This window comes from Pongo pygmaeus, chromosome 20, assembly GCF_028885625.2.
Source record: "Pongo pygmaeus isolate AG05252 chromosome 20, NHGRI_mPonPyg2-v2.0_pri, whole genome shotgun sequence".
Classification (NCBI taxonomy): Eukaryota; Metazoa; Chordata; class Mammalia; order Primates; family Hominidae; genus Pongo; species Pongo pygmaeus.
This window is the reverse complement of record NC_072393.2, coordinates 18017034-18158535: the sequence shown is the minus strand read 5'-3', so window position 1 is coordinate 18158535 and position 141502 is coordinate 18017034. Positions and strand designations below refer to the sequence as shown.

General features: G+C 51.7%; 2 protein-coding genes across 3 annotated transcripts in view; one reads left to right on the top strand and one right to left on the bottom strand.

Annotated features, from left to right (window-relative positions):
• The window catches only part of MAP1S (microtubule associated protein 1S), a 15063-nt gene extending 6547 nt beyond the window's left edge, over window positions 1-8516 (bottom strand). The window contains exons 1-5 of one of the 2 annotated variants that reach the window (XM_054465980.2): window positions 8361-8516; window positions 6942-7043; window positions 3777-3859; window positions 2794-2934; window positions 1-2149 (exon numbers count right to left, since the gene is read on the bottom strand). The exon at window positions 1-2149 is cut by the window's left edge and continues 210 nt beyond it. In XM_054465980.2, coding sequence (XP_054321955.1) covers window positions 1-2149; window positions 2794-2934; window positions 3777-3859; window positions 6942-7043; window positions 8361-8478 — 2593 coding nt within the window. In that variant the 5' untranslated portion in view covers window positions 8479-8516. The remainder of the gene's footprint in view (window positions 2150-2793; window positions 2935-3776; window positions 3860-6941; window positions 7044-8360) is intronic. The other variant, XM_054465979.2, reaches the window with a different exon arrangement.
• A 29265-nt stretch (window positions 8517-37781) lies between these two features.
• UNC13A (unc-13 homolog A) lies at window positions 37782-127026 on the top strand. The gene is made up of 45 exons (XM_054465978.2): window positions 37782-37931; window positions 50060-50089; window positions 51341-51440; window positions 53584-53701; window positions 57261-57384; window positions 58746-58819; window positions 61171-61225; window positions 64319-64354; window positions 69587-69794; window positions 72424-72936; window positions 73437-73545; window positions 76115-76161; window positions 79195-79273; window positions 79438-79443; window positions 79798-79869; window positions 80131-80350; window positions 81482-81709; window positions 82845-82986; window positions 83113-83282; window positions 85985-86100; window positions 87390-87553; window positions 88283-88433; window positions 89034-89102; window positions 89417-89506; window positions 89725-89859; window positions 92509-92642; window positions 95467-95552; window positions 95749-95875; window positions 97862-97958; window positions 98325-98468; window positions 99288-99371; window positions 100608-100685; window positions 100952-101040; window positions 101772-101924; window positions 103435-103558; window positions 104835-104840; window positions 106509-106547; window positions 107651-107680; window positions 109400-109456; window positions 109860-109940; window positions 110512-110659; window positions 111897-111953; window positions 116515-116607; window positions 118278-118437; window positions 121973-127026. Exons 1-45 carry the CDS (start codon window positions 37910-37912, stop codon window positions 122271-122273), a joined length of 5166 nt encoding a protein of 1721 aa, XP_054321953.1. The 5' UTR covers window positions 37782-37909; the 3' UTR covers window positions 122274-127026.
• Window positions 127027-141502: the final 14476 nt, after the last annotated feature.

The following is a 141502-nucleotide window of genomic DNA, read 5'->3' as shown; positions in this document are numbered from 1 at the left end:
GGCTGACATTCTCTGTCTGCCGTGCTGTCTTGGGGGGCAGCATCTCGGGGTCCACCATGCAGATGCTGGATGGGTCAGGCAGTGGTGGGGGGACCTTGAGGGGGTCAGGCAAAGGGTCGTGGCGAGGGACTCCGAAGCCCTCTGTGTCGTCGTCTGAGTCTGCCGCACCGGGGGCCAGGGGCACCGGATCCGAGTCAGACAGGGTGGGCAGGGACTCGCTGACCGATGTGGGTGGCGTCTCCTCGGCCCCCAGCCCACCTGCCCGTTCCTGTGACCGGGCACTGCTGTCATTCGAGCTGCCGGGGGACGCAGGTGCCGGTGCCATGGGCACCGCCTTGCGATGCTCAAATTCACAGGGTGACACCAGGCACAGGTCCACATCGTGTGGGGAGGCCGAGCGCCGCGCCCGGGGGCCACGCAGCGGGAGGCTCAGCCCAGCCTCGCTGGTGGGGGCGGATGGCGGCAGCACCTGCTCAAAGGACACGGACAGGGACTCGTCCACCTCGGTCGAGTGCGGGGAGCCCACCTCTGCCGGCAGTGAGGGTGTGGTCACCGTGGGTGTGGTCACTGTGGGTGAGGCGTCTGGCCCGGCCTCCCCGCCCCGCAGTGGGCTCAGCGACAGCCGCTCGCTGCCCTCTGCGGGGCTCCGGTGGGACTCAGGGGAGGGTGTGCGTGGCCTTGGAATTGAGCTGGCGGCCAAAGGCAGCTCCAGTGCTTTCTCCTCCCCGGCTGGGATCGGCCCCAGCTCCAGGCTGGGCGTGGCCACCAGCTGGGAGGCCGGGGAGCCGCAGGCCACATTGGGGGGGCTGGCTTCTCCACATCGGAGGCTGGGCGGGCTGCGGGGTCCATTTGCCACCGGCGGGAAGCCAGAGTGGGATGTGCTGGGCGCTGTGCTGGGTGCTTTGCGAGGCTTGGGTGCCACCTGGGCACTCGTCTTCTTGAGGTTGGGCACAGAAGAGGCCGCCCGGCGCACCTCCCGCGGCTGGGTCCGGGAGACACTCGGTTTGGGGTCTTTCTTCAACTCCCGGGGGGTCCTGGCTTCTTTCTCAGTCTTGCGCGGGGCCTCAGCCCGTGCTGGCTCCTTGCGGGCCACCCCAGGGCGCTCCTGGCCAGGTCTAGGGTGGGTGGCCAGCAGGCCCTCTCTCTTCAAGCTGTCCCGGGAGCCCACGCTCTCTTTGCTCTCGGCTCGCCGCGGCACCTCCAGGTCCTGGGGCGTCACCACGGGCTCTCGCAGGAACCTCAAGTGCTGCAGGCGGACCAGGCCATCCAGGAGACAGGCAGGCGGGGTGCAGCCGGGGAACAGCACGCGCACCACCTTCTCGCCGGGGCCCGCGGGGTGCCACACCAGCAGGGCGCACACGGAGGCCAGCGTGCGCTCTGCGCCGGCGGAGGGCGGGTGCAGCACATACATGTCCAGCCGGCCCACGCCCATCTTCTCGAAGAGCACGGTGGGTTTGGCTGGCACGGGGCCGCGACTGAGTGGCAGGGGCGTGATGCCCAGCTGCGCCAGGAGGCTCAGCGCCAGCTCCGCCTCGTCCTCGCCGCGCGCCAGCCGCGACGCGGCCTCGCAGGCGTTGAAGAACACGACCCCCAGGTTGGGGGAGATGAGCCTGCGCAGTCTGTCGTCCCAGGATCCCCCACCAGCAGCCACCTCGGAGCGCTCTGCCAGTTTGCGCCGCAGCAGGCTGTTAAGGCCGGGGAGGCTGTCGGCGCCAGGGTGGGTAACCAGCACGGCATCCACGCGGTCCAGGTGCCGCACCAGCTTCCAGAAACTGGACTTGGGGTTTGAGCCACCGTTGACCAGCACAGTGAAGCCATTGACGGCGAAGAAGGCGGCATCCCCGAGGCCTCCGGGGAAGATGTAGCAGCAGGGCCGGCCCAGCCTGAGGAAGCCCCCGGAGGTCGGGGGCTCCAACAGCTCGAAGGGGGACGGCGGCTCCAGAGACTCAGCCACGTACTCCAGGAATTCGCACAGGCCCTCGGAGTTGGGCAGCTGCGCCGGGGGGTTCAGCCGCAGCTGGAGCCGGAGCGCCCCCTGAAGGCCGGGCACAGCGGGGGCCAGCTGAGCCCAGTCACCGAAGGCGGGGCAGGTGATGGTGAGTATGGGCGGCTGCACAGGTGGGGGCGTGGTGGCCAGGATGTCCCGGATCTGTATGGAGGGGGAGTGGTAAAGCACCACCTAGAGCCAGGCAACATCTAGCCCGGTGGGAAAACTGGGCGAGGACACCCTCATCCTTTCCCCCAGGCCTGCTCCTCAGGGCCCTCCCGCCAAAACCCAACCCTCTCCAGCGCCACGAGGCTCTTCGATCTGGCCTCACCTCCTGTCTCTCCCTCCCCTTCAAATGCCTCCCTGCCCCAGGGCCTTTACACTCACCGTTCTCTCCTCCCAGGGCACAGCTCCCTCCAAGGAGACTCTCCACGCCCCACCTCTGTCTACTGAACCTTTTCTCACCACTTTTAAGTGCCCCACTACAATGTGAAAATGAGGTTTGCCATTTGGCCCATGTGTCCTACCCAGACTGCGGGCACCAGGAAGGACCCATTTGGCTCCATCCCACATCAGGACTTTGGGATATCTGCTGACCTACAAACCCAGCTCACACCACACCCTTTCGCGGGCAATGGGACTGACCCCGGACAGCCAGGAGGCATGTGTCACCACTGCCATCCTACACAGGAGGGGGAGACCAGGCCATGGAAAACAGCAGGTCGCTGGTGCCGCACAGCCTGATGCACACAAGCCAGGATTCAGAGCTGGGGAAGCGGGGGATGGCAAAGAAAGGGGTGGCTTACCTCTCTGTCCTTCAGGACCTGGAGGAAGTGGTGAGGTGAGAAGCCCCCTGTCTGTAGCAGCAGCTCCCCCGTCTCCTCTAGGCAGGGCCCAGCCAACACCAGTAGCTTGTGAGAGGCAGGGTCCAACAGAAGGTTCCGGAGCTGAGGGAGGGGGTGAACACTAAAGGCCCTGTTCTGTGCAGTGACTCATCCAGCAGTCCTCTTTGGGGTAGCCTCAAGTCGATACATAACCACCCCTCTCCTGTCCTCACCCCATGACCAGCCCAGTGCTCAACTAGCTATGAAGGCAGTCTCCAGGTCTCCTGCTGGGCCCTGGAGCAACCCTAGCAAACTCCTATTCATCCTACAAAGCCCAGCTCTGATGTCCCTTCCTCCTGAAGGCACTCCCTGCCCTTTCTGGGCTCTCTCTAGTCCACCTCTTCCTCCAGCCCAGCCCTGATGCCACAGGGCTGGGGGCGTCTGCGTCTCGCTCTGTCTCCTAAAGACTGAGAGCCCCTCAAGGGAACAAAAGGAAAAAGTTGATCCAAGAAATCAACCCGTAAGAAGGTCTGTAGTGGGATGCCCCAGGGCTCTGTCTGGTTCATCTTCCGGATGTATAATTGGTAGAGTACAGATGGCCACAAGCCGGTTAATATTAGTGAGTCAATTCAGACAACTCCTGGGGCCTAGCTGGAGGGAACCCACAGGACGCAAACCTCAGTCTGCTCTGGCCTTCCCACCTCCAGACCCACGCTGTCCTGGGCCCTGAGCTGGCAGTGCTTACCCTCCCCTCCCTCCCAAACTCCAGACTTTTCTGCTCCCACCCCAGAGGAGGGAAGAAGCGGAGGCTGGAGCCACAGGGAAGGCTTTGTGGGCGAAGAAGTGTGGCGCCGGGTGTCTTGAGAGGATCTGGGGCAGCATGAAGACAAGGACACGAGACAGGAAGACAGAGAAGGCACGGGTCCCAGCAGCCCGCCCCCTCCAGGACGTCAGCCATTGCCTACCTCATCACACAGGGATTTGTCTGATGGGTTCAGGAGGACCAGGGTCTCCAGGCTGTCTCCACGGTGATGCAGGCTCCGCTGGCCTGTGGGGGAATCAGGCCGTCCTGGAGTCAAATCCTGCCTCCCTGTGTGACCCTCAGGGAACACGAACCCCTCTGGGAACCCATCCAGGGATCATATGGAGATTAACAGGCACACGGCAGAGCTGCAGGTCAGGACCAGGCAAGAAAGAGAAACTCAAACCACCCCGGCTGGCCTAAGAGAGGCAGTAACCAGAGGGCCCCATCGTGCGCAGGGCCTGGTTTGCAGCTGTCACCCCTGTGAGTGATGCCACCATTTTCTTTTTTTTTTTTTTGAGATGGTGTCTCGCTGTGTCGCCCAGGAGGCTGGAGTGCAGTGGTGCAATCTCTGCTCACTGCAAGCTCCGCTTCTCCTCCCAGGTTCACGCCATTCTCCTGCCTCAGCCTCCCGAGTAGCCAGGACTACAGGCGCCCGCCAACACACCCAGCTAGGTTTTTGTATTTTTAGTAGAGACGGGGTTTCACCGTGTTAGCCAGGATAGTCTCCATCTCCTGACCTCATGATCCACCCGCCTCAGCCTCCCAAAGTGCTGGGATTACAGGCGTGAGCCACCGCACCCAGCCTTTTTCTTTTCTTTTTTTTTTTTTTGAGATGGAGTTTTGCTCTTGTTGCCCAGGCTGGAGTCCAACAGTGCAACCTGGGCTCACTGCAACCTCCGCCTCCTGGGTTCAAGCAATTCTCCTGCCTCAGCCTCCCGAGTAGCTGGATTACAGGCACACGCCACCACGCCCCACTAATTTTTTGAATTTTTAGTAGAGACGGGGTTTTACCATGTGGGTCAGGCTGGTCTCAAACTCCTGACCTCAAGTGATCCACCTGCCTTGGCCTCCCAAAGTGCTGGGATTACAGGCGTGAGCCACTGCACCTGTCCGGCCACATTTATTTCTCAGACAGAGAGCCAGAGCTCAAGGAGGGCCAATGAGGGCAAACGTGGACCAGGGTATATCCAGAGCAAAGGCCCTGAGGCAGGACTCAGCTGGGGTGGGGCAGCATAAGGGCCGGGGCTGAAGTGGGGCTGTTTCTGGGATCCTGACCCTGCTCTGTCCCCAAGGGTCCATATGTGTTTTAAACATCAGTACTGAGAGAGAGGGGTGGCAAGGAGCCAGAGTCAGGGGAGGGCCAGTGAGGGCCAACCTGGACCAGGGTGCAGCACCAGCCAAGGCCCTGAGGCAGGACTGAACTGTGAACAAAGGAGTCTGGAGAGGCAGAGACCCTCCGATGTTGGCAGCCCTTATCACATTTAACTTTCTTTCCTTCCTTCCTTTCCTTCTTTTCCCTTTCTTTCTCTCTCTCTCGCCCTTATCACATTTAGCTTTCTCTTTCCTTCCTTTCTCTCTCTCTCTCCCTCCCTCTCTCTTTTTTTTTTGAGATGGAGTCTCCCTCTATTGCCCAGGCTGAAGTGTAGTGGCACAATCTCAGCTCACTGCAACCTCCGCCTCCCGAGTTCAAGCAATTCTCCAGCCTCAGCCTCCCAAGTAGCTGGGGTTATAGGCGCTTGCCACCACACCCAGCAAATTTTTGTATTTTTAGTAGAGATGGGGTTTCACCATACTGGTCAGGCTGGTCTCCAACTCCTGACCTCAGGTGATCCACCCACCTCAGCCTTCCAAAGTGCTGGGATTACAGGCGTGAGCCACCATGCCAGGCCTAACTTTATTTATTTTTTGAGACAGGGTCCCACTCTGTTGCCCAGGCGGAAGTGCAGTGGCACAATCTTAGCTCAGTGCAGCCTCTGCCTCCTGGGTAAAAGCGATCCTCCCTCCTCGGGCTCCTGAGTAGCTAGGACTACAGGCGTGCACCACCAGGCCCAGCTCATTTTTGTATTTTCAGTAGAGACAGGGTTTCACCATGTTGCCCTGGCTGCTTTTGAACTCCTGACCTCAAACAATCCACCCACCTTGACCTCCCAAAGTGTTGGGACGACAGGCAAGAGCCACCCCACCCAGCCTCAGCACGCTTTTTGCCACACAGGGATATTGCCCCATTCAGGTGGGGAAATCAAGCCATAAAGAAGGGAAGTGGCCACGAAGCTCACACACAGCAGACAGGATTTCCAGCTCCACTTTCTGCCCCATGAAGTGTTAGGAAGCCACGAGGACCTACTGGGACAATGAGACTACAGACACTTCCTTCCTCTCCAGCAGCAGCCGGGAGGTGACTCAAGAGACCATCAGGAGCAGGGGGGCGGCTGCAGGCAACACCTAAGCCCTGCCTGCCCGCCTGCTCCCCTGCTCACCCTGGGTCACCCCAGAAGGGAGCCTCATGCTGAGTTGGGCCCTTCTTGATCTCACTCCTTTTCAGTTCCCTACCTACTGTATACCCAGGTCTATGGCTGTGAACCAAATTCAGTCCCTGCCTGCAAGGGGCCCACACTCCATCTTCCAGGGCCTGCTCAGTGCCCCCTCCACCTTCCAGATGTTTTGTTTTGTTTTGTTTTGTTTTTGAGACAGAGTTCCTCCCACTCTGTCACTCAGGCAGGAGTGCAGTGGCACAGTCTCAGCCCCGCTGTAACCTCTGCCTTCCAGGTTCATGTGATCCTCCCACCTCAGCCTCCCGAGTAGCTGGGATTACAGGTGCCTGCCACCACGCCGTTATTTTTGTATTTTTAGTAGAGACAGGGTTCCTCCATGTTGGCCAGGCTAGTCTCGAACTCCTGACCTCAAGTGATCCGCCCGCTGTGGCCTCCCAAAGTGCTGGGATCAGAGGCGTGGGCCATCGCGCCCGGTCCATTCTAGATGTTCTGTCCACTGCTGGGTCTTGGCTGGAGCCCTTCTCTTCCACTGGACACACCAGTCATAGCAGTTTCTCATCAAAAAACCCTCTCCTCAGAGATCTCCCTGCCTCTTCCCCCTTCAATGCCAGTTTCCTCATCTGTCAATCAGGGACAAAAACACCAGTTCCTGCACTATGGGTTGCTGAGGACTGAGGGGGTTATCACCGGGTCACGGCTTGCATTTGAAAGGTCTCAACTGTACTACTACTGTTGTTATTTATAGCTGCATCCCACCCCCCATGCCTGGCACACGGCTAGCACTTGCCCAATGAACAAGAGGTAGGGAGCAGCCAGGGGGACCCCAGCCTCACCTTTCACAATGCTGGAGAAGGTGGCAGAGTGTCGGGACACAAAGACCTTGAGCTGTTCATCGAGGTTGCAGATGCCAGGATCGACATCCCAAGACCGGATGCCTGGTGGGAAGGCGGGATCAAGGCAGCAGTTCAGCCGGGCCCCCCAGCTCCCAGAATATTTCAATAATTAGCACCCAGTGGGTGGGGAGCGCCCCAGCCTCCTCCCTTCACTCACAGCTTGGAGACTCAGAAGTACCGAACACCTTCAGGTCTCACTGCAGCTGAGCCAAGGAACCCAGAGCACACCTCATCATTTTACAGACAAGACTCATCAGCAACAAAGCCTCCACCTCCTCCATCTCCACCTCCTCGCTGCTCCTATGCCCTGCCAGACCCGTTTCCACTTACCGCCCTTGCAACAGCTGTTCCCCCTGCCTGTAAGTCCATCCCCCTGCCGCCCCCCCGTGTTCCTACTGGCCAGGGGCCCTTCCCCCTCAGCACCTTCGGGTGCTAAGACTGACTGCCCTCTCAGTCCCTTGCAGCCTTCTGATCCTTCCTGACACCATGTGAGCTGGAAGCTTGTTCCATCTCCTCACTCGCTTTGGGTCCATCCCCAAACCAGACCTGTGTTGGCAGGGCTGAACCTGTCTATCATCCCGGCCATATCCCTGTGCCCACTGCCCAAAGGCCTGGCGCATAGCAGGTGCTCACTAAACACTCCTCAAGCACATGAGCCGAGGTGCGTGTTCCTGTCCCATTTTACACGCAATGAAACGCGCAGGTCCAGATGCTCCGAGGGATGGGGGATGAACACCCATCTCCACCCACGGGCGCATCACGCCCGCCAGTCCCACTGTGCCAAGTGGCTGCAGGTGAACCTGGCAGGTGCACCTATGACTCACCTCCCTAGGTGCCAAATCCCCAGGGCAGGCCGCACCCGCCCACATCCAAATTAGCAGCTCCTTGTGCGGCAACAGAAAGCGGGCCCCGGGGCTCCAGGCCCAGCCTCCCCCATATCTGCTTCTCCCTCCGGGAGATCTCTAAGCTGCTAAGACCTGGAGATCCAAAACGACCCCAGGCCCTCCCCCCGGGGGGGCCAGTCAGGCGGGAGGCGGAGCCGTGGTCCAACTGCAAGGGTCCCCAAGCCCAGGCCCGTGTCCCCTCCCCTATCTTCACCCGGAGTTGGGGCGGGGCAGCGCTGCCCAGCCCAGGCCCCGATGCCACTTCCTCCGCGGGCACCCACAGGCACCCCGCCTCTGCCCGCGTCGTGCGCCTAACGATGAAGGGGACTCAGCCCCAGGCCCGCGACCCCCGCCCCGGAGCCCGGGCCCCGCCGCCGCCGCCGCCGCCGCCGCCGCCCCACCCCGCCGGCCCCAGGCCCAGACGCGCGAACGCGCCCGCCTCCCGGGCTCCCGCGCGCCCCTGGGCCAGCCCGACCTCGTTCGAGCTCCTCCAGGACGTAGGTGAGGAGCCCCGGGCTCCCGAACTCGCTGCCCACCACGAGGAGCAGCGAGCTCGGGGCCGCGGCAGCCCCAGGTCCAGCTACCGCCGCCATCTTCGGGCCGCCCCGGCGTTCTCGGCGCCCGCCCCGCAGGCCCCGCCTCTTAAAGGGGCCACACCGGAAGGGCTGAAGACCCCGCCCGGAACCACTCCATCCCCGCCCCTTTTTGTCGACCACCTACAGGCCCTTTGAGGTCGTGGAGAGCAGGGGATGCGGGCGCTGAAGGGGTTGGCGGATTCCTGGGTGTCCGCTTGGGAGCCGCGTCTCCCAAGTGACCATTCATTCATTCATTCATTTTTTTTTTCATTGAACAAGCTTTGATTGCGTGCCTGCCGCATGTAGGTCAGAACTCTTGCCCTCCAGGAACTCACATCACATGACAGTAGGCCGCATCAGAACCCGGTGCCTATGGATGCTCCCAGCTTTCTAGGTCAGGGCTTGAACAGAGAAAAGAAATCTATCTTGTAGGTAGGGCTTTAAGGGATGTGAAGGAGTTTGCCTTGTGTGGGTGGTGGGGCAAGAGCAGGCGAGGCAGAAGTTTACAGCACGTGCAAAGTTTTAGAGGTAAGAAAGTACATGTGTTTTTGGGACACAACCGGAGCACTGTGGGCCTGCCTGGAACAGGGCAACACTTATTCTGCACCTCCTGTGCGCCAGGCATTTTATTGCATTAGCTCATTACATACAAGCACAAAGCGATGAGGTAGGCACAGTTACTGTGGTCACTTTCAGAGGAAAGGAGAGGAAACTGAGATTTGGAGGGATGAAGTCACCAGGCCTGTAAGTGGTAGAGCAGGTTTGAACCCAAGTGGGTCTTACTCTAGATCCAGCCTGTGCAAGGGACTACCTGCGTTGTGTACATGGGTACCTCTCTCTCCCCAGATAATCCTCTTTAGCCTTTTCTTTCCTTTCCTCTCCTCTCCTCTCCCGTCCTCTCCTCTCCTCCCCTCCCCTCCCCTCTCCTCTCCTCCCCTCCCCTCCCCTCCCCTCCCCTCCCCTCTCCTCTCCTCTCCTTTCCTTTTCTTGAGATGGAGTCTCATTCTGCCACCCAGACTGGAGTGCAATGGCACAATCTCAGCTCACTGCAACCTCTGCCTCCCGGGTTCAAGCGATTCCCTTGCCTCAGCCTCCCAAGTAGCAGGATTATAGGTGTCCACCACCGTGCCCTGCTAATTTTTGTATTTTGGTAGAGATGGGGTTTCTTTTTTTTTTGAGACGGAGTCTCGCTCTGTCGCCCAGGCTGAAGTGTAATGGCGTGATCTCGACTCACTGCAAGCTCCACCTCCCAGGTTCACGCCATTCTCCTGCCTCAGCCTCCCGAGTAGCTGGGACTACAGGCACCCGCCACTGCGCCCGGCTAATTTTTTGTGTTTTCAGTAGAGACGGGGTTTCACCGTGGTCTCGATCTCCTGACCTCGTGATCTGCCTGCCTCGGCCTCCCAAAGTGCTGGGATTACAGGTGTGAGCCACCGTGCCCGGCCGAGATGGGGTTTCACCATGTTGGCCAGGCTGGTCTCGAACTCCTGACCTCAAGTAATCCTCCTGCCTTGGCCTCCCAAAGTGCTGGAATTACAGGCGTGAGCCGCTGTGCCTGGCCCCCTTTAGCCCTTTGACCCATAGGGGCTACTACTTGACAGATCATCTTGCTTGGAACTTTTGGACAGTGGCCCATGCCCAGGAAAGATTGAACGTCCTTCCTCAGGAGTGAGCTCCCTGTCTCCGGGAGTATGCAAAGAAAAGCAGGACAGAAATGGGAAAGATCTGGGAAGGCGAATCAGCCTCCCGCTGCTGTTTATTATCTAGGTTGTTCAGCCCAACTTCCTCCCTGGCCAGTGTGTAACAGCCACTGGCCACGTGCCGTCTACCATTCTTGCACTCCACTTCCTCTCTCTCTTTTTGGTTCTGGCATCCTTCCTCTATCCTTGTCCCTCCCCCTTGGCTCCCTTCCCTGTGTCTCGCCTGCCTGTGATTTTTTCTGTTATTGCTGTGAGCAGTAATAGTAGTGGGAGTGTCTGTGTCGGGCACTATCTCCCCTATAAGGCTGGAAACTTTTGGAAGCCTGAGACCTCTCTGGGGCCCTGGCCTTGTGCAACACAAGGCTTGGGCATCTGAGAAGGGATATGATAAAGTCTTTTGGAATGGGCTGAAAGGCCTATTTGTCCACTATTCATTCATTCCTTCCTTCCTTCCTTGTGTATTTATGGATGGGTCCAGGATTCGAACCCAGGAGCTTCTGAATGGAAGTCTATCCACTTCCTTCTGCCCACACTGTGAGTTATGATTGTTAGTACTAATTCTTTTTTTTTTTTTTTTTTGAGATGGATTCTCGCTCTGTCGCCCATGCCAGAATCATTCTCAGAGAGAGAGAGAGAGTCTTGTTCTGTCAAGCAGGCTAGGTTGGAGCACAGTGGTGTAACCTCGGCTCACTGCAAGCTCCGCCTCCTGAGTTCAAGAGATTCTCCTGCCTCAGCCTCCTGAGGAGCTGGGATTATGGTACCCACTGCCATGCCTGGCTAGTTTTTGTATTTTTAGTAGAGACATGGGGTTTCACCATGTTGGCCAGGATGGTCTCAAACTCCTGACCTCAAGTAATCTGCCCCACCTGGCCTCCCAAAGTGCTGGGATTATAGGTATGAGCCACTGCACCAGCCTGTCGGTATTACTTCTATTACTAGTTGGTCTTATAGGGCCTGAAGAAATGTCTCCACTAGGGGGATCTGATTTGGGGGTGAAGGTCTCCCCCATTAGGTTTTTGGGAGATAATGTCCTGAGTACCTGGAACCATGAGGTTTTCCTGTGCCAAAGCATCTCCCAAGCTTGAGGACTCTGGTGTGGGACATGTGGGGTGCATTTCCCTAGAAATTGAGAAGCCTCTGAGACCACTGCTCAAATCCCAGGCATGGGACTCAGGGCTCTGGTTTCTGGCCCAGCTCCATGACTATTTCAAGGTCACCATCCCCAGAGGGGTCAGATGATGGCGTTTGTGGGGAAAATGGAACCCTGGGCCCTCAGGACTGCTGGATATTCTCATCTTCTCCTGGCAATTATTTTCTCATTTTAACAGTTTTGTTGAGGTTTAATATAGACATGATCAGTCTGGGTGTAGTGGCTCACACCTGTAATCCAAATATTTTGAGAGGCTGAGGCAGGCGGATCACTTGAGTTCAGGAGTTTGAGACCAGCCCGGCCAACATGGTGAAACTCCGTCTCTACTAAAAATACAAAAATTAGCCAGGTGTGGTTGTGGGCGCCTGTAATCCCAGCTATTCAGGAGTCTGAGGTGGGAGGATCACTTGAGTCTGGGCTGTGGAGAGTGCAGCGAGCTGAGATCAGGCCACTGCACTCCAATCCAGCCTGCTTGACAGAATGAGTCTCTCTCTCTCTCTGCAGTGGTATGATCTCGACTCACTACAACCTCTGCCTCCCAGGTTCAAGTGATTCTCCTGCCCCAACCTCCCAAGTAGCTGGGATTACAGGCGCCTGCCACCATGCCCAGGAAGTTTTGTATTTTTAGTGGAGACGGGATTTCACCATGTTGGCCAGGCTGGTCTTGAACTCCCGATGTCAGGCCAGCCTTGGCCTCCCAAAGTGCTGGGATTACAGGCATGAGCCACCGTGCCTGGCCTTTTATTATTATTTTTTTTATATTAAGGCAGGGTCTCATTCTATCACCCAGGCTGAGGTGCACTGGCTTGAGGTGCACTACAACCTTGACCTTCAGGGCTCAAGCGATCCTCCCACCTCAGCCTCCCAAGTAGCTTGGAATACAGGTGTGTGCCGCCATGCCTGGCTAATGTTTTGTATATTTTGTAGAGACGGCATCTCCTTGTTGCCCAGGCTGCTCTCAAACTCCTAGGCTTAAGAGATCCACTTTGACCTCCCAAAGTGCTGGGATTACAGGGTCAAGTTACCCAGGATGGAGTGCAGTGTCACAATCTCAGCTCACTACAGCCTCTGCCTCCAGGGCTCAAGCAGTCCTCCCACCTCAGCTTCCTGATTAGCTGGGACTACAGGTGCAGGCCACCTCTGCTGGCTAATTTTTGTATTTTTTGTAGAGATGGGATTTTGCTGTAGTGCCCAGGCTGGTCTCAAACTCCTGAGCTCAGGTGATCCACCTGCCTCAGACTCCCAAAGTGCTGGGATTACAGGCATGAGCCACTGCACCCGGCCTCCATTTTAACTATTTTACATTGTACAAATCAGTGACATTTAGTGCATTTACAACGTCCTGCCACCCTCGCTAATATCTAGTTCCAGAGTACTTTCGTCCTCTTAAAAAGAAACTCTGTCCTAGGGCAGGCATGGTGGCTCATGCCTGTAATCCCAGCACTTTGGGAGGCAGAGGCAGGAAGATCCATTGAGCCCAGGAATTTGAGACCAGAAATTCGAGACCAGGCTGGACAGCATAAGGAAACCCTATCTCTCTATTTGGAATTTTTTTTTTTTTTTGCGATGGAGTCTTGCTTTGTCACCCAGGCTGCAGTGCAGTGACACCATCTCAGCTCACTGTAACCTCTGCCTCCCAGGTGCAAGCAATTCTCCTGCCTTAGCCTCCTGAGTAGCTGGGATTACAGACATGCACCACCACGCCTGGCTATTTTTTTTATTTTTAGTAGAAACAGGGTTTCGCCATGTTGGCCAGGCTGGTCTTGAACTCCTGACCTCAGGTGATCCACCCACCTCAGCCTCCCAAAATGCTGGGATTACAGGTATGAGCCACTGCGCCTAGCCTATAATTTTTTAAATAAAAATTGAAAAAAAAGAAAGAAAAGAAACGCTATCCTCAACAGCAGTAACTCCCTATTATGCACTCCCTCCCGCAGTCCCTCACAACCACAAATCAGCTTTCTGTGCTAAGGATTTGCCCACTCTAGGCATTTCAGGCAGTAAGTGGCCTTTTGCAGCTGGCTTCCTTCACACAGCATAATGTTTTCCAGCTTCACCCACGTTGTATCCTGTGTCCGTATGTTATTCCCTTTTTATGGCTGAATCATATTCCAGTATATGGATGGGCCACATTTCTTTTTTTTGTTTTTTGTTTTTTTTTTGAGACGGAGTCTTGCTCTGTCGCCCAGGCTGGAGTGCAGTGGCATGATCTCGGCTCACTGCAAGCTCCGCCTCCAGGTTCACGCCATTCTCCTGCCTCAGCCTCCCAAGTAGCTGGGACTACAGGCACCCGCCACCATGCCCAGCTAATTTTTTGTATTTTTAGTAGAGACAGGGTTTCACCGTGTTAGCCAGGATGGTCTCAATCTCCTGACTTTGTGATCCGCCCGCCTCGGCCTCCCAAAGTGCTGGGATTACAGGCGTGAGCCACTGCTCCTGGCCGGGCCACATTTCTTTATCCATTCATCTGTTAATAAACATTTGGGTTGTTTCCACCTTTTCGCTATCATGATTATTGGCTCTTGTGATTCCACCTTTTGGCTATTTTTTGCTATGAACATTTGTGTACAAGTTTTCGTTTGAATACACATTTTCTTTTTTTTTTTTGAGACGGAGTCTTGCTCTGTCACCCAGGCTGGAGTGCAGTGGCAGGATCTCGGCTCACTATAACCTCTGCCTCCCGGGTTCAAGCAATTCTCCTGCCTCAGCCGCCCGAGTAGCTGCGACTACAGGCGCATGCCACCACGCCCGGCTAATATTTTGTATTTTTAGTAGAGACAAGGTTTCGCCACGTTGGTCAGGCTGGTCTCAAACTCCCAACCTCAGGTGATCCTCCCACCTCAGCCTCCCAAAGTGCTGGGATTACAGGCATGAGCCACCGTGCCCAGCCCTTTAACTTTTGTTGTTATTGTTGTTGTTGTTGTTTTAGAGATAAAGACTTCCTATGCTTCCCAGGCTACTCTTGAACTCCGGGCTTCAAGTGATCCTCCCACCTTGGCCTCCCAAAGTATTGGGATTATAGGTATGAGCCATAGCACCTGGCCTGGGTTTAGCTTTTTGTAGAACTGCCAGACCTAGACTGTTTTCCACAACATCTGCACTATTTTACACTCCCACCAGCATCGTATGGAGCTTCTAATATGCCCACATCCTCACCAACACTTCGGTGGGGTTTTCCTATTAAAAAAAAAAATCATGGCGGGGCGTGGTGGCTCATGCCTGTAATCCTAACACTTTGGGAAGCCAAGGCAGGCCAATCACTTGAGGTCAGGAGTTCGAGACCAGCCTGGCCAATGTGGCGAAACCTCATCGCTACTAAAAATACAAAAATGAGCCGGGCTGGTGGTGGGCACCTGTAATCCTGGCTACTTGGGAGACTGAGGCAGGAGAATCACTTGAACCCAGGAGGCAGAGGTTGCAGTGAGTCAAGATCATGCCACTGCACTCCCACCTGGGTGACAGAGTAAGACTTTATCTTAAAAAAAAAAAAAAAAAAAAAAAAAAAGGCCAGGCACCATGGCTCACACCTGTTAATCCTAGCACTTTGGGAGGCCGAGGCGGGATGATCATGAGGTCAGGAGACTGAGACCATCCCGGCTAACACGGTGAAACCCCGTCTCTACTAAAAATACAAAAAATTAGCCGGGCATAGTAGCAGTCCCCTGTAGTCCCAGGGGCAGGAGAATGGCGTGAACCCAGGAGGCGGAGCTTGCAGTGAGCCGAGATGGCGCCACTGCACTCCAGCCTGGGAGACAGAGCGAGACTCCGTCTCAAAAAAAAAAAACAGTTTGCTTTTATTTTTGATTAAGTAAATTCCATGTTGTAATGTTACAGAGAGTGTGATTTGGTTTGTGATATATATATATATTGTGCTCTACTTTTCTCTTTATGCAAGATAATTATTTAGAGACTGATTATAGTCTTTCTCAGATTTTTAGTAAATGCAAGTAAGAACACCATCAAAATTCACTTTGTATTGTACCCTGTAAAACTGTGTGTTTGTGTGCTTTCAAAGATGTTGGGATTTTATTTATCTGGGGACAGTGTGTATGGTAAGACATGCCCTTCTATTAATAAAATTACATTTCTCAAACTTGATAAAAAAAAAAAAAACATAACCACTGGGTACCAATTTTTCACTATCCATTGGTGGGCATTTGGGTGGTTTCCAGGTTGCAGGGATAAAGGGGTTAAGTTTTCCTTGACCCTCTGAAGGTTCACAGAAAAGTCATTGCCACGGGGCTGATTGATTACTAGGAAAAAAGGCATTGAAGTTTATTTAACGTGTGTATGCAGGAGCCTTCAGAATGAAGCCCCCAAGACACCGAGAAAGTTGTCCGTTTTTATGCTTTGGTGTAACAAAGTATGAGCAGCGATGTAGAAATAAGATTGGGCTGGCCGGGCGCGGTGGCTCATGCCTGTAATCCCAGCACTTTGGGAGGCTGAGTCGGGAGGATCACCTGTGGTCAGGAGTTCAAGACCAGCCTGGCCAACATGGTGAAACCGTATCTGTACTAAAAATACAAAAATTAGCTGGGCATGGTGGCGGGTGCCTGTAATCCCAGCTACTTGGGGGGCTGACACAGGAGAATCACCTGAATTCAGGAGAAGGAGTTTGCAGTGAGCTGAGATCACGCCACTGCACTCCAGCCTGGGTGACAGAGCAAGATTCTGTCTCCAAAAAACAAAACACAAAACAAAACAAAAAACAAACATTGGGCAAAAAAGGTTCAATGTGCAGAGACAGAGTGGGGAAACCCTGCAAGGCCTGTCTGTCTAGATTCTTTTTGGCCTCTCTGAGCAGCATTCCTTCCTTCTGGGTATAGGGCAAGACCCTCTCTGGAATGGGGATCTTTTGATGTACAGTCAAACAAGGTAAATTAGATCATTTCTCTTTTTTTTTTTTTTTGTGACAGAGTCTCACTCTTGTCTCCCGGGCTGGAGTGCAGTGGTATGATCTCGGCTCACTGCAACGTCTGCCTCCCGGATTCAAGTGATTCTCCTGCCTCAGCCTCCCAATTAGCTGGAATTACAGGCGCATGCCACTGTGCCCAGCTAATTTTTTTTGTACTTTTAGTAGAGATGGGGTTTCACCGTGTTGGTCAGGCTGGTCTCGAACTCCTGACCTCAAATGATCCATCTGCCTCTGCCTCCCAAAGTGCTGGGATTACAGGTGTGAGCCACGCGCCTGGCCAATTTCTTTATGGCCAGTTTTTACACAGAAGGGCAGAGGGCAAGTTAGTCATATTTTTAGGGCTTATGGCTGGCTTTGGGGAAAAGGGGTTCCGGTTTCTCTGTCCTACTTTGGGGAAAATAATTCTAGTTTCTATGGTAACCCTGGCAGGGGGAAGAGGCCTTGGAGACAGCAGAGAAGGTCAGAGAAAATCTTGTGTTTCTGAGCCCTTCATTTTAGGGGTTTGTTTTCTGAGCCTCAACAAGGTGTTGACAATTGTGGATAAAGTTGTTGTTTTGATTGCCAGGCGTGGGGGCTCACGCCTGTAATCTCTGCACTTTGGGAGGCCGAGGCAGGAGGACTGCTGGAGGCCAGGAGTTCGAGAACAGATTGGGCAACATAATGAGATCCTGTGTCTCAAAAAATCTTTAAAGAAAAAAGCTGTTTTAAGCCTTTTTATACATATCTTTTGGTGAATATACCCCCTGTGTCTCCAGTGAGTACCCAGGGTTGGAATGGCTGGATAACAAATATCTAGGCTGTTTCCTACCAACATTTTAGTTGTCAGATTTTTTTTTTTTTGGAGACGGAGTCTTGCTCAACATGTTGCACAGGCTGGAGGGCAGTGGCGCGATCTCAGCTCACTGCAAGCTCCGCCTTCCGGGTTCACGCCATTCTCCTGCCTCAGCCTCCCAAGTAGCTGGGACTACAGGCGCCCGCCACCACGCCCAGCTATTTTTTTTTTTTTTTTTTTGTATTTTTAGTAGAGATGGGGTTTCACCATGTTAGCCAGGATGGTCTCGGTCTCCTGACCTCGTGATCCGTCCGCTTTGGCCTCCCAAAGTGCTGGGATTACAGGCGTGAGCCACCACGCCCGGCCTTTTTGTTTTTTTCTTTTAGACAGGGTCTCACTTTGTCACCCAGGCTGGAGTGCAGTGGCATCATCTCAGGTCACTGCAGCCTCTTCCTCCAGGTTCAAGCGATCCTCTCACTTCAGCCTCTCAAGTAGCTGGAACTATAGGTGCACGCCACCACACCTGGGTAATTTTCATATTTTTAGTAGAGACAGAGTTTCGCCATGTTGCCTAGGCTTGTCTTGAACTCCTGAGCTCAAGCGATTCACCTGCCTCGGCCTCCCAAAGGGCTAGGATTTACAGGTGTAAGCCACCACAGCAGGTCTAGTTTGTTTGTTTGTTTTTTTTTTTCCAGACAGAGTCTCACCCTGTTGCTCAGGCTGGAGTGCAGTGGCATGATCTCGGCTCACTACAATCTCCACATCCCAGGTTCAAGAGATTCTCCCACCGCAGCCTCCCAAGTAGCTGGGATTACAGGCGCCCGCCACCACGCCCAGTGAATTTTTGTATTATAAGTAGAGATGGGGTTTACCATGTTGGCCAGGCTGGTCTCGAACTCCTGACCTCATGTGATTGGCCCACCTTGGCCTCCCAAAGCACTGGGATTACAGGCATGAGCCACCACACCCAGCCACGCATTTTTTTATTTTTATAAGAGGCAAGGCCTCACTCTTGCCCAGGCTGGAGTCCAGGAGCATGATCATGGCTGACTGCATCCTTGATCTCCTGGGCTCAAGTGATCCTCCTGCCTCTGTCTCCTGAATAGCTGGGACTACAGGTGTGTGGCAACGTGCCCAGGTAATTTGAAAAAAAAAATTTTTTTTTTTTTGGTAGAGACAGGGTCTCACTATGTTGCCCAGGTTGGTCTGAAACTCCTGGGCTCAAGCAGTCCTCCCACCTTGGCCTCCCAAAGCACTGGGATTACAGGCGTGAGCCACTGGACCAAGCTCAGGTTGTTAGATTTTTAATAGTCACCTTTCTTGTCTCCTTGCCTCGTCCTCAGGCCAACCCTGTGTATCAGCATTCACTAAGCACTTGTGTTGACAACATTCCTGTTCTGGGTGCCGGTGCTAGTGGTGGGGCGATTCACCTGTGGGGTGGCAGGGGGAGGACACAGCTGCTGGTTCTGGGTGCAATGCACTGCTGCTCTGGGATGGCAGGGAGCCTGACGTCCCTTTAGTCACAAGATTTGTGTGTTAGTTTATCTTCGCAACCACCTGGGGCATGGGCTTTGAGTAAACACATGTAGTTGCCTGGAAAGTGAGGGTCAGAGACATCAAGGGACAGATTCAGTGACCTGTGCAATGACTGGGATGTGAACCCAGGGGAACTGACTGTAGGCCCTGCAACAGATCCATCCATCCATTCATTCATTCATTCAATAAACACTCCCTGACAACTTTTCTGTGCTGGGTGATGCTGGCATACCCTAGCAGTCTCAGTCCTGGTGCCCAAGGAGACATCAGTCTGGAGGAAGATCAGCTGGACACAGATGTCTCCCATCTCTGCGATGTCAGGGCTGGGATAGAGGGTGAAGCCAGGAGCTGGAAAAGTGGGGACTATGTCTGGGGAGACAGGGAACTTATCCTGAAAAACGAGACTTTGCAACTGGGGTTTTGAGGAGTACGTGGGAGTTTGCCAGTCAGATGATGCATTCATTTACTCAACCATCCCCCTCCTCACTACCACCAGCCAAACCCTCTGTGCTACTCTCACTCCAGCCTGGCCTCAAGGATCCTCCAGGCTCAGGGAGACAGAACCAGATACAGACTCTCCAGGTGATCATGAATGGGCTGGAAGAAGGGGTGAGAGCAGGAGGTGCCCTGGGTAGAGGAACTGGGGGCTCTGAAGGGGACCACAGGGGGTCTCTTGGGAGAAGAGGGTGTGGTTGCAATGGATTCTCTCAGAGTGGAAGTTGATGGTGAATATATATTATATATTTATATATAATATATTATATAATATGCTATATATTATATGTAATATTATGTATTATATGTTATATAATATATTATATAGTATATTATATATTTTATATATTATATATACTATATATATTTTATATATAGATATAATTTTTTTTTGAGACGGAGTCTCGCACTGTCATCCAGGCTGGAGTGCAGTGGCATGATCTCGGCTCACTGCAACTTCTGCCTCCCTGGTTCAAGCAATTCTCCTGCCTCAGCCTCTCAAATAGCTGGGATTACAGGAGCCCACCACCACACTCAGCTGATTTTTTGTATTTTTAGTAGAGATGGGGTTTCACTATGTTGGCCAGGCTGGTCTCAAACCCCTGACCTTGTGATCCACCTGCCTCAGCCTCCTAAAGTGCCGGGCCTACAGGCATGAGCCACCAGGCCCAGCTGAATATTTTTGCTTTGAAATATATGGCTTGGGCTGGGTTTGGTGGTTCACTCCTGTAATCCCAGCACTTTGGGAGGTTGAGGCAGGCAGATCACTTGAGGTCAGGAGTTCGAGACCAATCTGGCTACCATGCGAAACCCTGTCTCTAATAAAAATACAAAAATCAGCCAGGTGTGGTGGTGCACACCTGTAGTCCCAACTACTTGGGAGGCTGACGCATGAGAATTGCTTGAACCCCGGAGGTGGAGGTTGCAGTGAGGTGAGATCACAGCACTGCACTCCACTCTGGGCGACAGAATGAAACCATGCTCCCGCCACCACCCTCAGGGCTGGCTATGGGGGGCAAATGGGGAAAGAGGTGGCCAACTGGACAGGCTGGAACTGTGATATGACTGACTTAGGTCCCTGGGGCTGCGGGGGACTATGAAATGGTTCAGTAAGCCAACATTGAGCACATACTGTGGGCCGTCCTCAGGGATGACGTATATGTCCCTTCCCTCCTCCATTCCACACACATGTATTGAGCACTCACTGTGTGTTAGACTCTGCCGAGCCAGCAGCGGGTGTCCCAGCCCTGCCTTCAGGATTTCCTAGCTCCTAACTGCTAGCTCAGTGCTCCTCAATCTTTGAGACCTGATTAATTCATTAATTATTCCATTTGACATACGTTTCTTGAGTACCTACTATGTGAGGCAATGGAGAGACAAAGCTATCTGAGACCTAGTCCTGGCTTCTAAGAAGCTTATAGCCTGCTTGGGAGGCAAATAAGAAAACTAATGTGATGAGAGCAGCTGACCTCCTCCACTCACTTTTGGGAGTCAGGGAAGGCTTCCTGGAGGAGGGGACATCTCAGCAGAGACGGGGGGATAAAGCAGTTTATCCCGGAGAAGAGGGGAAAGGGTATTTCTGGCTGTGGGAACAGCGTGTGCAAAGGCCTGCGGGGGAGATGTGTGGGAAAAATTCCAGGGAGGCTGTAGGCCAGAGGATGGGAGAGGTGATGGGAAGCTGAAATGGCCAATCAGCAAGCAAGAAGGGCCTTGTAGGCGGAGCTTTTGATGTGCGCCTTCTCATTGGTCGCCAGCCGTGGTCCAGGCAGCGGCAGTCACAGGGGCGTGGTCAGGGGCTGTGCTGCATCCCAGCCACGTGGTCCAGATCCCGAGCTGGATGCGACCTACCGAAGTGGCGCGCAGTGTTGTTACCCCGGCGGAGGTGACCGACCTGGGTCCAGACCCAGTTTCCAATTCCTGCTCACGTCTGGGCCCCCAAGCAGCACCATGTCTCGACATCCAGAGCCGCCCCAAGTCTAACGGTCACCAACGTCCCCGCACCTCCCTTTCTACTAATGACCCTATTGTAAAACGTGAGGTTGAAGAGTCAAAGGCACAGACACCAAGCTTGGTGGGGTTCAAATCTCAGCTCTGTCTCTCCCCAGAGGTGCGACCTCCCTGGGCCTAGGTTTCGCCATCAATTGAATGGTAGGGTCGCTGTGGGGATTAAAAGAGTTAAAACAGCCCGAGGGTGTAACCCTGCATACCTGGTGTTTTACTTAATTCTTGTAATTTATCATTTTATTTTGGAAATCTACTGGCTACAAGTAGCTCTCTGGCAGCTGGTAGCAATCTGCCTGAGGTCTTCCTAGGGATAGTGTGAATCAACCCCGGGGCTGTTTCTAGATGCATTGAATTTAACCCAAATAAAGGTGACATCCTGTGTCTGAATGTAATTAAACATCGATTCATTTGGACTTTGCAGTTCTCGTTTTGCATTTTGGAGCCAAAGTGAACAGGCCTCTGGGTCTCAAGCATTTTCTTTCTTTCTTTCTTTTTCTCTTTCTTTTTTTGGAAACAGAGTCTCGCTCTATCCCCTAGGCTGGAGTGCAGTGGCGTTATCTCGGCTCACTGCAACCTCTGCCTCTAGCGATCCTCCTGCCTCAGCCTCCAGAGTAGCTGAGATTGCAGGCACATGTCACCACGCCCTGCTAATTTTTGTATTTTCAGTAGAGATGGAGTTTTGCCATGTTGGCCAGTCTGGTCTCAAACTCCTAACCTCAGGTGAGCTGCCTACCTCAGCCTCCCAAAGTGCTGGGATTACAGGTGGGAGCCACCGGGCCCGGTAAAGCATTTTCATAGGGTCCCAGAGTGTTTTTCAACTGCGGGCACCGAGGGTCTGAGATAGGCCTGCCTGACAGTCCCCTTATGGTGGTCCTATAGATACGAGAAGTCAAACCCCTGAGTTGGGGTCCAGCAATGTCTCCTACTACCTGGGTGGTTTGGGCAAATGCCTTGGCATCCCTGGTCTATGGTTTTCTCACCGGTCAAAGGAAAGAGAGGCCCCACAGTGAGTGTTCTCTCCCCTCCCTACTTCAGCCTCTTAGGTTGGGTGTGAGTCCACGAGGTCTCCAGCCAGTCTAGAGTGGGGAAACAGGACTTGGAGGATCAGAGTGAGTCCGGGTGTAGCCCTGAGCTAGGGCGGGTCTAGGGACGTGGCTGGATCCGGTGGTGACAGCGGAGATACTGGAGGCTGCAGAAGACAAGGTTCGTGCTGGCCCCTTTCCAAGCCAGGCCCAACCAAAAATGCATTTCACATGCTCTTAGGATACTTATGTTGGACATAACACCACCTGGCCCTCAGCTCACTCCTTTGTGCCTCAGTTTCCTCATCTGTAAGATGGAAATGATGGTACTTACTTCCAGAGTTGACATATAAGTGAGACACACAGAAAGAAGTGTTGAGAGGGAGCCCTTGCTTTTTTTGACTTGAAAAATATATACGTATTTAAAGTAGAGGGCCTGGCATGGTGGCTCACTCTTGTAATCCCGGCACTTTGGGAGGCCAAGGCAGGCAGATCACGAGGTCAGGAGTTTGAGACCAGCCTGGCCAAGAGACCAGCCTGGCCAATATGGTGAAACCCCATTTCTACCAAAAATACAAAAATTAGCTGGGCGCAGTGGCAGGCGCCTGTAATCCCAGCTACTCAGGAGGCTGAGGCAGGAGAATTGCTTGAACTCGGGAGGCAGAGGTTGCAGTGAGCCGAAGGTTGCGCCATTGCACTCCAGCCTGGGTGACAGAGCGAGACTCCGACTCAGAAAATAAATAAATAAATAAAGTAGAGATGAGGTCTCACTATTGTTGCCCAGGCTGGTCTTGAACTCCTGAGTCCAAGCAATCTTTCTGCCTCCCAAAGTGCTAGGATTACAAGTGTGAGCCACCACGTCTGGCCTGACTTTTTCTGGTGGGGGACAAACTCTCGCTCTGTCCCCCAGGCTGGAGAGCAGTGGCGTGTTCTCGGCTCACTGCAACCTCCATCTCCCAGGTTCAAGTGATTCTCCTGCCTCAGATTCCCGAGTAGCTGGGACTACAGGCGCCACGACACCCGGTTAATTTTTGTAGTTTTAGTAGAGATGGGGTTTCAACACGCTGGCCAGGTTGGGTCTCGAACTCCTGACCTCAAGTGATCTGCCTGCCTTGGCCTTCCAAAGTGCTGGGATTACAGGCGTGAGCCATCATGCCCGTGCCCGCCCCCCCCCCTCCCCCGGCCACCTTAAAAAAAGTTTTAAACTGTCATTTTAGGAGATTTAGGGAAAAGAGAGCCAGTAGAGTGCAGAGGTTAAGGGCCTCAGCTGGGCTTCCTAAGTTCAAATCCAAGCTCTGCCACTCCCCTGATGTGTGACGTTGGGTGAGCGACTTAACGTTGTTGTTCTCAGTTTCCCCATCTTCAAACTCTATTATGGGGATTAAATGAGTGCTTGTAGAGTTCTGTTCCATGTCTGGCACACTGCAGGCACATGTTAAATAAGTTAACCTCCCTCAGAGGGTCACAGAGGGTCCCTGGTTCCCCGCTGCTCCCAGCCCTGGGATCGCCCAATGGCTTAGTGCTGCCCCCAGCTGGCCACTCTGGGAACTTTGGGCTGAGGCCCCGTCTCTGAGTCCGGAACCTCGCCTCCATTGGGTCTGAACCTATTACGTTCCTTCGTCTCCCTTTATTTCCCGCCTCCGTCTCCTTCTCTTGACCAATCCAATCACTTTTGCTTATGATCCATCCAATCCCATCCAACCACTCCAGGCCCATCCAGTCATTTTGCTGCCTAGTGTTATTTCCACCCTACATCCCTGCAGGGCAGGGCCCGGAACTTTCAAAAGATTGATGTTGCCTTCGTCCCATTTAATTCTCTGGGAAACCATTATTATTATTAGTTATTATTATTATTATTATTATCTGTTGTCGTTGTTATTGTTGTTGTTTTTGAGACAGAGTCTCTGTTGTCCAGGCTGGAGTGCGATCTCGGCTCACTGCAGCCTCTGGCTCCTGGGTTCAAGCGATTCCCCTGCCTCAGCCTTCCGAGTAGCTGGGATTACAGGCGCCCGCCACCATGCCCAGCTAATTTTTAAACTTTTAGTAGAGACAGGGTTTCACCATGTTGGCCAGGCTGGTTTTGAACTCCTGACCTCAGGTGATCTGCCCGCCTTGGCCTCCCAAAGTGCTGGAATTACAGAGGTGAGCCACCACGCCCGGAAGAAACCATTATTTTTTAACCTCATTTTATAGGCGATAAGCCAAGGTTGCCCTCATCGATTTCTCTGCCCCAGGCGGCCTGACAGCTACAATTAAGTTCAATAAGAGGTCCAATCTCAGAGCCTTTGCACACGCCCTGCCCTCGGCCAGGAATGTCCTTCCTCCAATTCTCTGTGCTGAGCGAGATCCTCCTTGCTCGCTGGACCCTTGACCTTGTCAAAGAAGGAGCCGCAGAGAAAAAAGGGCAAGAGAAGATAGAGATAGCACGGGCATAATTAAGTGGAGGGATGAGAAGGTTCAAATCAATAGCTTTGGAATTAGCTGAGCTGTTGGCCGGCAGAAAATGGGGCACCAGAACTTAAAAATTAATTGGATCCGAGTGCTCAATGGTGAACGTTGAAATGTCCCCTTTCATCATTATTAATATTATTATCATCATTATTATTATTTTGAGATGGGATCTCACTCTGTTGCACCCAGGCTGAAGTACAGTGGCATGATCTCAGCTCACTGCAGCCTTCTCAGCTCACTGCAGCCTCTGCCTCTGAGGTTCAAGTGATTCTCCTGCCTCAGCCTCCCAAGTAGCTGGGACTGACTACAGGCATGCGCCACCACACCTAGCTAATTTTTTTTGTGTTTTTAGTAGAGACGGGGTTTCACCATGTTGACCAGACTGGTCTGGAGCTCCTGACCTCAGGTGATCCACCCACCTTGGCCTCCCAAAGTGCTGGGATTACAGGCGTGAGCCACCGCGCCCGGCCCTCTTTATTTTATTTTTTTAAGAGACAGGGTCAGCCGAGCGTGGTAGCTCACGCCTGTAATCCTAGCACCTTGGGAGGCTGAGGCAGGCAGATCACTTGAGGTCAGGAGTTCAAAACCAGCCTGGCCAACATGGTGAGACCCCGTCTCCACTGAAAATACAAAAAATTAGCGGGGCGTGGTGGCGGGTGCCTGTAATCCCAGCTACTCAGGCGGCTGAGGCACGAGAATCGCTTGAACCCAGGAGGCGGAGGTTGCAGTGAGCAGAGATTGTGCCACTGCACTCCAGCCTGGGCAACAGAGGGAGACTGTCTCAAACAAACAAAACAAAACAAACAAACTAAAAAAGAGACAGAGTCACCCAGACCCAGGCTGGAGTGCAGTAGTGCAGTCATAGCTCACTGCAGCCTCCACCTCCTTGGCTCAGGCAGTCTTCCTACTGCAGCCTCCTGAGTAGCTGGGACTACAGGCACACACCACCATGCCCAGCTTATTTAAAAATTTCTGTAGAGATGGGGTCTCACTCTGTTGCCCAGGCTGATCTCAAACTCCTGGTCTCCCTCAAGCAATCCTCCTGCCTCAATCTCCCAAAGTGCTGGGATTGCAGACATAAGCCACTGCGCCTGACCTGGACTCACTCTTGTCCCTTCTCTTTCCTTACCCTGGATGTCCAGTGCATCAGCAGGTCCTGCAGTCTCAGGCTCCAGAATGAAACTGAGCCTCCCTGAGCTCCCAAGGGGCCTGCTGTATCCTGTGTGGATGCTGCCCTGGCTCCCTGCCACCTACACTCCTGCCCCCAGCCATCCCTGCTCCCCTGTGGAGCCCCAGATGGATTCTTAAAATCATAAAGCAGGCCAGGCGTGGTGGCTCACGCCTGTAATCCCAGCACTTTGGGAGGCCGAGGCGGGCGGATCACGAGATCAGGAGATCGAGACCATCCTGGCTAACATGTGAAACCCTGTCTCTACTAAAAATACCAAAAAATTTAGCAGGGTGTGGTGATGGGCGCCTGTAGTCCCAGCTACTCAGGAGGCTAAGGCAGGAGAATGGCATGAACCCGGGAGGCAGAGCTTGCAGAGAGCCGAGATCGCGCCACTGTACTCCAGCCCGGGCGACAGAGCAAGACTCCATCTCAAAAAAAAACCAAAACAAAATCATAAAGCAGATCACGCCCCTCCTCTGCTCAAAGCCCTCCCGTGGCTCCCTATTACCCTCATAGTATAGCCCACACTCTTTCCTGTGATCAGGAGGCCTGGCATATTCTGTATCCCTGCTGACCTGCCCCCCTCCCCGTCCCCGACTCCATCCCTCCCTCGCTCCCTCCACCATGTACTGACTCGCTCATGTTTATGGAGTGCCCACAGTGTTCCGATTCCATTTTCCGCTCAAGGTGGTCACTCCCTGCCAGTGCAGTTGGGGGCATCAGAGAGAGGTCTGGGGGTGGGGAGACTTGGGTGAGAACAAGACCTCAGTGGCCACTTAGGCTTGGGCTGGAGTCTCAGCCCTGTCTTGCAGAGCTGAACCCCCATCTCTTCTTCCTTCTCAGTAACTCTCTCTCCATCTCTCTGTCTGTCCATCTCAGAGTAAATTCCGAGCCTTCTCCATCCCCTGCCCTGAGGCCCTGAACGACCTTCCCCCGCAGTTCCCTTTCTCTCTCTTCTTTTTTTTTTTTTGAGACAGAGTGTCGCTCTTTTGCCCAGGCTGGAGTGCAGTGGCACAATCTCGGTTCACTGCATCTTCTGCCTCCCAGGCTCAAGTGATTCTCCTGCCTCAGCTTCTGGAGTACCTGGGACTACAGGCATGCACCACCACTCCTGGCTAATTTTTGTAATTTTTTAGTGGAGACGGGGTTTCACCATGTTGGGCAGGCTGGTCTCGAACTCCTGACCTCAGGTGATCTACCCGCCTCGGCCTCCCAAAGTGCTGGGATTTACAGGAGTGAGTCACCACGCCCGGTCCGCTTTCTCTCTTTTCCTGTCTCTCCCTCACTCATTCACACCAGCCTTCGCTTCTCCAACACATCAGGCACAGCCTCACCTCAGGGCCTTTGCACCTGTCCTGTGAATGCCTGTCCCTCATCTCTCCCCATGCCTGGCTCCACCTCTTTTACATCTTGGCTCTCGTGTTGCCTCCCCCAGGAAGCAGATTACCCCGCCCCTTCCATCCCTCTCTATCACGGGACCCTTCTCATCGCCTCATAATCGTCTTTGACTTCCTCTGTCTGCTTATTCATTCCCACTTCCCATGCTAGGGACCATGTCGCCTGGCAGAACCTGGTGACAAGCTTAGTTCCCAGCATCCAGATGGCACCAGCAAATGCTGGCTGAACAAACTGACGTCTCATCAACATCCGTCTACTCCATGGAGCTTTGAACAGTGCCAGGAACATCAAATGCACCCCGTAAGGACTGGGAATTTATTTGAAGACCAAGCAAGTTTGCCTTGGGTTGGGGCTGCTAGAAAAAGCTCTGTCCAGCCAGGTGCGGGTACCTTATGCCTGTAATCCCAGCACTTTGGGAGGCCAAGGTGGGAGGACTGCTGGAGCCCAGGAGTTCAAAAGCAGACTGGGAAACCTGGTGAAACCCCATCTCTACAAAAAGTACAAAAAATTAGCTGGGGCTGGGTGCGGTGGCTCACACCTGTAATCCCAGCACTTTGGGAGGCCGAAGGGGGCAGATTGCCTGAGGTCAGGAGTTTGAGACCAGCCTGGCCAACATGGTGAAACCCCTTCTCTACTAAAAATGCAAAAAAATTAGCTGGGTGTGGTGGCGTGCGCCTGTAATCCCAGCTACTCGGGAGGCTGAGGCAGGGGAATTGCTTGAACCAGGGAGGTGGAGGTTGCAATGAGCCGAGATTGCGCCATTGCATTCCAGCCTGGGCGACAGAGTGAGACACCATCTCACAAAAAGAAAAAAAAAGCTCTTACCATTCATTCTCCATTCAAAAACTGAGCTGGACAGATGCTGTGCAGTGAAACTCTTCTCATCTAAAGCCCAGATGTTTTCATTGCTGCTTTTGACACCGGGAGTGGGCAGGTTTTGATAAGAGCAGGGTCCCTGGGGAGGCCCTGGAGCTTAGCAAGGCAGGAAGGATGTGTCCGCATTTGCTGGCAGTGGGAGCCTCGCTCTGCAGGTGGGGGGGTTGTACTTTTCACCAGCCTGTACATTATCTCCGATCACTTCTCTTTCAATTATTTTTCTTTATGGGTTTCCTAAGGTGGTGGAGAGAAAGCATGAAATTGGAAGCCAAGAGAAGAGAGATGGAAAGACACAGAGAGTCAGACAGGGTTTGCAAAGGGTCCAAATCAGATGCACCTGGAGGGGAATGAAGTTAAGAGGGGGCCACATGGAGGTTGCAGTGAGCCGAGATCTTGTCACTGCACTTCAGTCTGGGTGACAAAGACTGTCTCAAAAATAAGTAAATAAATAAATAAATAAATAAAAGAGGGGGCCGGCTGGGTGTGGAGGCTCACGCCTGTAATCTCAGCACTTTGGGAGGCCAAGGCAGGTGGATCACCTAAGGTCAGGAGTTCGAGACCAGCCTGGCCAACATGGTGAAATCCCGTCTCTACTAAATATACAAAATTAGCCAGGTGTGGTGGCTTATGCCTGTAATCCCAGCTACTTGGGAGGCTAAGGCAGGAAAATCGCTTGAACCTGGGAGGCGGAGGTTGCAGTGAGCTGAGATGATGCCACTGCACTCTAGCCTGGATGACAAGAGCAAAAGTGCGTCTTAAAAAAAAAAAAAAAAAAAAAAAAGAGGGGTCCACAGAGAAGAGAGGGCAAGAGAAGACAGAAGCAGCATGGCATAATTAATTGGAGGGAGGAGGAGACAGCTCAAATCAATACCTTTCGAATCAGCCGAGCTATGCTGTTGGTGGGAATGAAATGAGGCACCAGGGCTTAAAAATTAATTGGATCCAAATGATCAATGATGAACGTTGAAATGTTCTCTTTCAGAATTGGAACAAGGCAGGAATGACTGTTAACAAGGTGCTGGGCATTTTACTAAAGAAAACAAGAAATGAAAGTTCTGAGGAGTGGAAAGGAGGAATTAAGAGTGTCTTTAGTCCTGGCACAGTGGCTCACGCCTGTAATCTCAGCACTTTGGGAGGCCAAGGCGGACCGATCACTTGAGGCCAGGAGTTCGAGACCAGCCTGGCCAATGTGATGAAACCCTATCTCTACTAAAAATACAAAAAATAGCCGGGCATGGTGACTTGCCTGACATGGACTTACTCTTGTCCCTTCTCTAATCCCAGCTACTCGGGAGGCTGAGGCAGGGGAATTGCTTGAACCAGGGAGGTGAAGGTTGCAATGAGCCGAGATTGCGCCATTGCACTCCAGCCTGGGGGACAGAGTGAGACTCCATCTCAAAAAAAAAAAATTAGCTGGGCATGGTGTTGTGTACCTGTGGTCCTGGCTACTCAGGAGGCTAAGGTGGGAGGATCACCTAGCCTGGGGAGGGTAATCCCAGCTATGTGGGAGGCTGAGACACAAGAATCGCTTGAACCCAGGAGGCAGAGGTTGCAGTGAGCCAAGATTGCACCACTGTACTCCAGCCTGGGTGACAGAGCGAGACCCTGCCTCAAAAAAAAAAAAAAAAAAAGAAAGAAAAAAGGAAAAAAAAAGAGTGTCTTTATTTGCAGATGACATCCTCATATGCAATAAACCCCCAAAGAATGTGCACATCTAATTATTGGGTTTACAAAAAGTTGAGAAAGCTTGATAGATGCTGGTCACAGTGGCTCACGACTATAATCCCAGCACTTTGGGAGATGAGGCAAGAGGATCGCTTGAGCCCAGGGGTTCAAGACCAGCCTGGGCAACATAGGGAGACCCTATATCTACAAAAAATAAAAAATTAGTCAAGAATGGTGACACACACCTGTAGTCCCAGCTACTGGGGTGGCTGAGGCAAGAGGATCACTTGAGCCAGGCAGGTTGGGCCTATAATGAGCTATGATTGCACCACTGCACTCCAGAAAGGGTGACAGAGTCAGACCCTGTCCCCCAAATAAATAAATAGGCCACTTATCCACAGCACCAAATATCCAAAGCATCTAAAAATAAATCCCAAAGTTATAAGCTTTGCTGAAAGACAGATAAATGGAATGATTCATCGTATGTTCACTTCGAAAGATTCAGTCACAAAAGATGCTCATTCTCCTGATTTGGTTTATAGATTCAATGCAATTCCAATCTAAGTCCCAACTGAGCTTCTCCATGCAACCCAAAAAGCTGAGAAGGCAAAGAATAAGTCAGATGCTTGTGAAGCAGAGCAAGATGAGTGACTGGTGTTGGCAGATGTAAACGATTAGCACAAAGCTTCTACCAGGGATAGATCAGTCTCTGGGACAGAAGAGAGATCCCAGAACAGACTTCCAAGTGGGCAGGCATCCAGCAAACACTGCTTGACTTCTGGTTGTTCTATGCTTGCTGTTAAATCCACACATGCATGAAAACTTGCTTTGTGAGTTTCATTACAGGATATTGGGACAATAGATCATCCCCATGGACAAAATATGCGATTGGATGTTATCTTACTCCACACTCAGAAATCAGTTCCAAGAGAAGTCAAGACATGACTGCAAATGACAAGACTCAAAAAATGTAGAATACGTATGGGAAGATCTTTATGACGCTGGGGCAGAAAATGATTTCTTTCCTTTCTTTCCCCTTCCTTCCTTCCTTCCTCCCTCCCTCTCTTCCTTCCCTCCCTCCCTCCTTTTTCTTTGTTTCTTTCCTCTCCTTTCTTTCTCTCTTTTTCTTTCTTTCTTTTTTCTCTTTCTGTCTCTCTTTCTTTCTCTTTCCCTCTCTCTCTTTTTCCCTCTCTCTCTCTTTCCCTCTCTCCCTCTTTCCCTCTCTCCCTCTCTCTCTTTCTTTCCCTCTCTCTTTCCCTCCCTTCCTTCCTTCCTCCCTCCCTCCCTTCCTTCTTTTCTATTCTTTTCTTTTTCTCTTCTTTTTTTTTTATTCGAGATGGAGTCTCGCTCTGTCACCGCGGCTGCAGTGCAGTAGCGTGATCTCCACTCACTGCAAGCTCTGCTTCCTGGGTTCACGCCATTCTCCTGCCTCAGCCTCCCAAGTAGCTTGGACTACAGGCACCTGCCACCATGCCCGGCTAATTTTTTGTATTTTTAGTAGAGACAGGGTTTCACCAGGATTGTCTTGATCTCCTGACCTCGTGAGCCACCCGCCTCGGCCTCCCAAAGTGCTGGGATTACAGGCGTGAGCCACCGCACCCGGCCTCTTTTTCTTTCTTTCTTTCTTTTTTTTTTTATGGGGTCTCACTCTATCACCCAGGCTGGAGTGCAGTGGCACAATCGCAGGTCATTGCAGACTGCAGTCTCGACCTCCCAGGCTCCGGTGATCCTCCCACCTCAGCCTCTCAGGTAGCTGGGACTATAGGCATGCTCCACCTCTCCTGGCGAATTTTTGTATGTTTTGTAGAGTTGGGGTCTCTCTATGTCACTTGGTCTGGTCTCGAACTTCTGGGTTCAAGTGATCCTCCCGCCTTAGCCTCCCAAAGTTCTGGGATTATAGGTGTAAGCCAATGCACCCGGCCGGGAAAGGATTTCTTAAACAAGCAAGTATGCTATGAGTTAGACATGGTGTCCTACACTGCAAAAGACTGAGCAAGTTGAATAACTTAAATCCACAGAGATGGGAAGCAGGTTAATGGTAGCCTGGGGCTGGGCGTGGGGGAAAGGGAGTGATTGCTAATGGGGATGGGGTTTTCTTTCAGGGTAATGAAATGTTCTGGAACTTGACAGAGGTGATGAATGCACAACAACATAGCAACACAGTGAATGTGGGAAATGCCACTGAATTATCCAGTTCAAAATGGTAAATTTTGCTAGAGGCTGTGGTGGGAGGATTGCTTGAGACTAGGAGTTTGACACCAGCCTGGGCAACATAGTGAGACCCCCACCACTAAATGCATTAAAAATATATAAATAGGCCGGATGTGATGGCTCACACCTGTAATCCCAGCACTTGGGGAGGCCAAGGCAGGCAGATCACCTGAGGTCGGGAGTTAGAGGCCAGCCTGGCCAACATGGTGAAATGCTGTCCGTACTAAAAATACAGAAATTAGCCGGGCATGGTAGAGAGCATACCTGTAATCCCAGCTACTCGGGAGGCTGAGGCAGGACAATCCCTTGAACCTGGGAGGCAGAGGTTACAGTGAGCCAAGATCGCGCCACTGCACTCCAGCCTGGGTAACAGAGCAAGACTCCATCTCAAAATGTACCCTGTAACCATATATAAGATGTCAACATTAGTAGAAGCTGGGTGAAAGGTATATAGGATGGTCTGTAAAATGCAACTCTATACCTCAACAACCGTTCTGTATGTCTAAAATTTTTGTTTCCCAAATACAAAGTTTAGGCTGAGTGAAGTGGCTCATGCCTATAATCCCAGCACTTTGGGAGGCTGAGGCAGGAGGATTGCTTGAGCCCAGTAGTCCCAGATCAGCCTGGGCAACATGGCGAAACTCCATCTCTACAAAAGATAAAAAAAAATTAGCTGGGTGTGGTGGCATGTGACTGTAATCCCAGCTACCAGGGAGGTTGAGGTAGGAGGATGGCTTGAGCCCAGGAGGTGGAGGCTGCAGTGAGCTGTGATCACGCCACTGCACCCAGCCTGGGTGACAGAGTGAGACCCTGCCTAAAACAAACAAACAAACAAACAAAAAAAAGAAAAGAAAAATTAAGAGCTTCTGTTCAGAAAATGACACAGTAAATACGGTGAAGACAAGCTACAAAATTGGAGATTTTTACAACAAATGAAACTAACAAAGGATTTGTTCCTGATATGCATAGGAACTATAAATCAATAGAAAAAGACAGTGAAATTTTAAGAAACGGATACAAGGCCGAGCGCAGTGGCTCACGCCTGTAATCCCAGCACTTTGGGAGGCCAAGGCGGGTGGATCACTTGAGGTCAGGAGTTGGAGACCAGCTTGGCCAACATGGTGAAACCCTGTCTCTACAAAAAATACAAAAATTAGCCGGGCATGATAGAGAGTGTACTTGTAATCCCAGCTACTCTGGAGGCTGAGGCAGGACAATCCCTTGAACCTGCGAGGCAGAGGTTACAGTGAGCCGAGATCTCAACACTGCACTCCAGCCTGGGCGTCAGAGGAAGACTCCATCTCAAAATGTACCCTGTAACAATATATAAGATGTCAACATTAGTAGAAGCACTCAAGCCTAGATGATAGAGAGAGACTCGGTCTCAAAAAAAAAAAAAAAAAAAAGAGAAAGAAATGGATAAAAGACTTGAACAGGCATTTCACCATAAAAAGAAACCAGTAATCACATAAAAAGTTCAACGTCAAGAGCAATCAGAAAGCAAACCAAAACCCAAATGAGGCACTCCTTCCCTCCCTCCACATTGGCCCAGTGAAAAAACTTGGACAATTCAAAGTGTTGGCAAGAACTTAGAGCCAGGCACGATACCTCATGCCTGGAATTCCAGCACTTTGGCAGGCTGAGGCAGGAGGATCGCTGGAGCTCAGGAGTTTGAGAACAGTTTGGGCAACACGGGAGACTCCATCTAAAAAAAGTAAAATGAGCCAGGCATGGTAGCACAGGCTTGTAGTCCCAGCTACTCAGGAAGCTGAGACAGGAGGATCGCTTGAGCCCAGGAGGTGGAGGCTGCAGTGAGCTGTGATCGCACCATTGCACTCCAGCCTGGGCCTCAGAGTGAGACTATCTCAAGAAAAAACAAAAACCAATAACAAAACAAAAACAAAACATAGAGGAACTGATGATTATACTGAGTTGGTATGACGTAAATTGCCAGAGTCCCAATAAAAAACATGATGTTATCAGGTGAAGCTGAGCATATATGTATTTTCTTTTATTTATTTATTTATTTATTTTTTTTTTGAGACAGAGTCTTGCTGTGTCACCAGGCTAGAGTGCAGTGGTGTGATCTCGGCTCACTGCAACTTCCGCCTCCTGGATTCAAGCAATTCTTCTGCCTCAGCCTCCTGAGTAGTTGGGACTACAGGGGTGCGCCGCCACGCCTGGCTAATTTTTTGTGTGTTTTTAGTAGAGACAGGGTTTCACCATGTTGGCCAGGATGGTCTTGATCTCTTGACCTCATGATCTGCCCATCTCAGCTTCCCAAAATGCTGGGATTACAGGCGTGAGCCACCACGCCTGGCCACATATATGTATTTTCTGACCCAGCCATCCTTACTCGTGTGTGCCAGCACACAAGTCTGAAGTCTGAGGATGGTCATAAAAACTTTTTTTTGTAATAAACCTAAGCTTGAAACAACCCAAAAGTCCATGACCTGGAGAACAGATGAATAGCCAATAGAAGATTCATACAAAGGAATACTATGCAGCAGTGAAAAAGGCAAGCCTTACAGCCACATGCAGCGATATGGATGAATATCAGCAGAATCACATTCAGCAAACAAAACAGATTAGCAGTCCAGGTGCTGTGGCTCACACCTGTAATCCCAGCACTTTGGGAGGCTGAGGTGGGTGGATCACCTGAGGTCAGGAGTTTGAGACCAGCCTGGCCAACATGGTGAAACCCTGTCTCTACTAAAAATACAAAAATTGTCACTGCAACCTTCATGGCCAGGCATGGTGGCTCATGCCTGTAATCCCAGCACTTTGGGAGGCTGAGATGGGCAGATCGTGTGAGGTCAGGAGTTCGAGACCAGCCTGACCAACATGAAGAAACCCCATCTCTACTAAAATTACAAAAAAATTAGCTGGGCATGGTGGCGCATGCAGCTACTCAGGAGGGTGAGGCAGGAGAATTGCTTGAACCTGGGAGGCGGAGGTTGTGGTGAGCTGAGATCATGCCATTGCACTCCAGCTTGGGCAACAAGAGCGAAACTCTGTCTCAAAAAAAAAAAAAAATTAGCCAGGCGAGGTGGTGGGCGCCTGTAATCCCAGCTACTTGGGAGGCTGAGGTAGGAGAATCGCTTGAACCTGGGAGGCAGAGGTTGCAGTGAGCGGACATCGTGCCACTGCACACCAGCCTGGGTGACAGAGTACAGCTCTGTTTCAAAAAACAAACAAACAAACAGATTGGTAAAGAATGTGAACAAAGTCAAATGAGGTGGCTCACAGCTGTAATCTCAGCACTTTGGGAGTCCAAGGCAGGCAGATTGTTTGAACCTCAGAGTTCAAGACAAGTCTGGGCAACATAATGAGACCCTCATCTCTAATTAGCCAGGCATGGTGGTGCATGCCTGTTGTTCCAGGTACTTGGGAGGCTGAGACAGGAGGATTGCCTGAGCTCAGGAGCTCACACCACTGTACTACAGCCTGGGTGACACAATGAGACCTTGTCTCAAAAAAATAGAAACATGCAAGAGGTAACCATGTATTGTTTGCTGAGGAGCATGTGGTAAACTATAAGGAAAAGGAAGGAAATGAAAAACAAAATTTGTGATAGTTCTTCCATCTGCAGGGAAGGATTATGAGATTGGGGAGAGGCACATGGGGGTCTTTTATTGTGATGGTATTTTTTTTTTTCTTTTTTGAGACGGAGTCTCGCTCTGTCACCCAGGCTGGAGTGCAGTGGCGTGATATCGGCTCACTGCAAGCTCCGCCTCCCAGGTTCACACCATTCTCCTGCCTCAGCCTCCTGAGTAGCTGGGACTACAGGCGCCTGCCACCACACTCGGCTAATTTTTTGTATTTTTAGTAGAGACGGGTTTTACCATGTTAGCCAGGATGGTCTCGATCTCCTGACCTCGTGATCACCCTGCCTCGGCCTCCCAAAGTGCTGGGATTATAGGCGTGAGCCGCCGCACCCAGCCGATGGTAATATTTTTTATCCAAGCCTGCTCCTTATAGTTTATCTACAGCTCATTGATGTTTAATAAAAATTTAAGACCGGGCATGGTGGCTCATGAGCCTGTAATCCCAACATTTTGGGAGGCTGAGACAGGAGGATCACTTGAGCCCAGGAGTTTGAGACAGCCTGTGCAACATGGTGAAACTCTGTCTCTACAAAAAATACAAAAATTAGCTGTGCTGATTTTTTAAAAATTTAAAGCAGTGACAGATACAAACATGGTTACTATTAGGCATTAAGATTACAACTGGGGCCAGGAGCGGTGGCTTATTCGTGTAATCCCAGCATTTTGGGAGGCCACGGTGGGTGGATCACTTGAGGTCAGGAGTTTGAGACCAGCCTGGCCAACATGGTGAAACCCAGTCTCTACAAAAAAATACAAAAAAATTAGCCTGATGTGGTGGCGAGCGCCTGTAATCCCAGCTACTCAGGAGGCTGAGGCAGGAGGATCACTTGGAGGTTGAGGTTGCAGTGAGCTGAGATGGTGCCACTGCACTCCAGCCTGGGCCACAGGTTGAGACTCCATCTCCAAAAAAAAAAAAAAAATTACAACTGGTTTCACATGTTAACTCATGTAATACCTCCAGCAACCTTGTGAGGCAGAACTTGTTATCATATTCATTCTACAGGTGTGGAAACTGAGGCACAAGGAGATCACAAGACCTGCCCAAGGCCATGCTTGTGATGACAGACAGAGTTGGGTTTTTGAACAATGGCCTCACTCAACTCCATGCACATTCTGCATTTATGAAGCTCTTTCTTGTGGGCTGGGGGCAGGAGACCCTGTATGGCTCAGCCTTTCATGCTAGTTTAGGTGCCGGTGATAGAGCGAGCAGGTTGCCGGGCAAGGGGCCCACATGGAGCTGCCCAGTTAGATATGTGGGGAGGGGGCAAGGCTCAGTGGCTCAGGTCTGAATCCCAGCACTTTGGGAGGCCGAGATGGGAGGATCACCTGAGGTCAAGTGTTCAAGACCAGGCTGGCCAACATGGTGAAACCTCGTCTCTACTAAAAATACAAAAAACAAACAAACAAACAAACTGGGCATGGTAGCATGCACCTGTAGTCCCAGCTACTCGGGGAGGCTGAGGCAGGAGAATCTCTTGATTCCAGGAGGCAGAGGTTGCAGTGAGCCAAGATTGCGTCACTGCATTCCAGCCTGGGCTACAGAGGGAGACTCCATCTAAAAAAAAAAAGTGGGGAGGAATGGCAGAGTTTCGTTGGGGTCAGGGCCCAATCAGAGGAAGGGATAGGGGCTGGGGGAGTCCAGAGAGGAGAAACAAAGGCTCAGCTTGGGGCAGTCAGGGAAGCCTTCCTGGAGGAGAGGATATTCAGACAAGACATGGATGGATGAAAAGGAGTTCAGAGTGTGGGCAAGGACCCATGGGCTGGATGGCTTAGAGACATAGAAAGACCTAGACAGGATGCAGTAGAGCTGCAAAAAGACTACAGAGAGAGGCTAAGAGACACATGACTGAGAGAGAGCAGTGGACAGAGTCAGAGGAACAGAGACCCAGGGAGAGAAAGAGACAAGGCAGCAGAGTCAGAGAGACAGAGACGTAGAGACAGAGGAAGAGAGATACTCAGGGAACAGGACGATCTGCCCGGTGCTAGTGCCGGGCGTACACACAAGAGCTTGCATTTGCCTGTACTTGCTTGAGTATTGCAGGGAGGCGTTTGCCCAGGTTACCAGGGCAGGAATGTCCATGCATGGGTGGCGGGGGCACGTGCACCATTTCAGTGCAGGTGGAGGTCTGCACAGGAGGAAACCTGCTTGGGGGCCGCCGTCGCCCCTTGTCCCCCTGCAACGAGGAGGTGTGGGGCGGGGCGCCCCTTCCCGGAGCCAGGCCCTTTAACGCCCCCCCAGCCCGCAGCGCCCCCGCCCCATCAGGCGTCCCTGGGCTCCGCCTGCCTGCCCCGCATCAGCGCCACGTCAGGCGCTGTCCGCGCCCCCGGTGCTGAACCAAGATGGCCGGTGGCGGCCGGGCCCCGGCGTGAGCCAAGCGCGGGCTGCAGCCGGGAGATGCCCCAGCCCAGCGGCCGCTGAGCCCGACCCGACAGAGCCGGCCCGGCCGCCTCCGGCCCGCCTGCGAGCCCGGAGACATGTCTCTGCTTTGCGTTGGAGGTAGGAGGCGAGGCTGGGGGTCCGGGGACCCGTGTGGACGCGGGCTGGGGTCGGGGTCCGCGTGGATGCGGCTCCTAGGGGGATCTTGGGGGTTGACCCGAGTCCAGGCGGCTGGACTTTTGAGAGGGGTAGCCCTTGTCGACGCAGCTGGGCCCCGGAGGGGGTGATCCGTGTAGACGCGGCAGGGCTCTCGGGGGTCCTGGTGGCCTCTGCTGGAGGGGTCGTGTGGACGCGGCTGAACGCGGAGACCCGTGTGGACGTGAACGGGTATCCGGGGTTCTACCCGGAAACGGTCTAGACTGGGGCGTCTGTGTAGACCGGGTTTTTAGAGGGTCAGTGAGGAAGGGTCTGGATTGGGTAGTTTGATTGAAGCCTGCAGGGGTACTTGGAAGGGGTCTGGTGTTGTGGGCTGGGTTGCGGGTCCTCATGGACTCGGACCCGGCTGGAAATTCGAAGGAGAGTGCGGTGGGAGGGTTCTCCAAGCCGTGGGGATGTAAGATATAGGTAGAGGGGCTTGGCCATCAGGGCATTCACGAGTTCTAGGACTCTCCCAGCCCTGGGTGTAAAGAGGACTGGAGTGGGGGGAGTGTGGAGACAGGAGACCCCTCCCAACGTCCAGAGAGGGCTGTGACTAGAGGTCTGGGGGCGCTTTTCCAGTTAACTCTTTGGCCTCCCGAGTGAGGGGGTTGGAGGAATGTCCAGAAGGTCTTCCCGCTCCCAGCCCCCTCCGGTTCTCCCAAACACGTTTCAGGGCCTTCTCGGCAGGGAGCCTACTTCTTGGAAGAGCAATGTCCCCTGGTCCCCCTCCTGGCCCATCCTCACCTCACCCACTTTGCGCTGGAGAGAGGGAGGGAGGGAGACGTGAGGTGGGGGGGAGCTATTTTGGGGCCAGAACGCCATCTGCACAGAGGCCCACGCCCAGGCCCACGCTCTGCGTTGGGGTTGGAGGAGGGAGGGAGACGTGGGAGGGGCATGACCCCCCACCCCACACCTTTATGGCTCTGGGGTCGTGGGGAAGCCAGCCCAACCGAACCCAGGCGTTCTGGGCACTCGCGTTTGAGAACTCAAGCTCTGGGAGGCCTTGGGCGGCAGGGGTGGAGGTGGACCGCCGTTCCACGCCTACAGAGCTCTGAACCCCTGGTTCTTAAGGACCGGGGTCCCCCCGTCACTCCCACCCATTTCAAGAAGGCTGGGGTGGGGGAAGGGGTGTGTCTGCCAAGCCTGAGACTGCAGGCTTCGGGAGACCTCGGGAGACAGGAAGCGTGTGTGTGCTGAACTCCTGCTGCCTGGACACAGGGTGGGCAGGCCGGGGAGCCGGGAACCGCCCCCGCCGCCCCTCCTCCTCCCTCCCCTCCCCCTCGGCCGCTTCATTCACAAACCCTGCCCCGCCCGCCCGCTCCCCGCCGCGGCAGCTTCCGAGTGCAAATCAGGCCGGGCTGGGCCGGCGTGGACGCGGGTGTTCTTAAAGGGACAGGGACCTACTTTCTCTAAGCTCGTTTCTGCTGGACGGGGCTGGGGGTGGTGGAAGAAGGGTCCCTAGAGTCAAAGGTCAACTCCTCCATCACCTAGCCTCCAGGCCTATGGAGTTAGGGGAGTAGGGAAGTGAAGGAGACCCCTAGGCGGCCCCCACCGCCTAGGCCTGAGGACGGAATGGGAGGAGAATTTGAATGTCCAGACCCACTACTGACCTCTCCCCCTGCTCTAAGTAGCCGGGCTCTTAAAGGTGGCACTGGAGGAGGTTCCGACGTGGGTGTTCTTGGCTGACTCCTCTATCCTCTCTCTTCTCCCCCCAGCATCCCGCCCCACCCCGCCTCACATCCTCCAAGTTGGGCTTCTCTGGAAGGTTTGCCTAGTGGAGTGGGGGGGCGGGGATCTCACCCTTAACTCTGACGCAAACAGGAGGCTCGGCTGCGGGGGTGGCATTAAGGTGGGGGCAGCAGGAGGCAAGAGGGATGAGGCTTCCAGAAACAGAGACGTTGGGGGAGGACTGTGCTGGATTCTGTGGTCTTTATAGGGAGGGGCCCGGCTGAGTGGAGAGGCATCGCTGGGAGGGGCAAGGCTGGGGAAGAGGTTGACAAGGGTGGGAGGTAAGGCCCTCAGGTGTAAAGGGAGGTGTGAGGTTGGAGTGAGGACGAGTAGGAGGCAGGGAGGGATGGGGAGAGGGAGAAGTGCTGGGTGAGGCCAGTCTCCCAGGGAGAGGTGGGATGGTGCTCAGAGAGGGGAGGGGCTGGGATGGTTGAGCACCAGAGATGTTGGGGTGGGCTTGGCAGGAGTGAAGCTAGGCTGAGATGAGTTGCCGTGTTGCCTGAGCTCAGCTGAGGAAATACCTGCCCCCCTCCCCTCCACCGGGGACCCACAGGAGTTTGCCAATCCCTACACACATTCATACCCAGACTTGTTCCTGTGTGGACACAAATGCTTAGGATGCATGTAGGCTCTACGCAGACCATGTGCCTGGGAAGGCACATTCCATAGGCACACGTGTGTACTCAAACGCCTGTGTGAACACAAGCATACACGTATATATAGGACACAGTCTGCCGCTACAGATATAGTCCCAGCAACACACGTGTGAGTGTGTGTGTCTGCCAGCACGCATATAGATGTATACACGTGTCTGATGAATGTTCACAATATATATGTCACATAAAGATCCACCCATGTCCAGCCGAGCGCGGTGGCTCAGGCCTGTAATCTCATCACTTTGATTTTGAGAGGCCAAGGTGGGCAGATCACTTGAGGTCAGGAGTTCAAGACCGGCCTGGCCAACATGGTGAAACTCTGTCACTGCTAAAAAACACAAAAAATTGGCCAGGTGTGGTGGTGCGCACCTGTAGCCTCAGCCACTCGGGAGGCTGAGGAAGGAGAATCACTTGAATATGGGAGGTGCAGGTTGCAGTGAGCTGAGATCTGCCACTGTACTCCAGCCTGGGCAACAGAGTGAGACTCTGTCTCAAAAAAAAAGATTCACTCATGTCCTAACACTCAGACATGTACCCATACATATCTGTTAAGGTCCCCAACCCCATGAAGCACACATATATTCATATAAGCATGTCAAAGCCATGTGTGTATGCACATGACAACACATGCCTGGACATTCAAAGCAGCCCCTTTCAACAAGTGGATGATGATGCATACAAGTAAATACACATTTGAGTATTTCATTGCACACAAGTGCATACATGTATGCAGATAAACAAATACAGCTGCCACAGAATTGCATCCATGTACACATGCAAACATCAATATGTGTGTTTTCCACCTAACATATCACCCACAAGCTCACACACACCAGTGTGTCTCTGATGTAGTGACACCCCACTCCTAGACACACATGAGCAGACTCCCACCTGCACTTAAATGGTACACATACTCTGCACACATGCACACTCATATCCATGTACAGGAAGGCACCTGCCTGCCCTGGTAAGATGAGCCAACTACTGCTAAATACCCAAGCAAGTACAGCCAAATGCAAGCTCTTGTGTATACACCCAGCACCAACACATAGCAGACCACCCTGTATGGTGTATGGGCCTTATCTCTGCTCCCCTTCATTTATTTATTCATGTGGAGCCCCGCTGCTCCCCAACATCTTAATCCACTCACTAGGTCTTGGCAGGATCCTGAGGCTGTGAATGGCAAATGCCACCTGGTTCCTTCATGAAGTCACTCATTTTATTTACTCAACAAGCATTAATTGAGCACCTACTGTATACCAGGCACTGTTCCTGGCTCTGGGGACCCAGCCCTATTCCTAGCCACCACCCCTGCACCTCCCATGGGGTTAGAATGAAAGAGATGAGGGAGGGTTAAGGGAGCTGAGGAGTGAGGTATCCAGGGCTCTCTTCCTCTGGGAAGCCTACCCTGATTCCACCACCACCATTTACTTGAGTCTCAGAAGATGTGATGAGGGGGAGATAAGCATGAGGGAGATGGTGGTCTGGGTGGAGGGAACAGCATAAGCAAAAACATGGTGGTGTGAAGGGTCGGTTCCAGATCTTCCTATGTGCCTCACAGCATTTTGCACAGGCCACTTGATGTTTCATTTTGTTTTGAGACAGAGTCTCACTCAAAGCCTGTTACTCAGGCTGCAGTGCAGTGGCATGATCTTAGCTTGCTGCAGCCTTGACCTCCAAGGCTCAAGTGATCCTCCCGGCTCAGCCTCCCAAGTAGCTGGGACTACAGGCATGCACCACCACACCCGGCTAACTTTTGTTTTTATTTTTTTATTTTTTTGCAGAAACAGGGTTTTGCCCTGTTGCCCAGGCTGATCTTGAACTCCTGGGCTCAAGTGATTTGCCCTCCTCAGCCTCCCAAAGTGGTAGGATTACAGGTGTGAGCCACCACGCCCAACTGATATTTTAAAGGCTCCATAAACATTTTATGAATAAATGACATGAACAAATCAGTGAATTTAGGTGAGGGTGGGTTTGCTTCACAACTTACAATAATATCAACAACAAACCCCATTTATCCACCTTTTTGTTTGTTTGTTTGTTTTGTTTTTTTGAGACACGGTCTCACTCTGTCACCCAGACTGGAGTGTAGTGGTGTGATCTCAGCTCACTGAAACCTCCACCTTCCGAGTTCAAGCAATTCTCCTGCCTCAGCCTCCCGAGTAGCTGGGATTACAAGCACGTGCTACCACACCTGGCTAATTTTTGTATTTTTAGTAGAAATGGGGTTTCTCATCTCTACTAAAAATACAAATACATCTCTAGTGGCCAGGCTGGTCTCGAACTCCTGACTTCAAGTGATCCTCTTGCCTCGGCCTCCCAATGTGCTGAGATTACAGGCTCGAGCCACCGTGCCCAGCCCAGCATTTCATAGGCATGATGTTAAGGATTTTTATGCCCATGCCCTCTTTAACTCTCACAGTAGCCCCATTGTACAGATGAGGAAAACTGAGACTCAGGGAGCTTTAACAACTTGCCTGGTGTAACAGAGCCAGAGGTGGAGCTGACTGACTCCAGAGCCTACTGGGGTTGGCAGGAGAAGGTTGAGCCTTCTCTCAGCCCCCAGGACCTCGGAGACAGCCAAGTCCCTTCTGTGGAGTGAGGATCTGCCCTGGGATTGCCTTCTTCTTTCTACTTTTTATTTATTTGAGACAGAGTCTGGCTCTGTTGCCCAAGCTGGAGTTCAGTGGCAAAATTTCAGTTCACTGTAACCTCCGCCTCCTGGGTTCAAGCAATTCTCCTGCCTCAGCCTCCTGAGTAGCTGGGATTACAGATGCACACCATCCTGCCCAGCTAATTTTTTGTATTTTTAGTGGAGATGGGGTTTCACCATGCTAGCCAGGCTGGCCTCGAACTCCTGACTGCCAAGTGATCTACCTGCTTTGGCTTCCAAAGTGCTGGGATTACAGGCATGAGCCATCGTGCCCAGCCAGGATTGCTTTCTTCTTTCATGCATCTAGTAAACAGACATGTCACAATCTCTCCATTCATCGGGGCTATTCCCGTGCCCCTTGCCTAAGAAGCCTTCACACATCCCTCCGTTCCTGGCTACTCAGTCCCTGATACCCTCCAGCTAGGAGGAGCTGCATCTAGGTCTTAGCTCCTACCGTCCTCATGGGATGCCCTCCAGAGTTGCATCTTCAGGGCTGCAGCCTAACCCTTTCCCTAACCTGGCCTCACTTTTCTTCCACATACAATGGACCTCTTCTGCAAGGTGCCAATAAGGGCATCCTGGGTCCAGTAGGCCTGAGTGTGAATTCCTAAATCCACCACTTCCTGGCAAGTCCCACATCCTCTGCATTCCTTGGTGTGCTCATCTGTGGAATGGGCACAGGAGTAGCACCCACCATCTATGTTTGCCAGAACTCTCTAATGAGGCTTGCAGAGCCCTTGGCATGACTCCTGGCCTATGGGAAGGCCCAATAATCGTGAGCAAAAGACATGAAAAATCAATGATGGGCCGGGCGCGGTGGCTCACGCCTGTAATCTCAGCGCTTTGGGAGGCCTAGGCGGGCAGATCTCCTGAGCTCAGGAGTTCAAGACCACCCTGGGCAACATGGTGAAACCCTGTCTTTACTAAAATACAAAAAAATTAGCTGGGTATGGTGGTGCGCGCCTGTAGTCCCAGCTACTCAGGGGGCTGAAGCACGAGAATCGCTTAAGCCCCGAAGGCGGAGGTTGCAGTGAGCCGAGGTCGCGCCACTGCACTCCAGCTTGGGCTACAGAGTGAGACTCCGTCAAAAAAAAAAAAAAAAAAATCAATGATGATGTTTTTATTAATGGAGACTAAAAGCTTTCTGGAAGGCGGTTCTGAGTGCAGGACATTTCTGAGAGTCCACTGCATTCTGGGGCCTGAGGAGCGCTCCAAGAGGGGTCCCCAGGGCCACTCGCAGGAGGGAGCCGAGTTCATTGAGGGTACAAGGGTGGGACCGAGCATTCAGCACCGTGGACAGCGCCTGCCCGCGCCGCTGGGGGACAGCTCTTAGCTCAACCTCCCAGGATTAATGGAGGAGGTGACGTCATTCCTTCCGTGAATTACTATTTAATGAGCACCTACTATAGGCAATGCCTACTTCTAAGTGGTTCATGGTAAACAACACACACAGAAATCCCTGATTCCTGAAGCTCTCTGGAACTCCAGGTTCTTGGTGTTTTTTACACTGAAGTCTGGCTCTGGTCTATTTGTGTCAACGGAGGATAAGGGTCCTCATTTAGTCTCTCCCAGATGCGAAACCAGCAGAGCTGAGGTCTTTTATCCTAAAGCCCATCCATCTCCCGCTGAAATGCCCTCCACCAACATCACACACAAAACGATCAAATCTCCTATAATCTATTTCTGGATTCTCTATGCTTCCTCCCCTCCCCCAAGCTAATCCTGGGGCGGGTGGGCTTTCAGAAGCCCTAGACGGCTGGATCTCCACCTCCTGTCTCCCCACCCCATCCCACGTGGCAGGTCAGGGAGCAAGTGCCCCAAGACTGGAGTCCCACTTAATTAGAATCCAGGGTCAGTCAGCCATGTGGTTCATGCCTATAATTCCAACACTTTGGGAGGCCGAGGGGATCCCTTGAGCCTTGAAACCAGCCATGGCAACATAGTAAGACCCCATCCCTATTAAAAAAAAAAAAATAGCCAAGCATGGTGATGCGCACCTGCAGTCTCAGCTACTCGGGAGGCTGAATGGGGAGGATCACTTGAACCTGGGAGGTCAAGGCTGCAGTGAGCCATGATCACACCACTGCCCTCCAGCCTGGAGCCTGGGCAACAGAGAGATACCCTGTCAAAAAAAAAAAAAAAAAAAAAAAAAAAAGAAAAAGAAGAAGAGAAAAGAAAGAAAAAGAAAAGAATCCAGAGTATTCAAATCCTAGAATCCAGGCCAGGGACACCTTTACAACACAACCAAATAATAAAAACAGTAAAGCTACCAGTAATAATAATAATAATAGTATAAATGACACTATAATCATCATTCTGCAGAAGGGGTGAGGGAGGAAGAGGAGGGAAGAGGAGGAGAAAGGAGAGGGAAGGGAGATCAGTCACTCCGTCTCCCCATTTTCCAGATGCAGAAACTGAGGCGCGAAGCCAGGCTGCAGGGGTGTCCCGCAGCCTGAACTCCTGCCTCAGCCTCCCCGGCTACGGCCACTACATTCATCAGTCAGCGCTGCTGAGGGGCCCCAAAGACCTTTGAAGCCGCATGACGCGGTGTCTTCACCCGCTCGTCGCTGGGGACAGCAGTGGGCACCCCCCTATCCCTGCCCCCCTGCCCGCCGGCGCGCCGCCCACGCCCTCCGCGCGCCCACGCTATAAATAGCCTCATGCGTGTGACCCGAAGCCCGCTGGGGAAGGGTGGCGCTTCCGCCCCGCTGACCCTGATACCGCAACCCGGCACAGGCGGGGAGGTGGCGGGATGTGACGACGAAGACGGTGACTCAGGGACCATTTACTGACCGGGGAAGACAGGGAGAGAGACTCGGTTCCTTCTCTGAGCCCCCTTCCTCCTCCAAGCCCCTCCCCCTGAGACCACCCTCCCCTCTGCGCCCATCCACCTTCCCGAATCCCCTCCCTCACCGCGAAACCCATTCCCTCCTGAGAACCCCCTCCCCACTCTCGGCCCCCTTTCCTGTCCCCTTTTCCCTCTGAGACCCCTCTCCCACTCGGAGCCCCAGTGATGGAAAATCGTGGATGTCCTCACCCTTGACCTCGGCAGGGGGCTAAGGGCAGGAGCCTGGCTTCAGCTTTCGGAGGGTACAGCCCTCCAGCCGGTCCCCAACTGCCTGAGGACCCCAACGGAGACCATTCCCCTCCAGCCAAGAGAGGCTGCGGGAAGGAGCTGAGGCTTAGGGAAGAGGAGCTGGATTGACCAAGGGAGGGGTACAAGAAGGGCAGAGACAGTGAGAGAGAGAAGGAGAGAACAGAGACCAAAAGAAGACGACCAGAGTGGAGAGAAATAGAACAGGGAGGAGGGAGATGAGAGACAGGGATTGGGAAAGAGAGAGAGAGAGAGAGACAGAACAGATCAAGGAGCTACTGGGCTCCCTGCTGAGCCTAAATCCATGGTTTATAAAACGGGGCACAGTTGGAAGAGCTTCAAGTGAGCCCAGCCCAGGCTAGACCCCAGTGAGCCCCTTGTATCACCCTCTAGAGCCTGTCACTTTCCCACCCCCATATGCATCCCTACTTTTCTCCCCCAACTGCCTCTCCTCTCCCCAGTGTCTCCTCCACCTGCCTGCCTTCCCTGGTGGAAATCTTTCCCTCTCTCTCTTTTATTATGATTATTATGATTATGATTATTATTATTATTATTATAATATATATATTTTGAGACGGAGTCTTGCTGTGTCAACCAGGCTGGAGTGCAATGGCGCGATCTTGGCTCACTGCAACCTCTGCCTCCCGGGTTCAAGCGATTCTCCTGCCTCAGCCTCCCGAGCAGCTGGGACTACAGGCGTGCACCACTACACCCAGCTAATTTTTGTATTTTTAACAGAGACGGAATTTTACCATGTTGGTCAGGCTGGTCTCGAACTCCTGACCTCATGTGATCCACCCACCTCGGCCTCAAAGTGCTGGGATTACAGGTGTGGGCTACTGCGCCTGGCCTCTCTCTCCCTTTTAAATTATTATTTTTAGACATGGGCTCTTACTACATTGGCCAGGCTGGTCTTGAACTCCTGGGCTCAAGGGATCCTCCTGCCTTAGCCTCCCCAGTAGCTGAGATTATAGGCATGTGCCTCTATGCCTGGCACTCTCACTGTCTCCTTGTGTCTCTGTCTATTTCTCTCCATCTGTCCAGACTCTCCTCTCTTGCTTTCAGGCCCATCATTTCTTCCTCTCTCCTCTCCCTTCCTCTCCCTGTATGAGTCCCTCCAGCTGTGGGTGCCTTTCTCAGCCTCTGTCAGCGTCCCCTCCACTCCCGATGCCGTCACATTCTACCTCTTGCCCCTTCCACTGCCCAGCCCCTTCACAGAGAGTCCCCACGCCTGCAGGCTGGACCTCCTCCAGGAGCCAGGCCCAAAGCTCCTGCTGGGTACATTCCTGAGTGTTCCTGAGCCTCTTTCAGTCCCAGGGGTGAGATGCTGGGTGGGTGCCCTCCCTGGGGGCTGGGTGGGGCCGAGGATGTGAGAGAAAAAACCAGACCTAGAAAAAAAAAAAAAAAGGCAGAGATGGAACCAGAGACAAAGGCCCAGAGAGAGGGGTTCACTTGCCCAGGGTCACACAGCTCTGGAATCTGAACCTGGCTCAAACCAGCACTCACCTCTCTCAAGGCCTAGCCAAGGGCTGCAGTGCAGTGGCACAATCTCGGCTCACTGCAACCTCTGCCTTCCAGGTTCAAGCGATTCTCCTGCCTCAGCCTTCCGAGTAGCTGGGATTACAGGTGCGTGCCACCACGCCCTGCTAATTTTTGTTATTTTAGGAGAGACGAGGTTTCCCCATGTTGTTCAGGCTGGTCTCAAACTCCTGACGTCAAGTGATCCACCTGCCTCGGCCTCCCAAAGTGCTGGGATTACAGGCATGAGCCACCGTGCCTGGCTAGGAACAGACAGTCTTTACCGACGTGTTTAGGGCCATCGCACTTCCCCCGGTCTTCACAGGAATTCTCTCTTCACTGGCTCCACTCAGGTGCCTTTTGTGAGACAGAAATTCAAGCGATGAGGACAGAGATACAAACCCGGGATGGGAGGCTGTGACATCTGCCCATAGAAACACAATTCTGTTTCTAGGAATTTATCCTTCAACTCGCTAGTACATGCTCTTCAAGACATACTGAAAAAACATGAAGGATTAGAACAGTGGGTGTCGAATGCTACCATTTGTCTTGGAAATCAAGCAAAACGAACGTGGGTATGGTTGCCGACGCATGGACCATCTCCAATGGTACAAGGAACTGCCAACGTTGATTGCATTTGGGAGGGAGATGAAGGGCTGGGATGGAAAGAGCTTTATTCTCAGTGTCTCATCTTTTGGTTGTTTTGGATTTTACAACATGCGCATGCATTGCCTACACAAACAAAGACACTAATTTGAAAAGGAAAAGGGGAGAAGAAAAGAGGGAGGAAAGAAAAGGGGCCGGTGTGGCGGCTCACGCCTGTCATCCCAGCACTTTGGGAGGCCAAGGCGGACGGATCACCTGAGATCAGGAGTTTGAGACCAGCCTGGCCGACATATAGTGAAACCCTGTCTCTACTAAAAAATACAAAAATTAGCTGGGCATGATGGTGCACGGCTGTAGTCCCAGCTGCTTGGGAAGCTGAGGCAGAAGAATTGCTTGAACCTGGAGGTAGAAGTTGCGGTGAGCTGAGATGGCACCACTGCACTCCAGCCTGGGCAATAGAGCAAAACTCCGTCCCTCAAAAAAAAAAAAAAGAAAGAAAGAAAGGAAAGGGAGGGAAGAGCTCAGTGTGGGAGAAGATTGGGGGTGGGAGTAGGGAATTAATGGAGGAAAAAGATGTGGGGGACAAAAGCAAGGTGTGAGAGGTGTTGGCAATGGAACTGAATACCTGTTGAGACGAGCCAGGAGGGGGTGACATGGCTTTGAATGTCTTGGGGCTGTGGGATTATGTGAAATGTGAGAAGACTGAACCTCAGTGGGGTGCCTGACATATATTCAGGTTACACCTCCCACAAGCAAGTGGGGCTGGACAATCTCTGTCAACCTTCCAGCCAGGACCCAAGTGTCTCCCCGTACATTACTTTTGGTTGTTGTTGAGACAAGAGTCTCACTCTGCTGCCCAGGCTGGAGTGCAGTGGCATGATCTTGGCTCACTGCAATCTCCGCCTCCTGGGTTCAAGTGATTCTCCTGCCTCAGACTCCCAAGTAGCTGAGACTGTAGGCGCCCACCACCACACCTGGCAAATTTTTGTATTTTTAGTAGAGACAGGGTTTCACCATGTTGGCCAGGCTGGTCTCGAACTCCTGACCTCATGTGATCCGCCTGCTTCAGCCTCCTAAAGTGCTGGGGTTATAGGTGTGAGCCACTGCGCCTCGCCCTCCACATGCATTTTGAGAGCCAGCTCTCTGGGTTGCTTTGTCCCACCTCACCCAGCCTTCTTTGAGGCTTCCCCAAACCCTGGGAGCATTTGACATCGCAGACTGAGCTGGACAATCGAGGGAGAGGTCTTGCTGACCTGTCGGGGCTGGTGGAGTCATCAGAGATTGTCTTTATCCTCGCCTTCTTCTTCTCCACCTCCTCAACTTCCCCTCTTCTTCTGGGGCAATCCTGGAGGGCTTCCTGTACGAGGCCTCTCCCACCATCTGCCCAGCTCTTTCTTTCTAATCTTGTTCAATTGTGAGTAAAGGCACAGCTAGTTGGGAGCTTGGGGAGTTGGATGGGGACAGGGGATGGAGGGAGAGGAAGGGGCAGGGAATGCTCTCAGGGTCCAAATTTCCTTCCATGCTAGGGTTGCCTGTGCTCATCTGTCTGATGGCTTCTCTCTCTCCCTCTCATCCCTGCCTCCTCTTTCCTACCTCTCCTCCTCCCCTTGTCTCTGTCTCTGACATTGCTTCTATCTTTATCTTTTTTAACATCTGTCTGTTTTGCTTTTTATCTTTGCCTGTCTCTCCCCTTATGTCTCTATCTTGGTGTGTCTCTGAATCTCTCTGTATCTCTGCCTCTCTCCTCCCCACATCTCTCCCCATCTCCCTTCCCTATCTCTGTCTCTCTCCACAGTCAAAAAAGCCAAGTTTGATGGTGCCCAAGGTAAGTGGCTTCTCTTGCTGTCCTGTCCTGTGTTGTCTGTCTGTCTGTCTGTCTGTCTCTTGGAGAGACTGGGGAGGGAGTCCCAGCCCAGACTTAGAGTTGGGCTTTATGTCTTCTGAGCATCAGGAGAGGGGTCAGAGGATTAAATAGGGGAGGGGCAGCCATTGGCCTGGGGTCCCTGCAGTTTGTATGGGGGTCCCCGGGTCTCCCCAGCCATCCTTGGAGAGTCTGTAAGGGGTGGGGCTTGCCCTGAGCCAGTGGCTCTTCCCAGGGTCCTAAGAGGTAGAATGGGGACTCTTAGATGGGGCTACAGGTGGGAAAAATGAGGCTCAGAGAGGCTAAAGGAGTTTCTTTCTTTTCTTGGTTTTTTTTTTTTTTTTTTTTTTCTTTTTGAGACAGAGTCTCTTTCTGTTGCCCAGGCTGGAGTGCAGTGGCGTGATCTTGGCTTACTGCAACCTCTGCCTCCGGGTTCAAGCGATTCTCCTGCCTCAGCCTCCCAAGTAGCTGGGATTACAGGCGCCCTCTACCACGCCCGGCTAATTTTTTTATTTTTAGTAGAGATGGGGTTTCACCATGTTGGCCAGGCTGGCCTCAAACTTCTGACCTTAAATGATCCGCCCGCCTCGGCCTCCCAAAGTGCTGGGATTACAGGCGTGAGCTACCGTGCCCTGCTTTTTTTTTTTTAATTTTTATTTTTTGAGGCTGGAGTGCAGTGGTGCAATCATGTCTTACTACAGCCTCAACCTCCCAGGCTCAAGCAATCCTCCCACCTGAGCCTCCCAAGTAGCTGGGACCACAGGCGTGCACCGCTGCACCCAGCTAATTATTTTTTTGTATTTTTTAGTAGAGATAGGGTTTTGCCAAGTGGCCCAGGCTGGTCTTGAACTCCTGGGCTCAAGCAATCCTCCCGCCTTGACCTCCCAAAGTGCTGGGATTATAGGCATGAGCCACCGCGCCCAGCCTGCAGAGGGGGTTTCTTACAGTCAGTTTTGTTCCCCTTTTCTGGGACCTCAGTCTTTTTAGCTGAAAACCAATGGCATGGTCATTTCGAAGCAGCTGGATGAAGTATCCCAAAATTCCACGTCTCCCCGCACTGAGGCCCCTCCCTTGTACCCTGAGGGTGGGGTTGTGGGTTAGGGGGTGAGTGGCCCAGAAATTCCTGAGGGGATCACAGCAGATGGTCTAGAGCTTGGGAAGGGGCATTGGAGAGTCCCTGAGCCCCAGCGCTGACCCTTACTCTCACTGCCACAGAGAAATTCAACACATACGTGACTCTGAAAGTGCAGAATGTCAAGAGCACGACCATCGCGGTGCGGGGCAGCCAGCCCAGCTGGGAGCAGGATTTCATGTTGTGAGTCTGCAGCGTCTGGCATGACCTCAGCCCCCAGCATAGCCCAGCGCCTCACTGGCCCCCCAGGGCAGAGCTGGACACCGGGGAATCCCGGGTGACTCCCCTCTGTCCTCCCTCTTCCGTGTCCACCTTATCCCCTTCGCCTCCAAAACACATCCCCAATCCAATCACTTCCCTTGGTCTCCGTGGCCACCAGCCAAGTCCCTGCTGCCCGCCAGCCTCCGCCCTGGCCTCCTGTGCCATCCACCTCCTGCAATCTGTTCTCCTCCAGGCAGCCAGGGGGATATTTTTAAAACTGCAAATCACATCCTGTCGCTCCCATGTTCCAAACTTGTCCGTGGCTCATCGACCTCACAATAAAACCCACAGCCTTCCCCGTGGTTCCCACCAGGTTCTCGCTCTATGTCCCTCACCTGCTCCAGCCACACCCACCTCTGCCCTTTTCTCCAGCACTTCCCAGCTTGTTTTTGCCCCAGGGCCCTTGCACTTGCTCTCCTGTCCCCAGCTGGCTCTTCTCCTTCAGGTCTCAGCTTGTGTCACCTCCTCAGTGAAGCCCTCCCTGACCACCACCTCCAAGCTACAATTTCAGGGCATCATGCCTTCCCAGGCCTTGCCACCAATTTTGTTTGTTGTTTGCTTGTTTGCTTGTTTTGAGGCAGAGCCTCACTCTGTTGCCCAGGCTGGAGTACAGTGGCATAATCTTGGCTCACTTCAACCTCCACCTCCCAGGTTCAAGTGATCCTCCTGCCTCAGCCTCCCAACTAGCTGGGATTACAAGTGTGTGCCACCACACCCAGCTAATTTTTGTGTTTTAAGTAGAGATGGTGTTTCACTATGGTGGCCACGCTAGTCTCAAACACCTGGACTCAGGTGATCCGCCCACCTCAGCCTCCCAAGGTGCTGGGATTATAGATGTGAGCCACCTCGCCTGGCCAATGGATTTTTTTCCTCTTTTTTTTTTTGTTTTGAGACAGAGCCTCACTCTGTGGCCGAGGCTGGAGTGCAGTGGTGCAATCTTGACTCACTGCAACCTCTGCCTCCTGGCTTCAAGCTATTCTCCTGCCTTAGCCTCCCGAGTAGCTGGGACTACAAGTGCGTGCCACCATGCCAGGCTAATTTTTGTGTATTTAGTAGAGACCGGGTTTCACCATGTTGGCCGGGCTGGTCTTGAACTTTTAACCTCAGGTGATCCACCCGCCTTGGCCTCCCAAAGTGCTGGGATTACAGGCGTGAGCCGTGAGCCAACACGCCCAGCCAACAGATACGTATATCCTTTTTTTTGAGACTGAGTTTTGCTTTTGTTGCCCAGGCTGGAGTGCAATGGCATGATCTCGGCTTACCGCAACCTCCGCCTCCTAGGTTCAAGTGATTCTCCTGCCTCAGCCTCCCGAATAGCTGGGATTACAGACATGCACCACAACGCACGACTAATTTTGTATTTTTAGTGGAGACAGGGTTTCTCCATGTTGGTCAGGCTAGTCTCAAACTCCCAATCTCAGGTGATCCGCCCGTCTCGGCCTCCCAAAGTGCTGGGATTACAGGCGTGAGCCACCGCGGTCGACCATGTTTTAAAGATACATTCCTTAAGATAAATCTTTGGTGAACTGTAAATTCAGCGAATCTCACATTTCACCAAGTTTCCTGCTCCCCCGAATCCACATATGTCTAGGGCGGGGCCTGCAGGGAAAGTGCTTTGAGGTGGGATCATGTCCTCACATCATTAGATGGAGATGACACTGGGAAGGACAGAGGTGCCCCGAATGTCCTTATCCTGGGGGTAAAGGGAGCTATGGAGGGTGTTTGAGCCTCTTCCTCACTTACCCAGCATGGTCAGGGTTGGAGGGCCCAAGGAAGGGCTCAGAAAGATGAAGGTGCAGGCGATGTGTAACATCTGTGCCCACACCGTCCTTCCCGGCTTTGAATCCTGGTTCTTTTGTGATACCCCGAGCTCTTAACTTCCCCCACTGGCCTCAGTTTCCCCTCTATAAAATGAGAACCACCATGTTACCCTACCACCTAGGACACTCCCAGGCCTAGGTTTGAATTGCAGTATGCTGTGTGTTCTCAGGCAAATGAACTAACCTCTCTGGGCCCCCGTTTCCTCCCTCCTGCTCCCTCGATGCCCCCTCTCCTTTTTCCGCAGCGAGATTAACCGTCTGGATTTGGGACTGACGGTGGAGGTGTGGAATAAGGGTCTCATCTGGGACACGATGGTGGGCACTGTGTGGATCCCACTGAGGACCATCCGCCAGTCCAATGAGGTGAGTGGTGGGTGGCCTGAGGGTGAGGAAGGAGGAGTGCCTTGCAGAAGCCCAGAGACCAGTGGACTAAACAAGATGGGCATTTATCTCCTATCCCCTGACAACATCAATATAGACACTTGGGATTGCCACGAACCTTCCAAAGTCACTAGGGCCTATACACCTTCCATCTTGCTCTGCCTCTCTCTCCATGTGGCTTCCACCTTGTGGCCCCAAATGGCTGCTTTAGGCTCACCATTGCATCTTCATTCCAACCACGGAAAGGTGCTGGTGGTGGGGGAGGGGGGTGGTTCATGCACATCTCATTGGCCAGAACTTAGACATGTGGCCAACACCTTGCTGCAAGGGATTCTGGGAAATGTAGTCCTAGGCTGGAAAATGTAGTCCTAGGCTGCGCTACCCTAGGCACAGCTAAAAATGTATTACCTTGGAAGGAGAAAAGGGATAATGTACGCAATTAGCATTTTGTGTCCCAGATGGGCAGCAGCAGGAAGGTTACACCAGCTCATAAGAAGGTGCTAGGTAACAACCCTGGCCCCTCAGCCTGTGTATCATGGTCAGCAGGTAGTAGTGATGTATATTTTTTATTTAATTATTTATTATTGAGTCAGGGTCTCACTCTGTTGCCCAGGCTGGAGTGCAGTGGCATGATCATGGCCCACTGCAGCCTCGACTTCCTAGGCTCAAGTGATCCTCCCACCTCAGCCTCCTGAGTAGCTGGGACTGCAGGTGCATGCCACCACGCCCCCCTCATTTTTTTTGTATTTTTAATAGAGACAGGGTTTTGCCATGTTGCCCAGGCTGGTCTCGAACTCCTGGGCTCAAGCAATCCACCCACCTCAGCCTCCCAAAGTGCTGATATTACAGGTTAGAGCCACCACGCCAGGCCGTGGTCATGTCTATTCATCTGTCCCCACAGCCCAATCCCTGGCCTCCTGACCTTAAATCTCAACCCCTCCATGCTGACCCCAGGAAGGTCTTATTAGCTGGAGCTCTGGTCTGTCCTCCCCTGTCCATCTCCCTTAGGAGGCCCTTCAGATGGCACCTGCCCACTAGCCTCATCTTTCCCCACACTCCAACCTCCACCCCTCCCAGATTCTACCGTCTGAACCTTTGCATAATGTGTTCCCTGAGCTTCAAGTGTCCTCCTTTCCATCACCTTCTAAATTCCCATGTGCCCTCCTCCAGGAAGCCCTCTCTGACTTCCCTCTGGATCCTTTAGCCCTCCTTCCTCCCTCTGGGCTAGCTATGACCTCATGGGGCTGGGGGTGCCTGTGTCCAGCCCTGTTTCCCAGGGCTATGGGCTCCTCAGGGGCCAGGGTGATGATGGCTGGAGCCTCTTGGGGACCCTGGCATCACCCAGTATGAACCAGGCATAGAGGAGGGACTGGGGACTGTTTTTTGTTTGTTCGTATTTTATTTTATTTTATTTTTAATTTAATTTAATTTATTTATTTTATTTTATTTTACTTTGAGACGGAGTCTCGCTCTGTCACCCAGGATGGAGTGCAATGGCATGATCTTGGCTCACTGCAACCTCCACCTCCCTGGCTTAAGTGATTCTCCTGCCTCAGCCTCCTGAGTAGCTGGGATTACAGGCAACTGCCACCACACCCAGCTAATTTTTGCATTTTTAGTAGAGATGGGGTTTCACCATGTTGGCCAGGCTGATCTTGAACTCCTGACGTCAAGTGATCCGCCCACCTCGGCCTCCCAAAGTGCTGGGATTACAGGCGCCTGCCACCATACCCAGCTAACTTTTGCATTTTTAGTAGAGATGGGGTTTCACCATGTTGGCCAGGCAGGTCTTGAACTTCTGACCTACAAAAAAATTAGCCAGGAGTGGTGGCAGGCACCTGTAGTCCCAGCTGCTCAGGAGGCTGAGGTGAGAGAATGGCGTGAACCTGGGAGGCGGAGCTTGCAGTGAGCTGAGATCGCACCACTGTACTCCAGCCTGGGCGACAGAGTGAGACTCTGGCTCAAAAAAAAAAAAAAATTAAATTAAATTAAATTAAAATTAAAATATATAAAAGGAAGCCTTGAGGGAGACTCAAAATTCTCTCAATGGAGAGAATTTCTTCCACTTCTTCAAGTGTGAGGGAGGCCTGGTCACCTGGGGCAGCAGAAAGTGGATTCCACCGAAGATCATTCCCATTTGAATAATGAAAAGACTGAGGTTCAGGGTGGACCCCACTTGCTCAAAGGCTCATGTTCCTGAACCAGGGGAAATGGGCTCGCTCTCCTGCGGGATTTTCTCCCTGGATGATGGGAGGCTCCGGGGCTTTTATCTGAAGTCAGAGTCTCATAACATGTTATCAGGGGTGGGGAATGACCATTCCAGGTTGGGACTGCCCCTACATAACCCCTAGGGGGTCCCTCTCTGGGTCCTTTGCTCTGGGTTCCCTTGACTCACCATGTGGCCCTGGACTGAGACCTTCCCCTCTCTGAGTCTCAGTTTCCTCATGTGTAACATGGGGACACAGCCAGGCACAGTGGCATGTGCCTGTAGTCCCAGCTACTGGAAGCTGAGGCAGAAGGATCACTTGAAGCCAGGAGTTCGAGATGAGCCTGGGCAACATAGTGACACCCCATCTCTAAAAAGAAAGAAAGAAAGAGAGAGAAAGAGAGGAAGAGAAGGAAGGAAGGGAGGGAAAGAAAAGAAGAAAGAGAGAGGGAGGGAGGCAGGGAAGGAAGGAGAAGAAAGAAAGAAGGAAGGAAGGAAAGAAAGGGAAAGAAAGAAAGAGAGAAAGAAAGGGAAAGAAAGAAGGAAAGAAAGAAAGAAGGCAGGGAGGGAGGGAGGGAGGGGGAAGGGAAGGAAGGAAGGAGGGGAAAGGAAGGAAGGAAGGAAGGAGGGGAAGGGAAGGGAAGGGAAGGGAAGGAAGGAAGGAACAAAGGAAGGAAGGAAAGAATCACTGGTACCTGGGAGGCAGAGGTTGCAGTGAGCCAAGATCGCCCCATTGCACTCCAGCCTGGGCAACAAGAGTGAAGCTCCATCTCAAAAAAAGAAAAAAAGAAAAGGGCCGGGCGTAGTGGCTCACGCCTGTAATCCCAGCAGTTTTGGAGGCTGAGGCGGGTGGATCATGAGGTCAGGAGATCGAGACCGTCCTGGTTAACACGGTGAAACCCCGTCTCTACTAAAAATACAAAAAGTTAGCTGGGCGTGGTGGCACGCGCCTATAGTCCCAGCTACTCCGGAGGCTGAGGCAGGAGAATGGCGTGAACCCAGGAGGCGGAGCTTGCAGTGAGCCGAGATTGGGCCACTGCACTCCATCCAGCCTGGGCGACAGAGCGAGACTCTGTCTCAAAAAAAAAAAAAAAAAAGAAAAGAAAAAAGAGAGAGAAAGGAAGGAAGGAAAAGAAAGGAATAAAGGGAGGAAGGGAAAGAAAGGAAGGAAGGAAGCAGGGAGGGAGGGAGGGAGGGAAGGAAGGAAGGAAAGAGAGGAGACATGACTTTTGTTTTGGGGTAGGGGTGAGGGGGATGTCTCATGTGAGAGTAGGGGCCCTGGGGACTAGTGACCAGCAGATTCCTGACCCACACACCTCCTCCCCCAACCCCCAGGAGGGCCCTGGAGAGTGGCTGACCCTGGACTCCCAGGTCATCATGGCGGACAGCGAGATCTGTGGCACCAAGGACCCCACCTTCCACCGCATCCTCCTGGACACGCGCTTTGAGCTACCCTTAGGTGAGTACAGAGGCCCGGGACCTTCACCCAGCCCCAGCCCCACTTGTGGACTCACTCAGCTATTCCAGGAGAGTGAACAGGCCTGGGTAGGTCTAGCTGACCCTTCAGGCTGAGAATGAGGGTCCTTCGCCCCAGAGGAGAGAGAGTTTCTTGGGTTGCAGAGAACAGGGATGTGAACCTGCTGGGTGCAGGCCATGACCTGGGCCCCGTAGCTTCCCAGTGAGCTGCAAGTGCTTCACGACCCAGGGCGTTCAGAGTTGAGCTGTCCTGGCTGTTCCTTGGTGATGTCTGAGACTGCAACAGTGAGCTGGGGATAGGAGAAGAGACAGACAGAGACAGAGAGACAAAGAGAGACAGAGAGAGACATGTAGACAGAGGCTGAGAACAGATAGTCCCCTCTTCCTTTCCTGGAAGCACCTTGAGTCTCTCCACCTCATTCTTCTAAGAACCCATGGCTGGCCAGGCATAGTATCTCATGTCTGTAATCCCAGCACTTTGGGAGGCCGAGGGGGGAGGATCATTAGAGGCCAGGGGTTTGAGACCAGCCTGGGCCATCTAGTGAGATCCCATCTCTATGAAAAAGTTAAAAATTCACCAGGCATGGTGCTGGGTTTCTGTAGTCCCAACTATCTGGGAGGCTGAGGCAAGAGGATGGCTCAAGCCCAGGAGTTTGAGGCTTCAGTGAGCTGTGATTGTGCCACTGCACTCCAGCCTGGGTGACAGAGCGAGACCCTGTCTCTAAAAAAATAAAAATAAAAACAATGGGCTGGGCGTGGTGGCTCATGCCTATAATCCCAGCACTTTGAGAGGCCGAGGCAGATGGATCACCTGATGTCAGAAGTTCGAGACCAGCCTGGCCAATATGGAGAAACCCTGTCTCTACTCAAAATACAAAAAAATTAGCTGGGCATGGTGGCGCACACCTGTAATCCCAGCTACTTTGTAGGCTGAGGCAGGAGAATCGCTTGAACCCAGGAGGCGGAGGTTGCAGTGAGCTGAGATCGTACCACTTCACTCCAGCCTGGGCAACAGAGTGAGACGCTGTCTCAAAAACAATTTAAAAATTAAAAAATTAAATAAAAACAATGGCTTCCCCACCCTCGTAAAAGCTAGGAACCATCTCCTCTCATCCTCCAACTATTCTCCGTCCAGCTCTGGGAAGAGGGGCATCAGAGGCACCACGGTACCTCCCCTTCATCTCCATCCACCCTCCTGAGACCGCAGACCAGCCCACCCCTACTTCTGAGGCTTTGCCAAAGACCCCAGAAGCCAGGGCCCGGCTGGAGCTCAGTAGGCCTGGAGGATGGAGGCTGAGGGGCAGGGAGGGTCTTCCAGGTTCATGGACAGGGCTCTGCTTACAGACATTCCTGAAGAGGAGGCTCGCTACTGGGCCAAGAAGCTGGAGCAGCTCAATGCTATGCGGGACCAGGATGAAGTGAGTGTTGGGGTGGGAGGGGTCTGTTGCTTCCTTGTTTCTGTCTCTGTCTCCCCACGATTTTCACTTACAGATGCTGTTTCTCTCTGAGCTTGTCTTTCCCTGCATCTCTGTTTCTAACTCTTTGTAACCTGACTGCATCCATGACCCATGTAGCCCAGTCTCAAGACAATGATGGGGTCAAGAAACATGCAGAGGCCAGGCGCAGTGGCTCGCGCCTGGAATCCCAGCACTTTGGGAGGCGAAGGTGGGCAGATCACCTGAGGTCAGGAGTTTAAGACCAGCCTGGCCAACATAGTGAAACTCTGTCTCTACTAAAAATACAAAAAAAAAAATACAAAAAAAAAAAATTAGCCAGGCTCAGTGGCTCACACCTGTAATCCCAGCAATTTGGGAGACCGTGGCGGGCAGATCATTTGAGGCCAGGAGTTCGAGACCAGCCTGGCCAACATGGTGAAACCTCGTCTCTACTAAAAATACAAAAAATTAGCTAGGCATGGTGGTGGGCGCCTGTCATTCCAGCTCCTTGGGAGGCTGAGGTGGGAGAATCACTTGAATCTGGGAGGCAGAGGTTGCGGTGAGCCAAGATCTCGCCGCTGCACTCCAGCCTGGGTGACAGAGCAAGGCTCTGTCTCAAAATAATAATATTGATAATAATAATAAAATAAAATAATGTATTTTTCATTTGTGGGGTACATGTGCGGGTTTGTTACATGAATATATTGCATGATGCTAGGGTTTGGAATTCCGTGGCATTACTCAAATTGTAAGCACAGTACTCAACAGGTAGTTTTTTCACCCTTGTCCTGCTCCCTCCTTCCTCTCTTCTGGAGTCCCCAATGTCTACTGTTCCCATCTTTTTTTTTTTTTCTTTTTTGAGACGCAGTCTCGCTCTGTCACCAGGCTGGAGTGCAGTGGCACGATCTCAGCTCACTGCAACCTCCACCTCACGGGTTCAAGTGATTCTCCTGCCTCGGCCTCCCGAGTAGCTGGGACTACAGGTGTGTGCCACCACACCTGGCTAATTTTTATATTTTTAGTAGAGACGGGGTTTCACCGTTTAGCCAGGATGGTCTCCATCTCTTGACCTTGTGATCTGCCCGCCTCGGCCTCCCAAAGTGCTGGGATTACAGACGCAAGCCACGGCACCCAGCCTACTGTTTCCATCTTTATGTCCATGAACTCCCAATGTTTAGGTTGCACTTATAAGCGATAACATGTGGGATTTGGTTTTCCGTTTTTGGATGGATTCGCCTAGGATACTGGCCTCCAGCCACATCCATATTTGTGCAAACGACATGATTTCATTCATTTTTATGGTTGTGTAGTTCTCCATGGTGTATAGATACCACATTAAAAAAAAAATTCCAAGCTGGGTACGGCGGCTCATGCCTGTAATCCCAGCACTTTGGGAGGCCGAGGTGAAAGGATCACCTGAGGTCAGGAGTTCAAGACCAGCCTGGCCAACATGGTGAAACCGTCTCTACTAAAAATAGAAAAATTAGCTGGGCATGGCGGCATGCACCTATAATCCCAGCTACTCGGGAGGAGGTTGCAGTGAGCTGAGATTATGCCACTGCACTCCAGCCAGGGATACAGAGCGAGACTCCATCTCAAAAAAGAAAAAAAAAAAAAAATCCAATCCACCATTGATGGGCACCTAAGTTGATTCCATGTCTTTGCTATTGTGAGTAGCGCTGCCATGAACATACATGTGCATGTGTCTTTGTAGGACACTTTCTTTTCCTTTGGGTATATACCTAGTTGTTTGTTTGTTTTTTCGAGACAGAGCCTCCCTCTGTCGTCCAAGCTGGAGTGCAATGGCACAATCTCGGCTCACTGCAACCTCTGCCTCCCAGGTTCAAGTGACTCTCGTACCTCAGCCTCCCAAATAGCTGGGATTACAGGTGCGTGCCACCACGCCCAGCTAATTTTTTGTGTTTTTAATAGAGACAGGAGTTTTACCATGTTGGCCAGGCTGGTCTCAAACTCCTGATCTCAAGTGATCTGCCCACCTCGGCCTCCCAAAGTGCTGGGATTACAGGTGTGAGCCACTGCACCTGGTCCCTAGTATTTTTTCTATCTCCGTTTCTCACTTTTTCTCTGCCTCTGTCTCTGTCTTTCTCTCTCTGTCTCTCTCTCTCGTGTGTGTGTGTGTGTGTGTGTGTGTGTGTGTGTGTGTGTGTGTGTGTCTTTCCTTTTCTCTCTTACTCCCTGTATCCTTCTCATAGAGAAGGAGAGAATTTGGGAGGTAGAGGGAAGTCGGGATGGGACAGAACAGAGGACTGTCCTGGTCCCCTGGCCTTTGGCCCCTCTGAGAGAAGCCCTTTCTCCTTCCCCCACCCCTTCAGTATTCGTTCCAAGATGAGCAAGACAAGCCTCTGCCTGTCCCCAGCAACCAGTGCTGTAAGTACCTCTTGATTCTTCCTTGGGCATCAGCTGAAACCCTCATCCCTCCCCTACCCCATGACTGTCCTGTCTAAAGGCTCCTCCAGTCCGGAGATAGAAATCCTGAGAGTGCAGTGTCCACTTACAGTGTATTAGAAATTAGTGTTCTGAGGCCGGGCATGGTGGCTCACCACTGTAATCCCAGCACTTTGGGAGGCCGAGGTCAGGGGTTTGAGACCAGCCTGGCCAACAGGGCAAAAACCCATCTCTACTATAAATACAAAAAAATTGAACAGGCATGGTGGTGGATGCCTGTAATCCCAGCTACTCAGGAGGCTAAGTCAGGAGAATTGCTTGAACCCAGGAGGCAGAGTCTGCAGTGGGCCAAGATCATGCCACTGCACTCCAGCCTGGGTGACAAAGCGAGACTCTGACTCAAAAAAAGAAGGAAGGAAAGAAAGAGAAAGAGAAAGAGAAAGAGAGAGAAAGAAAGAGAGAGAGCGAGGGAGGGAGGGAGGGAAAGGAAAGGAAGAAAGAAAGAAAGGAAGGAAGGGAGGGAGGGAGGGAAGGGAAGGGAAGGAAAGGAAGGAAGGAAAGAGAGGAGTTCTGAGACTTGGGCTTGATGAAAGACAGAAAGACAGGAAGGAAGAAAGGAAGGAAGGAAGGAAAGAAGGAAGGAAGGAAGGAGAGTTCTGAGACTTGGGCTTGATTCCCACCCTGCTATGTGGTCATGGGCAGGCCAGTGTCCCTCTTCAATATTTAGGGGCCCTCTCTTTGAAATAGCGCATCTGACAGCCCCCTCACTCTGAGGGCTGTTGGAAGGATCTGGGACATCTAGAGACATGAAAAACACTTCGTAGATGCTTAACTTCCATTCATCAGATCCTGGATGAGGGCGTATAACTCATTCCACAAACTATTCACGGGGCCAGCACAAACCCTGAGCAGCCCATGTCAGATGGTGCAGACAGACACAGACAGAAGATCCTGCCAGCACATGTACAACGGGCCCAAGTACAACAGATGAAGGCTGTTTCACTAACCCATTTTCTTAGATGGAGAAACTGAGGCCCAAGATTTACCCAAGGCCACACACCTGGCAACTGGCAGAGCCAGGATTTGAACCCAGGTCTGAGGGACTCCAACTTTGCTTCCCCTTCTACTGCACCTTGTCTATTGATGATGATGATCACGTTCCTCTTCCTATTTCCATCAAGGCTGCAGTTGTCAAGGTTTTTTATCTTCCTGGGCCTTTGGACACTCAGATGCATCCAGACCAGGTCTTTTCATGGATGGAGGAGCTGTCTCCCTCCTTAAAATGACTTCCCATTGCTCTGTGGTGGAGGGGAAGTAGCAAATCATATAGCTTCAGGGCAGAGCTCCCACCTGCTGACACCAAAACCCCACTGCACTCTTTAGCCTCCTTCTCCTTTCCCTTTACTTTCTTCTCTTCTTCTCTCTTTTTTTTGGGGGGGGGATAGAATCTCACTCTGTCACCCAGACTGGACTGCAATGGTACTATCTTGGCTCACTGCAGCCTCTGCCTCCCGGATTTGAGTGATTCTTGTGCCTCAGCCTCTTGAGCAGTGGGGATTATTGGCACATGCCACCACGCCCATCTAATTCTTGTATTTTTAGTAGAGATGGGGTTTTGCCATGTTGGCCAGGCTGGTCTCAAATTTTTTACCTCATGTGATCTGCCCACCTCAGCTTCCCAAAGTGCTGGGATTACAGGTGTGAGCCACTGTGGCTGGCATCTTTTCCATTTGCTTTTCCATCATCCTTTTCTCCCCTCTCACAGCTTTCCCTGTATCTGTGTCTCCCTCACCATGTGTGCAGGAGAGTGGTAATGGAGCCAGGGTTGAGGAGGGCTTGGGAAACTCCAGCTGGGGTACCCTATTTCTACACTAACTTGGGGAGTGATATTGAGAAAGTTCCTCGGCTTCCCTGGCCAGGGAGGGGTCATCACTGCCTGGAAGGAATTGCAGACCCCTCCTCGGTGAATGGGGTCATTGAGAGGTTGCAATGGGGGCGGGGCCAGGCAGTGTGGAGGCAGGAAGGCAATGGCAGAGAGCCCCTGGGCAGATGGACTAGAGCCAGGGGCAGGTTCATTTTGGGAAGTGGAGACCGCCACTTAGTATTTACCCACAAGTCCTCCCTTGGAGTATTTTGTCACCCCTGTTTCCCAGAGGAAGCAGCCAATGGTCAGAGGAGCCAGGATTCTGGTCCAGGACATTTTTCTGAAGTGCCAGGTACTGCACGTGATAGGCACAGCTGGTTCTCGCCCTGGCCCTGATGCTCAGAGGCTGTGTGACTTTGGGCTGCTCACTCCATCTCTCTGAGCCCCATAGTTTCACCCGTAAAATGAGTAGAATAATAAAATCCACCCAACAGGGGTGTTTCAAACCTTAGGGTTTCCAATTTAGTGTGTCTTTCCTTATCCAAGAGCTGGGAGAGGAAAAGGGAGGAGACTGGGAGACTGCTAGCCCCAGACTTCATAGTCAGAAAACCCTGGGCCCAAATACCCATTTTGTTACTTCCTGACTGAGCCTTTCCTCTCATTGAAAACTGAGCCAGCCACAGTGGCTCATGCCTGTAAATCCCAGCTACTCGGCCTCACTTGAGACCACGTGTTTGAGACCAGCCTGACCAACATAGCAAGACTCCATCACTACACAAAAAAACAAAAAGAAAAACCACCAAGAACCAAAACATTAGCTGAACATGGTGGTGTGTGCCTGTAATCCCAGCTACTCGGGAGGCTGAGGTGGGAGGATCACTTGAACTTGGAAATTAGAGGCTGCAGTGAGCCATGATTGCACCACTCCACTCCAGGCTGGACGACAGAGTGAGACCCTGTTTCAAAAAAAAAATTAAAGAAAATAAATAAATAAACAAACAGGGATATCTACCTTCCTTCCAAGGTGGAGAGCAGAGACACAGCAAGTGTCAGCAATGAAAGTGATACTCAGGGAAGGTATTCAGGACAAGAGGGGCTCTTGGGGTGAGGGGAGCAGATGGGGAGAGTGAGGAGGACAGCAGGGGAGCCCCCTTCCTACACCCACCCCTCTGTCTGCTTCCTTTTATTATTTCTGCCCCTTCTCTTTGTAGGCAACTGGAATTATTTTGGCTGGGGTGAGCAGCACAGTAAGTACTCAGCCTGATTGATGTTCTGGGAGGCACATGGGAAGGTGGGCACCTTAGTGATCCCAAGGCCCCTCCCCACTACCACACAGGGAAGCAGGGAGCCTGTGACGAGCACGTGGGGGCCAGAGGGCTCGGCAAGACCCCTTTAAAGCTTTCCTGTACCCCGTTCATTAGTGCCTGTCTTGGGAGGCCTGCCGTCTGCTGGGGAGTGGGCACTGTCATTGGGGTGGGTTGGGGGGGTTTAGCGTGGAGGAGTGGACATTTAGACCAACAACCTGCCTGTCTCCAGCTGGGTACTGTGACCCCCGCACCCCACTCCCCCGTATAACCTCACCTCCTCTCCTGTAGCCCCTGCCTTTTGGTCTTCCTATCTTCCTTCTCCACTTGGAAATGCGTCCAGTGTCACTCAGCGGGTAGTAGGTGGGCGGGGTCTCCAACAGAAGGGTGGGCCAGGGACCTCAGGGAGATGTACACAGGGACCTCAGCACCCCCCCAGGGGTCCACCCACACTCACACCTCACCTTCCATCTTTATTTGTTCTCCCAGCGAAGAAGGCAAGCCACCCCCTCCCTAAATTAAATGTCCATTTTACTTTTCCTTTTTTTTTTTTTTTTGAGACGGAGTCTTGCTCTGTTGCCCAGGCTGGAGTGCAGTGGCATGATCTCAGCTCACTGCAAGCTCTGCCTCCAGGGTTCACGCCATTCTCCTGCCTCAGCCTCCCGAGTAGCTGGGACTACAGGCGCCCGCCACCACGCCTGGCTAATTTTTTGTATTTTTAGTAGAGACGGGGTTTCACCGTGTTAGCCAGGAGGGTCTCGATCTCCTGACCTTGTGATCCGCCCACCTCGGCCTCCCAAAGTGCTGGGATTACAGGCGTGAGCCAGCGTGCCCGGCCCTAATTAAATGTCCATTTTTCTACCTAACAGCAGTTCCCAACCTTTTTGACACGAGGGACCAGTTTCATGGAAGACAATTTTTTTATGGACTGGGGTTGGGGGATGGTTTCTGGATGATTCAAGCTCACTGCATTCGTTGTGCACTTTATTTTTATTATTATTACATTATAGTATGTAATGAAATAATGATACAACTCATCATCATGTAGAAGCAGTGGGAGCCCTGAGCTTGTTTTCCTGCAACTAGACAGTCCCATCTGGGGGTGATGGGGGACAGTGACAGATCATCAGGCATTAGATTCTCATAAGGAGCATGCAGCCTAGATCCTGGGCATGCACAGTTCACAGTAGGGTTCACGCTTCCGTGAGTATCTTTTTTTTTTGAAACAGAGTCTTGTTCTGTTGCCCAGGCTGGATGGAGTGCAGTGGTGTGATCTCGGCTCACTGCAGCCTCTGCCTCCCGGGTTCAAGTGATTCTCATACCTCAGCCTTCCAAGTACCTGGGATTACAGGTGCGTGGCACCATGCCCAGCTAATTTTTTGTATTTTTAGTAGAGACGGGGTTTCACCATGTTGGCCAGGCTGGTTGTGAACTCCTGACTTCAGGTGATCCACCTGCCTTGGCCTCCCAAAGGGCTGGGATTACAAGTTTGAGCCACTGCGCCCGGCCTCCTATGAGAATCTAATGCCACCGCTGATCTGACAGGAGGCGGAACTCAGGCGGTAATGTGAGTGATGGGGAGCAACTGTAAATACAGATGAAACTTCACTCGCTCACCCAACCACCGCCCACCTCCTGCTGTGCGCCCCAGCTCCTAACAGGCCACAGACCAGATCCATGCCCTAAAGAGCTGCTCCCTTTCTCCCATACCCTGCCTCTTCTAGAGAAATCCAGTCCTCTATTCTTTCTTTCCTTCTTTCTTTTTTCTTTTTTTTGAGATGGAGTCTCGCTCTGTCACCCAGACTGGCGTACAGTGGTGCAATCACGGCTCACTGCAACCTCCATCTCCGGGGTTCAAGCGTTTCTCTTGCCTCAGCCTCCCAAGTAGCTGGGATTACAAGTGCATGCCACTACGCCTGGCTAATTTTTGTATTTTTAGTAGAGACAGGGTTTCACCATGTTGGCCAGGCTGGTCTTGAACTCCTGACCTCAAGCAATCCTCCCGCCTCAGCCTCCCAAAGTGCTAGGATTACAGGTGTGAGCTACCATGCCTGACCAGTCCTCTATTCCGAGGATAAATCTGCCTCCTTCTCTCTCCTTCACCAGCTGGGGAGTCCTTCACTCCTTCCTCATATCCTGGTGGATAAACCTAACTCCAGGACCAGTGAAACTGTTGACAAACACTTTGGTCCACCACAATTTATCAAAAACAAGTTGGTTAAAAATCAATTTAGGCCGGCCACACTGGCTCACACCTATAATTCCAACACTTTGGGAGGCTGAGGCGGGAGGGACACTTGAGCTTCAAAGTCTGAAATCAGCCGGGCAACAGAGCAAGACCCCATCTCTACAAAAAAAAAAAGGCCAGGTATGGTGGCGCACCCCTGTAGTCCCAGCTATTCGGGAGGCTGAGGCGGGAGGATTGCTTGAGCCCAGGAGGTTGGGACTGCAGTGAGCCATGATTGTGCTACCCTTCAGCCTAGGCAACAGTGTGAGACCCTGTCTCTAAAAAATAGATTAAAATAAATAAATAAATAAATAAAATCAATTTTGCCAAAAAGAATGCTTGGCAGACAGGGCAAGCTCGATAACAAACTTGCCACAAACGAACAGTACGGTCAAAAGCAAAGATAGGCCGGGCGCGGCAGTTTACGCCATAATCCCAGCACTTTGGGAGGCTGAGGTAGGCAGATCACTTGAGGTCAGGAGTTCGAGACCAGCCTGGCCAACGTGACGAAACCCCGTCTCTACTAAAAATACAAAAATTAGCCAGGCATGGTGGTGCATGCCTGTAATCCCAGCTACTCGGGAGGCTGAGGCAGGAGAATCATTTGAACCTGGGAGGTGGAGGCTGCAGTGAACCAAGATCGCACCATTGCACTCCAGCCTGGGTGACAGAGCGAGACTCCGTCTCAAAAAAAAAAACCCAAAAACCAAAAAACAAACAAAACGAAACACCAGTGCAGCTAAAGCTGATAGATAATTGGGTCAAAAAGGAAAGACAATTGAGCCGAAAACAGACCGTTCGGTTAAAACAAACGTGGTTGAAAATAGCCAGAAGCAGGCAATTTAGTCAAGAGCTACTTAGTAGAAAGCAGAGCCTGGGCAAAAGCAAAAAATCCAACTCAAAGTAATTTACCCTTCATAAACAGATAATTTGTCAGGAAAAAAAAACAACTGGGTGAACATGTGCACAGCCTCATGCAATTTGGCTGGAAACATCTCAGCCCGGTCAAGGACAATTTGGTGGAAAGAATGCTGGCCGGCCGGGGTGGCTCACAGCTAATCCCAGCACTTTGGGAAGCCGAGGCGGGAGGATCGCTTGAGCCCAGGAGTTCAAGATCAGCCTGGGCAATATAGGGAGATCCCATCTCTACAAAATAACAAATAAATAAAATTAGCTGGTCGTGGCAGTGTGTGCCTGTGGTCCCAGCTACTGTGGAGGCTGAGATGCGAGGATCTCTTGAGCCCAGGAGGTCGAGGTTTCAGTGAGTTATGATCGCGCCACTGCACTCCAGCCCAAGTGAGAGAGACCCTGTCTAAATGAGTGGATGAACACAGCAAAATGACGAAGGTTTCACTCATTGCTCTGAGATTTTGGGGTCTGGAGGTTTTTTCATTTTTTTACATCCTCTTCCCCTTACCCGTAATTCTCATGTTTTCTTCATTGACTACTTTTTTTTTTTTTCATACAGGATCTCATTCTGACGCCCAGACTGCAGTGCAGTGGCGTAATCATAGCTCACTGCTACCTCGACCTCCTGGGCTCAAGCAATGCTCCTGCCATAGCCTCCCAAATAGCTGGGACTACAGGCGCCCACCACCACGCCCAGCTAATTTTTAAATTTTTTAAAGAGATGGGGCCTTACTATGTTGCCTAGGCTGATCTTGAACTCCTGGGCTCAAGTGATCCTCCTGCCTTGGCCTCCCAAAGTGCTGGGATTACAGGCGTGAGCCACTTTGCCTGGCCCATGGACTACATTTTACTTTACTTTTATTTTATTTTTTGGAGACAGGGTCTTGTGTCACCCAGCCCCTGGAGTGCAGAGGTGTGATCTTGGCTCACAGCAATCTCCATCTCCTGGGTTCAAGAGATTCTCCTGCCTCAGCCTCCCAAGGAGCTGGGATTATAGGCACATGCCACCACACCTGGCTAATTTTTGTATTTTTAGTAGAGACAGGGTCTTGGTATGTTGCCCAGGCTGGTCTTGAACTCCTGGCCTCAAGTAATCTGCCCGCCTCAGCCTCCCAAAGTGCTGGGATTACAGGTGTGAGCCACTGTGCCCGGCCTTTGCTTTACTTTTAAAATAAAGATAACTTTATCATTCTTTTTATTTAAAAAATTGAAAAGATTGCATTATTGGAATCTTTTTTTTCAGAAGGTACAGAAAAGAATAAAGAAGAAAATGTACAATCCCCAATTATGCCACCACCCAGACATGTTGCTTTTAGAATTGGAATTTTTTTTTAGGATTTAGAAAACAAACTGTTCTTTTTTCTAAGGAAACCAAACTAAACCAAAATATCTTTTAGTTCTTATTAAACATGAAGTTTGGCAACTCTACCACATTCCATTTTAGCAATAGATTCCGAGTGTGTGGTGGCTTTGCCAAGCTAAGAATCTAATCCTTTTTGAAAAAGACAGAACCATGTCTCAGCATCTCCTTGGTTCTTGCACATGTAAGTTCAGGTCTGGGGTCGTCACCCTCAGATATCAGGAAATCTCTAAGGGTTAAAGAGCGTTCCCTCCACCTTGAACTCCTGATCTTCTTCCAAATCCCCCTGACTGTTTGTGTGACTCCTGTTATGGGAAACTAACCGCTCAGTGGAAAAAATCCCATCTCATTTTCAGAGATCCTGACCTTCAGCAAAGTTGTTCCTCACATTTGAGCTGAAGGATGCCCTCTGACTTTGTCCCTGTTTTCTTCACATTGTAGGTCGTACCCTAGCCCCTAGACTCTAGGTCCAATTTGACCCACATAAAGCAAAGCAGTGTTTTCACTTCCCTTGTTCTGAAGCCTATATCTCTATTAACATGACCCATAATTCTTTATCCACACTAGTAAAAAATTGTCTTCTTCGGTAGCAGCAACCTAAGTCTGGGAAATTGTATTGGCCCCCATCATGTGCACTCTGTCTTCCTCACCCTCTTCCCATACCTCCTCTCTCTTCCAGACGATGACCCCGACAGTGCAGTGGATGATCGTGACAGTGACTACCGCAGTGAAACGAGCAACAGCATCCCGCCGCCCTATTATACCACGTCGCAACCCAACGCTTCAGTCCACCAGTATTCTGTTCGCCCACCACCCCTGGGCTCCCGGGAATCCTACAGTGACTCCATGCACAGTTACGAGGAGTTCTCTGAGCCACAAGCCCTCAGGTAGGTGCTGTGGAGTGCAGCATGCATGTGCATGAGGGTCCTGCTGTGTCTCCTGGAGTGGAGAGAGGGGTGGGGGGGCTGGACGGAGCTGGAGGTAGAGTTCCAGAAGGGCAGAATTCACCCATCCAGGAGGGCAGAATTCACATTTTCTTGTGGGAATTAGCCATTTTTTTCTTTTCTTTTCTTTTTTATTTTTATTTTTATTTTTTTAGACGGAGTCTTGCTCTGTCACCCAGGCTGGAGTGCAGTGGCACCATCTCGGCTCATTGCAACCTCTGCCACCCAAGCTGAAGCGATTCTCCTACCTCAGCCTCGCGAGTTGCTGGGATTACAGGCGCACGCCACCACTAGGCCCGGCTAATTTTTGTATTTTTAGTAGAGACAGGGTTTCACCATGTTGGTCAGGCTAGTTTCAAACTCCTGACCTCAGGTGATCCGCCTGCCTCGGCCTCCCAAAGTGCTAGGATTACAGGAGTGAGCCACTGTGCCCAGCCTCTTTCTTTACCCAAAAGCTTGCAAGAAAATTCTACACAGCTGGGCACGGTGGCTAACACTTGTAATCCCAGCACTTTGGGAGGCCAAGGCAGGCAGATCACGAGGTCAAGAGTTTGAGACCAACCTGACCAAAATGGTGAAACCTTGTCTCTACTAAAAATACAAAAATTAGCCGAGCGTGGTGGCGGGCATCTGTAATCCCAACTACTCAGGAGACTGAAGCAGGAGAATAGCTTGAATCCGGGAGGTGGAGGTTGTAGTGAGCTGAGATCGCATCACTGCACCACTGTACTCCAGCCTGGCTACAGATGTGCGAGACTCCGTCTCAAAAAAAGAAAGAAAGAAAGAAAATTCTACAAACAGCCTGGTGTGGTGGCTCATTCCTGTAATCCCAGCAGTTTAAGAGGCCGAGGTGGGAGGATAGCTTGAGTTCAGGAGTTCGAGACCAGCCTGGGCAACAAAGTGAGACCTTCTGTCTCTATAAAAAATACAAAAATTAGCCAGGCATGGTGGCATGTACCTGTGGTTCCAGCTACTCATGAGGCTGAAGTAGGAGGATCACTTGAGCCTGGGAGATCGAGGCTGCAGTGAGCCAAGGTAGCACCATTGCACTGCACCCTGGGTGACAGAGTGAGACCCTTTTTTTTAAATTTTTTATTTTTTTGGAGGCAAGATCTTGTTCTGTTGCCCAGGCTGGAGTGCAGTGGCACCAACATAACTCACCGCAGCATTGAGCTCCTGGGCTCAAGCGATCCTCCTACCTCAGCCTCCCCAGTAGCTGGGACTACAGGCATAGGCCGCCACACCAAGCTAATTTATTTTTATTTTTTGTAGAGATGGGGGTCTTACTCCATTGCCCGGGCTAGTCTTGACCCCCTTTTTATTCCTATAGCATCCCCAAGGCTGGCCAGGGAAGAGGGTCTCAGGCACTAAGATTGGAGGAGGTATCTAATCAGGAAATGATAAGGTTTGTTGAGCGACTAAGTGAATGGTTAGAAGAGGGCTGAGTGGTGGCCCCTATGTCCCCCTGCCTGCACTGAGACAGAGACAGATATTCCTGTTAACGTTGAGCATGATCCTGGGTTCACATAAGCAGGATATAACAGAGGGCCTGACCTGGCCAGAGAGTGGGGGGCATTTGCACAAGTAAGTGATGTTTCAGTGGGTACCAGAGGGTGGGTAGGAGTTTGCTAGATAAAACAGACAGGAAGAGACCACGGCAAGTGCACAGGTTTATGGTGTTGGAGAGACAACGAGGTGGCCGGTGTGGCTGCAATGGAGGAGGTGGGGAGAAGTGGAGGGAGGTATGCAGGGGGAGTTTGGAGGGTATGGGCCACACAGGGCTAGCACAGATTTCATTCCAAGGCACTAGGGAGCCAAGGTAGGATTTAGAGCAGGGGAGGGAGGTGATTGGATTTACGATTCCCCGTGGCTTCCAAGGGAAGCAGGAACTGTGGGGACAGCATCTGGTAGAGACAGCAGAGGCTGGCTTGGGGTGGCGCCCAGGGTACAGGGAAGTGAATGCATTTCCCATACTTTTTCAAGGTGGAGGCCGGGAGATCTGCTGCGGGGCTGTGGTGATGGTGATGGCGCTGACCCTGAGTTCCCAGCACAGTCAATTGCCTGTCCCCCACAGACTGCAAATGCCACAAAAGCAGGAATTTTTTTTTTTTTTTTTTGAGATGGAATTTCACTCTTGTTGCCCAGGCTGGAGTACAATGGCATGATCCCAGCTCACTGCAACCTCCGCCTCCCGGGTTCAAGTGATTCTTCTGCCTCAGCCTCCCGAGTAGCTGGGATTACAGGCATACGCCACCACACCCAGCTAATTTTTTATATTTTTAGTAGAGACAGGGTTTCACCATGTTGGCCAGGCTGGTCTTGAACTCCTGACCTCAGGTGATCTGCCCACTTCAGTCTCCCAAAGTGCTGGGATTACAGGCGTGAGCCACCGCACCCGGCCAAAAGCGGGGATTTTTGTCTTTTCTGATCATGGCTGTGTTTTCCAGCCCCTAGAGCAGGACCTGACACATAATAGGTGCTCAGTCAGTGATGAATCAATGCCTGTGTGACTGGGGCTCAGGTGGGCAGTGACTCGGTACCCCCGCCCCTGAACCCTGTTCCATCCCCACAGCCCCACGGGTAGCAGCCGCTATGCCTCTTCGGGGGAGCTGAGCCAGGGAAGCTCTCAGCTGAGCGAGGACTTTGACCCCGACGAGCACAGCCTGCAGGGCTCTGAGATGGAAGACGAGCGGGACCGGGACTCCTACCACTCCTGCCACAGCTCGGTCAGCTACCACAAAGACTCGCCTCGCTGGGACCAGGACGAGGAGGAGCTGGAGGAGGATCTGGAGGACTTCCTGGAGGAGGAGGAGCTGCCTGAAGACGAGGAGGAGCTGGAGGAGGAGGAGGAGGTGCCTGACGATTTGGGCAGCTATGCCCAGCGTGAAGAGGTGGCTGTGGCTGAGCCCAAAGACTTCAAACGCATCAGCCTCCCGCCAGCTGCCCCGGGGAAGGAGGACAAGGCCCCAGTGGCACCCACCGAGGCCCCCGACATGGCCAAGGTGGCCCCCAAGCCAGCCACGCCCGACGAGGTGCCTACAGCTGAGCAGATCCCTGAGGCTGAGCCACCCAAGGACGAGGAGAGGTAACAGGACGGGGCCGAGGGGCCAGAGGCGCTGCCACAAGGTCACGGGGTCAGCAGGGCTATGATGGGTTCAGCATGGACCTGGGAAGTTGCTGGGGCTGAAGTTGTCACAGGCTCTTGGGTTTCTTAAAGGGATCAGAGGTGACAGGGCAGAGTAGGGAGGTCAAAGAGGGTTCAGGGGGCCGTGAAGGAGTCTTAGAGTTTGTGATCTTCGTGGTTGCTGGGGTCGGAGAGGTCAAGATCCTGGGCAAATGGGGGGCCAGAGGGGCTGGGCTGGTGAAAAGGAAGCCGGGGAACAGTGAAGTGTCAGAGAAGCATTGGGTGTGTGGGAAGGGGTGAGGGGCACCGAGGTGGGCCAGGGGACACACGTGGGTCCCAATGTCTCTGAGGGGTCAGAGATACCATGGGGAGCTGTGCATCACTTGCACAGCTGGAGGGTCAAGGGAAGGTCAGGGGTCACGGAGAGCCAGCCCAGAGCTTCATAGCGTTCTCTGCCTCAGTTTCAGGCCGAGAGAGGACGAGGAAGGCCAGGAGGGGCAGGACTCCATGTCCAGGGCCAAGGCCAACTGGCTGCGTGCCTTCAACAAGGTGCGGATGCAGCTGCAGGAGGTGAGTGACACGCCCAGCCATGCCCCTGCCACACTTAACCAGGCCACGCCCAATGCCACGCCCACACATTGTTTGGCCACACCCACACCTATATTGGCCACGCCCAACACCCCACCTGTACCCAAGCCTAGCCTGGGCATGCCCAGTGCAGTGCCCACACTGTGCCCATGCCCCAGCCACTCGAGCCCTTCCCTGGCCCCACCCTCACTCAGCCTGGCCTCACCCAATGTCACCAATGCCCCACCCACACTGACCCTTCCTTAGCCACCCACACACACAGCCCAGGGTATCCCTATGGCCCGTCCACACCAGCCTGGCTATGCTCACTCCCAAACCACACACCAAGTCTGGCCCCACACATCCCCAGCCCAGCCTCCTTCTCAATGTCAGCCTGGGGTTTCTAGGTCAAGAGGAAGGAGAGAAAACTAGGGCTGAAATCGGGCTGAAGTCATGGTTAGGGATCAAGGTCAGGGTTAGTTCAGCCATCAAAGATCAGAGGTCAGGGTTAGAATTGGTGTTAGGCAAAGGAGTCAGTGCTCAGGGCCAAATTGGAGGTCATTGTCAGGGTTAGGGAAAGGTCTGGGGCCGGGTCAGTAGGGGAGTAAGAATCAAGGTAAGGAATTAGCATCAGGGTCAAGGTGACTGTTTAGATGGGCAGCAGGGTGGAGGCCATTCGTTTATTCCTTCATTCAGCTCACCCTGGGCTGGGGACAGCCATGTTGCTCTTCAGGGTGGGATCCCAAACTGCAGTGGGATTGACAGGAGGAGATTCTAAACAGACTCCCAGAGGTTTAGACCATCAAATATCAGAGCCACAAAATTACCAAACGAAATTTCTTAACAGTTTTAAAATAGAAATCTATTTTTTGACTCAGCAGTACATACATATGGTTCTAAATTAGACAGGTGGAAGAGTACACAGTGAAAAGGCTGTTGGATAACTTTCACTAGGTCAAGAAATTAAATTGAAAAAATAGCAGCTACTATTGGAACTACGTGATATACAAGAAAAACAAACTATGGAACTAGTAATATGACAAGAAAAAGACACATGGAGGGCTCTCTGGGTTTCATAGGAAAAGCATAAAACTAATCCAACGTAATCAGGAAAACTCTTTAGAGGAGACGACACTTAAGGAGAAGTGATGGCTGGGCACGGTGGCTCAAGCCTGTAATCCCAGCACTTTGGGAGGCCGAGGCGGGTGGATCACGAGGTCAGGAGATCGAGACCATCCTGGCTAACACGGTGAAACTCCGTCTCTACTAAAAGTACAAAAAAATTAGCCGGGCGTGGTGGCAGGCACCTGCAGTCCCAGCTACTCAGGAGGCTGAGGCAGGAGAATGGCATGAACCTGGGAAGTGGAGCTGGCAGTGAGCCGAGATCGCGCCACTGCACTCCAGCCTGGGCGACAGAGTGAGACTCCGTTTCAAAAAAAAAAAAAAAAAAAGAGAAGTGATATCCAAACTATTTCAACAATAATTCAGGAGCTCACGCCTGTAATCCCAGCAATTTGGAAGGTCGAGGCGGGAGGATCACTTGCGCTCAGGAGTTTGAGACCAGCCTGGGCAACATAGTGAGACCTCATCTCTAAAAGAAAAAAATAAAAAATATTTCAGAACTGGACGCGGTGGCTCACGCCTGTAATCCCAGCACTTTGGGAGGCAGAGGTGGGTGGATCTCCTGAGGTCAGGAGTTCGAGACCAGCCTGGCCAACATAGTGAAACCCCACCTCTACTAAAAATACAAAAAATTAACTGGGTGTGGTGGTGGGCACCTGTAATCCCAGCTACTAGAGAGGCTGAGGCAGGAGAATCGCTTGAACCCGGGAGGTGGAGATTGCAGTGAGCTGAGATTGCGCCATTGCACTCCAGCCTGGGCAATAAAAGGGAAACTCCGTCTCAAAACAAACAAACAAACAAACAAAAAGACATATATATATATTTATTTCAGGAGCTGAGTGTGGTGGCTTATGTGTGTGGTCCCAGCTACTCAGGAGGCTGAAGCAGGAAGATCACATGAGGCCAGGAGTTCAAGACCAGTCTGGGCAATATAACAAGACACTGTCTTTAAAAAAACCAAACACCCCCTCCATATTTCAGAACAGAAGAGTGCTGCCTGTGTTCCTCATAGGACCCCCCCCCCATGTTAACCCTTTAGTTACAAGATGGAGGGAAGGTAGGGGCTGTGGACCCCAGGTCTATGCTGAGACCTGAAGGCTGTAGAAGGTGGGAAGAGGTACAAGCTGAAGTCACAACTCCTGGAAAGGGCCTGGGGCAAGAGAGCAGATGAACAAGTGAAACGGTAGGGGGCTTAGGGAATAATCAATGAAGAGACTGAGGCCCATTGAGATGGTTGAAAGAGAGGAGCTTCTTTCTCCCCCAGCCCATCTTACAGATGGACAAACTAAGGCCCAGAGGTAGCCAGGGAGCTTCCTAAAATCTCTCAACCAGGACTAGGACCCAGGCCATCTGACTCCCAGCCCAGAGGGGAGTCAGAAGTGGGTGTGGAGCCTGCTCTGGGGAGGGGAGGGACAGCCACACTGACCATATCTATCTGTCTGTCCTACAGGCCCGGGGAGAAGGAGAGATGTCTAAATCCTTATGGTTCAAAGGCGGGTAAGTAATGGAACTGTGGGCGGTGGGAGGAAGATTTGAACCCCTAGCCCAAGGCTGGTTTGCGCCTGAGCCTCAGCCCAGAGAGGAGGGGGAGGGGTTCCATTTAGACAGGGGACAGATTGAGCTTGGGCAAAATACGTCACTTTCATAAGGCACACAACCATACGCAGACACAAAAGACAGTAATCTTTGAAGATAGGGCCGGGTGCGGTGGCTCATGCCTGTAATCCTAGCACTTTTGGAGGCCGAGGCGGGAGGATCATTTGAGGTCAGGAGTTTGAAACCAGCCTGGCCAACATGGTGAAACCCTGTCTCTACTAAAAATACAAAAATTAGCCGGGCGTGGTGGCAGGTGCCTGTAATCCCAGCTACTTGGGATGCTGAGGCAAGATAATTACTTGAACCCGAGAGGCAGAGGTTGCAGTGAGCTGAGATTGCACCACTGCACTCCAGCCTGGGAGACAGAGCGGGACACTGTCTCAAAAACAAACAAACAAATAAATAAATAAATGTAAGATAAAGCAGACACTATTAGGAACTAGACATTATTGGGAAATGTACACTATATATTTGCAATCCCGGAGCAAAATTTTTGCTTTGATTCTATTTTTAAATCTCTTCAATTATTGCTACAGTTGTGGGCTCTTTAATTAAAGATAGTTGTTTAGTCTTCAGTGGAGCATGTGGTCACATCTAACCTCTTATGTTATGGATTTTCAGGTTAGAGGATGCACAAGATATTTTAAGAATATGCTCAGGTTTTAAAATAGCAGCACGATAGTGACCTTCCTTGTACGTCCTTGGCAAACAGGCAGGGAGACAGCAGCTGGGACTCCTAAATAAATGAGCAGGTGCCCTAGCTAGAGAGCCTTGGATGCGGGGCCTGAAATGGGGATTCCTGTGCACGTGATTGATGAAGAATGTGCTCTCAGGAGAAACCTGTCAGACAAGGGGAGGCTGCCGAGAAAAGATGTGGTTTAGGAGTCTCTAAGCCTCAGTTGGCTCCTGCAGAAAGCTTTGTAGGTTGAATAGCCCTGCAGGGCTTGTCTGGAGTCATTGGCTGCAGGCACCTATCTCACTGGCCAATGAAAACCTTTTGGGGCCAGGTGTGGTGGCTCACGCCTGTAATCCCAACACTTTGGGAAGCTGAAGCAGGTGGATCGCCTGACGTCAGGAGTTCAAGACCAGCCTGGCCAACATGGCAAAATCCCGTCTCTACTAAAATATACAAAAATTAGCCAGGTGTGGTGGTGCATGCTTGTAATCCCAGCTATTTGGGAGGCTGAGGTGGGAGAATCACTTGAGGCTAGGAGTTCAAGACCAGCCTGGGCAATATAGCGAGACCCCCCATCTCTACAAAAAAAAAAATTTTTTTTAATTAGCTATGTGTGGGCCGGGTGCAGTGGCTCATGCCTGTAATCCCAGCACTTTGGGAGGCCGAGGCGGGTGGATCACCTGAGGTCAGGAGTTTGAGACCAGCCTGGCCAACATGGTGAAACCCCATCTCTACGAAAAATACAGAAAATTAGCCAGGTGTGGTGGTGGGCACCTGTAATCCCAGCTACTTGGGAAGCTGAGATAGGAGAATTGCTTGAACCCAGGAGACAGAGGTTGCAGTGAGCCAAGATCATGCCATTGCATTCCAGCCTGGGCGACAGAGCGAGACTCCATCTCAAAAAAAAAAAAAAAATTAGCTGGGTGTGGTGGTGTACACCTGTGGTCCCAGGTACTTAGGAGGCTGAGGTGGGAGGATTGCTGTAGCCCAGGAGGTGGAGGCTACAGTGAGCCGTGATTGTGCCACTGCACTCCAGCCTGGGTGGCAGAGTGAGATCTTGTCTCAAAAGAAGGCTGGGCGTGGTGGCTCACGCCTGTAATCTCAGCACTTTGGGAGGCCAAGGTGGGCGGATCACCTGAGGTCAGGAGTTCGAGACCAGCCTGGCCAACATGGTGAAACCTTGTTTCTACTAAAAATACAAAAATTAGCCAGGCGTGGTGGTGGGCACCTGTAATCCCAGCTACTTGGGGAGCTGAGGCAGGAGAATCGCTTAAACCCGGGAGGCAGAGGTTGCAGTGAGCCAAGAAAGGTTTCATTTATATTTTATTTTATTTTTGATACAGAGTCTCGCTCTGTCACCCAGGCTGGATTGCAGTGGCGCGATCTCGACTCACTGCAACCTCTGCCTCCAGGGTTCAAGCAATTATCCTGCTCCAACCTCCTGAGTAGCTGGGACTACAGGTGTGCACCACCATGCCTGGCTAATTTTTGTATTTTTAGTAGAGACGGGGTTTCACCATGTTGGTCAGGCTGGTCTCGAACTCCTATCCTCAGGTGATCCGCCCGCCTCGGCCTCCCAAAGTGCTGGGATTGTTACAGGCGTGAGCCACCACTCCCGGCCTCATTTATATTTTAGTATATTATTCAGATTTGCCTTAATTCATGTTTTCATTGAAGGTGGGCAACTACATCATCTCCCCATTTTTCAGATGAGGAGGTTGAGGCCTGGTGTCTCCATTTCTTAGGACTGCTATCACAAAGTACCACAGACGGGTGGCTTAAAACCACAGCAATGTATTCTCTCACAGTTCTGGAGGCCAGAAGTCTGAAATCAAGGCATTGGTAGGGCCATGCTCCCTCTGAAATCTGTAGAAGAGAATTCCTCCCCTGCCTCTCCTAGCTTCTGGTTTGCTTGAATTCCTTGGTCCCCGAGTATTGGTTTGTAGATACGTCACTCTCTGCCTCTGCTGTCACAGAGCCACCTTCTCCCCATGTATCTCTTCTTCTAAGGACACCAGTCAGATTAAGTGTCTACCCTACTCCAGTATGACCTTATCTTAACTAATTACATCTGTGATAACCCCGTTTCCAAATAAGGTCACCTTCTGAGGTAGTGGGGGTTAGGGCATCAACGTATCTTTTTTTTTTGTGGGACCCAATTCAACCCCTTAACACCTGGGGAGGTTGAATGTTCTCCCCAGGGCTCTGTGTGAGGAATAGGGACATCTGGGCCCTCAATGTCCCTCTGTGTCTTTCAGCCCAGGGGGCGGTCTCATCATCATCGACAGCATGCCAGACATCCGCAAGAGGAAACCTATCCCACTCGTGAGCGACCTGGTAAGCACCCTCGCCCTTTACTCCCTGAGCAGAGCAGACCTGCTATAAGCAGTGCACAACCTGTGGAACTGCCCATGGTCAACCTGGGGTTGGGGGCCAGCTAGGCATTCTCTGAGACTAATGTAGTCTGATTTCTACCCCCACGTGCTGCGTGGACACTTCAGGCCATGGTGAGTGATGGCGACATGGGCCCCTTGGGATCTTCTCCCCAAATTCCCCCACTGGGATCTTCTAACAGGCCCCCAATTCATGGATTCTGGGGGAACCTTGCCATGTCCCACTGTGTTGGATGCTGTGAGTCAGGGGTGCGGGGCTGCTCACTTTTCAGGGTCGCTTCTAACTCAAAGCCTCTGTCACCTCCTAATTCTTTGTTGGGTCTGGCCCGGATGCTGTCGGTGACCTGTTTCCAATTTGCGGTTGTGGCTCCAAAATGTGGCTGCTGGCCCCATCCATGGCTGTGAACTCTCCTGGTGGTGATCTCATGGATGTCAACTCCCCGACTCCCTCTTCTGTGACCTCCCTAGTCCCTGGTCCAGTCCAGGAAAGCGGGCATCACCTCGGCCTTGGCCTCCAGCACGTTGAACAATGAGGAGCTGGTGCGTGGGGCACCTCTTTTTCCCCGGGTCAGGGATGGACTGGGCTAGGAGCTTCTGGAATTGTCCAAGCCTCTGTGGGTCCCCGGGAAGAGGAAGGGTGTGTGTGTGACACAGACTGGCAGAAGGCAGCGTGGATTCCGACAGCGTGGAGGCAGGGGAGGGCATGGGACTTTACCGTGCTCAGTGATGGGGCGGAATGGGGCAGGACAGGGACAGCGCCAGGTTAGGCACCCCCAAACCGCACCCCATCCCTCCCTGCAGAAAAACCACGTTTACAAGAAGACCCTGCAAGCCTTAATCTACCCCATCTCGTGCACAACGCCACACAACTTCGAAGTGTGGACGGCCACCACGCCCACCTACTGCTACGAGTGCGAGGGGCTGCTGTGGGGCATCGCGAGGCAGGGCATGCGCTGCACTGAGTGCGGTGTCAAGTGCCACGAGAAGTGCCAGGACCTGCTCAACGCCGACTGCCTGCAGCGTGAGCGCAGGGCCTGAGCGCAGGGCTACGGGTTGGCGTGGGGAGCCCCGGGGCTTGCATGGGGGGAAAGGCTGAAGGGGCAAGGCGATGGGTGGGGCACCATGGGGCGGGGCAAGGGGCGGGGCGTCGTGAGGGAGGGGAGGGACTCGCTGAAAGGGAGGGGTGGGGTTAAAGGGGCAGGACTCACTGGGGGAAGGGCTAGGGGGTCGAGGGATGGGGAAAGAAGCTGTGAGGGTGTCAGAGACGGGTGGGGCAGGGCTCAGGGACTAGCTAGGTTGTGCAAAGGACAGGCTTAGTGAGAAGAGGCAGCTCCCCTGGATAAAATGGGTTAGTTAGGGGTATCTCTGAGGGGAAGAGGGGCTCAGAGAGGGAAGGGGTTCAGGTGCGAGAGGACTGTGGAGGAGGGGATTGGAAGGGGGAGGGGACTCAGAGGAGGTGGGACCAAGAGAAAGGGAGGGGTCTGAGAGAAGGAAGGGGCTCAGGAATGTGGAGGGGACTTACAGGAGCTCAGGAGTGTGGAGGGGACTCACAGGGGCTCAGGAATGTGGAGGGGACTCGCAGGGGTGGAGATCAGAGACGGGGAGGGGATTCAGAGGAGTGGAGCTCAGAGAGGCAGCGGGACTCAGAAGGGTGGGACTCAGAGGGCTGGGGCTTAGAGATGGGGCAGGGACCCAGAGGGGTGGTGCTCAGAGAGGGGGCGGATACTCAGAGGGGCCGAGGACTCAGAGAGGGGCCGGAGACTCACAGAGGTGGGACTCAGAGAGGGGGCGGAGACTCAGAGGGGTGGGACGCAGAGGGGGGCGGGGACTCAAAGGGGTGGGACTCAGGGGGGTGGGGCTTAGGGAAGAGGCCTTAGAGGGGTGGGGCTCCAAAAACCTGTGGGGACTCCAAGGGGTGCGGGGCAGAGAAGGGCAGGGCGCAGGGACATGGGGACTCAGAGGAGCATGGCTCCGAGAGGAGGTGGAAGGGTGAAGGGTCTGGGTGGGGGTTACAGAGAGGAGGTAGGAAACCTGCTTCAGGGGGTGACACCTGAGTCCCCCTCGGTTGATGAGTGGGGGCGGGGCTCTCGCTTTGGTGAGGGGCCACTATGCAGGGCGCGCTGGGGTCAGCGCCGGCCTCGGGCGTCCTCAGGGGCTGCGGAGAAGAGCTCCAAGCACGGGGCGGAGGACCGGACGCAGAACATCATCATGGTGCTCAAGGACCGCATGAAGATCCGGGAGCGCAACAAGCCCGAGATCTTCGAGCTCATTCAGGAGATCTTCGCGGTGACCAAGACGGCGCACACGCAGCAGATGAAGGCGGTCAAGCAGAGCGTGCTGGACGGCACGTCCAAGTGGTCCGCCAAGATCAGCATCACCGGTGAGGGGGCGTGGGCCGCCACAGGGCCCCTCCTTCTCCACCCTCTGAGACCTGTCTCATGCCCTGTCCCATGGCCGGGTCCCTCTCCTTTGCAGCGAGCACTCGGTCTTGTGCATTCCATCTCATCTCCGTGCGTGCACGCATATGGGGGGACATGCGTGCCTCCACACGCCTGTTCATGGCACTGTATCTGGGTGCGTCTTGGATGGTGCCCTCCAGAATGAGACTCCAAGAAGAGGAATTGAGGGTGCATGGTTTATCTGGAAAGTGACCCCAGAAAGTCCTGGTGAGGGGCAAGGACTTGAGACAGGGATGAAAGGAGTCCTGAAGGAGATGCCGTTGAGCAGACAATGCTGTGGGCAAGGGGCTCAGCCCATCCTGGGGCCACTGGGGACAACGTCGAGCATGCAGCTCAGTGTGGCCCCACTTAGGGGCAAGGATACTGGCATTTCTCCACACCCAGCCTCATGTGGGTTTCCCCATAAACAGACCTGAGGATGAGGATTTCAGGTTATGTGGGTTATCCAGGAAGTGACCCCAGGACGGAGCTGGGGTGGTGAGTCAGGGAGGGAAGGCACCCTGCAGGGGGCGCCAACGAGCAGGAGATCTCTGGGGCAATGGGTTCTCGTAAGTGTCTGACCTCAGGGAGTTTACACCTGAGAGAGGTCCTACCCATGCGCAAGGCAGCTGAGGCACCTTCCCATCCTTCATGGTTTGGGGGCTCCTTCCCAACACTTTGGGAGGCTGAGGCTGAGGCAGGCGGATCACCTGAGGTCAGGAATTCGAGACCGACCTGGCCAACATGGTGAAACCCCGTCTCTACTAAAAATGCAAAACGATTAGCCGGATGGGGTGGCACGAGCCGGTAATCCCAGCTACTTGGGAGGCTGAGGCAGGATAATTGCTTGAACCCGGGAGGCGGAGGTTGCACTCCAGCCTGGGTGACGAGCAAAACTCTGTCTCAAAAACAAACAAACAAACAAAAACCTCTCTGGCAAGCCCAGCGTGCCCTGCCATTGCTCTCCAGCCATGCTGCAGGTGCCCCAATTATCAGCCTGCAGCGTGTGGCAGTGACTGTCCCCAGCATGCCTCGCTTCTTGAGTGCACACCTGTGTATGCCCTCTGTGTCTTCCAGTGGTCTGTGCCCAGGGCTTGCAGGCAAAGGACAAGACGGGATCCAGTGACCCCTATGTCACCGTCCAGGTCGGGAAGACCAAGAAACGTACAAAAACCATCTATGGGAACCTCAACCCGGTGTGGGAGGAGAATTTCCACTTGTAAGTGCCTGGCTGGGTCCCTGGCCCCATGTGGGGCACCCTGCTGGGGCAGCCAAAAGAGGGCTGCAAGGACAGGACTCACACTGGCTGCCTGACCCCCGCCTCTGCCTCCTCCTCTTGCCACAGTGAATGTCACAATTCCTCCGACCGCATCAAGGTGCGCGTCTGGGACGAGGATGATGACATCAAATCCCGCGTGAAACAGAGATTCAAGAGGGAATCTGACGATTTCCTGGGGCAGACGATCATTGAGGTGCGGACGCTCAGCGGCGAGATGGACGTGTGGTACAACCTGGGTGAGAGAAGCTGGGTTCTGAAGGGGGTGGGGATGGGTCCCAGGGATCCAGCCAGAGCATGGAGCCCATGAAGAGCAAAGAGATGTGTTCTCAGGAGGAGTTTGGTCCAGGAGCGTAATCTGATGGGGGAGGTAGGGTCTAGGAGCCCAGTTTGATGGCAGCAGGAAGCACCCAGGCCAGGAGGGTGAGCAGAGCCCAGGAACCTCTTAGTTCAGCTTAGGAGGGAGGGTGGGGACAGAGTCTCCATGTTGCAGTCTAATGGGGGAGGCAAGAAGCAAGAACTGGGAATCCTAGTCTGAGGGGAGAGACAGAGACCTAGGAACCAAATCTAAGAAAGAAGATTGAGCTTTTAAGAATCCAGGCTGGGGCCAGGCATGGTGGCTCACGCCTGTAATCCCAGCACTTTGGGAGGCTGAGGCAGGTGGATCACATGAGGTCAGGAGTTTGAGACCAGCCTGGCTAACATGGTGAAATCCCGTCTCTACTAAAAATACAAAAATTAGCCAGGCATGGTGGTGGGTGCCTGTAGTCCCAGCTACTTGGGAGGCTGAGGCAGGAGAATTGCTTGAACCCAGGAAGTCGAGGTTGCAGTGAGCTGAGACTGCGCCACTGCACTCCAGCCTAGGCAACAAGAGCAAAACTCCCACTCAAAAAGAAAAAAGAATCCAGGCTGGGGGCGCCGGGTAGTGGCTTACTTCTGTAATCCTATCACTTTGGGAGGCTGAGGCAGGCCAATCACTTGAGTCCAGGAGTTCAAGACCAGCCTGGGCAACATAGTGAAACACCATCTCTATAAAAGATACAAAAATTAGCTAGGCAGGGTGACACTCACCTGTGGTCCCACCTACTCTGGAGGCTAAGGTGGGAGGATCACCTGAGCCTGAGAGGTAAAGGCTGCAGTGAGCTGTGATCACACTGCTGCACTCCAACCCAGGGAACAGAGCGAGACCCTTTCTCAAAAAACAAATATTGCTGGGTGCAGTGTCTCACGCCTATAATCCCAACAGTTTGGGACAGCTGAGGCAGGCAGATCACTTGAGGTCAGGAGTTTGAAACCAGATTGTTCAACATGGTGAGATCAAGCCACTGCACTCCAGCCTGGGCAACAAAGGGAGACTCTGTCTCAAAAAAAAAAAAAAAAAAAAGAAAAAGAAATGGAATTCAGGCTGGGCATGGTGGCTCCCACCTGTTATCCCAACATATTGGTTGGGTGGCTGAGCTGGGAGGATCACTTGAGCCCAGGAGTTCGAGACCAGCCTGGGCAACACAGCAAGGCCTTTGTCTCCGTTAAAAAAAAAAAAAGCGCTGGGTGTGGTGATGCGTGCCTGTAGTCCCAGCCACTTGGGAGGCTGAGGTGGAAGCATCATTTGTGCCTGGGAGGTTGAAGCTACAGTGAACTATGATCATGCCACTGCACTCCAACCTGGGCGACAGAGCGAGACTCTGTGTCCCCCCGACCCCCCACCACAAGAAAAGAATCCAGTCTAAAGAGGGAGGTATTGTTTGGGAATCCTAATCTGAGATGGCTGCTACAGATCAAAGAACCCTGTGTAAAGAAGTTGAGTAGAATCTGGGGAGTCCAATCTAATGGAGGAAGCAGGGTGTATGAGCCTAATCTGAGGGGGTAGAAAGGACCCAGCCTGAGAGAGGTGAGCAGAGCCGGGAAACCTCTTAGATTGGAGGACATCTAGATATCCCATTCTGATGGGGGAGGTGGGAGACAAGACCAGGGGGTCCTAGTCTGAGGAGAGAGGCACAGACCCAGGAACTGTGTCTAAGATGTGTAGTCTCCAGGGAGCGTGATCTGATGGGGGAGGCAGGGCCTGGGAGCTCAGACTGGGAAAGAAGCGGGGCCTAGGGCTGCTAGTCTAAGGAGGGAGGCACATAGCCAGGAACTTAATCTGAGTGAAGAAGCAAGGTCTGGATCCTTGTTTGAAGGAAGAGACAGGGCTTAAGGAATTCTAGCCTAAGCAGGGAGACTCAAGCCTAGGGAGCCAATCAGAAGAGAGACACCACAGCCTTAGTTTCCGGAAGTCTGGGAGGACTACCAAATCATGCATCCGTTAAAAATTGCCTTGGGAGGCCGAGGCGGGCGGATCACCTGAGGTCAGGAGTTCGAGACCAGCCTGGCCAACATGGTGAAACCCCGTCTCTACTAAAAATAAAAAATTAGGTGGGTGTGATGGCACGCGCCTGTAGTCCCAGCTACTCGGGGGGCTGAGGCAAGACAATTGCTTGAACCCAGGAGGTGGAGATTGCAGTGAGCCAAGATGGCGCCACTGCACTCCAACCTGGACGACAGATCTCAAAAAAAAAAAAAAAAAAATTTGCCCATGGCTGGCCAGGCACGGTGAGTCACGCCTGTAATCCCAGCACTTTGTGAGGCTGAGGCAGGTGGATCACCTGAGGTCAGGAGTTCGAGACCAGCCTGGCCAACATGGTGAAACCCCGTCTCTACTAAAAGTACAAAAATTAGCTGGGCACGGTGGCAGGCACCTGTAATTCCAGCTAGTTGGGAGGCTGAGACAGGAGAATCGCTTGAACCCAGGAGGTGGAGGTTGCAGTTAGCTGAGTTCATGCCACTGCACTCCAGCCTGAGTGACAAGAGCAAGACTCCATCTCAAAAAAAAAAAAAAAAAAAAAAAAATTGCCCACTGCTATAGTGGGAAGTTCTGACACTGACATCTTTTTCTCCCCTGCAGACAAGCGAACTGACAAATCTGCCGTGTCGGGTGCCATCCGGCTCCACATCAGTGTGGAGATCAAAGGCGAGGAGAAGGTGGCCCCGTACCATGTCCAGTACACCTGTCTGCACGAGGTGAGGGTCATTGCTCAGCCCCTCCCATGCCACTTCCACTCACCATTCCTGCCTGCCCAGCTCTTCCTCTTTCTGGCCACACTATCCACTCTCCTGGCCCTCTGAGACTGCCCGCCATGCCATTCCCTTTACCTGGAAAACTCCTCCCTATCCATCAAAGTCCAGATTCAGGGTCGCCTCCTCTGGGAAGCCCACCTTGGCTTCCAGGTTGACTCTCACTACTCACCATCAGGTTCTTCCTTCTATTCCAGCCCTAACCACTCAGGATTGGGCTGTTTGTGTCTGGGTATGTCTCTTCCAGCTGCCTGGGGTTCCTGGAAAGAACTCTATCCCCAGGAACTAGTTTGTTGAATGAATGCTGGTGAATGGATGAATGATTGAATAGATGAATGAGTGATTAGTAGATAAAAGGATGGATGGAGAGATGGGTGAGTACATGGATGGATAGATGGATGAGTTGGTTGGTAGATTCATGGCTAGATGGATGATGGATGGTTGGACAGATGGATGGATATATGATTGAACTATTGAAAGTATAGATGTATGGATGGGTGAACTTGGGGGTAATTGTTAGATGATGGATGAGTATAGATGAATGATGGATGGATAACTTGATGAGTGGATAGATAGATTGCTGGATAGATGATTGACTGGGTAGATAGATGAGATGTTGGATGAGCAGATTAAGTTGTATTGGATGGGATGGATGGAAGTGTGGTTGAGTTATTAGAAGGAAGATTGAGTAGATAGGTGAATTTGTTGATAGTCAGATGGGTAGATAGGTAGATGGATGGACGGATGTACAGGCAGATGGACAAATGGATGAATGGGTGGGTGGATGAATGGAAGGATGTGTGGTTGAACTATTGCAAGTATTGATAAGTGGGTTCATAATTTCTGAATATTTAGATGGATGGTTGTGAGTAGTTGGTGGACAGATGAAAAATAGATGGATGGTTGAATAAATTGATGGGTGGATGGATGGTTGGTTGTATGAAAGAATGAATGATTGGATAGGTGGATTAAATTGCAGATCAATGTATGGGATGGATGGATGGATGGATGGATGGATGGATGGATGTGTGGTTGAATTACTGAAAGGTTGGAAGAGTGGTTGGGTGAAATTTGGGGTAGTTAGATGGGTGGGTGTGTGGATGGATAAAAGAGTAGATGAATGAATTAATGAATAAACAGACAGATGGATGATGTAAGCTGCCCCAGACCCTGGGACCTCTGACCCCCGGCGACCCCTTGCACTCTCCATGATACTTTCTCTCCCATGGTGGCAGAACCTGTTCCACTTTGTGACCGACGTGCAGAACAATGGGGTCGTGAAGATCCCGGATGCCAAGGGTGATGATGCCTGGAAGGTTTACTACGATGAGACAGCCCAGGAGATTGTGGACGAGTTTGCCATGCGCTACGGTGTCGAGTCCATCTACCAAGCCATGACGTGAGGCTGCAGGCTGGGGTGCAGGCAACAAGAGGGAGGTCACCAAGTGGTCACTGGCAGGTCTGGGGTGGGAGGGATTCTCGGGGGGAAGATCCAGAGAGGAAGTGGGCGTGGTGGTGGGGGGTTCCGTAATTCCCCTGGAGATCAGGAGAGCGCTGTGATTGACACCTGGAGTGACGTGGAAGAGAGGGAAGACTTAGAAGCAGAGACAGAGGCTGGGCACGGTGGCTCAAGCCTGTAATCCCAGCACTTTAGGAGGCCGAGGTGGGCGGATCACTCCAGGTCCAGGAGTTCAAGACCAGCCTGGCCAACATGGTGAAACCCTGTCTCTACTAAAAATACAAAAGTTATCCAGGTGTGGTGGTGCGGGCCTGTAATCCCAGCTACTTGGGAGGTTAGGGTGGGAGAATCTCTTGAACCTGGGGAGCAGAGGTTGCAGTGAGCCAAGATTGCGCCACTAAACTCCAGCCTGGGTGACAGAGTGAGACTCCATCTCAAAAAAAGAAAAAAGAAAGAAAGAAAAAAAGAAGCAGAGTTAGAGCAACTCAAATGAATATAAAGATGGAGGGGAGAGGAGATGCAGAGACCCAAAGGACAGAATCAGGCAGGGGATGGTTTAGGAGGTGACGGAGACCCACTCACAGATGCTATCTTGGAGGCGTTCTAGAGGGGATCTTGGTCCATCCCGGCTGGACCCCTGGCCCAGTGCCTCCTGCTCCCTCTCTCTAGCCACTTTGCCTGCCTCTCCTCCAAGTATATGTGCCCGGGGGTGCCTGCCGTCATGAGCACCCTGCTCGCCAACATCAATGCCTACTACGCACACACCACCGCCTCCACCAACGTGTCTGCCTCTGACCGCTTCGCCGCCTCCAACTTTGGGGTCAGTCCTGGGGACCGGGACTGGAAAATGAGGAAGAGCCCAACTTCATGCCAGTCAGATCTGATGTGACTCCTGGGTCCCCAATCTAGACCAGACTGCTGTGTGACTTTCCACCAGTCACTTCCTGTCTCTGAGCCTCCATTTATTCCTCTGTAGAATGCTATAGAATGGAGGCTGGGTGCAGTGGCTCATGCCTGTAATCCCAGCACTTTGGGAGGCCGAGGCTGGAGAATCACTTGAGGCCAGGAGTTCGAGACCAGCCTGGCCAACACGGTGAAAACCCGTCTCTACTAAAAATTCAAAAGAAAATTAGCCAGGTGTGGTGGCCTGTGCCTGTAGTCCCAGCTACTTGGGAGGCTGAGGCAGGAGAATTGCTTGAGCCTAGGAGTTGGAGCTTGCAGTGAGCTGAGACTGCGCCACTACACTCCAGCCTGGGCAACAGAGCAAGACTCTGTCTCAAAACAAAAAAAAATGCTATAGAATGGAAATGGACATTATGAGGGTGGTGGATGAGGTATACTTACTGTACAGTAGGCACTCAGCTGGTATGGTGGCCATGTCCTGCCTCCATCCATCCTCCCTCCTCCCCTTCCTCCTCAGAAAGAGCGCTTCGTGAAACTCCTGGACCAGCTGCATAACTCCCTGCGGATTGATCTCTCCATGTACCGGGTAGGAAGTGCGTGCATGAGGATTTGCTCACCCCACGCACATGTGTGTGCCTGGAGGGGAAAGCTACCAGCAGGTGTGTGCATGGGAGGACCCATCTTCGCATGTACGATGTTTTCCTCCAGCATGTGTGCACCTGCATGGGCACTACCTGCCGTAACGTGCTTGGTGCATCCAAGCAGATCCCTAGTTGCTTCGAGGTGCTCTAATCAACCCCCAGCCTGAAACCGGGGAGCCTTTGTATCCCCCTGAAAAGCAGTCTCCCATCCTCTCCAAGCCTTCTTCCATAACCCTACTTCTCTTCCTGCTCCCAACAGAATAACTTCCCAGCCAGCAGCCCGGAGAGACTCCAGGACCTCAAATCCACTGTGGACCTTCTCACCAGCATCACCTTCTTTCGGATGAAGGTAGGAAAGGATCCAGTTGCCTTTGCTCTCCAAGGAGGGTTCTCTAGGATTCCCAGCTCCCGGGACAAGTGACATTCCTCCTGGAGAGTGGCAGCCTTTCTCAATAACCTTCTCCCTTCACACCACTTCATTTCCTTAAACCCAAAATGACTCGCAGTCACTTCCTGGGGACCTCCTGTTGCAGCTGTGGCCACCTATGCCTCTCTCCCTCCCTTCAGGTACAAGAACTCCAGAGCCCACCCCGAGCCAGCCAGGTGGTAAAGGACTGTGTGAAAGCCTGCCTTAATTCTACCTACGAGTACATCTTCAACAACTGCCATGAACTCTACAGCCGGGAGTACCAGACAGACCCGGTGAGTCTCCAGATGGGTCAGAAGGGAACAGTGATGCCAACTAGACACAGGCTTAAGTCCCAGCACTGCCCCTTCCCGAGGGATTTAACTCTTCTGAACCTCAGTATCTTCTTCTATAAAATGGGGTCATTAACCCACATCTCAGGATTAGGGAGAAGAGTTCATGAGCTGTAAGTTTAGATAAAATATAGTCGGCACTCAGTACACTTGGTTGCGTAGTTGAGTTTGGCATAAAAAAATTTTTTTTTTTTTTGAGATGAAGTTTCACTCTTGCTACCCAGGCTGGAATGCAGTGGTATGATCTCAGCTCACTGCAACCTCCGCCTCCCAGGTTTAAACAATTCTCCTGCCTCAGCCTCCCGAGTAGCTGGGATTACAGGTGCCCACCACCACGCCTAGCTAATTTTTTGTATTTTTAGTAAAAACGGAGTTTCACCATGTTGGCCAGGCTGGTCTCGAACTCCTTGACCTCAGGTGATCCTCCTGCCTCGGCCTCCCAAAGTACTGAGATAGGTGTGAGCCACCACTCCCAGCCTGGCACAAAAATTTATGTCTGGCATACAGTCACTGTTCAGTAAATGTTGACTTGAATTGAATTTATTTATTTATTTATTTTGAGATGGGGTCTCACTCTGTTGCCCAGGCTGGAGTGCAGTGATGCAGTCATGGCTCACTGCAGCCTCGACCTCCCAGGCTCAAGTAATCCTCCCACCTCAGCCTCCCAAGTAGCTGTGACTATAGGCATGCACCACCATGGCAGGCTAGTTTTTGTATTTTTTTAGAGATGGCATCTCACTATGTTGCCCAGGCTGATCTCCTGGGCTCAAGTGATCCTCCTGCCTCAGCCTCCCAAAGTGCTGGGATTATAGGCATGAGCCACCACCTGTAAGGAGCTTATAGCCTATTATGAGGGAAAGATGTACAAACTGGAAATTTACAAACAGGGATGGTTAGTATTGAGATAGTGGGATCTCAGGAGGCTGTGGGAGCTGGAGGCAGCCCCTACCCAGGTTCTGATAGGATATAACACATAAGCTGCGTTCAGTTCAATTTGATTTCATTATGTTCCTTTACATTCAGTTGACTAGAGTTGGAATCAGTCTCGCTGTCATTTGAATTGAGTTGAGGTGAACTGGATTAAATTAGATTGTTTAGTTCAACCATAATCAGTTTAGTTATATTTATTTCTATTTGGTTGACTTAAGTTAAAATTGTTCTTGACAGCCAGGCACGGTGGCCCACGCCTGTAATCCCAGCACTTTGAGAGGCTGAGGCGGGCGGATCACGAGGTCAGGAGATCGAGACCATCCTGGCTAACACAGTGAAACCCCATCTCTACTAAAAATACAAAAAAATTAGCTGGGCGCGGTGGCGGGTGCCTGTAGTCTCAGCTACTTGGGAGGCTGAGGCAGGAGAATGGTGTGAACCTGGGAGGCAGAGCTTGCAGTGAGCCGAGATCACATCACTGCACTCCAGCCTGGGCAACAGAGCGAGACTCCGTCTCAAAAAAAAAAAAAAAATTGTTCTTGACAAGTTAGTGAGCCAGGCTGGGCTCAGTGGCTCACACCTGTAATGTCAGCACTTTAGGAGGCTGAGGCAGGAGGATCCCTTGAGGCCAGGAGCTCGAGACCAGTTTGGGCAACATAACGAGACCCTATCTTTGCAAAATATACAAAAATTAGCCAGGTGTGGTGGCACACCTGTAGTCCTGGCTACTTTGGAGGCTGAGGTGGGAGGATCACTTGAGCCCAGGAGTTCGAGTCTATGGTGAGCCATGATTGCACCACTGCACTCCAGCCTGGGTGACAGAATGAGACCCTGTCTCTTGAAAGAAAAAAAAAATAGTGAGCAGAACAAGTTGGTTGATTGCATTGAGTTTTGTTGAGTACAAATTCATTCATTTCCTTTTAGTTCATTTACATTCAAGTCAAGTTGTTCTCAACTGGGTTAAATTGTCTTGAGTTAGGATGAGCTGGGTTGTTGGATTAGATGCAATTGATTTCAGTTGAATTGGGCTAATTTCAGCTGATTACACTCATTTCCATTGATTAACAAAAGTTGGGTTGAATTGCCCTGAGTATGTTTGGTTGGGTTTAGATAGGTAGAATTGGATTGGGTTGAGTGGGGTAGAGTTGAGTTCGAGTCGATTTATTTCCATTATTTTGATTTGGGTTGATGTTGATCTTGGACAAGTTGATTAGGTTCAATCCAATGGAATTCATTTGAGTTTAATTCAATCCAGTTAGGTTGAATTGCACTCCATTCAGTGTAATTGGCCCAAGTTCAGTTCCATTGATTTAACTCTGAGGAAGAACTTACTTCCGTTAAGCTAAGTGGGCTTAATTTGCATTCATTTCATTTCCATTTGGTTTAGTGGAGCTGGGTTTGTTCAACTAAATTTGGTTTCATTTATTTCCATTCAGTTTTAGAGTGGAGTCTAAAAATCTTGAGCTTTATCAAGCTGCATTGACATGAGCTCTTTTTGGGCCAGTTTATGAGTTCAATTCCTCTCTATATAGATTTCTTACCTGAACCATACACATGATAATGGGATGCATTCCTCAACAACCTCTTGTTCTTCAGTAATAAACTGACCAAGGCACCAACCTCTGGACCCCCTATAACCGAGGTCTCCACTGTCCATTTCAGGCCAAGAAGGGGGAAGTTCCCCCAGAGGAACAGGGGCCCAGCATCAAGAACCTCGACTTCTGGTCCAAGCTGATTACCCTCATAGTGTCCATCATTGAGGAAGACAAGAATTCCTACACTCCCTGCCTCAACCAGTGAGTTGTGTATCTGTGTAGTTAATTATCTGGGTGTCATCGTGTGTATGTATATAACTTTGTGTCTTGTGTGTCAAGATGATTTTGTCTAATTACACAAATGTTCACCTGGGGGTAATTGTGGGTCTGATTATACCTATGTGAAATTCAAATATGGGTACAATTTGCAAACATAAACATAAAATTGTGTGTGTGTTCACAATCACTGGTATAATCAGATATGTATTTTGTATGTATTCATTTGCGTGAATAACAGTGTGTACATATGTGTATAATTTTTTATGTGTGTGTAGGTTAATTAATAATAGTGTTGCTCAAGTATTACTATGTGCTACCCTAATACATATCATACATTTAAATTGCATTATATCTTATATGTATGGATGTAAGTAATTTTGTATATTGTTGTGGTCAATGGGTTTTGGGTTTAATTTGTATATGTGTAAAATCGTTGAATGCAATTCAACATACAATATTGTACAATATACAATATTGTGTATTGTGTATGAATATGTGCACAGTTTTCATTGTGGATTTATATGTCTGTAGAATTTTCATCTGTGTTAGCTGAATGAGCTACTGTGTTCTATCTCTCTGCCAGATGAGTGCTAGAGAGGACTCTAGCTTTGGGGTGTTAACATATCCTGGTTAGGGAATTAAGATCAGGGATTTGGATGGATTGAAGGGTGGGTGGATGAATGGATGGATTAATAAACAGATGGGGTCGGGCACAGTGGCTCACACCTGTAATCCCAGCACTTTGGGAGGCCAAGGTGGGTGGATCATTTGAGGTCAGGGGTTTGAGACCAGCCTGGCCAACATGGTGGAAACCCTGTCTTTACTAAAAATGCAAAAATTGGCCACACGTGGTGGCTCACGCCTATAATCCCAGCACTTTGGGAGGCCAAGGCGGGCGGATCACGAGGTCAGGAGATGGAGACCATCCTGGCTAACACGGTGAAACCTTGTCTCTACTAAAAATACAAAAATTAGCCGGGCGTGGTGGCGGGCGCCTGTAGTCCCAGCTACTCGGGAGGCTGAGGCAGGAGAATGACATGAACCCAGGAGGTGGAGCTTGCAGTGAGCCGAGATTGGCCACTGCACTCCAGCCTGGGCAATAGAGTGAGACTCCGTCTCAAAAAAAAAAAATTAACCAGGCGTGGTGGTACAACGCCTGTAATCCCAGCTACTGGGAGGCTGAGGCAGGAGAATTGCTTGAACCCAGGAGGCAGAGGTTGCAGTGAGTCGAGATTGCGCCACTGCACTCCAGCCTGGGGTGACAGAGCGAGACTCCATCTCTAAATAAATAAGTAAATAACAGATGGACAGATAGATTGGTAGAAGGATGACTGTGTGGATAAAGGAACGGATGGGCCAGGTGTGGCGGCTCACGCTTGTAATCCCAGCATTTTGGGAGACTGAGGCAGGAGGATCACCTGAGGTCAGGAGTTTGAGACCAGCCTGGCCAACATGGCAAAACCCCATCTCTACTAAAAATATAAAAAATTAGCTGGGCATGGTGGCTCGTGCCTGTAGTCCCAGCTACTTGGGAGGCTGAGACATGAGAATCATTTGAACCTGGGAGGTGGAGGTTGCAGTGAGCTGAAATCGCACCACTACACTCCAGCCTGGGTGACAGAGTGAGACTCCGTCTCTAAAAAAAAAAAGGAATGGATGGATGGGTGGACAGATGGATGGGTGAATGGATGGGTGGAGAGCTGCATAAGTGAGTAAATAAATGGATAGAGGGATGGATGGATGGATAGGTAGATGGATGAATAGATAGATGGGTCATTTAATGGATGGGTGGATAGTTGTATGAGTGGGCAAATGAATGGATGGAGGGACGGATAAATAGGTGGATGATGGAAGGATGGACAGATGGATGGATGAAGAGATAGATGGGTAGGTGGCTGGATGGATAGTTGGATGAATGGGTGGAGGGATAGATGGATGAACAGGTAGATGGGTGGTTGAGTGGATGGATGAATAGTTGGATGAATGAGTGAATGAATGGATGGAGGGATGGATGGATGGATGAATAGATAGATGGATAGGTGAACGGATGGGTGGATGGTTGCATAATTAGGTGAATGAATGGAAAGAGGGATGGATGGATGGATGGGTGGATAGATGAATAGATAGATGGGTAGGTGGATGGATGGATAGTTGGATGAATGGGTAGAGGGATAGATGGATGAACAGGTAGATGGGTGGTTGAGTGGATGGATGAATAGTTGGATGAATGAGTGAATGAGTGGATGGAGGGATAGATGGATGAATAGATAGATGGATAGGTGAATGAATGGGTGGATAGTTGCATAAGTAGGTGAATGAATGGATAGAGGGATGGATGGATGGGTGGATGGATGAATAGATAGATGGGTAGGTGGATGGATAGATAGTTGCATGAGTGGGTGAATGAATTGATGAAGGGATGGTTGGATGGGTGGATAATGGGTGGATGGATGAATAGATAGATGGGTACATGGATGGATGGACAGTTGCATGAGTGGGTGAATGAATGGATGGAAGGATGGATGAATGGATGGATGGAGGAATAGATAAATGAGTTGTTGAATGTATGGGCGGATAGTTGCATGAGTGGATGAATGAATGAATGGAGGGACAAATGAATGAGTGGGTGGATGCTCAAAGAGAAGCAAAGCCTTAGTGCAGAGTCAGTCAGCAGTGGCTATGAGGGAACCTGAACCCAAATCCCTCTACCCTACCCTACACTCCCCTGTGGAGCAGGGAAGGACAAAGCAGCCCATCCCATCTGCCTTCTGCCTGCCAAAGTTTTATACTTCCACAACTTTGCCAGGTTTCCCCAGGAGCTGAATGTGGGTAAAATCAGCGCTGAAGTGATGTGGAATCTGTTTGCCCAAGACATGAAGTATGCCATGGAGGGTGAGTTTCCCACCCCAGTGTTCCCCAGCCTGGCCACACCAGGTAGCTGTACCTCTGTGTCCCCTCCAAGGCTATGAGCACCCTATACCCTCATGCCTGAGTTGGACATCAGTGATGGCCAGAGTAGGCAGCCTCTCTGCCGAGACAGAGGGTGGCAGACCCTTCCAGCTGTGCCATCCTCTTTGTCCCTGGCCAGAGCACGACAAGCATCGTCTATGCAAGAGTGCCGACTACATGAACCTCCACTTCAAGGTGAAATGGCTCTACAATGAGTATGTGACGGAACTTCCCGCCTTCAAGGACCGCGTGCCTGAGTACCCTGCGTAAGTCCCCTGCCCCAGGCCCAACCCAAGCCAGAACTGTAGCACTGACAGCTAGAAGGAAAGCCAGAGAGGAGGACTGACCTACTCAGGGTTACCTGGGCATCGGGGGCACAGGTGGGGCTTGAATCCAGTGTTCTCCACTCTCAGCCATTGAGCAGTCGACTCCTATAGCCCAGAAAATTCATAGTCATAACAGCAACAGGAACCATGTGACTTTCTCATTTTATCCTTTTGACAATTCTATGAGTTAAGGTGGGATCATTTTAATTCCTATTTTGCGGAGGAGAAATTGGAGAGTTAAACATGCCAAATGGCCAGGCACGGTGGCACATGCCTGTAGTCCCGGCAATCTGGGAGACTGAGGCAGGACTTGCTTGAGCCCAGGAGTTCGAGACCAACCTGAACAAGATAGTCAGATCCCATCTCTAAAATGAATGAATGGGTCAGGCACAGTGGCTTGTGCCTGTAATCCCAGGACTTTGGGAGGCCGAGGCGGGCAGATCACCTGAGGTCACGAGTTCGAGACCAGCTTAGCCAATAGGGCAAAACTCCAGCCCTACAAAAATACAAAAATTGGCCAGGCGCAGTGGCTCATGCCTGTAATCTCAGCACTTTGGGAGGCCAAGGTGGGTGGATCACCAGAGGTCAGGAGTTTGAGACCAGCCTGGCCAACATGGTGAGACCCTGTCTCTACTAAAAATACAAAAATTAGCCGGGTGTAGTGGCAGGTGCCTGTAATCCCAGCTACTTGGGAGGCTGAGGCATGAGAATTGCTTGAACCCAGGAGGCGGAGGTTGCAGTGAGCTGAGATTGCACCACTGGAGTCCAGCTGGGGCAACAAAGTGAGACTCCGTCTCAAAAAAAAAAAAAAAAAATTATCTGGGTGTGATGGCACACGCCTGTAGTCCCAGCTACTCGGGAGGCTGAAGCAGGAGGATTGCTTGAACTCAGGAGGCAGAGGCTGCAGTAAGTGGAAATCATGTCACTGCACTCCAGCCTGGGTGACAGAGTGAGACTCCATCTCAAAAAATAAATAAATATAAAAATAAAATGAATGAGTGAATAAATGCCACATTCCTTGCCCACGGTGACTCCCAGTACGTGACAGACCCGAGATTTGAACTCGGGACATCTGACTCCTGGGCTCTGTGTTGGAGGATAGTACGGTGCCGCCAGTTCCTGAGAATTGTGCTGTGTCATTCACTGCTCCCAGCAGCACAGGAGGATGGATGGTCTTCTGTTGTACAAGAAATGAAAGCTCTGGCTGGGTGTGGTGGCTCATTCCTGTAATCCCAACATTTTGGGAGGCCAAGGTGGGAGGATCACTTGAGGCCAGGAGTTCAAGGCCTGCCTGGGCAACATAGGGAAATCCTATCTCTACAAAGAAGACAAAAAAAAAAATTAGCCGGGCATGGTGGCATGTGCCTGTAGTGCCAGCTACTTGGGAAGCTGAGGTGGGAGGATTGCTTGAACTCAGGAGGTCAAGGCTGCAGTGAGCTATGATCACACCACTGCACTTTAGCCTGGGCAACAGAGCAAGACCCAGGAAGGAAGGAAGGAAGGAAGGGAGGGAGGGAGGGAGGGAGGGAGGGAGGAAACAAGAGCTCAGAGAATAAACCCACTTGCCATGGGCAGTTTATCTGAAGAAGGAAGGAAGGAAGGAGGGAGGGAGGGAGGGAAGGATGGACGGAGGACTCAGAGAGGACTCAGAGAATAAACCCACATGCCATGGGCAGCTTGTCTGAACTAGGATTCCCACAGGCCTGGGCCCTGCTATAAAAGGGGCCACTTAATCTATTTCATGAGCAAAGTAACTGAGGTTCAGTGCAGGAGGCGAGCAGAGGAGCAGCCACTCAAGGCTGCAGGGAGAGCTCCAGGCAGAGTAGGAGCAGCCGTAGCTCCACTCATTAGTGGGTCAGAACCAGGCAGCGCAGAGGTTGAGGAGGACAAGAGGTGGCAGAGCCCCACCCCGGCTCTTCATTCCAGATGGTTTGAACCCTTCGTCATCCAGTGGCTGGATGAGAATGAGGAGGTGTCCCGGGATTTCCTGCACGGTGCCCTGGAGCGAGACAAGAAGGATGGGGTAAGAAGGCCAACCCACAACCAAGTTCCTAATCTTCCCATTGGGATTCAATTTCGGTGGAAATTTGCCCTTGGGATGAGGCCAGTCTCTGGTAGGTGTCCGCCATCTTTGTCTTGCTCATGATTTTCAAAATCTTTTGTTCATTCATCAACTACGAAATGTGAGTTCCGTCAAGCCAGACACCTCCAGGCACCCCAAGCCTTCTGCGTCCACCTCTAGAGTTGACTCTAAGTCAACCTCGCCCTCTGTCCATCTCACCCCAGGGAAATTGGTCTCTGACTGTCCCCATGGAGAGTGGGAGAGTCGGGCTCTGGGGCTTCTCTGGTGCTGATCTCCCCCTTCCTCTTGGCCTCCTTCCCCCTGCAGTTCCAGCAGACCTCGGAGCATGCCCTATTCTCCTGCTCCGTGGTGGACGTCTTCTCCCAACTCAACCAGAGCTTTGAAATCATCAAGAAACTCGAGTGTCCCGACCCTCAGATTGTGGGGCACTACATGAGGCGCTTTGCCAAGGTGTGGGAGAGTGGGTAGGGTTGGGGCTAGGGGACAGGGTCAGGGTTAGGGAATTGAAGTCCGAGTTGGAGATGGGCTAAGGTTGAGGTTGAGGTTGGGGTTGCTGATGTCATTGAGGTTGGGATTGAAGTTGGAGTTTGGGTTGAGGTTGGAGTTGAAGTTTGGGCTGAGGTTGAGGTTGAGATGAGGTTGGAGTTGAGGTTTGGATGGAGGTTGGAGTTGGGGTTAGGGTTTAAATTGAGATTGGAGTTGAGATTGGGGTCGGAATTGAGGTGTAGAGTAAGGTTGGAGTTGAGGTGTGTGTTGAGATTAGGGTTGGAATTGAGGTCATTAGTGCGAGTTGGCAATGCTGTTTGGTTGGAGTTTGAGGCTGGGTTGGGTCTTGATTTGGAATTGAGGTTGGAGTGAGTGCTGAGATTGATGCAGAATTTGAGTGAGTCGGGGTGAGTTTGAGGGTTGAGATCATTGGGGTTGAGGTTTGATTGATTGGCATTAGGACGTGTTGACCTTGGGAATTACAAGTAGGAATTGGCTTTTGATTTGAGATCAGGTCATCTTGTGGTTGAGGCTGGGTTAATATGATGCTTGGTTGCTCTGAAAAAGAGCTGGGTCTACATAAAATGATCATCTTCATCGAGCGGTATCTCCTCTAGGTCTTGATGGTCATCTTGGGTGGAGAATTTGCCTAGCCCAAGGGCCCATCTTAGGTGCTAATAGGGTTTGGGTTCATCGCTGATCTCACTAGTGGCCTTGATGGGACGACTGGGGCCTGCCTTGGTCCCAGCCTCTCCTCTCACCCACACTCTGTGTCTTCCCCAGACCATCAGTAATGTGCTCCTCCAGTACGCAGACATCATCTCCAAGGACTTTGCCTCCTACTGCTCCAAGGAGAAGGAGAAAGTGGTGACCTGAGGGGGCCCCTGACCTATCCCCCTCCTCAGCCCCATTCAGCATCCCCAGGACTCCCTTGTCCGCAGGGCCCTGACACCTGGGGCTATGTATGTCCACCTGTGTGTGATCTGACTGGATTGTCTGTGTGTTTAGAGGTGCTTGTTTGAATGTGTGTGATCAGAGTGTATCTAGTTGTGTGTGTCTGAGTATATGGAAACTAAGTGCATGTGTCTGATTGTGTATTGTCTGTGTTGACTGGTATACTCGTGTGTGTGTGTGTGTGAGTCTGTGCACATCTGAGTGTGCGTATCTGATCATGTTTTGTCTGGCTTTGTTAACTGGGTATGGCATGAATGTGTGTGTGAGTCCGACTGTGCACGTCTGAGTGTGCGTGTGTGATTGTGTTTCGTCTGGCTATGTTAACTGGGTATAACATGAGTGTGTGTGTCTGTGTGTGTCTACATATCTGAGTGTGGGTGTCTAGCCATGTTTCATCTGTGTTAACTGGGTGTAGTGTGAGTGTATGTATGTGTAAGTATGTGTGTTCAACTGTACAACACATCTAGGTGTGTGTCTCATATTTTATCTAGCTGTGTTAACTGGTTATAGTGTGAGTGTGTGTATGCTTGTGTGTGTGTCCAGCTGTGCATGTCTGGGTGTGTGTGACCATGTTTTGTCTGGCTGAGTTAACTGCATATAGTGTGAGTGTGTGTGTGTGTATGTGTGTTTGTGCACGTCTGGGTGGGTGTGTCTCACCAGGTTTGGTATGGCGGTGTTGAATGTGCATGGTGTGAGTGTGCGTCTATGGCTGTGTCTGGCTGTGCATGTCTGAGTTGTGTATCTGTGGGGGAGTCTCGTGTGTATATCTCGTGGTGAGGGTACACGCCTTCAGTGTGTCACTGGCTGTTGCAAATGAAGACTTCAGGGTGTGAGCTGCAAAGCTTTGGGCTCTTGCTGGAAACTCTGCTACCCCCAGAGTTCCCAGCCCCTCTCATGGACCCACCAGACCTGGGGTTGTGGGATTATTTGAGTCCTCCTTGCCCCCATCAGTCCCCAGAGATGCCCCCCACAACAACACGCCCAGGAACCTGAGCCCAAACGCTCCCTTCCATTTGCAGGTGACCCCATGGGACCCTGGCTTCCTCCAAACCCAGACCCTGAAACCATCCCGAGGTCCCTGGCGGTGGGTAGGGGAGGCTCTGGGGAGAGGTCCTGAGGCTTGACTCCCCTCTCTGTTCCCACCCGCAGCCCTGCATCCTCATGAATAACACTCAACAGCTACGAGTTCAGCTGGAGAAGATGTTTGAAGCAATGGGAGGAAAGGAGGTGAGGCAGGGCCGCGGCAGGGCTGGAGAAGGGATGGGGGCACCCCCACCACTGTGTCCCTACAGGCCCTCGAGCTCATATGCCACCAGGCCTGGGGATGAATTCCAGCTCAACCATGCTCTTAAACCCAGGCTTGCAGCATAACTGTCTGTGCCTCAGTTTCCCCTCCAGCCCCTTGGAATCCCTTTCCCTGGGTCAGATGAGAAAATGCCCAGTACATGTGGATACTTACTGAACCTGGCCTGGTGTCCCTTCTCCCTTCTTAGCTGGATGCCGAAGCCAGTGACATCTTGAAGGAGCTTCAGGTGAAACTCAATAACGTCTTGGACGAGCTCAGCCGGGTGTTTGCTACCAGGTGGGAGCATCTCCAGGGCTGGAGGCAGTGGGGAGGGAACGGCCTTCAGCCCTCTGAGCCTGGGGCGTCTGGAGGCTCAGCAGATGTAGAGGTGAAGATTGCAGGCTCAGAGTTAGACAAGGCTGAGTTCAAATCTTGGCTTTACTGCTTACTAGCTGTGTGGCCTTGGGTGAATCACTTAACCTCTCTGAGCCTTATTTTTTTTTATTCTTCTGTAAAGTTGGGGTGATGACAATAATAGTACCTGGGTAGGATTTTGAGAATGAAATGAACAATGCAGGCAAATGTCTTATCCCTTTGCCTGGTTCTGCTGTTACTATTTTCCACTCTTTTTTTTAATATATTTTTTTTTGAGACGAAGTCTCGTTCTGTCGCCAGGCTGGAGTGCAGTGGCGCAATCTCGGCTCACTGCACCCTCCAATTCCTGGGTTCAAGTAGCTGGGACTACAGGTGCACGCCACCACACCCAGCTAATTTTTGTATTTTTAGTAGAGACAGGGTTTCACCATGTTGGCCAGGGTGGTCTCGATCTCTTGACCTCGTGATCCGCCCGTCTTGGTCTCCCAAAGTGCTTGGATTAAAGGCGTGAGCCACCGCATCTGGCCTGTTCTCCATTCTTGCTCGGTTATGTGCTGTGATGCTAATGATATGACCTCAAGGACCACAGATCAGCATCTGTGTCCTCATCCAGCCCTTCCTGTGGTCTGAGCCCTTCCCTTCTGTGTCCCCAGCTTCCAGCCGCACATTGAAGAGTGTGTCAAACAGATGGGTGACATCCTTAGCCAGGTTAAGGGCACAGGCAATGTGCCAGCCAGTGCCTGCAGCAGTGTGGCCCAGGACGCTGACAATGTGTTGCAGCCCATCATGGACCTGCTGGACAGCAAGTGAGCCGGGCCAGGTGGACTGGGCTGGCCAGGGAGGGGCTGGGGCAGGGCCATAGAGACCCAGGGACTGGCTGGAGAGGGTGTGCAGGGAATGTTTGCTGGGTGGTCACTGGATAGTTGGATGGCTGAGTAGATGGTGGCATGAAGGGGATGGAAAGTTGGGTGGGTAAATAATTGGAAGGATTAATGAGTAAATATTTGTGTGGATGAATGACTGGTGGATGAATAGGTGACATGAGGGATGGGTAGGTGGGTGGACGCATGGATTAAAAGATAAATGTTTAGAAGGCTAGATGGAGGGTAGATGTTTTAAAAAGATGGATGGGTGGATAGTTGGGTAAATATTTGGATGGATTAATAAATGTTTTGATGCATAGATGGATTGATGCTTAGATGGATGGATGTCTGGCAGGCTGGCTTGATGGATGGTTGGATGGACGATGGATGGATGAATGGATGGATGGATGGATAAATGGTTGGATAGGTGGATAAATATTTGGATGGATGAATAAACGTTTTGATGCATAAATGGATGGACAGATGGGTGGATGGATGAATAAATGGATGGGTGGGTAGATGGATGGATGGATGGATGGATGGGTCAGTAGATATTTAGATCATTGAATAAATGTTTTGATGCATAAATGGATGGACAGATGGGTGGATGGATGAATAAATGGATGGTTGGATGGGTGGGTGGGTAGATGGATGGATGGTGGATAGATACAGGTGGATAAATATTTGGATGGATAAATAAATGTTTTGATGCATAAATGGATGGACGAAGGGTGGGTAGGTGGGTGGATGAGTGGGTCGATGGATGGATGGATTAATAGGTGAGAAATATTTGGATGGATGAATAAATGTTTTGATGCATAGATGGATGGACAGATGGATGAATGGACGGGTGGATGGATAAATAAATGGGTAAGTGGATGGATGGGTAGAAGGATGCATGGAAGGATGGATGGATGAACAGATGGACGGATGGATGGATAGAAAAAGAAATAGAGAATTAAGGACCACTGGAGGAGGGATGGATTGGTGGGTGACTGGATCAGTTCTTTGCTGTTTTCCCTTTCAAGTCTGCCCTCCTCTGACCATTCCCCTCCTGTTCCTCTTGGGCTTGGCCTTCTCCCTCATAGTCCGTGATCTCCATCCTTCCTGTTTCGGTTCATCCCCCACACTGTTCTTTCAAACATGAAAGTCTGGCTGTGTCTTCCTCTTGAGCACTCCATGGCTCCCTACTACCCCCATCCTGATAAGGCCTAAGCCTTCCTCCCAGACATTGGGGCCCCTTCCTGTCTGGTCCCTGCTGACTAGTCCAACCACCACTCACTCTTCTCTTCATGCATCAGATATCATAGCCCCATCAAACCACCCAGGGGTCCCTGTACAGGCTGTGGGCCCTCTTTCCTATCTGTGGAATGCCTTGCCCACCTGTTAAGGGAAGGTGTTCTGTGGGTTGGGGCCAGCTGGGCCCTCTCTCAGACCTGCCCCTCGTCCCCAGCCTGACCCTCTTTGCCAAAATCTGTGAGAAGACTGTGCTGAAGCGAGTGCTGAAGGAGCTGTGGAAGCTGGTTATGAACACCATGGAGAAAACCATCGTCCTGCCGCCCCTCACCGACCAGACGGTGAGACCTGCAGGGGGCCTGAGGGGACATTTAGGCCACCTCCCTGGCGAGAGCCCAGAAAACTTGGTGCCTAGAGGCTGGGGGGTGAGAACAAAGGCATCCAGTCTCAGAGAGGTCATCCAGACCTAAGGGCCATCCAAGGGTCATGGAAGCCACCAGAGGTCAGTGGGGGGACCATTCAGAGGTCAGAGAGGTCACACGGGGGTTAAAGATCATTGAAGAGTTAAAGAGGTCATTCAGAGTCCATTGTATTTTCTCCAGGGTCAAAGAGATCAGGTAGAGTCAAGAGACCACTAAAGTCATAGAGGTCACCTGTAGGTCAAAATAGCATTCAAAGGTCAGAGGTCATCTAGAAAACAGGTCAGCTTCGGGTTCAAGGTTATCCTTCAGCCATGGAAGGCATAGACATTGGCCAGGCACCGTGGCTTACGCCTGCAATCCCAGCACTTTGGGAGGCTCGAGGCGGGCAGATTGCTTGAGGTCAGGAGTTGGAGACCAGCCTGGGCAACATGGTGAAATGTCGTCTCTACTAAAAATGCAAAAATTAGCTGGGTGTGGTGGCACATGCCTGTGATCCTGGCTTCTTGGGAAACTGAGGCACGAAAATTGTTTGAACCTAGGAGGTAGAGGCTGCAGTGAGCTGAGATGGCGCCACTGCACTCCAGCCTGGGCAACAGAATGAGACCCTGTCAAAAAAAAAAAAGAAGGCATAGACATCAATGGGTTTTTCTAAGGGCTTTGGGGCTCATTCAAAAGCCAAAGAGGGGTGACACCATGGACTTCAAAGATCGGAGATCAATAGACCAGGGGGCTCCTGGAAGTCAGCGAGAGGTCATGGAGGTCATCCAAGGTCAGAGAGGTCAAGCAGAGGTCATTGGCCATCCACAGACCAGGACCGATAGACCAGAGGCCATAATCTCCAGGGACCAAGGGGACCCAAACATGGGTAGAGGGATGTAGCTGGGCGTGGGTCCCTCCGGGAGGCGTCAAAAACCTGAGGACAGCAATGACATGTGGGCTGTGGGCACATCAGGGAGTGGGGAGGTCTTTCCCAGGTGGACCACGGAGGCTTGGGGAGGGTGCGCGGGGGCCATAGATGGGCGACGATGGTGGGGGAGGCTTGGACTTCCCATCCTTCCACCTCCTCTGGGCTGGGCTGGGGCAGGGGTCTTGCCCCTCCGTGCTGCCATCTCTGCCCCTTCCCTGGCCTTCCCGGGAGACTCATGGTACCTTATTCCCCCCTCCCCCTTCGCCCCGCCCCCATCACGGATGACAGATGATCGTAAGTAGAGGCCCGTCTGTCCGTCTGTCTGTCCGTCCGCTCTGTGTCTGGACTCAGCCCACCGCGTCGCTGCACCCCTCTCCCCACCCACCCAGCGCCCCCTCCTCACCCACCATCCTCCCTCCCGCCTAGATGTGCCTGTGTCTGTCTGGGGCGGGGCATGGGGAGGGGGCGGGGCTGGGAGGGAGGGAGACCACGCCCACCCTCCCTGTCCATTGAAGTCCAGAGGAGCCCCGCTGCCCGCTCCCAAACCCCAAGCCCAGCTCCTCCTTCGCAGCGGACCTGCCATCTAAAGGTAGAATCCAACCTTGCTCCCGTGCCCAGATGTCACCAGACGCCCTGAAGCTAGAAAGAGGATCAACCCCAGGATTCCTCTGACCTCCTCTTTGGGCTCTGAACTGTCAGCAGCTTCCCAGAATGCAGGTCCTCACCATGAGGGTCTCTACTTCTGATTCCTCTGAAATTCCATTCTCCAGACCATTCTTCGGTACCCCACCACCCTGTCTACCCAACTTCTGCCATCCACACCGACACACACCAATCCCAGACATACACCCAGGTGCCCAAGTGGGAAACTTTTGTCATGGCTTTGATGTCAGGTAGACTTGGGGTCAAATCCTGGCCCAGCCACTGTCTCTCTCTGTGACCTTGGGAAGTCACTTGACCTCCCAGCTTCTGTTTCCTTGTCTGGAAAATGGGGCTCATTGCATCACCTCCCTGAGGGTAGTTCTAAGAACCAAATGGCATGATGCATTAAAATACTCATCTCAGTATTGCCTGAACCCAGGAAGCGGAGGTTGCAGTGAGTCGAGATCGCACCACTGCACTCTCAGTGACTGGCCCAGAGGCAGAGCTAATGGTGGTGGTGGTGGTGGTGGTGGTGGTGATATGCAGACATGTATAAGAGCAGAGACAAAACAACTTCAGATTTTCCCTTTGTGGGCAAGACAAGGCTGTTACAAGATTTCACTTTGTCAAAAGTTTACAAGTGCTCTTCTTACTTCCTGGTAGCTGCAGCCTGGGTCTTTGGCTATAACCACTTGGTGGCAGCATACCCAACCACAGGCAATGCATTTGTAGGCAGGGGGAATAAAGGAATTCGCATTTAATGACTCCCCATATGCCAGACCTTCTCATAGCTCCTGTTTCAGCTCACCTTCATGATAACCCTTTGAGTGAGGTGGATATTATTATCCCCATTTTGCAGATGAGGAAAGCTGAGGCTCAGAGAGGAGTCACTTGTTCAAGGTCATATAGTAAATATATGCCAGAATCAGGATTCAAATTCAGATCTGTCTGAATATGCAGCCCATTTGCTTTCCTGTTAACCCAAGTACCAAGAGTCTCATGTGTACAGTAAATGTAAATGGATTATATTTTGGCAGTGACTTTTTTCTCTTCTTTCTGACTTTCTTTAGCTCTGTATCTGTATCTTTCTCTCTCTCTTTCCTGTCTCTTAAACACCATTTAAGAGTGAGTCATTAAAGCACACGCACATGCGTGTGCACACACAGACACACACACACACACACTATCCCCATGCAACCCAGTCACCAGTACTCTGTGCAGTGTGGATTCCCCCATCCCCATGAATATTCCTGTGAGCATCCCAGGTTCCCACCCTGCACGACTTGCCAGGTTGATCACCCTGTGACATTATCTCTGCAGGGGAACCTCTTGAGAAAACATGGCAAGGGATTAGAAAAGGTAATGAGGGCCTCGTCTCACTGAGGCCCTGAGCTCTGGTGTCTGGGCATGTGTGTGCATGTGTGTGCATCTGTGCACCTGGGCAGGAAGGGCAGCTGGGGGTCGTGGGTAGGAGATAGCTGTCCTAACCAAGTCCCGCAAAACCAGAAGTCAGAGATGAAGTGATTCTCCAGGGACAGAACGTGCAGTGTGTGTGCACATGTGAACTAATGTGTGTGCACAAACAGCTCCCATCCTCCCACAGCAATACCCACAGGGCTCATCCGACCCCTGGGCTCAGCTGAAATTCTGTGGCTTCTTGAGGAGCCTACACGCTAGATCACCACCCTGGATTGAGATGTGTTGTTTTTTATGTAGATTTTTTTTTGTTGCTGTGCTAATGAGTGTTTGTTGTTAAGGAGATGGGAGCTACAGCAACACGCAAGCAGCTGTCTTGCTGTGCACTTGTGCAGAAGATATCGTTGTACCTTTGTGCATACAAATGGAGTCTTAGCTTTGTGAATGTGGGTCACAGGGGTTCCATACTCTCTCTGCCAGCCCTTTGCGGGCACATTCAGTGTCCCAGGCACCCTATATGTGGATGTGAATCCATGTGGGGTCAAGGGTGTATGGGTTTTTGTGTGTGATAGAATTGTGTACATGCCTGCAAGTGTTTAGGAGTGCACGTATGTAGTTTAGTGTATGGGTTCTTCAGCATTGAGTGAACTTACAGTATATGTTAGTATGTTTTTTGTAGACTCGGGTGCTGGGCTATAGGGGCAGCCCCTTAGGGAATGGAGGAGGAGAGAGATTCCTAGCCCTGTCTCATCTCCCCACCTCCCCAGGTGCCCCATCCTGGGGCAGGCTGACTGTGGGATGAGGCTGCTTCCAGCCTCCTGGGCACCCCGAGAGTGTGCTGGCAGTCAAGGAGTCTGACCCCTAAACCCCTGCTAGGGGACAAGAGGAGGTGCTAGCTGGGGAGGGGGCCCACCATTAGACCCAGGACCTGGGGAGGAGCTCGTGGGCTGGGAAGTGAGACTGTGCTTTGAGGGGGCAGGGAAGTCCCACTGAGTATCCTCCCAGCAGTCACCAGAACTCTGACCTCCACCTGATTCTCTCCACAGGGCAGGGTGAAATTGCCAAGCCACTCAGACGTAAGACCGGCCTCTCACTGTCTGTCTGGCTCCCACCCCACTCCCCCCCACCCCACCCCGTGCCCCCTTCCACCTCTGTGATTCGTGCCGTCCGAGGGCGTACTGTGAACCTGTCTGTTGGTCTCTTCCTCCTTTGTCTGTCTGGCTTGCTCGTGGGGGGTGGTGGGTTGGGGGTTGGTGGGTAGGGCAGAGGGTACCCAGGAAGGCCCCTGAGCCCTGCCAGACTACAGGTGGGTGCAGCAGGGGAAACTGAGGTCCAGTCCGCTGGACCCCTGAGTAACTGTGCCTTGTAAGAACCTCAGGATCACAGACGAAATAAGAATAGTAACCGCCAAGATGATAATAAGAATACCAGTAGGAATGACCAGGTGGCCAGCTGGTAGACTATGAACATAATTCCAAATATCTCCACTGTAAATGGGCCCCCTCCCCACCTAGCCTCACCCAGGATCCCCAGACCACCCCAGGACCCAGTAATACAAGACTTGTTACCTCAATACTCAGCCCCACCCTGTCCCCCAAGTTACCATGGGTATCCCCGTTAGCCAGGGTGGGAATTGAGGCTCAGAGGGTTCAGGGACAAGCCTGGGGCCATCCAGCAGTGACAGAGGAGGCTAGACACATGTCTCCCAGGCTGGGACCCCGTCTCCCTTAGCATTGCCCATGACTTTGAGACCAAGTGATAATTAGTGAACACTGAGCAAAGACATGTTTAGTCCGGACTAAGCCACAAAGTGGATATAATTTTCCTCATCTAGATGGGAAAACTGAGGCTCAGAGAGGTTAAGTGACTTGCCCAGGGCCACACAGCAGGACTGCAATTTGAACCCAGGCCCATCTGGCTTGTCAGAGCCATCACCACATCACCATCTTGCTAGTGTCTGTTTGGGGGTGGGGTGGAGGACGGATATGGAGGTGTTTGTATAGAGGGAGGATTTTTCCTTTAAAAGGTCAGACTGGCTGGCAACGTGGCTCATGCCTGTAATCCCAGCACTTTAGGAGGCTGAGGTAGGAGGATCAGTTGAGGCCAGGAATTCAAGACCAGCTTGGACAACACAGCAAGACCCCATCTCTATGAAAACAATTTCAAAAATTAGCTGGACATGGTGGCTCACACGTGTAGTCCCAGCTACTGGGGAGACGGGAGGATTGCTTGAGCCCAGGAGTTTGAGGCTGCAATGAGCTATGATCATGCCACTGCACTCCAGCCTGGGCAACAGAGGGAGACTCTGTCTCAAAAAAAAAAAAAAAAATCAGACTAAAAGTCCTCCCAGATTACAGGGGAAATTTCCCTGCAGAGGGGATGCTCCCTTGAGGAGGAGGAGGTGTTTCACCAGAGCCATTTTCTGAAACCCCAGCCTGGCCTATTGTGTTCCCAAAGCTCCCTTTCCCTGGAAAGCCCTGCCCACACCCACAAACACCACCGTCTGAGGCTCCCCCAACCCACTGCCCCTCACAGTCTGGTCCCTGTCTGTTTCTCCTGTTACACAAGCCTGGGTGGGGCTGAGAGGGTGGGTACTATCCTCACAGGACTGGGATTTTCAGGGACAAGGTCACCACATCCTCCTCAGTTCTTCCCGGGGAATTCCAGACCTCTGTCCCTGGGACACAATTATTGCCCTGCCCAGAGCCTTTGGGCAAGAACCAAGATGGTCTCTGGGGCTGGAGTGTCAGCTGTAGTGCCCCTGCCCTCACCCAGCTGTCTGTTGTTACCCGCAGGGAACCCAGATGATCTTCAATGCAGCCAAGGAGCTGGGTCAGCTGTCCAAACTCAAGGTGAGGAGTGGGGATAGATTATGGGGTGAGGGACTGCCCCCCAAACTCATGTGGCTTCTGGGTTGCCACTATCCTGGGGGAGGGGTCCAGGATGATGACATGCATTACAGGCTCAAAGGACAGAAACTCTACTCACTGAAGCACAAGATATTTGCTCCCCAGTGTGTCGGAAAGATGTGAATGGTTCAGCTTCAGGTACAGCTTGATCAAGAGGGCAAGTCATTTATTCAACCAATATTTTTTGAGCACCTGCTGTGTACCAGTCACATACTGGGTGCTGGGATGATGAAAACATAGACCCTCAGTCCAGCTCCTCCAAGTTTAACAGGGATGAGACCCACAAACACAGATTCCGAAGGCAGAGCCCACTCCACCCACGTGGCCCCTCTCCCCATCCATCCAGGACCACATGGTACGAGAAGAAGCCAAGAGCTTGACCCCAAAGCAGTGCGCGGTTGTTGAGTTGGCCCTGGACACCATCAAGGTGAGAGGCCCTACCCCTCCCCATCCCAGGTGGGGGATGTAGAGGGTGTGGCTGCTGTGGTCATGGACCTAGGTTTGCCTCAGACCCACATTAATTCATTCAATTTAAGAACACTCCCTCGTTCCCCTGTCTGTGCCAGAGCTGGGCTGGCTAATGCCAGAGCCTTAAGGAGTCCCAGGTCGGGGAAGACTGCTGGATACAGACATTCTCAGCCTTGTAGGATTAGGCTTGGGGTAGAGGGAAGGATGTGGGCTGGGGGAGCCCAAAGAGTGAGAAGGTGTAGAGGGAAGGATGTAAAGGACCTTGTGCCAGGCATTTCTTGAGGTGTAGAAGAGTAGAGGGAAGGATGGGGGCTGGGCGAGCCCAAGGTGGGAGAAGCCAGGGCTTCCTGGAAGAGGGCATGTGAGAGGTGGGTTCTGAGGAATGCATAGGAGTTCACTAGGCAAAGCAAAGGAAGAGGTGAGAAAGTAGTAGCGGGAAGAATTGGGAGTGGTGACAGCAGGGCTACCCAGCCCTATGAGTGGGTAGAGGTTCCCACCATCCTCACCTCTCCCCACCCTGTCCTTCCCAGCAATATTTCCACGCGGGTGGCGTGGGCCTCAAGAAGACCTTCCTGGAGAAGAGCCCGGACCTGCAATCCTTGCGCTATGCCCTGTCGCTCTACACGCAGGCCACCGACCTGCTAATCAAGACCTTTGTACAGACGCAATCGGCCCAGGGTAAGGGTGCCCAGACCCCATCACCCTTTCCCGCTCCACGGGGACAGCCCCGCCCCAGGCCTGAGCGGCTACCATTGGCTCACTCCCCTGTGACGTCATGGATGCGGCGGAATTGACATCTCTGCACCAAGTCCAGGGACCAATGAGTGATCAAAGGTTCATGGGTGCAGGGCCTCTGACGTCACAGGCCAGGAGGTGATCGTCAACTCCTGGGAAAATCTGTGATGTCCTGGGGCCAGACAATGATTAACAGCTCTGGGATGGAATGTCTTAGACATCAAGGACCAGGGCAGGATTGATAACTCTTAGGTGTGGAACCTGTGACGTCGTAGGGCCGCAAGGTGATTGTCATCTCCTGGGAAAATCTATGGTGTCCCAGGGCCAATGAATGATTGTCAGCTCCTGAGGGACCTGGACAGTCATGGGGCCAGGGAATGGTTGACAGCTCTGGGAGACTTCAGGAGTGATTGACAGCTCAGGATGGGCAGGACCTCTGATGTCAAGGGGTCAAGGAATGATTGGCAGGTCCATGGGTGGGACCTTTGACGTCATGGTCCCAGAGAGTGTTTGAACTCCCCGAAGGAGGGACCTCTGTGATGTCATGGGGCTAAGGAATGATTGACAGCTCCGAGAGCGGGAGGGACCTCGACTTGGTGGGGGAGGGTGGACGGAGAGGGAGTTCCCATTTCTCAAACTCTCTCTTTCTCTCTGTCTTTTGCTTCGGTCTCCTGTCCCTCTCTGAGCGCACACACACAGCAGCTGGGGCTGGATGGAGGGCAGGATTCCCTGGGGACCCCCCCTTTTCAAAATTGGTCCCGACAAGGGGAAGAAGTTTGGCGGCTTGACCTCAGGAGGGGGAGGAAGAATCGCCATCGACACCCAGCCTGGGGCGAGGGGAGCAAAGCCCTGTGGCCTCCAACGGCCCCCTTCTCCCCTGATCCAGCCAGCCCAGGGCCCTCCGTGGGCGCTGGGTCTCTGAGCTCAGCTTCCCTTCCAGTCCTGGCTGCTTTTAGTGTCCCTGGTGTCCCTGGAGCAGGAGGCTGTCTGTCTGTCTCTCCCTCTGTCTGCAGCTGACGTTTCTCTCTCTCTTGTTTTTCCTCCCTCTCACTCGTTGTCCCTTCTCCGCGCCTCCCCTGCCCCCTCCACACACACTCCTCCATCCTCACCTCTCACTGGCTCGTCTCTCCCCGCTCCCCATGCTTCCCGTCTCTCTCCCCCTTCCACCCCCCCCAATTAGTCCATGGTGGAAAAGGTACTAGGTTTACCCTTAGTGAAGACATTTATCCTGAGAAGGGTACGTGCCTCCGCCGCCCGCCCACCGCCCGCGCCTGGTGCCCGGTGCCTGCGCCCCTCCTGGCCCCGGCTAGTAAAAGGATCGTCCTTCTGCCTCAAGGGCCTGCAGGGCCGACACCCAGGCCTGAGCGGCTTGGAGGGCCCAGGCGGGTGAGGGAGAAGAACGATTTGCTGGTTCTACATGGGGAAGAAGCGATTCCAGTGGGAATCCCAGAATCCATTTCTCCTGAGATGACACATTTTTTAAGCCAGATCCTGGGACCCCGGGACAGGCACATGTCAGGTTAAGAGCTGGGCTCTGATTCCAGCCCAGCCACTCCACGGGTAGGCACCTTGGGCAAGAATCTGTCTCCCTGAGCCTCAGTTTTCTCATCTGTAAAATGGGGACAGTCAAGGACCCTACTTCATAGGATTATTGTTATTGATATTATTATTATTTAGAGACAAGGTCTCCTGTCACCTAGGCTGGAATGCAGTGGTGCAATCACTGCTCACTGCAGCCTCCTTCCTGTGCTCAAGTGATCCTCCTGCCCCAGCCTCCCGAGGAGCTGGGACTACAGGCACACATCACCATGACTAGCTGATTTTTAATTTTTTTTGTAGAGAGGGGGCCTCACTTTGTTGCCCAGGCTGATCTCAGTGAACACTTATCAGGCTCTAAGGCTGAGCAGGACCTTGTGCCAGGCATTTCTTGAAGAATCTGTGTTTGGTTTTGTTGTTGTTGTTGTTGTTTGAGACAGAGTCTCACTCTGTCGCCCAGGCTGGAATGCAGTGGCGAAATCTCAGCTCACTGCAACCTCCGTCCGCCTCCTGGTTTCAAGCGATTATTGTGCCTCGGCCTCCTGAGTAGCTGGGATTACAGGCCCGCACCACCACACCTGGCTAATTTTTGTATTTTTAGTAGAGACAGGGTTTTGCCATGTTGGCCAGGCTGGTCTTGAACTCCTGGCCTCAAGTGGTCCACCCACCTTGGCCTCGGCCTCCCAAAGTGCTACGATGACAGGTGTAATCCCAGCACCTGGCCATTTTGTTTTTAATTTGAGGCAGGCGCTGTCACCCAGGCTGGAGTGCAATGGCGAAATCTCAGCTCACTGCAGCCTCCACCTCCTGGGCTATGTTGCCCAGGCTGGTCTCGAACTCCTGGCCTCAAATGATCCTCCCACCTCGGCCTCCCAAAGTGCTGGGATTACAGGCATGAGCCTCCATGCCTAGCCTTCTTGGGGAATCTGAAATAGATTTCTTTAACTGCCCCACGAGGGGTACATCATTCCGCAGATGAGATGCTGAGAGCCAAAGGAGATTCAACCACTTGTCTGAGGAACCTTCCCCTGCAGGGGTCCCGGGACTTGGGGAGTGGGGAGTGGGGTTGGAAGAAGCACTGAGAGGCCCAGGAAAGACCCTTCCCCTCGGAGCCAGCAAAGCACGGGATGGGGGCACCCAGCACTGCCTCCCTCCCTCCTTCTTACTAGCTTTGGCCTTGGTCTGACCCCTCACCTGACCCACCACTGTCCAATTCCCCCTGGCACCCCCGGCACCCCAGTCTGGCCCGGATTGAGCTTGCTACGAAGCATCAGCCTGGGGGAGGGCGGGGCGGCTGAGCATGTGACTGGTGGCGGGTGGAGGTGGGGCCGCGGGGCGGGGGTGGAATGGGAGCCTGAGGCAACAAGGAAGGCGGCCTGCGGTGGGCAGCAAAGACCGGGGCCACACACCCCAGTACTGGGGTGATGGGGGTCTCCAGGCCCCTGTGCTCCCCAACCCTCAGTCACTTCCTGTCCAGCGTGAGGTAACCCAATCAGCCTTTGACTGACCCAACCTCCCACCCTCACCTCTGACTTTCCCCTTCTTCTCCCCGTGCATGGGATGGTCCAGGAGTGGGAAGCTGCCTGGTGGGGGGTGGGGAGGGGCTGGTGGAGGTGCTGGCGGTTACAGGTCCACAGGCCCCACAGGATGCCCTTTCGAGTCACAGAAGGCGGGACCGGGAGAGATTCTTTTAAGCTGCCCCATCAATGATCCCCACTGGCACCATGGAGGACACGTGCGGTGGCCCCAAACAGAAGCACACCACACCATGATTCAAGCAGACGAGGGAACTTTTTGACTCCAGAATGTAAAAATTAGGGGTTGAGGCCGGGCACAGTGACTCATGCCTGTAATCCCAGCACTTTGGGAGGCCAAGTTGGGCGGATCACTTGAAGTCAGGAGTTTGAGACCATCCTGGCCAACATGGTGAAAACCCATCTCTACTAAAAATACAAAAATTAGCCAGGCATGTTGGTGGATGCCTGTAATCCCAGCTACTCAGGAGGCTGAGGCAGGAGAATCACTTTAACCTGGGAGGCAGAGGTTGCAGTGAGCCGAGATTGTGCCATTACACTCCAGCCTGGTGACACAGCAAGACTCCATCTCAAAAACAAAAAAGACGGCCGGGTGCGGTGGCTCATGCCTGTAATCCCAGCACTTTGGGAGGCCGAGGCGGGCAGATCACCAGGTCAAGAGATCGAGACCGTCCTGGCCAACATGGTGAAACCCCGTCTCAAAACTACAAAAATTAGCCGGGTGTGGTGGCGTGCGCCTGTAGTCCCAGCTACTCAGGAAGCTGAGGCAGGAGAATCGCTTGAACCTGGGAGGCGGAGGTTGCAGTGAGCCGAGATTGCACCATTGCACTCCAGCCTGGGCGACAGAGCAAGACTCCATCTCAAAAAAAAGAAAAAAAAACAAAAGAAACTTAAGATTCTGCACTAGAAGGGAAATAGGGGTAAGGAAAATAAAAGATGCCCCATGAGCTGTCACATCAGGAGGGATGAGGATTCTGGGCCAGGTGATGCAATGAGGTGACCTGTGGGGCTGGGTCAGAGTTAACAAGGGCAAGAATGGGGTGAGTGGGGAGAGGTAATAGTAACCTATTGGAAAGGGCCACTATTGGAAGGGGTGTTGCACGTCACAAAAACCACTTTGATTATTTCAGCGTGAGGTGGGAGCTATGAAAGAGTTTGGTTTTGCTTTGTTTTGTTTTGTTTTTTGAGACAGTCTTGCTCTGTCACCCAGGCTGAAGTGCAGTGGTGGGATCATAGCTCACTGCAGCCTCAACCAGCTGGGATTAAGCGATCCTCTTGCCTCAGCCTCCCAGATAGCTGGGACTACAGGTGCACGCATCACCACGCCTGGCTAATTTTCTTTTCTCTCTCTTTTTTTTTTTTTGAGGCAGGGTCTCTCTCTGTCGCCCAGGCTGGAGTGCAGTGGTGCAATCTCGGCTCACTGCAACCTCTGCCTCCCAGGTTCAAGTGATTCTCCTGTCTCAGCTTCCCAAGTAGCTGGGATTATAGGCGTGCACTACTACCACGCCCGGCTAATTTTTGTACTTTTAGTAGAGACAGGGTTTCACCATGTTGGCCAGGCTGGGCTCGAACTCTTGACCTCAAGTTATCTGCCCACCTCAGCCTCCCAAAATGCTGGGATTGCAAGCATGAGCCTCCCAAAGTACTGGGGTTGCAGGCATGAACCACCACTGCCCTACCCATGGAAGAGTTTTGAGCAGAGGAGGGACATGATCTGACTTTTAAATTTTATTTATTTATTTTTTAATTTTCTGAGACAGGGTCTTGCTCTGTCACCCAGGTTGAAGTGCAGTGGTGCAATCTCGTCTCACTGCAGCCTGGACCCTTCTGAGCTCAAGTTTTCCTCACACCTCAGCCACCAGAGTGCCACCACGGCCACTAATTTTTGTATTTATTGTAGAGATGGGGTTTTGCCATGTTGCCCAGGCTAGTCTCAAACTCCTGGGCTCAAGTGAGTTTGCCTCACCCTCCCAAAATGCTGGGACTACAGCTGTGAGCCACCGCGCCCTGCCGACATGATCTGACTTAATAGGATTTTTCTGGCTGGTATATTGAGAGTAGATGAAAGAGTGGAAGGAGGGAGACCAGTAAGGAGGCTACTGCAATAGTCCAGGCATGGGATGCTGGGGGCAGGTGTAGGATACAGGTAAAAGACATGGCTCTGCTTCTGTATGTATTTTGAAGGTAGAGCTGGCAGGATTTTCCAGTTTATGGGCACCTAGGGAGGAAGTGAAGACAAAGAAGAGTGTCAAAGATTGAGGTGCAGGGTCAGTTTGAGGACCCACAGAGGAGAAAATGACAAAAGGGGGTTGGAAGGAGTGACAACTATGTAGGATGAGAAGCTGGAGTTGGTGACGTTGTTGCAGCCAAGAGGACAAATGGCCACAGGAGGCCAGGGTGCCAGACGCTGCCAAGATGTAATGTAACATGAAGACTGAATTTTGACAACATGGCAGTCAATGGAATAAGAAAAAAGAAAAGAATTGCATTAGGCTCAGAGAGGTTAAGCAATCTACCCAAGATCACACAGCAAGGCAGTAAAAGGCCAGAACCCAGGATTCTTGGCTTCCCAAGAGCACCTCCCATCCTGGCCCCCCATCAGTGCCTCCCTATCAGGGCTGATGACCTGGTGCCGCCAGCACGGGTGGGTGGGAGGCCGTCAAGGTCCCTCCTGGTGGGTGGGAAAGAACAGAGCTCGCGCTGACCATCCTCCCCTGCCCTGCCCAGGCTTGGGTGTAGAAGACCCTGTGGGTGAAGTCTCTGTCCACGTTGAGCTGTTCACTCATCCGGGAACTGGGGAACACAAGGTCACAGTGAAAGGTGAGTGTCTGAGGTGGGAGGGACTTGCTAGGTTCTAAAACAGAAACCAAACTCAAACTGGCTTAAGCAACACCCTTTTTTTTGTTGTTGTTGTTTAATGGTCCATGAAACGGAAACGTCCAGAGGTCACCACCTTCAGGCATGGCTGGATCCAGCAGTGTAAACAGTTTTATAAGACCGAATCCCACTTTCTCCATCTCTCAGCCCTGCTTTCCTTTTCTTGGCTTTTGTTGACTAGAACACAGATTGGGCTGTTTTTGACATGGCTTAAATAAGACAGAATTAGGCCAGGCATGGTGGCTCATGCCTGTAATCCCAGCACTTTGGGAGGCCGAAGCTGGCGGATCACTTCAGGCCAGGAGTTCGAGACCAGCCTGGCCAACATGGTGAAACCCTGTTTCTACTAAAAATTCAAACATTAGCTGGGTGTGGTGGCATGCGCTTGTAATCCCAGCTATTCAGGAGGCTGAGGTGGGAGGATCGCTTGAACCCAGGAGGTGGAGTTTGCAGTGAGCTGAGATTGCGCCACTGCACTCCAGCCTGGGTGACAGAGTGAGACTCCATGTAAACAAACAAACAAACAAAAATGATAGAATTGGTTTTTCTGTGGGGTAACAGTTTAAGTAGCAACCAGCCTCGAGCTGACATGGAGGCTTCGCAGTGTTGGTGATCTGTGGTGCTGCCATCTTTTGTTGCATTTTCATCCCTAATGTGTTGTTGTTGTTTGTTTCTTTTAGAGGCCAGAGTCTCACTCTGTTGCCCAGGTTGGAGCACTGTGGTGCAATCATAGCACACTGCAGCCTCAGTGTGCTCCTGGGCTCTAGCGACCCTCCTGCCTCAGCTTCCGGAGTCGCTGGGATTGCAGGCATGCAGCATCACACCTGGCTATTTTTTAAATTATATTTTTGTAGAGATGGGGTCTCACTATGGTATCCAGGCTGGTCTCAAACTCCTGGCCTCAAGCAATCCTCCCACCTGGGCCTCCCAAAGTGCTGGGATTGTAGACGTGAGCCACCACACCTGGACCCAAATGTGTTTTTCCTCCCCTATAGGGTCACAAAGAGCTCAGCCCCCACAAGCATTGCAGACTGCGGCTAGAGGAAGGAGAAAGTTTAGGGTTCACTCCCTGCCTTTTAAGCCACAGTGGAGAAGTAGTACACGTGATTTTTTTCTCTCATCTCATTGGCCAAAACATAGTCATATGACCACACTTAGCTTCATGGGAATGCTGGGAAATGTAGTCTTTATTTCGGACAGGATTTTTGGCGGTGGGCGGGGGGGAGTGGTTTTTTTTTTATTTTTTTTAGACAGGATCTTGCTTTGTCACACAGGCTGGAGTGCAGTGGCACAATCTCAGCTCACTGCAACTGCCGCCTCCCAGGCTCAAGCAATCCTCCTGCTTTAGACCCACAAGTAGGTGGGACTACAGGCACATGCCACCACGCCCAGCTACTTTTTGTATTTTTTGTAGAGACAGGGTTTCACCATGTTGCCCAGGCTGGTCTCAAACTCCTAAACTCAAGTGATCCACCCGCCTTGGCCTCCCGAAGTGCTGGGATTACAAGCGTGAGCCACTGCGCCCAGCCTTGGGCAGGTTTTGAGAGCCACAAACATCTACTTTTTCCAACTGGGAGAACCTGACCTGTCTTACCCTCTACTTCCCCCAACAGTGGTGGCTGCCAATGACCTCAAGTGGCAGACTTCCGGCATCTTCCGGCCGTTCATCGAGGTCAACATCATTGGGCCCCAGCTCAGCGACAAGAAACGCAAGTTTGCGACCAAATCCAAGAACAATAGCTGGGCTCCCAAGTACAATGAGAGCTTCCAGTTGTGAGTTTGGGATGCTTTGAAGAGCATGGGGGCAAGGGAGGGGGCATCCACCAGGTGAACCCCAAAGCCAGCTAGGCAGGAGGGATCTGGAATCTGGGCCCAGGAATGGGAGGGGCCACATTCTAGGTGGGGTTGCTGGAAAGGGAGACCCCTTAGTAGTGCAGGAATGACATCAGGGAGGGGACACAAGGATGGACGTCACCTTTGGGGGCGGGCAGATCCCAGGGGAGACAATGAGTAGAGTGGGGTAACTTCATGATGAAGACTTGCGGAGGGGAGGGAAAGTCTGGGCAGGAAGTGCATGGTGGGCAGGGCCATTGCTGGGGCTGGAGTCTCTGTCTGGTGAAGGAATGAGGGTGGCAGTGATGAGGCTTATGAGTGGGGGGCTGAGGGACCTGGGGACAGGACTGAGGTTGCATGGGGGTGGGGACTACTGGAGTCCACATTGAGCCTTGTCAGGACCGTTGGGGCAGCCCATCTGGAGGAGTCGGCTCTGGGGACAGGAGTGGAGTGTGGATGGATCCCAGGCATGGGGGTGGGTGTCACATGGGGTGGAGGTGGGGTCACATTGGATGGAGGTTCTTGGAGTTGGGAGTGGGCCTAGGCTTCGGGTATCAGGATAGGGTCTAGAGGATGCTGATGATGCGGACAGCATAAAAAAGTCTGCTCTGGCCGGGTGTGGTGGCTCACACCTGTCATCCCAGCACTCTGGGAGGCCGAGGCAGACAGATCACCTGAGGTCAGGAGTTCAAGACCAGCCTGGCCAACATGGGGAAACCCCGTCTCTACTAAAAATACAAAAAAAAAAAAAAAAAAAATTAGCCAGGTGTGGTGGCGCACGCCTGTGATCCCAGCTACTTGGGATGCTGAGGCAGAAGAATTGCTTGAATCCGGGAGGCGGAGGGTGCAGTGAGCCAAGCTCGAGCCATTGCACTTCAGCCTGGGCAACAAAAGCGAAACTCCATCTTAAAATAAAAAAAAAAAGTCTAAAAAGTCTGCTCTGGCCGAGCATGGTGGCTCATGCCTGTAAGCTCAACACTTTGGGAGGCCAAGGTGGGCAGATAACTTGAGGCCAAGAGTTCAAGACCAGCCTGGCCAACATGGTGAAACTCCATCTTTATTAAAAATATAAAATATGGCCGGGTGTGGTGGCTCACACCTGTAATCCCAGCACTTTGGGAGGCCGAGGTGGGCAGATCACAAGGTCAGGAGATCGAGACCATCCTGACTAACATGGTGAAACCCCGTCTCCACTAAAAATACAAAACCTAGCCAGGCGTGGTGGCGGGCGCCTGTAGTCCCAGCTACTCGGGAGGCTGAGGCGGGAGAATAGCGTGAACCCGGAAGGCAGAGCTTGCAGTGAACTGAGATCATGCCACTGCACTCCAGCCTGGGCGACAGAGCAAGACTCCATCTAAAAGAAATATATATTATATAATTATATATAAAATATATATTTGTATTATATATAAATATATAATAAATATATATCATATAAATATGTTTTTATATATTTATATATAATATATAATTTAAATATATATTATATATTTATATATAATATATAATTTAAATATATTTATATTATATATTATATATTATAAATAAAATTATATATTATATATTATAAATAAAATTATATATTATATATAAAAGTATATATTATATATTATATGTTGTATATAATATAGTATATATAAAAAATATTAGCTGGGTGTTGTGGTGGGCGCCTGTAATCCCAGCTACTTGGGAGGCTGAGACAGGAGAATCGCTTGAACCCAGGAGGTGGAGGCTGCAATGACCCAAGATGGTGCTACTACACTCCAGCCTGGGCTGCAGAGTGAGACTCAAAAAAATAAAAAATACAGAAATTAGCCGGGTGTGGTGGCAGGCGCTTGTAATCGCAGCTACTCCAGAGGGTGAGGGGTATGAGAATCGCTTGAACCCAGGAGGCACAGGTTGCAGTGAGCCATGATTGTGCCAAGGCACTCCAGCCTGGGTGACAGAGCAAGACTCTGTCTCAAAAAAAAAAACGTCTGTTCACGGGGGTAGATGGATGGTGGTGGTTAGCAGGGGTAGAGCTGGGGTCATCTGGGGTAGATCCTTGGGTCGAGTGTCAGCCTCACAGAGCACTGGGGCAGGGCAATGTTGTTGGATGTTCTTAGGGGACAGAAGTGCAGAAGAAAGTAGTCCCAGCTACCTGGGAGGCTGGGGCAGGAAGATCGCTTGAGCTCAGGAGTTTAAGGCTGCAATGAGCTATGATTGTGCTACTGCACTCCAGCCTGGGTGACTGACATAGCGAGACCCTGTCTTTAAAAAAACAAAAACCTATGGGCCAGGCGCGGTGGCTGACGCTTGTAATCCCAACACTTTGGGAGGCCAAGGCAGTGGATCACCTGAGGTTAGGAGTTCCAGACCAGCCCGGCCAACATGGTGAGACCCCCATCTCTATTAAAACTACAAAAAATCAGCCCGGTGTGGTGGTGCATGCCTGTAATCCCAGCTACTAGGAAGGCTGAGGCAGAAGAATCGTTTGAACCCGGGAGGCAGAGGTTGCAGTGAGCCGAGATTGTGCCACTGCACTCCAGCCTGGGTGACAGAGGGAGATGCCCACTCAAAAAATAAAAATAAATAAAAATGCACAGGGGTAAGGGTAAATCAGAGCTGGTTAGCTGGTGTCATCTGGGGGGCTGGGACCTCTTATGGGACAAGATTGAAGCCAGTTCCATGTCGTGTCAGCACAGGGCTCTTGGTCAGAAGGTTTTGGGGCGATTGGCCCCTTTAGGGGATACTCAGGAGGAGAAGCATGGTCTAGTGGGAGGTCAGATGTCAGCCAGAGTGGGCCGGAGTACTTCAGGGATAGAGGTGCAACCTGGGAGGCGGACAAGAGGGAGCAACTGGGCGTGGCCCTGTAGGCGGGGCTCTTATCCAGCTGGGGTCAGGTCAGGTCACTGGGACTGCTTAGGGGCAGGAGCACAGGTGAGGGGCATGCGGGAGGCGGTGTCACCCATGGTGAGGCACCAGGGCAGGCTCATGTCTGGAGGGCATCTTGGAAGTAAGAGGGGTGGGCTGGGGGTGTGGGGGGCTGGGGAAAGGGCCACGTCGTGGGTCTAGAGGAGAGCTTGGTTAAAGAGCTTCTGGGTGGGACATTAGGGGCAGGGCCGTGCGGGCAGCAGTTCAGCCGGCAGAGGGCACAGGCGCGGGTATCTCAGGGTGGGAGCATGGGCTTGCGGGGCGGTGTCTGAGGAAAGGGTTATTTAGAGGGGCGGGAGCTGGATGTAAAACTATGCGGTCATTTTTCGGTGGGTGGAAAAATGGGACAAACAGGCGTTGGCGTGGCCCAGCTCGGGGTCAGCTGCTGTGGGCGCGGCCAAGCACGGAGTTGTAGGTCAAGTAACGGGGCAGGGGCGGGGCTAGCGTAGCATGGGAGGTGACAAGTGTGGGTACCCCAGTGTGGGCGTGGTCCGCAAATGCGGTGGGGGCGGGGCATCACAGTGGGTGTGGCCTGTCTCACGTTCCGCCCCTCCCCCCGCAGCACGCTGAGCGCCGACGCGGGCCCCGAGTGCTATGAGCTGCAGGTGTGCGTCAAGGACTACTGCTTCGCGCGCGAGGACCGCACGGTGGGGCTGGCCGTGCTGCAGCTGCGCGAGCTGGCCCAGCGCGGGAGCGCCGCCTGCTGGCTGCCGCTCGGCCGCCGCATCCACATGGACGACACGGGCCTCACGGTGCTGCGAATCCTCTCGCAGCGCAGCAACGACGAGGTGGCCAAGGAGTTCGTGAAGCTGAAGTCGGACACGCGCTCCGCCGAGGAGGGCGGTGCCGCGCCTGCGCCTTAGCGCGGGGCGGTGGGCCGAGCGGCATTGCGCCTGCGTGGAGGGCGCTGGGCGGGGAGGGACGGGGCTTGCGCCTCGGTGGGACCTCCCCGGGGGCGGGGCTCGGGGGGGCTCCACGCCGAGGGTGGGCTGCGCCTACGCCCTTGACTCAGCTTTCCCTTTTGGGGAATTAGGAATGGAGGATGCCCCGCCCTCTCGGGAGGCCACGCCCAAGGGCGCGACGAAGGAAGAAGCCACATCCCCAACTTGAGGCCACACCCCCCAGCATCTAGGGGGCATTTTGAGCTGGGATGGGGGAAACCTCGTCCCTATGGAGGAGGCCACATCCCGGGGCTCTGGTACCGGGAGGCACCACCTCATGTCCCCTGGAAAAGCCATAAGACGGGACCCAGACCCCTGGGATCCCAGACCAATTGCCAAGTATGGAAATCTCAGCTCCCTCGAGGGGGAGCCCTGGGCAAGGGGTAGGGCTCTCTGGAGCGCCCCTCTAGGTGGCCTGGGGACTGGAGGGACCAGGATGCTGGTTGGAGGGCCCCGGAATACCGGAGTCCCTTTAGATGTTTGTGCAAAAAATAAAGGGGGGGAGGGGGGAGGATGGGATTTCAAAAGCACATGCGCCCTTGGGCGCCCAAACCCTGGGGGCCGAGGGGACGGCTCTGGGGAACCCACGCTGCCCCTGCTTCCCTCTGGGAGTTTGCCTCTCCCTCTCCCCCAACAAACCCAGTCCTCATCATAGAGTTCAACACACCCATTTGACAGATGGCAAAACTGAGGCTTAAAGAGCTGCTTGAGACTTGGCCGAGGTTCCAGGTGCCATACCCTCTATTCCCCTCCCTTAGGCCTGTGTGCCCCATGGAAGGGTGAGCTGAGATCGGGATGACCTGACACAGCTCCCTATTGCTGCTAATTCCCCCTCGGGGGCCTCCTCCAAGGGGTGGGAGTTCCAGGCCAAGACCCCTACTTCGCCTTTCCTTCTCTGGCTGCCAAGCAGGACCTCTGCCCTCAGCCCTTTCTCCTGGGACTCCATGGGGGATGCCATGAGGGCCTCCCACCACAAAAGAGAGAATTTGGGATCCCCTGGTCCCAGGTTTCTCCACCCCTTCTTCCTTTTCCAGAATTTTCCAAATAGGAAAGAACAGAAGGAGACCAGAAACTCTAGGGGGGAGAAAGAGAATGAGAGAGAGAGAAAGAGAATGCGAGAGAGAGAGAATGAGAGAGGAGAGAGAAGAGAGAAACACAGTGACACAGTGAGAGCTTAGTCTCCAAGCTCCTATTCATTGATTCAAACACCCAAGGCACAGGATACCTCAGATGGCCTTCTTGCCTGCTGGAAGCTCTTTCTCCAATGAGCAAAGTTACAGTGACCTGGCTGGAGTTACCTCGTACACATAGGACCTTAGGGGAAAGTTCAGCGTGGACTGTGTTTGCTCTGGGATCTGCTTTTCCAACTGTGTATGGCATTGGGAAGGACAAGATTTTGCTGTGCTAGGGAGAAATGAAAACGGGGTGAGATGAGTAGGTGGGTTTCTGGAGGATAGAACATCAGATGGGGAGGCTTTCTGAGGTGAAGAATGAGAGGGAACCACTTACTAGAGAGAAAAGAGCTCCAGGCCGGGGGAACAGCACGTGCGAAGGCCAGGAGAGGAGAACTGTTGAAACAACGAGAAGAGTGGCACGGCTGGAGCTAAGCCAGCAAGGGGGATCGTGAGGAGCCTTGGGGTTGGGGAGATCTGCAGAAGCATCAGACCAGGCAGGATCTTGTACGCAGTCCTGAGGAGTTTCACTTTTATTCTAAGACAGTTGGGGAGCTCCAGGAGCTGTTTAAGCTGGGGAGAGACTGGATTCCAGCCTGCAAAAGCTGTTTTGTGAAGACTAAAACCAGTGAGGAGAGGTGGAGGTGCTTTGGGGACACTGAAATGGATTCTTGGAAAGTTTCTGAAGGCTATATTGAAAAGATACCTATAGCTGTGGGGACAGGACTATAATCCCAGCATTTTGGGAGACTGAGGCTGGCAGATCATTTAAGGTCAGGAGTTTGAGACCAGCCTGGCCAACATGGCAAAACCCCATTTCTGCTAAAAATACAAAAATTAGCCGGGTGCGATGGTGCACGCCTGTAGTCCCAGCTACTCAGGAAACTGAGGCGGGAGAATTGCTTGAACCCTGGAGGCAGAGGTTGCAGTGAGTTGAGATCACAACTGCACTCCAGCCTGGGTAACAGAACAATACTCCATTCCCTCCCCTCTACCTAAAAAAAAAAAAAAAAAAAAAAAAATCCTGCCCTTAGATGAGCTCCAGGACTGCTGAGTACAGTTGTCCCAGTTGCACAGTGCCCAAGGGTTTGGCATCGCTAAGAAGGCCACGTGCAAATCATAGATAATGAGTGTTGTATGTTTATGACGTTGGTTTCCCGACATGTGAATGGCCCAAGTGTCTGGAATAAGTGGCGCCACTTTCTAATTTGCTTGAAGGTGTTGCGTGTCCCTTAAATTCAGACAGGTGCAGGTAACTGGAGGTTCTGAACCAAAGGTTAAAATGCAAATTCTCATACAGGATTGGGAAGTTGTAGCCAGGGATAGGCTTATGTGACTGTTAAATGGGCTGAGGAGCAGATGTGAATTTCGGACCATGACATGGCTGAGGGTGGGGGTCGGGTGGATGGATGATTCAGGGTTGTAACCCACAGAGCCCAAAGGGGAAGTGATCTGTGACCTGGGGTGAGGGTGATCTGGAAGAGTTTTGGATGGCTGGAAATGGGGAAGTTGAGCTGCCTGAGAGAGCCAAGATATTTCCCGAAAGATTCCTTAGGAGTCTTTCTGGTCAAGACCTCCGTGTGTGTGTGTGTGTGTGTGTGTGTGTGTTTAGGGTTCCCCAGCAATGGCACAGGCATGTGAAGGAAACAAGCTTCTTCAGGGAATATTTGTTGAATGAGTTTTCCTGACTCCCAGGCTAGAACTGTTTTTGCAATTTCCACCCTCTTCTCTTTCCCCCAGAGAACTCCTATTCGTCCTTCAAAACCCATCACGGAAACCCCTCTTGGAGAAAACCCTCCTTCCTTCCCCTCAGGACTTTCCCAGCCACCATCTCTCCTCCAGTCCAGCCTGATGCCATGGGACTGGGGGTTTCTCTGTCCAGCTCTGTTTCTCCCAGACTAGGGTCTGAGGCCTCTCAGGACCCCCAATTTTACCTAGCACAGGCTGGGCACAAGTGGGTGGCAGGGAGTCTACGCCTAGTGGAATTATGTGTTGGGGCAGGGTCAGTGCGAGAATACACATCCGCATGCATGTCTGTCCATGTCTGTCCGTACCAGCCTTCCCCTTCCACACGGACCTGGGCACATAGGAGGTGTCTGAGCCTGACACATGGGACAGAGAGTGGACACGGCTGAGACACGGACAGAGAAAAGACAAGGAGTCCAGGGGGCTGAAAGCCTTTTGAAATCAGGAAGTTCCTGTATTGGCAGAACAAAGCCCAGAGAGGAGCAGGGCTTTCCCCAGTGCCACCCAGCAAGTGGACACAGAGCCCAGCCTTGGATGACACCTCCAGGGTTCTGAACCCTGGATCTCGCTTTATGCAAGGAGCTGGCCCCAGATTTCCATGAATCAAGGAAACAGCACAAGAGGGTTGGCCTGTGGCAGGGCAGGGGTTAAAGGGGTGACATTGAGGGATGCCTCAGAGTCAAAGTCCCCTGACCAAGAGGAATAGAGAAAGAGTAGAAAACACAGAGACAGAGGGTGAGATCACGCCCCGATGAGGATGGAGAGAGACAGAGATGGAGAGACATAGAGGTGGAAATATACAGAGAAAGATAAATGCAGAGACCAAGGCAGGGGGTGTCGGGGGAAGTAAAGAGGGTGTCCTGAAGAAAGATCTGTTCACTCTCACCAGTCTGTCCTCGAATGATTTGCATAAAATGAGGAGGTGCCTGTCCACACCCCCAATTCCTCTCTCAGGCCCCAGAGCCTGAGACCTCACCATGCCCCCATCAGAGATGCAAAAAACTAAACACCCAACTAGAAATCCTTGGGACCTCTCTCGGCTGGGATCTCAGAGCCTTTCTGTCCCCAACCCCTACCCCATGTGCTGTCGATTTTGCAGATGGGGACAACCTGGGGCCTCCCGGAACTGTACCACCCTGGGGAAGTTGGGGGAGGGCCTTGGTCCCGGATCACAACCCCGTCTGCTCCCCAGAATCCTTTCCTAAGAATCGTTGAGGACCAAAGTTGTCTTTGCTGACACGTGTTGCTTTTCTCTTTGCCTTTTATTGTTTTAGAGAAAAATCGAGTTGACTGTGTCAAGTAACACCCCACCCCTTACCCCCGTCCAGCCATAGTGGCTCTCTGGAGACACAGGTCACAGGCGGAGGGTCCCCTGATCATCCCCATCCACACAGCCAGGGGGACTTGACCCCTCTCCACCCCTGTCTCGTGCTCCCTCAGACCCCCGCAAACCGGCCAAGCAGTCCGGGGAGGCTTTCCCTCCACACAACTTCTCTTAGCATGTGATTGCAGATGTGAAATCAAAACGTTGTTTGTTTTTCGTTTTGTTTTGATTCCACCCCGTCGGTCCGGTGTCTGCGCAGACGCCTTCATTTCTCTGTAAATACGTGACTTGGAACAAATGTTTAACACAAACGAGAAGTGGTCATGAACGCATGGTGTTGAGGTGTTTTGCACTATTCTGACTTTTTGGTCTCTGTAAAAATATTTTATTAACAGCAGACATTAAAAAAAGAAAAACCACACACAGCCTCAGACGCATGGTTGCCTCCTGCTTGCATTCCTTTATCAGCAAAACAAAAACAAAAACAAAAACAAAAACCTCACATACGATTAGCACCTACTAGGTAGGCGCAGACTCAGTAGAACACACTGCTTGCCCATGAACGCGGCTCATCCGCAACTGGAGTCATCCCCATTTTACAGAGAAGGAAACTGAAGTACAGAGAGACAAGATCTTGCTCGGATCAATAGCCAGGAAGAGATGGAGCTGGGACTTGAACTCAGGACATTTGCAACCATTCCTTTTTTTTTTTTTTTTTTTGAGATGAAGTCTTTGTTGCCTAGGCTGGAATGCAGTGGTGTGATCTCAGCTCACTGCAATCTCCACCTCCCGGATTCAAGCGATTCTCCTGCCTCAGCCTCCTGAGTAGCTGGGATTACAGGCGCCAGCCACCTTGCCTGGCTAATTTTTGTATTTTTAGTAGAGACAGGATTTCACCATGTTGGCCAGGCTGGTCTTGAACCCCTGACCTCAGGTGATCCACTCCCTTGGCCTCCCAAAGTGCTGGGATTATAGGCGTGAGCCACCGCACCTGGCCATCTGTTGCCCTTAAGGAAGTTAAGATACAAATACTAGTAATACATGCCCTTAATTCAACCCACACCCCCATGCTTGTTTGGTTTTATTGGGTTTTTTGGGATCTTCTTGTTTGTCTGTTTGTTTTTGAGACAGGGTCTTGCTCTGTCACCCAGGATGGAGTTCAGTGTCACAATCTCAACTCACTGCATCCTCAACCTCCCAGGCTCAGGCGATCCTCCCACCTCAACCTCCTGAATAGTGTGCACCACCACACCTGGCTAATTTTTGTATTTTTTGTAGAGACAGGATGTCGCCATGTTGCCCAGACTGGTCTCGAACTCCTCACTTTAGGCGATCCTCTCGCCTCAGCCCTCCAAAGTGCTGGGATTACAGGCGTGAGCCACCGCGCCTGGCCATGTCTGTTTTAAATGTAGCAGCTGGGGCCAGGCATGGTGGCTCATGCCTGTAATCCCAGCACTTTGGGAGGCTGAGGTGGGCGGATCACGAGGTCAGGAGATCAAGACCATCCTGGCTAACACAGTGAAACCTCGTCTCTACTAAAAATACCAAAAATTAGCCGGGTGCGGTGGCGGGCACCTGTAGCCCCAGCTACTCGGCAGGCTGAGGCAGGAGAATGGTGTGAACCTGGGAGGCAGAGCTTGCAGTGAGCCAAGATCGCGCCACTGCACTCCAGCCTGGGCAATGGAGCGAGACTCCATCTCAAAAAAGAAAAACAAAAGTAGCAGCTGGGAATCTCATTTCATAAACTCAGATGTGCGAGGAATGAAACTCCATTTTCCAACAGCTGAATTTAATTTCTGTTTTGAGTCTCCATGCCATGAGGAAGCAGAAATGGAATCTCATTCAGCCCAGTTTCCTCAGTAAATTCTGAAATTCCCCTCCTTATATCTGGGGTTATTTCTACATTTGAGCGGACAGGACGGGGCACTGCGGGATCCACCACCAGGAGTGGGTTCAGTGAGTACTTTTGGTTGCAAGTAACAGCCAACAGGACTAAAAGGGGGGCCAGAAAGTGGCTTACACCAGGAGTTATCCAGCACGCAGCAATCCCGCTCCTGGGGGACTTTTCTCCTTTGAGAAACTTGCACGTCGGGGTGTGGTATCTTCTCAAAGAATAGCATATAGCTGGGAAAAGGGGACAAACCACAGCTGTCTGCATGATGTCTGCAGAGGCAGCCTGCAGGTCCTTGAGTACCCCTGCTCATTAGCTGTTTCTGTACCCAAGTGCATAGGCTACGCACTGTGACTGATGTGGATCTATTTGCCCCTCGCTACAAAAGGGTCTCAAGTCTTTGATCTTGTCCTTCAGTGTGTGGGACCCATCGTGTTACCCATGGGGTTTGGGGACTGAGGCTCAGGACTGCTTGCTGGGAAATGTAACCCCTTTGTTCTGGACAGGTAGAAGGAGAGGAGAATGGTCATCCAGGCCTAATGTAAAGTTTCTGCAACCCAACCCAATTCCCAGACTCATTTTGGTCATGATCAATACAGGGGTCAACAAAATTTTCTGTAAAAGGCAAGCTAGTACATAGCTTTGCTGTGTGTGCCATGCTGTCTCTGTTGCAACCAACTCGGCCATTGTAGCCATGACAACATGCAAATGATGGGCGTGACTGCATGCCAATAAAACCTTATTTAGAAAATCAAGCAGATATATTCAAACAAACCCTTGGACGTGTTCAGAATAGCGCTATTCACAATAGCCAAAAGGTGGAAACAACTCAAGTGTCCACCAACAAATGAATGGATAAACACAACATGTGGTCTATTCATACAATGAATATGATTCAGCCATAAAAAAGGAAGGAGGCGGCCGGGCATGGTGGCTCACGCCTGTAATCCTAGCACTTTGGGAGGCCGAGGCAAGCGGATCACCTGAGGTCAGGAGTTCGAGACCAGCCTGGCCAACATGGTGAAACCCTGTCTGTACTAAAAATACAAAATTAGCCGAGCATGGTGGCAGGTGCCTGTAATCCTGGCTACTCGGGAGGCTGAGGCTGGAGAATCATTTGAACCTGGGAGGCAGAGGTTACAGTGAGCCGAGATCCTGCCATTGCACTCCAGCCTGGGTGACAAGAGCGAAACTCCGTCTCAAAAAAAAAAAAAAAAAAAAAAGGAAGGAAACCCCGTGTCTACTAAAAATACAAAAAAATTAGCCAGGCAAGGTGGTGGGTGCCTGTAGTCCCAGCTACTCGGGAGGTTGAGGCAGGAGAATGGCGTGAACCCGGGAGGCAGAGCTTGCAGTGAGTCGAGATCGCACCACTGCACTCCAGCCTGGGCGACAGAGCAAGACTCTTGTCTCAACAACAACAAAGAAAAAGGAAGCTGGCCCAAACCCACCAAAACCAAGATGGTGACAAGAGTGACCTCTGGTCATCCTCACTGCTACACTCCCCCCCATCACCATGACAGTTTACAATTACCCTATTTGGTCTAAAAAGGGTAGGCATGAATAATCTACCCTTCGTTTAGCATATCATCAAGAAATAACCATAACAATGGGAAACCAGCAGCCCTCGGGGCTGCTCTGTCTATGGAGTAGCCATTCTTTTTTTTTTTTTTTTGAGATAGAGTCTCGCTGTGTCACCCAGGCTGGAGTGCAGTGGCGCAATCTCGGCCCACTGCAAGCTCCGCCTCCCGGGTTTTATGCGCGTCCGTGTGAAGAAAAAGGAGCATCTATACAGGAGCTCAAATGGGCTGTACCCTGTAGCATTCTGAGGACACGTCTGACTTCTGAGAAGGGAAAGTGGTAAAAGTATTGTCCAGTCCTTTTTAAGTTGGTGCTGAGCTTGGTGAGCTGTGTTTTTAAAAGACCTTTAGTCCGTTCTACTTTTCCTGAAGACAGAGGACCATAAGGGATATAAAGGTTTCACTGAATACTAAGAGCCTGAAAAACTGCTTGGCTGATTTGACTAATAAAGGCTGGTCTGTTATCAGACTGTATGGAGGTGGGAAGGCTAAACTGAGGAATTATGTCTGACAGAAGGGAAGACATGACTGCGGTGGCCTTCTCAGACCCTGTAGGAAAGGCCGCTACCTATCCAGTGAAAGTGTCTACCTAGACTAAGAGGTATTTTAGTTATCAGACTCAGCGCATGTTAAGTAAAGCTAATTTGTCACTCCTGGGCAGGGGCAAATCTCCAAGCTTGATGTGAAGGGAAGGGAGGGGGCCTGAATAATCCCTGAGGAGTAGTAGAATAGCAGATGGAACACTGAGAAGTTATTTCCTTGAGGATAGATTTCCACGGTGGAAAGGAAATGATAGGTTCTAAAAGGCGGGCTAGTGGCTTGTACTATAGCATAGCCTGCTTTTGCTGGTGTGTGGCAATTAGGCCTGGTGGAACTGCCATCAATAAATCAAGCGTGATCAGGGTGAGGAACAGGAAAGAAGGAAGTATGCGGAAATGGGGTGAATGTCAGGTGGATCAGAGAGATACAGTCATGGGGGTCTGGTGTGGTATCAGGAATAATGTGGGAGGCCGGATTGAAGTCCGGGCCAGGAACAATGGTAATTGTGGGACTTAACAAACAGTGAGTACAGCTGAAGGAGCCGGGGAGCAGAAAGTATATGCGTCAGGTGTGAGGAAGCAAATAGATTTGGAAGTTATGAGAAATGTAGAGAGTGAGTTGAGCATAATTTGTGATTTTTAGGGCCTCTAAAAGTATTACAGCAGTGGCAGCCGCTGCACGCACACATGAGGGCTAGGCTAAAACAGTAAAGTCAAGTTGTTTGGACAGAAAGGCTACAGGGTGCAGTCCTGGGTCTTGTGTAAGAATTCTGACCGCACTAACCATGCCTAGGAAGGAAAAGAGTTGTTGTTTTGCAAGGGATTGAAGTTTGGGAGATTAATCGGACACGATCAGCAGGGAGAGCACGTGTGTTTTTATGAGAATTATACCGAGATAGGTAACAGATGAGGATGAAATTTGGGCTTGACTGAAGTAATGGGGGCTGTCTGTGAAGCCTTGCGGCAGTACAGCCCAGGTAATTTGCTGAGCCTAATGGGTGTCAGGGTCAGTCCAAGTGAAAGCGAAGAGAGGCTGGGATGGAGGGTGCAAAGGAATAGTAAAGAAAGCAAGTTTGAGATCTATAACAGAATAATGGGTTGTAGAGGGAGGTATTGAGGATAGGAGAGTATATGGGTTTGGCACCGTGGGGTGGATAGGCAAAACAATTTGGTTGATAAGGCGCAGATCCTGAACTAACCTGTAAGGCTTGTCTGGTTTTAGGACAGGTAGAATGGGGGAATGGTAAGGAGAGTTTATAGGCTTTAAAAGGCCATGCTGTAGCAGGTGATTGATAACAGACTTTAATCCTTTTAAAGCGTGCTATGGGATGGGATATTGGCATTGAGTGGGTTAAGAGTGATTAGGTTTTAATGAGATGGTAAGGGGTGCATGATCGGTCGCTAAGGAGAGAGTAGAGGTGTCTTATACTTGTGGGTTAAGGTGGGGAGATACAAGGGGAGGATGTGAAGGAGGCTTTGAACTGGGGGAAACGGCGGCAATGAGGTGTGGCTGTAGCCTAGGAATAGTCAGGGAAGCAGATAATTTAGTTAAAGTGTCTCGGCCTAATAAGGGAACTTGGCAGGTGGGGATAACTAAAAAGGAGTGCTTAAAAGAGTATTGTCTTAAGTTGGCACCAGAGTTGGGGAGTTTTAAGAGGTTTAGAAGCCTGGCCGTCAATACCTACAACAGTTATGAAAGCAAAGGAAACAGGCCCTTGAAAAGAAGGTAATGTGGAGTGGGTAGCCTTCATATTGATTAAGAAGGGGATGGACTTACTTTCCATTGTGAGAGTTACTTAAAGCTCGGCGTCCGTGACGGTCTAGGGGGCTTCCAAGGAGATCGGGCAGTATCAGTCTTCAGCCGCTAAGCCGAGAAGATCTGGAAAGGAGTCAGAGAGCCTTGGGCCAGAGTTCCAGGGGCTCTGGGAGTGACTGCCAGGTGAGTTGAACAGTCCAATTTCCAGTGGGGTCCCGCACAGATGGGATATGGCTTAGGAGGAATCCTGGGCTGTGGGCATTCCTTGGCCCAGTGGCCAGATTTCTGGCACTTGTAGCAAGCTCCTGGGGGAGGAGGTTCTGGAGGAACCCCTGGCAGCTGCAGTTCAGGCGTTTGGAGTTCTTGTGTGCTGGAGATGTGGCTGGGGTTTGTCTCACAGTGGAGGCAAGGAATTGCAACTCAGAAATACATTGCTACTTGGCTGCCTCTACTTTATTACTGTACACCTTGAAGGTGAGGTTAATTAAGTCCTGTTGTGGGGTTTGAGGGCCAGAATTTAATTTTTGGAGTTTTATTTAATGTCAGGAGCGGATTGGGTAATAAAATGTATATTGAGAATAAGATGGCCTTTTGACCTTTTAGGGTCTAGAGCTGTAAAGCGTCTCAGAGTTGCTGCCGAACGAGCCATGAACTGGGCTGGGTTTTTCATATTTGATGAAAGAGCCTAAACACTAACTGATTTGGGAGAGGTTGGATAAAGAAAAAGGAGCATTAACTTTGACTATGCCTTTAGCTTCAGCCACCTTTTTAAGAGGAAATTGCTTGGTAGGTTGGGGAGGGCTAATCACGGAATGAAACTGTAAACTGGACCCGGTGTGAGGAGGAGAGGTGATAAAAAGATTATAGGGTGGAGGAGCGGAGGCTGAGGAAGAATTGGGACCTAGCTCAGCCTGGTGAGGAACAGCCTGGAGAGGAGGGGAGAGGTCAGATGGGTCTGTAGAAAAGGAAGATTAGAAAGACTCAGTGACGCTTGGGGTTGGGACTGAGGGGACAGGAGAGAGGAAAAGAGGGAAGATTTGGGACGAGTTGCACTGGGCACAGAGACTAGGGAGGGACCGATGTGTAAAAGAATGCCTGGATGTCAGGCACCTCAGACCGTTTGCCTATTTTACGACAAGAATTATTTAGATCTTGCAGGATGGAAAAATTGAAAGTGCCGTTTTCTGGCTATTTGGAATCACTGTTGAGTTTGTATTGGGGTCAAGCAGCATTGCAGAAGAAAATAAGGCATTTAGGTTTTAGGTCAGGTGTGAGTTGAAGAGGTTTTAAGTTCTTGAGAGCACAGGCTAAGGGAGACGGAGGAATGGAGGGTAGAAGGTTGCCTATAGTGAAGGAGGCAAGCCCAGAGAAAAGAGAGAGTAGAGACACAGAAGGAAGGGGTTCGGGGATTCTTAGCTTCCACAAAAGCCAGAAAGGGGTCGGGGCACAGAAATAAGGGGTTGGGGCGCAGAGATAAGCGGTTGGGGCATGGAAGTAAGGGTTCAGGGCGCAGAGATAAGAGGTTGGGGTGCAGAAATAAGGGATTGGGGCACAGAGATAAGAGGTTGGGGTGCGGAAATAAGGGATTGGGGATTCTCGCCCCTTAGAAAAGCGGGACTTGCTGCTAAGGGTGAAGGAGAAGGGGTTGAGGGGTTCTTGCCCCTCCCCCAGAAAAGCAGAGAAGAGGTAGAGACACAGAGAGAAGGGGTTGGGGTACTTGCCCCTCCCCCAGAAAAGCAAGACTTGCCGCTAAGGGTGAAGGACCAAGGCAGGCGTCCCTGCGTGGTCTGACACCTCTGAAACGTGGGTGGAATAATCAGAAAGGTGTCCTTGCAATGATTAAACACCAAGGGAAGGCTGCCTTCCTAGTCAGTGACTGACGCCGGAGTTTTGGGTCCACGAATAAAACGTGTCTCCTTTGTCTCTACCAGAAAATGAAAGGAATTGAAATTAACAGAAGGGAGAGATTGAAGTGTGGCGCCAAGATTGAAAGGAGAAAGAGGTTGAGGGATGGTGAGGGAGGTTGGAGAAGAGAGTAAAAAGAGGCTGCTTACCAGATTTGAAATTGGTTAGATGTTTCTTGGGCTGGTTGGTCTGAGGAACTGAAGTCGTAGGTGGATCTTTCTCACAGAACAAAGAACAGGAGGACAGGGGATGGAACTCCCAAGGGAGGTCCCCCGATCCGAGTCATGGCACCAAATTTCATGTGCGTCCGTGTGAAGAGACCACCAAATAGGCTTTGTGTGAGCAATAAAGCTTTTAATCACCTGGGTGCAGGCGGGCTGAGTCTGAAAAGCGAGTCAGTGAAGGGAGATAAGGGTGGGGCCGTTTTATAGGATTTGGGTAGATAAAGGAAAATTACAGTCAAAGGGGTGTTGTTCTCTGGCAGGCAGAGTGGGGGTCACAAGGTGCTCAGTAGGGGAGCTTTTGAGCCCGGATGAGCCAGGAGAAGGAATTTCACAAGACAATGTCATCAGTTAAGGCAGGAACAGGCCATTTTCACTTCTTTTGTGGTGGAATGTCATCAGTTAAGGCAGGAACTGGCCATCTGGATGTGTACGTGCAGGTCACAGGGGATATGATGGTTTAGCTTGGGCTCAGAGGCCTGACACCGGGTTCACGCCATTCTCCTGCCTCAGCCTCCCGAGTAGCTGGGACTACAGGTGCTCGCCACCACGCCTGGCTAATTTTTTGTATTTTTACTAGAGACAGGGTTTCACCATGTTAGCCAGGATGGTCTCAGTCTCCTGACCTCGTGATCCACCCGCCTTGGCCTCCCAAAGTGCTAGGATTATAGGCATGAGCCACTGCGTCTGGCCTGGAGTAGCCATTCTTTATTCCTTTACTTTCCTAATAAACTTGCTTTCACTTACTCTATGGACTCACCCTGACTTCTTTCTTTTTTTTTTTTTTTGAGACAGAGTCTGGCTCTGTCGCTCAGGCTGGAGCGCAGTGGCGCAATCTCAGCTCACTGCAAGCTCTGCCTCCCGGGTTCACGCCATTTTCCTGCCTCAGCCTCCTGAGTAGCTAGGACTACAGGCGCCCACCACTACACCCGGCTAATTTTTTTTGTATTTTTAGCAGAGATGGGGTTTCACCGCGTTAGCCAGGATGGTCTCGATCTCCTGACCTCGTGATCCGCTCACCTCTGCCTCCCAAAGTGCTGGGATTACAGGCATGAGCCACCGCACCTGGCCTCCCTGACTTCTTTCTTGCACGAGATCCAAGAACCCTCTCTTGGGGTCTTGATCAGGTCCCCTTTCCGGGAATACATAGAGACAGGAAGCAGATTGGTGGTGCCAGGGGCTGGGGGAGAGGGAGTGGAGAGTGACTGCTGATAGAAATGAGATCTCCTTTTAGGGGGATTAAAATGTTCTGGAACTTGATAAAGGTGATGGTTGTGCAACATTGCGAATGTGCTAAATTCCACCAAATTGGACATTTTAATATGGTTAATTTTATGTTGTCTGATTCTCACCTCAATTAAAAAAATTTTTTTTTCCAGATTCTGTGTTCAGCCAAATAATTTTTGGGGTTTTGTTTGTTTGCTTGTTTTGAGAGGGAGACTCACTCTGTCGCCTAGGCTGGAGCACAGTGGCACGATCTTCCCTCACCACAACCTCTGCCTCGTGGGTTCAAGTGATTCTCCTGCCTCACCCTCCTGAGTACCTGCGATTACAGGTGTGTGCCACCACGCCCGACTAATTTTTGTATTTTTATTAGAGGCAGGGTTTCACCATGTTGGTCAGGCTGGTCTTGAACTCCTGACCTCAGGTGATTCCCAAAGTGCTGGGATTACAGGCGTGAGCCACCGTGCCCAGCCCCACCAAATTTTTTTAAAAACAAGTCAGATTTGAGGCCAGGAGTAGTGGCTCACGCCCGTAATCCCAGCACTTTGAGAGGCTGAGGTGGGTGGATCACCTGAGGTCAGGAGTTCGAGACCAGCCTGGCCAACATGATGAAACCCCATCTCTGCTAAAAATACAAAAAATATAGCCGGGCATGGTGGCAGCATGCCTGTAATCCCAGCTACTTGGGAGGCTGAAGTGCAAGAATGGCTTGAACCCGGGAGGTGGAGGTTGTGGTGAGTTGAGATTGCACCACTGCCCTCCAGCCTGGGTGACAGAGAAAGACTGCATCTCAAAAAAAAAAAAAAAAAAAAAAAAAAAAAGAAAGACTAGGCGACCTGGCTCACGCCTGTAATCCCAGTACTTTGGAAGGCCAAGGCAGGTGGATTACCTGAGGTCAGGAGTTTGAGACCAGCCTGGCCAACATGGTGAAACCCCATCTTTACTAAAAGTACAAAAATTAGCCGGGCATGATGGCACATACCTGTAATCCCAGCTACTCCAGAGGCTAGGCAGGAGAATCGCTTGAATGCGGGAGGCAGAGGTTGCAGTGAGCGAAGATCGCGCCATTGCTCTCCAGCCTGGGTGAAAAGAGTGAAAATCCGTCTCAAAAAAAAAAAAAAATCAGTGTCAGATTTGGCCCTCATCCACAGTTTGCTAATCCCTGACCTGACCTCATTGTTCTTCAACTTATTTGCCTCCATCTCCTCACTTCTCTCAACCTCAGACTAAACTCTCACACTATTCTCACGTCCATCACTATCCTTCCACTGTCATCTGAAACACCCCCACCCCAATCACTGTCCCTCTCATCCTAACCCCATTTGGCTCTTGCCTTCTTCTCCCACCACCAGCCATCCTGGCAGAACCACCCGGGAACTTCAAAAAGAGGCATATTCCATTTCCTGGAGGGTGTAACACAATTATGTCGTTGATGATCTGTCTGAGACTACATTTCATTATATAATTGATTATATTGCATGATATTACTCCAAATCCTGCAATTACATGTAATGGTGACTATGATTATGCATCCTACAGTTACACCATCGTCCCTATCATCATTGTAAGATACACTAACAAACCATCCATGGCAGGTTGACATCAGCGTCCGCCCCTGTCCCACCCCATTCCAAAGCCCCAGCTACACAGGCAGATCTCTCTGTGGCTGGGCACACTCAGGTTGTCTGCCCAAGTCCACCTGCTAGAGGCACCTCTGGGAGTCTGGAAAACAAAAGAGACTGGAGTCGTCTTGGTTTTCCTTCCCCTTCACTCTGCCAGCAGCCAGATGTGGAAACAGTTGAGGTTTTAGCATTCCCTTGTTCAGTGACAACCTCGGGGAGCTTTGGAAAGCCACTTCTTCAAGGTCATCTCTGTAGGACCAGACTCAGTCCTGATCCTTTGTACCCAGAGATGGCAAACTTCAGCCCCTGGGCCAAATCTGACACCACACTGGTTTTTGCAAATAAAGTTTTATTGGCACACAGCCAAGCTCATTCATTTATGTATTGCCTGTAGTTGTTTTTCAAGCTGCAATGGCAGCATTGAGTCATTGTCAGTTTCCTGTATGAAACCCCTTTCTGTTAAAAGACCTCAAGTGATTTCTGTTTTCCCACCTTGATCCATGACTGATACACTGTACTATGATACATAACTATGTATCATATGACTGACACATCCATAGAGCAAGACACAATGTCAGCCCCTCCAAAGGATACTGTAGCAATAGGCTAAATAATGTCCCCCCAGAGATATCCACATCTATTGCTCAGAACCTGTGGATGTTACTATATTTATTTATTTGTTTGAGATGGAGTTTCACTCTTGTTGCCCAGGCTGGAGTGCAATGGCACGATCTCAGCTTACTGCGACCTCTTCCTCCTGGGTGCAAGCGATTCTCCTGCCTCGGCCTCCTAAGTAGCTGGGATTATAGGCGCCTGCCACCATGCCCAGCTAGTTTTTATATTTTTAGTAGAGATGAGGTTTTACCATGTTGGCCAGGCTGGTCTTGAACTCCTGACCTCAGGTGTTCCACCCACCTTAGCCTCCCAAAGTGCTGGGATTACAGGCGTGAGCCACTGTGCCTTGCCCTGTGGATGTTACTTTAAATGGCAAAAGGAACTTTGTAGATGCAGATGTGATTTTTCTTTTTTTTTTTTTGGCAGGATCTTGCCCTGCTGCCCAGGCTGGAGTGCAGTGGTGCAATCATAGCTCACTGCGGTCTCAAACTCCTGGGCTCAAGCAATCCTACTGCCCACCACAGCCTCTCTCATAGCTGGGACTACAGGCACGTGCCACAATGCCCAGCCCTGCAGATATGATTAAGTCAAGGATTTTGAGATTATGGTGAGATTATCCTGGATCATCTGAATGGGCTCTAAATGTAATCACAAGTGTCCTTAGAAGAGGGAGGCAAGAAGGTTAGGTGAATACATAGCATTGAAGGGATTGGGGTGACTTGGAGTGACACGAGAAGGGACCACAAGCAAAGGATACCAGTGGGGCTTTTCAGCCAGAACTGTCATCTTCCAGTAACTTGCCAAGATGACAAACACAAAGGGAAAGAGGAGAGGCACCCGATATATGTTCTCTAGGCTTTTTAGAAAACATGAAGTTGTTCCTTTGGCCACGTATGTGTGAATCTATAAGAAAGGTGATATTGTAGACATCAAGAGAAAATGTACTTTTCAAAAAGAAATGCTCCACAAGTGTTACCATAGCAAAACTGGAAGAGTCTACAATGTTCCCCAGCATGCTGTTGGCATTGTTGTAAACAAACAAGGGCAAGATTCTTGCCAAGAGAATTGCTGTGTGTATTGAGCATATTAAGCACTCTAAGAACCGAGATAGCTTCCTGAAATGCATGAAGGAAAATGATCAGAAAAAGAAAGAAGCCAAAGAGAAAGGTGCCTGGGTTCAACTGAAGCGCCAGCCTGCTCCACCCAGAGAAGCACACTCTGTGTGAAAACCAATGGGAAGGAGCCTGAGCTGCTGAAACCTCTTCCCTATGAATTCATGACATAATGGTGTTAACAAAAAAATAAAAGGCCAGGCGGAGTGGCTCACATCTGTAATCCCAGCTGTAATCCCAGCACTTTGGGAGGCCAAGGCAGGCAGATCACAAGGTCAAGAGTTCGAGACAAGCCTGACCAATATGGTGACACCCCGTCTCTACTAAAAGTACAGAAATGAGCCGGACATGGTGGCAGGTGCCTGTAGTCTCAGCTACTCGGGAGGCTGAGGCAGAAGCATTGCTTGAACCTGGGAGGCGGAGGTTGCAGTGAGCCGAGATTGCGCCATTGCACTCCAGCCTGGGTGACACAGTGAGACTCCTTCTCAAAAAAATATAATAAAATAAAATGCCTCTGGACTATGAAAATGTTTCTCTTCATTGAGTAGAAGTGTGGTGTTCTCTCCACCAAAGAAATATTTAAAGCAAATTTTAATTGTGTCCTAATTCATTGTGTAATGTCTTCACTATTCAAATTTAATGTATTTCTTGCTGAAAGACTTGAGATAGCTTATGCAACAAATTACTCAGTTGGTTAGAAATTGGCCAGGTATTATCTATGAAATATTTGTACTGGTTTGAAGATAGTCCCTCTAAATCATCAATGAAAAAATAATTTACAAAAATAAATGGAACGTAATCTATTCCATTACATTTAAGCTCAGGATCCAGAGTTTGCTTTTGAATTCTAAAAAAAAAATTGTTTAAAGCATAAAAAATAAAGATGCCAGTGGGGATGGGGCATGGTGGTTCATGCCTGTAATCCCAGCACTTTGGGAGGCCAAGGCGGGAAGATCACCTGAGGTCAGGAGTTCAAGACCGGCCTGGCCAACATGGTGAAACCCCCTCCCTACTAAAAATACAAAAATTAGCTGGGCATGGTGGTGGGCGCCTGTAATCCCAGCTACTTGGGAGGCTGAGGCATGACAATCACTTGAACCTGGGAAGCAGAGGCTGCAGTGAGCTGAGATCATGCCACTGCACTCCAGCCTGGGTGACAGAACTGGACTCAGTCTCAAAAAATTAAAAAAAAAAAAAAGATGCCAGTGGGTTTCAGAAGCCAGAAAAGACAAAGAGAAGGATTCCCCCCTAGATCCTCCAGAAGAAACCAACCCTGCTGACTTGAATTTATTTTTACTTATTTATTTTTAGAGATGGGAGTCTCACTATATTACCCAGGCTGATCTTGAACTCCTGGGCTCAAATGATTCTCCTGTCTCAGCCTCCCAAGTAGCTGGGATTACAGGGTAGCTGGGATTACAGCCGTGTGCCACCGCACCCAGCTTGATTTTTTTTTTTTTTTTTTTTTTTTTTGAGACAGAGTCTTGCTCTGTTGCCGAGGCTGGAGTGAAATGGCCCCGATCTCAGCTCACTGCAACCTCCGCCTCCCGGGTTCTCCTCGACTCTCCTGCCTCAGCCTCCCAAGTAGCTGGGATTACAGGTGTGGGCCACCATGCCCAGCTAATTTTTGTATTTTTAGTAGAGATGGGATTTCCCCATATTGGTCAGGCTGGTCTTGAACTGCTGACCTCAAGTGACCCACCCACCTCAGCCTTCCAAAGTGCTGGGATTACAGGCATGAGCAACCGCACCCAGCCTCAGCTTGATTTGACATTAGCCCAGTGAAACTGATTTCAGAATTCTGGCCTTCAAAACCATACAAGAATACATTGATGATGTTTTAAGCGACTAAGCTTGTGGAAATGTGTTAGAGTAGCAATAGGGAACTAATAGCCAATAGACCAACTGAAGGGTGTCCCCATGAATAAGAATCACTTTACAATTAAAAATAGCATTCATAAAATAAAGGTGCCAGGTGCAGTGGCTCATGCCTGTAATTCAGCATTTTGATAAGCTGAGCGGGGAGGATTGCTGGAGCCCAGGAGCTCGAGACCAGGATGGGCAACATAGCAAGACCGTCATCTCTACAAAAAATAAAAAATTAGCTGGGCATAGTGGCTCATGTCTATAGTCCTGGCAACTTAGAAGGCTGAGGTGGGAAGATCACTTGAGCCTGGGAGGTTGAGGCTGCAGTGAACCGTGATTGCACCATTGGACTCCAGCCTAGGCAACAGAATGGGACCCTGTCTCAGAAAATAGTAATAACAAAATTTTTACAAAGACAAGAAAAGTATACATTGTGTGTGTGTATTTAGAAAGTTCCAGAAGGAAGGATGAGGTTCTCCTGAAGGTGCAGAGGCCAAAGGCAACACCAGAGTTAGGTAACTGTATGGGGGCCTTCAAAATAAAATTCAATTCCCAGGCACCATCTCCAAGTTTTTGTTTTT

What these genes read in the sequence shown, in the direction of transcription:
- UNC13A (XM_054465978.2), top strand. Translation starts at nt 37,910, where the DNA reads ATGTCTCTGCTTTGCGTTGGAG. An exon ending in TGGCTGGGGTGAGCAGCACA is followed by an intron (nt 64,355 to 69,586) that starts GTAAGTACTCAG and finishes TCTCTCTTCCAG; the next exon opens with ACGATGACCCCGACAGTGCA. An exon ending in ATGGCAAGGGATTAGAAAAG is followed by an intron (nt 106,548 to 107,650) that starts GTAATGAGGGCC and finishes TTCTCTCCACAG; the next exon opens with GGCAGGGTGAAATTGCCAAG.